The sequence below is a fragment of the Carettochelys insculpta genome, chromosome 1 (genome assembly GCF_033958435.1).
Source record: "Carettochelys insculpta isolate YL-2023 chromosome 1, ASM3395843v1, whole genome shotgun sequence".
In the NCBI taxonomy this organism is placed as follows: domain Eukaryota; kingdom Metazoa; phylum Chordata; order Testudines; family Carettochelyidae; genus Carettochelys; species Carettochelys insculpta.
The window spans coordinates 366,202,291-366,316,024 of record NC_134137.1 but is presented as its reverse complement, the minus strand read 5'-3'; the positions used below and the strand labels follow the sequence as shown (position 1 = coordinate 366,316,024).

The 113,734-nt window shown below is 44.6% G+C and overlaps 1 protein-coding gene across 1 annotated transcript; it reads right to left on the bottom strand.

Annotated features, from left to right (window-relative positions):
- Positions 1 to 38,429: 38,429 nt before the first annotated feature.
- On the bottom strand, positions 38,430 to 110,078 carry BEND7 (BEN domain containing 7). Its single transcript, XM_075017762.1, is given in 12 exon segments — positions 38,430 to 40,627; positions 47,273 to 47,320; positions 64,924 to 65,043; positions 74,467 to 74,692; positions 84,105 to 84,370; positions 87,690 to 87,812; positions 94,490 to 94,789; positions 103,740 to 103,823; positions 109,314 to 109,395; positions 109,397 to 109,603; positions 109,605 to 109,892; positions 109,894 to 110,078. Coding segments are annotated over 12 exon segments (1,962 nt in total). The 5' UTR covers positions 110,050 to 110,078; the 3' UTR covers positions 38,430 to 40,565.
- Positions 110,079 to 113,734: the final 3,656 nt, after the last annotated feature.

Below are 113,734 nucleotides of genomic sequence, written 5' to 3'. Positions count from 1 at the left end.
CTAGGCGCTCCCTTCCAGAGACATGGCCCTGCTCCCGGTCCCAGGAGGGGAGGGGGAGAAGGCAGAGAGTCGCACAGATAGCGCTAAGGGGCTGGCATGCGGCAACCCCACTATCAAAAGTATTCCAGCACCACTGAACAAAGAGGTGCACCTGTGGTAAGTAAACCACACTAATATTCCACACAGAATGTGTTAGGAGAACAACTATGGCTGCATGGTTGAACACCGGGCCATCAGGAAATGCCAACATTAGGTTGCGTGTGTAATTTAACGGCTTCCTGTATTATCCGACAGTTCTGAAGTCTAATCTTAGGAATAAAGACTTTTTGTGTGGCATTCCCTAGGGTTTGCTAAAGGATTTCTTTTCTGGGGACTTCAGAACTGTCTAGCTTTCAAAAAGAATCTGGCTACGGTATGTGTAAATTCCATGGCCTGGAGCTACTTGGCCAGATGCCACAGCTCTGTTCTGCATCCCTCCACTCCCGCCCTTAAGATCTACATGGCTTATTAACTGCATCAAAGCAGTGTAGCCTCCTGTGTAAGGCAGCAGCACTCCTTAAGCCTGCTACATGTTAAAACATCTGCAAAGACTGCGTTTCTTAGGTCTCTTTTTGCTGATCATTCGGTATTACTAGCAGTTGGATTTGTTTTGCCGAAAAGCATGCACAGCCAAGTTACGTTAAAGCAATGTTGCTTCGTCGGTTTAGCCCCCAAATTTAGGTTAGGTAACTCCGTTTATCAGACTCATCAATAGGAATGTTTCCATTCTTTGTATCTAATGAAACAAAGACGGCTCCTCCTGCAGTGTTTGTAATTAATACATTGTAGCAGGTGGGTAACATAGGAGAAGTGAAAAATAAAACTAACTAATTAGAACAATAACTGCAATCCCTGAAAGTCATCATTGTAGTGTCCTAGTTCAAGTTGTGGGAAGTGGGGAGGGCATGGAGATAAATGATGAAGTAAATTAGGACCCGATCCTGCAACGACTCCTGCATGTGCTTAGCTTTACTGCCAGAGTAATCCCACTAACTTCAATGAATATGCTGGTGCTTAACTCTAAGCACAGGTCTTTGCAGGACTGGGGCCTTATATGGTAAATAGTTTCATGTCAATGAAGAGTCTTCAAAATATGTGGGTTTTATTTAATCCGATTTTGAACCATATGCTAAATTTAAATGGCCCCTGGGGCTTCTCGCACTCTTTCTTAGTTCTTACTAATAAATGTTATTGTCAGCTTTTGACAACTCACATTTCACTCCCTCCTGCAAATCATTAATACATAGTATTAAATTATCATGATTCCAGTACTGACTTCTGATAACACCTCAGTATTTGCTTCCTGTCACTCAGACAAAGCAGATGTTTAGTATGATTTTTTTTTCTGCCACTAAGGACTTTGCCCTTATTCCATGATAAGTGTCTTTACTTTGTAGTTTTTTTATTTTTATTTTACAAGGAACTTTATCAAAAGCCTATGAAAATCCAAGGAAACTATGTCCACCAGCTCACTGTTACCATGGTTTTATTACATTTTCCCCAGGTTATTATAACAGTTTGCAGAGATGCAGTTTTCCCTTACAGAGGCTGTGCTTATCTATCCGCATATTATGGTACTACCCCCTTCTCACATGTGTGTACACACACATACAATGATGGGGAGGCAAAGTGCATATCTTGCAACTGCAGTCAGATGTACTTCCATTCCACATAGCTCCCTCCGATCTAGCATTTATGTGGCCATTATTACTGCAGTATCTGAGTACCTATAATCTTTTAGTCCGTTTATCCTTATAGCTCTCCTCTGATATAGGGACGTGTGTCTATCCCTATTTTGCAGATGGAAAACTGAGGCACAGAGATTAAGTGATTGGCCCACGGTCTCACAGGAAGTTTGTAGCAGAGGGGAAAATGAACATGTGTCTCAGGTCCCAAGTTAAATGCCGGGCTCTCTTTCCTTTCTCTCTCTCCTCCCTCCCAAGCTTACTCAGTGATTTTAACTCCTTTGTTACTGGATACTGCTCTTATTCCTGTGTTTAATCCCTTAGGGCATATCTACACTACAAAATTATTCTGGAATATTTTATTCCAGAGTTATTATGCCAAAATAGGCTATTCCGGAATAATACAGCCACGCTATAAAGCCCCAAACTAAACAAGACTAATTCTGAAATAGCATGTCTACACACAACAGAGCCTATTTCACATTAGAGCCTCTGGGAACACTCTACTGCTATGTCTACACAGCAGTGTTATTTTGGAATAAGCTATTCCAGAGTAGTTTATTTTGAAATAGCCCCTATTCCCTGTCTACACAGCCCCTATTCCAAAATATCTATTTCAGAATAGGTGCTATTCCTCACAGAGGATGTATCTACACTAGCATTGCACTTTTGAAAGAGGCATGCAAATGAAGGAAATTGAAAATGCAAATGAGATGAAAATTTGCATATTTTCCAAAAGAGCTTATATGCCTCAGTCTCAAGCTCGAAAAAGCAGCAAAGCTTCTTCTGCTGAGTTGGCTTGAATTCAGACTTTGGAAAAAATCTTGGTGATGGCACACGACTAAAAAAAGGGAAGAAGGGCTCTTTTGAAGCTGGGGTTTACTTTTGAAAGAGCTGTGTCTACACTGCTTTTCTTCTTCCAAAGAATAATATGCAAATAAGGTGCCAGATATGTAAATCTGCACCTCTTTTGCATTTTTTATTTTCCTTATTTGCATGCGTCTTTTGAAAGCACAATGCTAATGTAGACACAGCCAGAATGAGGTTTACAGACTTCAAAATAAGCTGGCTGCTATTTTGAAATTATTTCAAAATAGCAATTTTGCTGTGTAGATGCTCGCAAAGTTGTTTCAGAACAGCGGCCGTTATTCCAAAATAACTTTGCTGTGTAGACTTGCCCTTAGTGGCCTAAGGACCAATGGACAGGACACTGGGCAGGGACGTAGGTTCTATTCCTGGATTGCACATTGATCTGCTGCGTAAGTCTTTTTTGTTCTGTCTCTTAGTTCCCCATCTGTAAATGGGAACCGTAATACTTCATGCCATTTGTGTGCTTAGGTTGTGAGATCCTCAGCATAGGTTTTGTTTTGTGTTCTGTGTTTGGATACCCAACTGGATAATGCCTCCAGGTTCTGCTGCAGTCCTAGATAAATATAATGCCAAGCCATGACACTGAAATTCCAGAATTTAACCGAGTACATGCAAATGTATCCCATATATCTTCTATCTTTCTCCTTTGCTACGCCGGCTGCATACCTCACTTTAGGTCTTTTAGCCTGTGCTTGGGCAGGCTACAAACAACCATAGACTATTCACATCTTGGCTTGTGTTTACTTACCCCCAAGGCCACCACTTGCATGTCACCACTACCACTCATCCCATTGGTTTAATAATGGCTCGCGGCCACACAACTTTTCATGGATCCGGTTGGATGTCACAAAAAAAGTTGGCCGGAGTCAGGGTTCTAATGAAGGAGTGCCAAGAAAATGCCATGCTGGAGGAACTGATCTTCACAATTCAGTACATGGCTCTCTTCCCCACAGTCCTTCCTGGGTGGGGCTGGACATTCCAGCCTCGATCGGAGGTGGGAAACATTTTTAGGGGGAGGGAGGTTGCTGACCCACAGAAAAATCAGTTTGGGGGCCACATAAAAGTGAGAAGCAAAAAAAAAACAGTGGTGTGGCCCCTCACTGAGAGACCTCACTCCCCTTATGTGGGGTTCAGTGTGCCTGAGAGGGCTGCTGGGGAGTGGGTGTGGGGTCTGGGTGAGTGGAAGGCTGCAGGAGTGGGCTGGGGGGTGGGGATGGTGTAGGAATAGGCTAAGGGTGGGTGGTCTGGGTGGAAGGGGGGGCCTGAGTGGGCTGGGGTTGGATGTGGGTGGGAGGGAAGGTGCATAAGTGGGCTGGGGGCAGAGGTGGGGGATTCAGGGGTAGGCTGAGGGTGGGGGTCTGGGCAGGAGGGCTGGTGCAGGAACAGGCTGGAGATGGAGGTTCTACCTCTGTGTGCCACCACTACCACTTCCTCCCCAGCTGGAGGAATGCCAGTGCACCTGGGCACCGCCTACCTCCTGCTGCTCTGATTGCTCAAAATTCTGGCCAATTAGAGCAGCAGAGGAAGCCCATCCAGGCAGTCATGTGTTGCCATTTGTCCAGCCAAGGGAGGAGGAGCAGCACTGATGTGGCCCATGGAGTCTGGACCTGCTTCCTGCCTGCACCAGCCTGGGCTGGATCCAGCCTTGACTTGACTGACTTTAGCTGGCAAGGCTCTGGGCTCCACATCCCCCACCTGCTCCACATCCCCCCCCAATGGGGAGGGGAGCCCTGTGCCTTGGGGGCCAGATCCAGGTTCCTTTCCCCTGCCCTGGATCAGAGATCCTTCACTTGTGATCATTTTCACATGTGTAAGTGTGCTTGCCTGGCTCTTTTTTGCAAGCGGAGTCAGCAGTTAATCCTGGTTTTCTGGATAAATTCTTGGCAGGGTAACTATATTCTGCCCACACCAAATTCTTTCTAAGGTAACTGCTTGGTATTTCTTCCCCCGTCCGATTTCCAGTTGGCAGTGGTGTGCCCTGTTCAACATCTTCCCCACTTCCTTTTCTGGAGACACACACAGGCTATTGGAAAAGTCTGTAGTAAATGTTTGGACCTCAGTCCTTCAACTACAGCCAGATGGGCTGGTCTCTGAACTGGCACAGATCCCATTGACATTAATGGGGGCTCTGTGGGGGGCTCAGAGCGTAAAGATGCAGTTGCCGGATTATAATACCGCACAATGATTCAATAGCTTACAATTCCCAGGTGACATTTCCCCTCTCCCCCTGCTGCCCTGCCAAACATGCACACGCAACTTTTGTTATTCTCGGAGCTGGATGAAGCTTCATGGAAGCTGATGGATGTGATTGCAGCCCTTCACTCAGGATAATATAAGGAACAGTCAAGGTTCTTTGTGCAGCACAGCACTGAAACTATCGGAGCCTGAGGCTGGAACACAGTCACCTAGGGCCAGTCAAAAACTGAGCTACGTAGGTGGAGGGGGTTTTCTGAGCATTATTTGAAGGAGCTGTGCGTGTGGAGATGAAGGCAGAGACACTGCAGACCCATGTAAGCATAAGGCCGATGAACCCGGATTGTTGGCAGGAGGGAATGAACCTGCGATCTCAGGGGCTAAAGCCCTGTGCTCTACTGCATGAGCTAAAAGCCAGCTGGCTCTCATCCAAGGCTGTAGAGCAGAGATTTCTCTCTCCCTACTACGTGGTCTCAGTGCCTCTGGGGTTACAGAAGGAAGCACCAGACAACCACAGTGGGACTGGTAGTAAGACCCTGATTAAAAATAAGAACTTGGGTTTTAAGTGCTGGCTGGAAGGGAGTTTGCAATTTCAGTGGTGTAAAAAGGCCTGAGTGGACCATGATGGAAGAAAATGTGAGGGGTTCCCTTCCTGAGTTTGAAATCAGCTCCCCTGCAGCACCAGTACAGCCCCAGAGGCAGCTAAACACAATCTTCCAGCCTTGGCAACCCTTCAGTGTCCCACCCCTGTGCCAGTCAAATTTGGCCTGCCTTCCCCTCCACTGTGACTGAAAGAGGTAGTGGCTGCACCGGTCTGACTGGCATTGCAAGCTGGTGCATGGAGGCCACGGTGCCAGGACAAAGGGGCAGCTGCCTATCCTGCTTATAGCTAGATAGAGCAGGATCTGTTGGCCCCACTTCCAGCTTCCCCCCAACCTACATAGCGCCTGTGAAACCCCAGCCCAGCCAGCAAACTGAGCCAGGCAGCTGGGGAAGTAGGGAGCCCACAACACAGGCCACTGGACCCCTAGCACATTGGCCAGGCATGCAAACACAGTCCTATTCTGGCCCTCTCTGGACCCTTCTCCTGCCCAGGCAGGGGATGCCCAGGAGCCGCTTGCCCAACCGGGACAGTGGGGCCAGCACCAGTGCCCACCCCACTTTGACTGACCAGCAGGGAGCCTGGGGGAGGCTGGTACGCCCAGCTGCAGGGAGCTTTGGGGAGGTGTGTGCTGCATGCACCTCCACCGAAGTTGCTGCTTTGCTGACACTAGTGAGGCTGAAGAAGAGCAAAAATGGGGGCAGAGGACAGCAGTCCCCCCCCTCCCCCCGGGGGCAGCCGCAGGTTGGAGGGAGCCCCCCCACCCTGAGAATTGCCCTCTCAGCCCCTGCCCTGGAACTGTAAACTCCCTGGAGCTGCCCTGAGCTGCGGAGCTCACCCCAGGGCCGAGAGGGAGGGACTCCTCAGCTCCACTGCAAAGCTCCATGCTTTTTATTTTTTTTCATTGCCAAGTGTGTTTATGGATTTTGCAGACAGGTCCAATTTAGCTCTTTTTTATGGACTGTCTGTGAATTTACTGATGGTTGGCAACCTGAGCCCCGGTCCCAGCCTCCTTCAGTCCAGCCCTCGGCTCCTCCAGCCCCAATCAAATCCCCCGGCTCCAGGCACTTAACACCCTTTCCCACCTTCCTTCCCTCATCTGCTCCACAAGCCTTCCACCAGCTTCTCTCCAACCTTCATCCTCCTCTCTGTCCCCAGCTCTGATATAGGGTCCATTGAGCTCCACTCCAACTTCCACCCTCAACAGCTCTAAGCCAGCCCTGCAGCACCACTCAGCTCCTTACATGCCTTGTCCCACACAAAGGGGCATCTGCTTTTACTTTGCACTCCATTTCTAGAGTGGTCACCATTCTTGTCTTCAGATACGCTTCTTGCACCCCTTCATGTCCCCTGAAGCCATGAATCCTCAACCTTCTCCATACATGCTTGTTGGCTGCTTCTTCCTGATGCCCTCAGTTGTCCTGGCTGGTGTGGCCCACCATTCCAGTTGCCCCGTTTCCATGGTGCACCAGCAGGTTCTACTGTCCCTGGGCAATGGCAAGCTCAGGGGTGGGCTCATATAACCTCATAGCCCTTATAGACCTGCATCACTTGCACCATTGTAGTTATGCCTCAGTGGACTTGTGACCAAAATGTCTCTGGCCGTGTCTACACTGGCACAAAACTTCAAAATGGCCATGCAAATGGCCATTTCAAAGATTACTAATGAGGCGCTGAAATGCATATTCAGAGCCTCATTAGCATGCTGCCAGCTGCGGCTCTTTGAAATTGCTGCATTTTGCTCCCGCATGGCTCATCCAGACGGGGGTCGGGGGGTGGGTCCTTTTTGAAAATAAGGGGATTTCAAAGTGGCAGGGTCCTTTTGAAAAGGACCCCTGTCTGGATGAGCCACACGGGAGCGAAACACAGCAATTTCGAAGTGCTGTGGCTGGCGGCATGCTAATGAGGCTCTGAATTCATTTCATTAGTAATCTTTGCATGGCCATTTTGAAGTTTTGTGCCAGTGTAGACATAGCCTCTGTGTTCAGGGAAACAGGACTTTGGACATGCCTTGCAAATTGACAGATTGCATCAAAAATACCTGACTATATCACCAATTTTTCCCCCCTGAACTAAACAACTCACAAGACCCCACATTTTGGTGAGAGGGTCACTTTTCATGAGACCAGAGAGAAGTTTATTTTAAAAAGTTGAACTTTTAAACATAATCGGAAGTTGGAATTTATAAAGCAATGTACATGTGTATTTCTGTAGCTCCGGGCGTTTAGCTATTCTTCTCTCCAGATTTCACTCATAACTATGGCATTCTACTTAGGTTTGAAACTTTTAAATATCTTATGCACAGAACTGGATTAAAGAGATTTTTATCAAGAAATTTTCCTTAGTGTTTTTTAAAATAAAATATTTTGTTTCTTCCTTACTCTATTTCTTTAAAAAAAAATTCCAAGTCACATTTTGAAGAAGATGGTAGAAACATCTCATTACCCCATTAAGTCCCAGTTCAGCCAAATACTTGAATATATGCATAACACTTCCATTCTAAGACCAAGCTATCTTCACTTTAGGACGTGGATCCATGCCCTTCTCAGCCAACAAGTGTTCCCTCTATTTTTTTCCAGCCAGGTGTGGAATAAATTCTATATGCCTCAAGGCATGCGTGGATGTGCACCACCAGTAGAAAAACGTGGGCAGCTGTGGGTGCTCTGCTAATCAATTGGATGGCACCTGAATCTCTCCTGGGTGGTCGACCAAGTGCACAGCTTCCAGAGAACACTGTCTCCTACCTCTTTTATTTTCATTGGTTTGCTACTTGTCTCTGAATTCAAGTTAAGACGTTCTTCCTGATTTTCAGAACTCGCTGTGGACTTTATCTGATATATACAACATACACCTTACCACCGCCTCTGGGGCAGATAAAAAATACAATTCCTTATTAAACCAAAAAATCAGCTACTATATCCAGCCCCCGCCCACCGCAAGACCTTCCCTCACCATGAGTGTCAAGCCTTAAACCTTATCTAAAGAGCCAGTGTATCTATACCAGCAAAGCTTACACCAGTTTCCAAAACAAAATTCACTCTGCCAGCAAAATTAAGTCTAACGGCACCTACATCAAGGTTTACATCAGAATCATCACAGTCAGTTTCAAAAATAAATCTTGGCCCTGTCTGACCTAGTGCTTCTAGTATATGTTAGCCCAGCTTCTGTCTCAGAGCTGGGAAACTGCTGTCACTTACAACTCATCTACCAGGTACTCTGTCCCCTTCCCTTTGCTAGTGACTCTAGGGCTTTTTTGTGTTATTGAACATTAGCCAGTGTTGCTCTTTCATTGATTTTCCTTTAAAATGCGGTAATACCCAGAACATTGGATTATAAATCAAAAGACTTAGGCCAGGTCTACACTCAGAGTGCTAGCATGCTATACCAACATCGCATGCCTAGTGTGAATGCAGCTGATACAGGTAGAATCTCTCTAATCCGGCAGCCTCGGGACCTGACCAGTGCTGGATGAGAGAATTTGCCAGACCACAAGGAGGTCAATATGGTCTAGGTCCATTACCAACACTTCCGCTGCTTACTGGGCACTTAGAAGGCATTTAGGGGTAAATGAGAGCTAAATAACAGGACAGAACACTGAGAGCCAGGACTGGTGGCTGTAAACAAACTTTATGGGACCACAGGAAACTTGGCCACACCCATAAGTGGCTAACTAAAATTATGCCGGATTATGGATGTTGTTGGACAAGAGAGTTCTGGACTAGAGAGGTTCAACCAGGACTTGCGAAAGTGCAGTCTGCCAGTGTAACTGCAACTGCGCTTCGAGCTTTGATTGGCGGGCCATCAGGGATCACACCTCCTCACAACCTTGACCCGCACAGGTATGCAGGAAAGAATTTGTAGTATAGATTTGACTTTTGTTTCCTAAATGGCATTCATTCTGCTTTGCAGGCAGGTAGGAAGGAAGCTTTGATCTTTGCTGTTTTTAATCAGTTGCCCCCTGGAAGCCAGTCCAATTTTGTCCTTTCAAGCAGCCGGCATATTCTGTATTTTCCTGTGCTATCATTCTCTCTGCATCTGGAATTTGAACAGTCTAAAAGCCTCGCCTTCTGCCAGAGTTCTTGCATCACTGGCCCCCCCTTGTTTCAAAAGAGGGAGTCATCATTGTTGCCAGCCCTGCAGATAGCGGATACGTGGGAAGGCTTAACTCTTTGGGATGTACCTTAAGCACTAACTTCCCCCATTACCACCTCCAGTGGCGGGTGCAGTGGAACTGAGCTAGCTATTGTTTTCCAGCAGCTGGCAGTCACGAAAACATCTGCTTGGCCTGCATTGTACACAGCTTCCAGTAAGTCATTTGAGAATATCAGTTGAGTTCCTGCATGTTGGAACCACCTGCTTCAGATAAAATTTTGGCACCCTGTCTTCTAAGCAGTGCTCAATCCAGGATTTTTTTTTGGGTACTCTGCCGCCAAACCCACAGCAGTAGCTCTTGATTTTAACTGCTGCCCTCAAGTGCAGCTATGCATTGAGGATGGGTGCTCTGCAGGGAGCCCAACCCCAGGCATATGCACCACTTAAATCCCTTTTCACTCTCAAATACAACTTGTACGACACAGAGGATTCAGACTCTCTCGCTCTGCACAGGGGTAATGGTCACCCTGAGGTCTTTTCTCTTCAGAGCACAGGCCTCTGGATCAGGACTCTGGTCCCACCTCTGCCACTGCCTTGGAGCATGGGCTTGCTTGAAGTGGCTGCTAATTTTGGGTGTCTGGCCTGAGACAGCTTAAAGGGCTTAAACTTGTTGTTTTGGGAGCTGCAGGCACTCAGAAATCACATTCTAGGTATTAAGTTGGGCAGCCAAAATTAGAGGCCACATGGGAAAATTTGGCTCTTCACCTCTGTAGGTCTACAACCTTATCTAGGAAATGGGCATAATGATACACACCCCTGCCCCCCGCAAGCTGCTTTGAGGACTGCAGATGAAGTGTGGTCAAAGTGGCCTTAGTTATAAATGCAATTATTTCCATGTGTACTGCTATTAAGTACAGGCACATTTTTCCTTTCAGTGGAGGGCCTAAGTCACTGCCAAACTGTTGCCATAGTAATTTGGCTACAGTGTGGTCTCTAGGAACACAAAAATTCCCATGTCCTAAGTATCAGTCCATCTAGTTCTAGGAAAGACAAGCGTTGTTAATCTGAAGTCAACATAGTGACTTTCCAGAAGCCCCGAGGTGGTACCTGTTTTGTGAAAAATGGAGTGGACTGCAGCCACTCTTTAACAGAGAAGTGATCCATGGAGAAGATTGGTCCCGGTGTGCAATACTCCATCCAAATCAGTGGCTCACAAATTTTTGAGGGTAATGCCCCTCCTTACTCCTGTCTGCATCCCGCTGATAGCCCCAGATCCCAGGCTGGGAGCAGGGTACGGCTCCAGGGAAGGGAATGCGGATGATGTAAAAAGGGGCCGAGAGTGTGGCCATAGTTAGGGGTGGGTCTGGGGCAAGGAGCAGGACTGCAGCCAGGCACTGTGGCTGAGGTCTGGTCCACACTATGAATAACTGAGCTCGAACTTAGCTGATGAGGTCAGTTTTCTTAACGTTGAGACCACAGCACCAAGCTCATTCTGTCAGCGTTAAGGGTTGTGAAGGTCAGTTTCAGTACTCCTGCTTTTCACGAGGAGTAACACTAAATTCAACCTTGCATGATTGACCTTAGGGTAGCGCAGATGCCGTGCTGTGAAAGTTGACATCCTTGGCCTCCTGGAGGTGTCCCACAATACCCCAAGGTGACCACCCTGGCCAGCACTTCCAATTCTGCTGCTCTCCAGGTGCACACAGAAAAGCCTGGGAAAATTAGAATTTCATTTCCAGTTTGCCCAGTGTGGCGAGCGCAGCAGGCAGCACAGCTCAGCATTACATCTAGCCAGGAAGGCCCAGGGTCACAGACAAGCTCCAGCATGGAGCGTGCAGGAAATCCTGGACTTGATTGCTGTGCAGGGCGATGAATCTGCCCTGGCAGAACTACAAAGCAAGAAAAGAAATGCTGGTACCTATGCCAAGATTGCACAGGGCCTGGTGCAAAAAGGATACATCAGTGATGCCCAGCAGCATCGTGTGAAAATAAAGGAGCTCAGGCAGGCATACCAGAAGGCAAACGGATGGTCTGGGGAAGTCGCTACCCTGGATTCATGACTGCAGCCAGACACAGTGGACCCACTCTGCCTTGGTTTCCTCATTTGTCCCTAAGCAACTCTTCACTTGCGTGAGTTTGCCTGTGTAAGCGTATGAGCGCAGGAGGATATGAGTGCGTGGGGGATGTGCTTGAAAGCTAGTTCCCATTTGTCCTTTCATCCAATAGTGGCACTTAATAAAATGCATATGAGGATAGCCTTAAGGTAGACTCTCATGTAAAATAAGATAACACTAACATACCTGTAGAAACCCTTCTTGTTATTCTTCATATCCCTTGCTAACTGCAACTCCAGTTGTACTTTGGCTTTCCTGATTACACCCTTGCGTACTTGTTCAATATTGTTATACTCCCCCGTAGTCACTGGTCCAAGTTTCCACTTCTTATAAACTTCCTTTTTGTGTTTAAACTCATGGAAGGTCTCTATGTTACACTAAGCTGCTCACCTACTATATCTGTTCTTCTTTCTGCACAGTGGTATGGTTTGTTCTCACACCCTCAATAAGGCTTCTTTAAAATACAGCCACCTCTCCAAGACTTCTTTCCCCCTCATATTAGTTTCCTGGGGACCCTGCCCATCAGTTCACTGAGGGAGTGAAAGTCTTGGTTTCTAAAGTCCAGGCTCCATATTCTTTTATTTTTTGTCAGGATGCTGAATGTCACCATTTCATGGTCACCGCTGCCCTTGTGAGCAGCACGACAAGAGGTGCATGACCCCTGGTTGGTTCCTTCAGCACTTGTGCCAGGAAGTTGTTCTCAACAGCCTCCAAAAACTTCCTGGATTGTTTGTGCACTGCTGTATTACTTTCCCAGCAGATGTCAGGGTGATTGGCATCTACCCCATAAGAACCAAGACCTGTCATCTGGAAACATTGGTTAGTTGTCTGAAGAAAGCCTTGTCTACCTTATGCTTCTGGCTTGGCAGCCTATAGCAGATGCCTACCACAACATCACCTTTGTTGGTCTCATCTTTAATCTTAACCCAAAGACTCTCAAAAGGCTTTTCTCCTGTTTCATACTGGAGCTCTGAACAATCATACTGCTCGCTGACCTACAATGAAACTCCTCCACCTTTTCTCCCCATTCTGTGCTTCCTGAAAGGGTTATACCCTTCCATGACTGTGTTTCAGTCATGTGAGTTACCTCATCAAATCTCTATTATTCCAGTCACGTAGTGCCTTGACTATGCTAATGCTTCCAATTCTTCATGTTCTACACACTTCTTGGCTACGTCTACACGTGCACGCTACATCGAAATAGTCTATTTCGATGAATAACGTCTACACGTCCTCCAGGGCTGGCAACGTCGACGTTCAACTTCGACGCTGGGCAGCACCACATCGAAATAGGCGCTGCGAGGGAACGTCTACACACCAAAGTAGCGCACATCGAAATAAGGGTGCCAGGAACAGCTGCAGACAGGGTCACAGGGCGGACTCAACAGCAAGCCGCTCCCTGAAAGGGCCCCTCCCAGACACAGTTGCACTAAACAACACAAGATCCACAGAGCCGACAACTGGTTGCAGACCCTGTGCATGCAGCATGGATCCCCAGCTGCAGCAGCAGCAGCCAGAAGCCCGGGGCTAAGGGCTGCTGCACACGGTGACCATAGAGCCCCGCCGGGGCTGGAGAGAGAGCGTCTCTCAACCCCTCAGCTGATGGCCACCATGGCGGACCCTGCTATTTCGATGTTGCGGGACGCGGATCGTCTACATGTGCCCTACTTCGACGTTCAACTTCGAAGTAGGGCGCTATTCCCATCCCCTCATGGGGTTAGCGACTTCGACGTCTTGCCGCCTAATGTCGATTTCAACTTCGAAATAGCGCCCAACACATGTAGCCGTGACGGGCGCTATTTCGAAGCTGGCGCCGCTACTTTGAAGTAGCGTGCACGTGTAGACACGGCCCTTGTGTTCCTGTACAGGCACCTGAGATAAATAGCTGTTTGCACTGTTTTCTCAGAATGAAGCAGAAGACCTCTTCTCTTTCACCCTCCTCCTTGTGTTTCCTTCTGGCATTTCACTTCAATTATCTCAGGGCTTAGGTCCCCAACCCCCCACAAACTGAGGGAGTCTGCCTGGCAGTTGGATCGAACGGGAGACTCACCAGATTTTTGTGCCTTTCAGGACCCTGCAAGCGGTAAATACAGCGTCCAAAGAGGCTCTTAGCAGGAAGACAATATAGATAGTGAGTTGTGATAATGCATCCCAGACCTTCCAGTCAACAGGTTCTGCTTCTGATCTCTTCTCTCAGATAGTTGTTGTGATCTGCAAAGGATGTGCCAATTTTGTCTGTACAAAGAAGTGACTTTGTCTGTACAAAGTGCAAGCTGGTCTTCATATTGGAAGAGATGATTAAAGGATTAGAAGCCCAAGTATCTACTCTGCGTTACATCAGAGAAAATGAAGACCTTCAAGACAGAACTAAGCAATGAGGACTGCGGGCACACCATGCTGAAGAATCAGCATCATAGAGTGGGGAAGAAAATCATCAGCATGTGACCTCCAGAAGAAGAAAGAGGAGAATTCATGTATCCCCAATGTAGATAGGGGTAAGAAATCATTTTCAGGTTACCTGCACAGGTACAATTGCAGAGAATGGTGTGGAAAAGTTATCTGAGGGAAGAGATCAGGAGACCCTATAGACTGGAAGGCATGGGGTGCATTGCCCTAAGGTTTTGAGTTCCAGAACCACCACTCCCAATAGGAGGAGATGGGTGGTGGTGGGACAGAGTCATCCATCTGCCATCCAGACCAGGAAACTGGAGAAGTGTGCTGCTCACCAAGAGCTAGAAATCAGGATGAGACAAAGCCACTGGACCACTGCCACCTTCTCCTTGCCCATGTGGGCACCAATGTTACTGCCAAGAATGGCCTTGAGTGGTTCACTGCAGACTACAAAGCTCTGGGAAGAAGGATAAAGGAGTTTGAGGTGCAAGGTGTGTTCTCGTGCATCCTCCCTGCCAAAGGAAAAGGCCCAAGTAGGCACCATCCAATTACGGAGGTAAATGTGTGGTTGCACAGGTGGTGTTGAAGAGACGACCATGGGATGTTGTTCAAAGAAGAAAGATGGCTAGGAAGAGAGGGATCTACCTAACCAAGAGCGGAAAGAACATCTTCACCTTCCGGCTTGCTAACTTGGTGAGGGGAGCTTTAAACTAAGTTCACTGGGGGATGGTGACCTGTTCATGACTTGTTTTATGAGACACAATATTCCCCCAGGCCCTGTACCACCCCACTCCCAGGCACAAATCTATTTACAGATTCTAGGTTCTAGCCTACATGACAGATTGTGATCCGTATAACTATATCCTTCATGGGTATGTAAAATCTACACTTCCGAACAACGTAGTCACACAGACTCAACTCACCATATATACAGTGCTATGTTGGCAAGACAGCTTCTCCTACTGACACAACTACCACCTCTTGGGGAGGTGAAGTAACTATGTTGACAGGAAAGCTCTCTGCCGTTGGCTTAGAGTCTTCATGGAAGTGCTACATTCTCTCAGCTCTGGTGATGCAGCATTTTAATCATAGACTTAACCTAGGCAAGGAACACGGCATTCCACCTGCAGCGTGGAGGAGACGGTGCTCTGTCTTACGTCCGGATGCTCCTGGGTTATGCTGGCTCCTGGGAATTGGCTGAAGGTAACCGTCCCCTGGTCACAACTAAGGTTGGGCAAATAACTGATCTTCTTTTCATTCCAGCTGTAAACAAAAAGCCCAAAGAAGTCATTTGGGATCAATCTGAAACATAATGTTTCAGGTTCATTTTGAGGTTTTAGACATGTGTTTAATAGTTTTTTGTAAATAAAATGTTGGTAAATTCTGAAAGCGAAGCCATCTTTCCCAAGTGCAAACTTGAAGCTTCTTGTTTCAGCATTTCTGAAACAACCATTCTGATATTTCCAGAATTCTCTTTTCCCCCAAAACTATTTGCCAGATTTGACTTGAATTTGTACATAGTTTGGGTCCACCTGAATTTGCATCTTTTTATGATCCATTTGCGCAACAAATTTCACCCTGTTCTTGTCAGAATTGCATTCCCCTGGCCATACTTACAAACATTCTCTATACTTAGAGCCTCAAAAGGGGCCTCTCCAGGATGCCAGCTAAACTAGCCCTGCTAGGTGCTGAAAGTAGACCCAGGTTTGCAGATGTAACCATGTACAATCTAGTTCTACAGGCATATAAAATTACCAGCATGCTGTTGATCTAACAGGGACACATGGTGGGCATTCACGTGAGTGACAGTAGTTCCTCTAATTTAAGCTGACAAAACACAAAAGGCCACTATCTAGCAGAAGAGAGATCAAGAAGCAAATGTGAATGTTGTGGGAAGCTGACCTAGGCCTTCTGACTCCCATTCTAGAATCTTAACCACTAGACCACCCTTCCCCACCACAGCACTCACTAGTGAATTAATTCCTTGAAGACACTGGGCTAGGTTCCCAGCTAGTGTAAACCAACATAGTTTATTGATGTCCGTGGAACTATTCTGGCTCACTCCAGCTGAAGATGCGCTGCTGATGAGATTACTCAGGTGAGTAGGATCTGATCCATGGTTTGTACACTCACCCATTGCTTAGAATCTGTCTGCAATATGCAGGGTGTGTTGCATTTCCCTGTGCAGTCTGAATTTCCCAGCCTTCATTGCTGTGTGATTTGACTATTATTAGAAGAAATGCTGTTTTAGAGGTGGTTCCCTTGTATATGAAGCGGTGTTATGGTATATGATAGGCCAAAGCAGACAAAGATCAGGATGGAAAATTGCTAATAGATTCTGCTATTTATTACATCAGGAATAGTTTTGTTTCTTGGGCTTATAAGCAAAAGCACCTCACACACATTCACAAAATACATAGTCATTTTTAACAAGTTAAACAAAGCCCTTTGATTGGATTTATGCTAATAGCTCTGCCATCGGCATTTCTAATTCATTTACATTTCATTTTAAAATTGCCTGTGTACATTTCTGATCCTCACTTACACCATTAGCAGATAAAGTAGTGAGTAACAGGTCACAGATGCCACAAGATGGCAATAGTTGAAGAGCAATTTTGTTTCAGTAAGAAGTGATCTGGATTTGCCAGCAAATTTGGGCCAGAGAGCCATGCTGTAAAGGTCTGATGCATTAACCTTAACACTGTGATGTTCTTCCTCTGAAAAATCTGAAAGCCTTTTCCACAAAGTAAGTGTTCTTCTTCTTCCCACTCCTGATGGGGAAACAGAGGCACAATGCTGGTGAGTTATCAAGTGCCAGTAGCGATGGTACGACTGGAAGCTGCATCTCCTAACCTTGTGTTTCATCCAACAGACCATGCTAGCAAACGGGTGCAGTGTTACCTACCAGCTCTGTGTTTTCGGGGAAACAGTGCATGACCATGTGTCAGCTCTTTGCTTTTGGGGAGCTAGGCAGTAATACTCATGGAAAACAATCCCCTTCCACCAGGCCTCTGTTGGAACCAAAAGACAAAACACTGAAACTGGCAGGGGTGCACGCAGCTAAATCCCACCAACAATGGGCGAATGGATTAAAGAAACACCCCTAGCCTCATCTGCATTGAAGACAAACCAGAAAGATATCTCCATTAGCCTACTGAAAGGAGAACAGCTTGTCCAAAGCAGGAACTGCACTGAATGGTGAGGCTAATGAACCCAGACCTGCTCACACCCAAATTAGTCATTATCAGACCAATTCTAGTAATGGATCCTGTAGATACGCAAGTACTGAAACTGCCTAGTTGCACTGTGAGCTCTTTCAAGGAACATCACCCATAGCCAGGAATGCTCAGTCGCTACTGTCTCGCCTCTGTTTACTCATAATCTAATCCAGTGTTCTTGAACTATTGCCCTGTCCCTACAAAAACTCTTGCTCAAGAAACTGTTCTGATGCTTGGATGTCAACTCTACATCAGTTCCGTTGAGAATTCATCATCTCCTGCCAGATGGCACTGGGAGCTCTGCTTCTCTCCTGCCCTCTGGACCCCAGGCAACCATCATCATCTGGGAACCCTGATCAGTGCAAGTGCCATAGAGTGGTGAGATATCTCTCTCTCTCTCTCTCTCGGCGTAGCCTCCTAACCTTGACTTATGGAATCAGCTATACGATTTGCTAGCCCTAACATTTGTAAGTATATATTAATGACCCAGAAATAAATAACTTTCATTGTTAAATTGGCTGCTTCTCTCTCTTTTTCTCTCTGGTTCACTCTTTCTCGTAGGGTGGGAGGGGGGAGCGTTTTGGCTTCCCCATTCACTCTGCAACAACACTTCTTGTACACCAATGCTAACAGTCCCTGTGGTGCCCAGAACTCCTCTGGGTTTTGCCCATTGAGTAGGTTACTAGTAGAATGATTGTGCTGTGAAAGTGGGGACTGGGGATTGCGTGCTGAACCGGGGTGGCACATGAGGGTGGCAGCTGAAGGTGCTGCTTAACCCAGGCACTGAGTCCAAGGGCACATAAGGGTCACAGGTTGGGCACACAAGGGCCCACTGAGTACAGGGACATATAAAGTGTCAGCTTGTAAGTGCTGATTAACCGGTCCTGTCAGATGAGCTCTGGCAGAGAGAGAGAGAGAGAGTGTGTGTGTGTGTGTTCACCTGCTAGCTTTCGGACAAGAGCAACTAACTCTCAAATGAACAGCATTAGCACTGCCCACTGCAGCTAACAACATGGGTTATCCGGGAGGTGACTCATGGGGCCTAATTTTGCTCGTCTAGGCTCAGAAGACCTGTCTCAGGCTGTGCAGCTCCTAAGCTGACATTGGCATGAGTGACAGAAGAGTTCTGCATCTCTGAGCATGACTTCAGATGGATAACTAGTCATATGTGACATCTACACTACCACATAAATTCGATTTTATTTAATTCGATTTTATAATGCTGGGTTTTATAAACTTGATTTTGAGTATCCTCACTTCCCCACAAAGTCTACACAAAGTCAAGTTAGTGCTGCCACACTAGAAAGGACAAACATCGACTGTTGCAGCAGTGCATTGTGGGAACCTATCCCACAGTTCCCTCAGCCTGCATTCTTTCCTCTCCCCTGGGCCCTGCTGCACCCCCACTGCTGGCAGCGCTCACCCTGCTGCCTGGTTCCTGGGTCCTCGCAGTTTGGGGGAGCTGGGAAACTGACCAGCATTGCTGCAGCTGGCTCCTGGTCAGTTTCCTGGCTCCCGGGAGTGGCAGGGAGCCAGGAGCCCGGTGCAGGAGCACCTCAGTTTCCTGGCTCCCCACTACTTGCAGGAGCCGGGAAACTGACCATGGCTGGTATGCTGGTCAGTTTCCCGGCTCCAGCGAGTGACAGGCAGCTTGGAGCCAGTCAGCCTCTGGAGGCTAATGAATGTGATTCAAAGACATGGCACTTCCACACTAGTCTTCATTCGAACTGCTAAATTCAAACTTGACGCTACACATACCCAGTTTCAACGATATTACGCTATCAATATTAGTGCTCCCTAAATCGAGCTAATGGTATTTGCAGTGAAGACAATCACTTGGTACAACTGAGCTAACTGCCTTAAATTCAAAATTATCTCATAGTGTAGGCGTACCCCCTAAATAGCACCAGCCCACGTCCCCTACTTTCATGCTCAGCTTCATGGAACCTACTGAGTAGGAGGGACATGCAAAGAGGAGCAAAACAAACAATGGGGGAAAAGAGAGGAAGTGGCAGAAATAAGAAGACAAAGGGAAGAGGCGGTGGCAGACAAATAGAGCTCTGCAAAGTCCCTGTAAGCTGAGCGATTGTGCACTCACCCAGGAGAGATTCAGGTGCTGCCCAGCTCCGTTTCGTGTTTCTCTGGATGTGCACATCTGCCCATGCCTCGGTGCACATAACAAAATTTAGTCCACCCAGGGACAGGAAGGTTAGAGGGAACACTGGTCCACATCCCTGGGTAACTAGGTTGACTGGCTTTTTACCCTTGTGGTAAAATTGTGCCCCTTATTTCTAGTTTGAATTTGTCTAATTTCAGCTTCCAATCACTGAGACTCATTATGTCTGTTTTCTTCTACATTAAAGAGCTGTCTGACGAAATCAGTTCCCCTGAACTTGTAGGCAGATTGAGTCATCTCTTAGCTTTCGACGATGCTTTGTAAGCCTCTTCCTCTAGGGTCTCTTCTACACTGCAGACTTAGGGGATCTTAATTACATTGCTCGGGACTGTAAAAATGCTGGGCCCTGTGCAACAGGGCTACGCTGACCTAAGTCCTGGTGTGCACGCTGCTAGCAGAAGAGTGCTTTGGTCATCCTAGCTATGGCCTCCCAATCCCCCCACGGGCACATGCGCCAGTGCTGGTACAAGCGCTGTGGCTGGTGATCACTGCACCTTGCTTTCATGACAAGCCTCTTTGCTGTCTCTGGGCACCAGTGCTTGCCTGCCTGTCATTCAAACGTGCCCGGTCTTAATGATGAAGCCAGAAGCTGCTCTAAACCCATCTTGGGCTTTACACTACAAAGACAACAGATGAGAATATGGCAGGGAACAGCTGGGACAGCTGAGGTCTGAGAGTGGCAAAGTGCTATGCCTTCCTGAAAAGCTTGAGAGCCCACACCCTGCAAAGCTCCGTTGCATGTGAGTAAAGCTAAATATGGGCATAAGGCTCTGCAGGATCAGGGCTGAGGATGGAACTTTCATGCAGGCCTGATATTAATAATCTAGTATCAGAGGGGTAGCCGTGTTAGTCTGGATCTGTAACAGCAACGAAGGGTCCTGTGGCACCTTACAGACTAACAGAAAAGTTTTGAGCATGAGCCTTCGTGAGCACAGACTCACTTCATCAGATTAATAATCTAGTTGCTGGTCTTTGTGCATGCGTGTGTGTGTGTGTGTAAACAAACATGTGCCAAATCATTTTCCGTCCTCTGAGGAACCTTTAATTGTGGCAGGGTATCATTTTGGCAATCTCTACCACTGCCTGGCTGTGGAGTCTGTTTTTTCCTCAACAGCCTCTACGTTGCTGTTTTTAACATAACTGTTCGGGCACTTAAATGCACAATTGCTTCAATGTCTTTACACAGGGTCATTGCGGCTTCTGTTTAGCAAAAAACTTCACGCCAGTCCTTACCAGCTTTGGGTGATGCCATTCAGAATGGGTCAGTGTGTAGGTCACTGTGCATTGAGTCTCACTGGAGCTTTACAATAGAGCTGGAAGCTGAATGCACAGGGGCTTTTTGCACGACCCCATTAGGCCTTAAGCAGGGATTTTCAACCTGCTGCTCTGGAGTCACATGCAGTTCTTTAAGGATTTCTTTGTGGCTCCTCCCCCTTTAATAAGAGCAAGGCATGTGGGATGTGCACGTGCTGTTCTTAAAATAGGAGTTAAAAAAATATGGTTCGATGTTACTTATTAAGGACTGGCTCTTATTCACATGCATTGCAGCTCTTGAATTACGGATTTTTTTACCAAATTAAAAAAACAAAACAAAGCAAAACCAAAACAAAAAAAAATTCTCTTCTTGCCCTTTTGGTTGCTGATCCCTGGCCTTAAGGGTCAGCTGCTGGGCCAGGGCAAATGGTAAATTGACCTAGCTCCAGCAACATCAATGGAGCAAGACTATTGACTTCTACCGAAGACAGGGCCTTAAGTGAGGTGCTAGAGTCTCCAGTGGTTTGTGTCACAGGAAATACTCAATCAGAGCCAAGGTCTCTCAGGCCAGCTGCCTGGCTGTAAATAACTCATCTGTCATTTACACCTGTGTAGCATGGGAGAATGAACGGCATGGAAATAATTTCAGGTAAGAACAGTGGCATTTTATCCCCACTCTGCACAGCTACACATGATGAAATGAGATGGAGTGTGCTGAATTGTGTTCTAGAACTCCCTGGGGCTGAGTTTGATACGTATTAAATCAATCTCTTTTTCTATTCCTTCGCTAATAGAAGTATCCACAGATGGGCTGTGTTGCACATTCTTCCAGGGTGCTTTTATTACAAGCTGATGATTTTGTACTTGCTTGAACTGCATTGATGTGTTCAGACAAACATAAAACTCATTATTTATTGTCATTTTAAGCAAATGCCTGACAAACGGGGGAGAGCAGTCACATGCATCAGGGAAACAAGGAACAGCGTCTCTGCAGTACGAGGGAGACACAAGAACACAAGTTCTTTGAAACCTGCTTATTTTTACTGTGGGAATGGATCTTGCCTAGCACAATAGGGCTGTGGTCCAGGCTGGGGGCTCCTGTACTGTAATACAAAAAGAGTCCCCTGGCACAGGGCTTTCACATGGGATCAGCTGAACTCTATGGACAATGCAACTGTGTGTTTTCATTTATACATCTATAGGCTGAAGCAATGGTGCCAACAGCCTCACAATGGGCCCTGGGTTAAGGGAAGGGGCCCTACTCCATGCCCCAGAAGGGGCAGGGCGTCAAGCGGAAGGGTGGAGCTAGGGCTAGGTAGCCTCTGGAGAGCCCTGCACCTCCCCAAGACAACTCTCATTAATGCCTGAAGTGCTGCACTCTGGCAGTGATGTAAGTGGCCTGGGGCTCCAGCCACTGGCACAATAGCAGCACCAGCAGCCATGAGCCCTGGACCCTTTTGTATTGCTGAACCTGGTGCTGTTGTCCCTTCCCCGCTCCATGGCGGGGCCTGGGCTGATATGCATGTTCCTCCTGATTCCTGCTCCAACTAGCAGAACCTCTGTGTCATTCCCAGGGCACCTCCCCCTGCCCAGAATGGTATAAGAGCAGGTCTACAGCCTCCTGGTACCGCCCCCCAGGGCCAGGAAGACTCAGCCACCTGCAAGGCCCTAGATCCCCTGTTCTAATTTGACCCCAAATATCCATAATGCAATGGAACGCTCCTTATATTCCATTGCTCCTTATCTTGAGCCCCAGAGTCAGCTGACTCATGTCAGCCATGGGCTTTTAATCACAGTGTAGACACGCTTTAGGGGCACAGGTAAACAGACTTCTATGATTGTTTCTAGCTAAGGATTCCACGTCCTGTTCTCACTGCACAAACATGGGAGGAGGGATTATAACAGCTGGGCTAAAGGCTCATTGGAGGGGAATGTGAGGTGAATTCTCTACAGTCACTACTGTTGTATTGTAAGAGGCATCCTAGTGGCTGAGAACATGTATTTCAGCCCCCTTTGTAGCATGTCTGTGAAATGAAAGAAGTGAAGCATCGTTTCTTTGGTGCAACTCATCTACCGCATTGCCAGGAGCAAAAAGGGTTGAATTCAATATGCTGGGGTTCCTCAACAACATCAAGAGGGCACGGCTTAATATGGCACAACACCATAACAACAAACCAACAGGGTGTTTATATGACTAGTGATGAATAATCACCTCGGTTTCCCCATGGGAAGTGGTGACTGTCTGATGAACAGGTTTGTCTTCAACAGATCACATTCCGCTCCATTGCTCAGCGGTACCCCACTGATGAGAGGTTGTGAGGGCTTAGCAAAGTCCAGGAGTGCACTCAGGCAGGTCTGGCTCCAGCTCCTAGGAAGAAGTGCTGCCTCGCTCCTGTGAGGAGATGCCTGGCTGCTGCCTTTGGCCGCCACATTATCTCCATGCCACCAAGGGCTCCGCCCCCTTCCCCAGCTATAGAGGTTACAGCTCTTGCGGTACGGGGTAGGAAATGCTTTGCCATTACCCCTGCATCATCTCTTGCCAGGCTGCTACTTTTCAGAGGAACACTGCTGCCACAATCACTCACACAACACCCCTATCTCTTATCACAATGCCCAGCCTAGGTCTTCAGGTTCCTTCATTCGGCACAACTTTTGGAAATTCACCCACAACCCGTACAGGTTGAACCTCTCTAGTCCAGCACTCTTGGGTCCTGACTGGTGCTGAACGAGAGAATTTGCCAGGTCAATATTATCTAGCAAGATTACCAACACTCCCACAGCTTACTGGGCTTTCAGAAGACATTTAGAGGTGAATTACAGCTAAATAACAGCACAGAACACTGAGAGCCTGGGCTGGTGGCTGTAAACAAACTTTATGGGATCACAAGAAATGTGGCCACATCCATGGTAAGTGGATATCCAGCTAACTACAATCATGTTTAGTTGACAGATGTTGCTAGATGAGAAAGACAGAGTAGAGAAGCTCAACCTATAGATTATTGCTAGAATGCAGCAGCATATACAACCATAAAACACAGTTTTCCCACAAAATTAGAGCTTCTTCCTTCCTTCCTTAGCCAAGAGCCAATACCCAGCCATGCAAGCCCAAGAATTTTGTAATGGTGACTCCCAACTCAGGGCATATTAATTACAGCTCTGGTCTCCTTTTGCCACATAACAGCATTTCATTACTGCTACAGCCAAAACTTAGATCACTTTTATACAGAACGACCAGGATGATCACACACACTGGGATGGTAAGTAACTAACATGCAAATAAGGCCTGCTTATTCTGTCTCTTCCTCCAGTAGACCAATAGATGGCAGCAGAGAGCTCCTTCCCTTTGGAGCTCTCTAATTAAGCAGGTGGTTGCCTCATTCCCATTGACTTTCACACTGATTGCCTTGCCCTTTGCACTTTTAAACACTGTGATATCAGTGCTTTGCTCCCAGTGACTCCCTATGAAACTCAGTTGCCTGTCCCTCTGCTAGCAGGTACCTCCGCTGAGCTCCAGTCTCCAAATCTGTGCAAGGAACGTGAGTACACTAAGCTCCTTTGCAAGAAGAAATATAACTGTATCACGGAATCTCGTCGCAAATGCATCCAAAGTATTTTCACCCATGTGGGAAATTTTGTCTGCCAGCTGTCTTTGGCTCTAGTGCCTTGGGCAGCCTCAGGGAGGAGTTGGGGAAATTTTTACTTTCTCCTCTTAGATGAAGTGGGACCAGAGACAACATTTGTAGTCCCAGGCTACAGCACCAAAAAAGATGACTGTATCAATCTATCCAAGAGTCTGAAAAAGGCAGTCAAGACCTGGGATTGGAGCAGGGTCAGACCTGAGGCTGAGAGCAGGAGAAAAGTTTGTAGATAAGCTCCAGGTTGGAGGTGGAAATCACAGATCAGAGTCTGAGTCAAATTTTAAAATTAGGAGATGGGATCCAAATCAAGCCCAGGTTGAAGCTAGGGGGTGAAGTGTGGGATTTGCCATAGCTACAGGAGGGCCTTGTTTTTGCTTGGATATTTCCTGGGTCATTACCCTTGAGATTATAAAGGGCAAAGAGGTAATTAAGAGCAACAAGGCTGCTGCCTGTTGGACTCCTTGAAGTAGGACTTCCCACGGTCTGTGTCCGCAGGGTCCCAGGCTGGGTTAAAGCTGCCCAGGGTGAATCAAATCTGTGGAAAAATACAGGGCTGCAGCTGCCCCGGTGGTAAGCTGGTTTATTTCTCATTCCTTGTTGCCTAGGCCTTCATGGTTCTGTAGCTGTTTGGTATGAGCAGGGCTGGCTGGAAGGTTGGGGTCACACAAAGAGCAGGTTAATTTAATATTTGCTTTATTGTTCTTCTATCTGATTATTTTGAGTTGGCATTTTATTGTTCACTTTGCGTTGGAACCTAGAACCATGATCACCCTCCCACACACACACATGCACACACACACACACCCGACCACTGCACATTGGAATTGCTGTAGCATCTCTACACGGACGCAGCCAAGCCCCAGTTTTGGCTTCACTGAAAGCCAGCCGCAGGCGTGGACATGCCCAGTGCTCTCATGGAACTGACCATTTTAAATGCAAGATTCTGCCCTCTGCTCAGGTGAGAAAGGGACACAGTGTGGACGGAGTTCGTCCAGCAGAATGTCTCCTAAGGGACTTGCGTAGCTCACAGTACAGGGATAGCTCCCACAGGTGGAAGATAAGAGCCTATCCATTACACCAAACCTGACGAGCTCCAAGGGGGTCGGTAATGGCCTGTCTGTCGCAGTCTTCTCCTTCCCCAACCAGTGATCATGGTACTTTCCAAAGCACTCAGCACTGGCTAAGTCCGCATCCATTGACATCAATGGGAAAACTCCCAATAATTTCAAGAACTCAGAAGAACATTAGAGGGCAGGGGACTGGACTCAATAACCTCTTAAGGTCCCTTCCAGCTTGATGATGATGATGATAAGCCAAGGAACTATCGTCCCCAGTTAAATTCCTGCTAGTTTCTTCCATCTGAGTACCTCAGATCCAACAAGGCCATATGCCTTGGTAAGAGGTAAACATTCAGAAATTTCAAATCAAGGTACAAAATCAAGTTACAAAACAGCTCTTGGAAACATGCAGAGCACCAGTGCTCCCCTATGGGGTTTAGGCCATGTCTACACTAGCCCCAAACTTCGAAATGGCCACGCAAATGGCCATTTCGAAGTTTACTAATGAAGCACTGAAATGCATATTCAGCGCTTCATTAGCATGCGGCAGCCGCAGCACTTCGAAATTGACGCGCCTGCCCGCCGCGCAGCTCGTCCTGACGGGGCTCCTTTTCGAGAGGACCCCGCCTACTTCGAAGTCCCCTGATTCCCATGAGCTGATGGGAGTGGTCCTTTCGAAAAGGAGCCCCGTCGGGACGAGCCGTGCGGCGGTGAGGCGCGTCAATTTCGAAGTGCCACGGCCGCCTGCATGCTAATGAAGCGCTGAATATGCATTTCAGCGCTTCATTAGTAAACTTTGAAATGGCCATTTGCGTGGCCATTTTGAAGTTTGGGGCTAGTGTAGATGTAGCCTTAGAGTGACAAAGCTGCTCAGGCCACCATGAAGAACAGAGCCAGAACAGAAGCACAATGGGCTTGTTTCCAAGATTTCTCCATCTTCCGTAGCGCTAACCATTTTTATGAGCTGTCCCTGCTTGCATGGTCACACAATAACACCTCCACAGAGAGAAAGGCAATTAAACTATTTCGTTTTTTAAAGCACAGAATTAATGTTTACACAGCCAAGCTAAATTATTTATATCTATAATGTTATAAGTTTCCCATCAGTGGCATTTATTAGCATTCAGTGTGTATGAGAAATGAGACCTGACCTACTTATGAAAAATGATCTAGACTCGCTCAATAAAGATAGGCTACGCAAGGGAACGGGCTAGTGGTGAATCTTCATTCTCTAGCCACCAGAGATACCTTGCCCCCATGGCTGGATTTAAGGGCAGGCAATCAACTGGGCTGTCAGCCTGAAGGGCTGCTGTTTTTGTTGTTAGTGACAGAAGGGAACATAAAATGTTTGAAGCGCACTAAACCCTTCGATTTAATGGACTAATGGGGGCAGGAGTGACTGCTATTCCCAAAAGTTCATTTAATCTGAGGGTTTACTGCCCACCCACCCCAGCCAGGCTCTCCCAGCCCTAGTCCTGCCCCCAGAAAAACCCTGCCACTCACCAGAGCCACCACTGCTGGAAGAGCTCCTGGACTCTGTTGCATGGGTGGGACCCCCAGCGCTGCTGGAGGTAGCCTGCCGTGCATGGCTGGAGCCACCTTGCCATACGTGGCTGAAGCTGCCTTGCCATGCGTGGCTCAAAGCACCCTACCACGCAACTGGAGCTGCCACACAGTGCACAGCTGGAGGGACTACCACCAGAGCTACCACGCGCTCCTCCCACCAGGGGTGGGGTGCACATGTGAATGCCAGTCTGCTCATGTACTCATCCCACCCCAGTGGGAGGAGCACATATGGCAGCTCTTGCAGAGGACATGGCGGCTCCTCCAGGCTGTGCAATTGGAAGGCTCTTAACTTTTCTTTTTCTTGGTGTTGGAGGGAATGATTTTACAGACCCCAGCGCACTTCGGGAACAACGGGGGGACATCCTTTGCTCCCGAAGTCTGTTAAATAGGAGTCCACAAATCAAGGGTTTACTGCAATGTGTTTCAGTTATTCAGTATGTGGATTCACTAATTCATTCATTCCTCTAGAATGCTCTGGACCTTCGTAGACTCTAGGGAAACCTTCCAGACTTTCTGAGAACGACATTTTCCTCAAACGTCCTAGAACTGGAGTCTCCAACCAGTTCTGAAGCAGTAGCCACTTCAGTGAACTAGCCACGTTATTTTGGCTACACTCAACTGGCCAAATAGCCACACATAGTTAGTGGCTAGCAGCTAGCGTATTGGATAGCATATTGGATAGCATATTGGACACCAAGGTCCCAGAATGTTATCACCCATGCCCTCACAGGTAAATAAGAGGCAGGGCATTGCCAGTCACCAAGATGTAAGAATGAACTGAAGTTAGAGCCCAAAAGCAAAGCTCTGAACCTTGTTTTATGATGCAGTTGTAAAGGTGTACTTGTGTTTTACATCGAATGAGTTCAAGTTATGATTAATAAAAGACATTTAATTAGATGCCAGCAATGTCTACTGTACCCCAACCTACACAATACTATAAAAGAAATACTGTTACTCCTTTTCAGAAGGGGCATGGTAATGAGCAAGGTTGGAAGATGCTAATGAGGCACTACCATGAATATGCAACACCTCATTACCATAATGGCAGCCATGGCAATTCGAAAGTACTGCTTTCGAATCTTGCGCTACCTGTGTAGATGGGGTCCTTTTGAAAGGACTCCCCAGTATCTGAAAGCCCCTTATTCCTAAAACCAAATAGGAATAAGGGGCTTTCAAAGACTGGGGGTCTTTTCAAAAGGACCCCATCTACACGAGTGGCACATGATTTGAAAGCAGCACTTTCAAATTGCCACAGCCACTATTATGCTAATGAGGTGCTGCATTTTCATGGTAGCACCTCATTAGCATATTCCAACCTCTCTCATTACCATGCCCCTTGTGAAAAGAAGAAGCTAGTGTAGATGTAGCCATAATGTTTGATTACTTTCTGTGGAACATTGGCTTTTGCTCTCCTATAAACACTGGAATATTATTGTCTAGGGAGGTTGTGGAATCTCCATCGCTGGAGATATTTGAGAGCAGGCTAGATAGACTTCTATCAAGCATGGTTTAGACAGTGCATGGTCCTATCATGAGGGCAGGAGACTGGACTTGATGACCTCTCAAGGTCCCTTCCAGTTCTAGCGTTCTGTGATTCTGTAAGACTCTCTCTGCCCTCCCCCTAGCCTGAGAAAATAAAAGGTGCCCCCAAAGAAGACTTCAGGAGCTCAGTATTGGAAGTGAAAAGTTCAGTTGGAATCTAGTTTGCAACAAGGGGCAAATCCAATGGGCAAATATCTGAAAAGGAACAACACAGACTGGCTGTAGGTGGTGGCGGTCATCTAAATGCAGAAGAAATGGATGTGTCAGTGATAAATAATGGAATTCTTTTTACTAAGGAATTAACAGATTTAGCTAATGATAAGGAATGGAAATCTGAGGAAAGGGATGGAGAACCACCCAGTACTCCCGAGAAGCATAAAGGAGAATGATGATAAAGAAGAATGTGGCTCATGTGAGATGGAGCGTAATATGACAAAGAAGAGTTTGGTTTACATGACAAGAGCCGCGTCTACACGTGCACGCTACTTTGAAGTAGCGGCACTAACTTCGAAATAGCGCCCGTCACGGCTACACACGTCGGGCGCTATTTCGAAGTTAACTTCGACGTTAGGCGGCGAGACGTCGAAGTCGCTAACCTCATGAGGGGATCGGAATAGCGCCCTACTTCGATGTTCAACGTTGAAGTAGGGACCGTGTAGTCGTTGCGCGTCCTGCAACGTCAAAATTGCCGGGTCCTCCATGGCGGCCATCAGCTGGGGGGTTGAGAGACGCTCTCTCCAGCCCCTCAGCTCACTGGTGGCCGCGTGGAGTGGCCCCTTAAAGGTCCCCTCCCCCTCCCTTCCTGTGCAGGAAGCTGAGGGAACGTGCAGGCTGCAGCCTGCACACGCGGCCAGCCGGCACCAACCTCAGCCCCCACCCAGCTGCGATGGCTGCCTGGCAGCCCCCCCAGCGCCCCCAAGGGACACCCCCCCCAAGGGGAGCCAGGGCAGCCAGCCCAGCCGGAGGGGCAGCCAGGCTGGGAAGCGGCAGCGGGGCCCCTCCTGGACGGAGGCCGAGCTGCGGGACCTGCTGGGGCTCTGGAGTGAGGAGGAGGTGCTCCAGGTAATGGGGAGCAAGAGGCAGAACGCGGATGCGTTCGCTCAGCTGGCCAACGGCCTGGCTGCCCAGGGTCACCCTGCCCGCACTCCTGATCACGTCAGGAGTAAGGTGAAGGAGCTGCGGCAGGGTTACTCCCGGGCCCGGGATGCAGCCAGCCGATCTGGGGCCGCCCCCGTCACTTGCCCCTTTTACAGGGAGCTCAGGGACATCCTGGGCCCCCGGCACACCTCCTCCCCTCCGGCCACCTTTGACACCTCGGCAGATGAGCCCCAGCAGGCCCTACAGATGGAGTCCGACCCGGAGGCAAGCCCCGCACCCCGGGGGCCCCCCCCCGGAGGCCACCCCTGGGACATCGTGGCAGGAGGAGGAGGAGGAGGGCTCCTCCTCCGCAGAATCCAGCCTGCAGATCCTCCTCCTGCCATCCTGGAGCAGCAGCAGGGCCTCCGCCCCCCGGGGATCTCCGGACCGTGGGAGCGGACCGACAGGTAGGTACCCCCCTCTGGTGGACACCCCTGGGCTTGAGGGGCGGGGGTAAGAGATATGTGTCCAGGGCCCCCCACATGCTCACATGGCCATGGCCCCAAGGACAGCAGGGCCATGGCCCTCACAGCACTGCATCAGCCCCTGCCCCCGCCCCCACCCCGCATGACAGTGCCATGCCCCATCCCCGGGCCAGGGGGGAACGGAACCTCGAGGGGCCCCCGGGAGGAGGGGGTGGGACACCCCGCAGCAGCAGCAGCAGCATGTGATGGAGTGGGGGGAGTGTCAAAGGGAGACTCAGGCTACATATGAGCAACAAGAGCCGAATAGCTCCCAGGGGCAAAGGAGGATCCTGGGGCTACAGCTGGCAGGTGACACCTCTGCCCTGACCAAAGAGGAGGGAGGAGCCGAGCTGGCTTGGAATTGGGGGGTGGAGGGCGGGGGCCACAGGTAGAGGCTAGGGGAAGGGAGAGCTGGAAGGCAGCCAGCCTGAGGAGGAGGAAAGCTGCATCCCAGAGGGGCCCCCCTTGGGGTCTTCTCCCCAGGATGGGTTGGAAGGACTGTCTCTTCCGACAGCTGGTGCTGTCACTCCTGGGAGAAACTGGGCATCTGTGGCCTAAGAAACCTCTCCTGCTCTCAGACCCTGCGGGGTGAAGTGAGAGTCACTCCCACCAGGGGACGGGGTGCAGGGCAGGGGGACCCCTGAACCCCATCCATCACAGCAGCATCTCCCGGGGACGGGGATGGGGAACCTGCAGCACAGGGCTGGGGGGACCGAGGCCACGGCTCGGGGCCCACACTAACACCTGTCTCCATTCTTCTTCCCCCCCTCCTCTCCTGTGTCCTGCACCTGCACCATCAGAAGGACCATAAGAGAGCGCCAGCGAGGCATCAGTCGTCCCGGAGAGCCCTCCGGGACCATCACTCCAGGGCAGCCCCTCGGCCGAGGACCGACCGGCCCCACGGCGGGCTAGACGGCGGACCCCGCGCCACCAACCACCGACGGCGACGGACCCCCAGCTGCTGGCCATCCATCGTCGGCAGCTGGAGGTCGCGGAGCAGCACCTGCAGCTGCAGGAGCGGGCGCTGGCCTGGCGCCAGGAGGCATGGGGGGCCTACATGGAGACATTTAACCGCCTGGTGGACTACCTGGCCCCCCATGCCGCGCCGGCCGCCGCATCGCCCACCCTGCCTGCTCCTGCAGCCCCACCACCAGCTGCTCCGCCCGTCGCCGTCCCGTCCGCCGTCGCCCCGCCACCCACCGCCGAGGGCCAGAGTGCCGAGGGACCCCTGGAGCCACCTGACACTCGCCGGCCATTGTACCTTCCGGTCCGGCCCGCCCCCACCCAGCCCCGGACAGGGCTGCAACCACGGCGGGGCTCCCGGCCGCCAACCCCCAGTGCCGGGCTATAGGGACGAGGGGCCCGGGACGTGGCCCCCCCACCTTGTATATAGTTGGACCCAGTTATTTTCTGCCCCCGGTTTGCCCCGTTCCCCCCCATGTAAATAGTTCTCCCCTTTATCCTCCCTGGTTTTCTTTTTATTATTGAGGACAGTTGTTTCTTTGTATTGTTTTATTTTTGTACATATTACTTTTTTTCAACATGTTTGTACGTACTTTGTATTTGGTTCTCATATTTATTACAGTTAAAAAAAAAAAGGTTCGGAAAAAAAAAAATTTAAGTTCAGCCACCAGTGCGTGCTGTCATTTGTCCAGGACAAGTGGGAGGGGGGTGCGGTGGGGTGCTCCATGATGCAGGTGTTGGGGCAGGAGTGTGGTGGAGGAAGGGGCGGGCAGTAGGGGGCCTGGGCAGAGTTCACCCCGCGGCCTGGTTGTCGAAGTGGGCCCGCAGGGCCTCCCGGACCCGGGTCCCCTCGGTGTCCACCTGCCGACTGGGGGCAGCAGGTGGCTGGACGTCTGCCCTGCCGGCCTCCGCAGCCCAGCCCTGGAAAAAGGTCTCCCCCTTGCTCTCCACCAAATTGTGCAGGGAGTAGCAGGCACCCACAATCTGGGGGATGTTGTTGGGGCCTGCATCCAGGCGGGTCAGGAGACATCTCCAGCGTCCCTTCAGGCGGCCAAATGAGCGCTCCACCACCTGGCGCGCATGGTTCAGGCGCTGGTTGAAGCGCTCCTGGCTAGCGGAGAGATGGCCCGTGTAGGGGTGCATGAGCCACGGCCGGAGGGGGTACGCCGCATCTGCGATGACGCAGAAGGGCATGGTGGTGTCCCCCAGAGGGATCTCCCGCTGGGGGATGTAGGTCCCTGCCTCCAGCCGGCGGCACAGGCCCGAGTTCTGGGAAACCCGGGCGTCGTGGGTGCTGCCAGGCCAGCCCACATAAATGTCCTGGAAACATCCCCGGCTGTCCACCAAGGCCTGGAGGACGACAGAATGGTAGCCCTTTCGATTTAGGTATCGTCCTCCACTGTGATGCGGGGCGCGGATGGGGATGTGAGTCCCATCCAGAGCCCCGAAGCAGTTGGGGAAGCCCAGGGTGGCAAAGGCCGCGATGGTGGCATGTGGGTCCCCCAACCTCACGAGCCTGTGCAGGAGCATGGCGTTGATGGCACGCACAACCTGCAGAGAAAGCACATGGGACAGCACCAATGAGGGGTGAGCAGGGTGTGCGTGGCCCTGCCCTGCCCTCCTCCTCCCCTGCCCTGGCCCCCCTGCCCTGCCCTGCCCTGCCCTCCCCCTGTGGGTTCTCTTACCTCCATGAAGACAGCCCCGACGGTGGCCTTACCGACACCAAACTGCTGGCCCACGGATCGGTAGCTGTCTGGAGTGGCCAGCTTCCAGACAGCGATGCCGACCCGTTTCTGCACTGTGAGGGCACGCCGCATGGCGGTGTCCTGGTGCCTGAGTGAGGGGGTGAGCCACTGGCACAGCTCCAGAAATGTCTGCTGGCTCATTATGAAGTTCCTGAGCCAGCGGTCGTTGTCCCACTCCCCAAGCACCAGCTGCTCCCACCAGTCGGTGCTGGTGAGGTAGCTCCACAGCCGCCGGCGTGTGAGGCGGGGGGAGGGGGCGGGGTGCTGCAGGGCTAGGGGTTGAGCCCTGCTCCCCTGGGGGCATCTCCTCCTCTGGGGCAAGGAGGTGCTCAGCTGCCTCCCGCATGGCACGGAGCAGGGCAAGCCCTGCTCCTGCCGGGAGGGCTGGGTGGACCTCTTGCTGCTGCTGCTGCTGCTGCTGCTACTGCTGCTGGGGGTCCATGACTGCGGCGCCCGGGGTCTGTGTGCCTATGGCTCCTGAGACCGCGTGCTGTGCAGGCTGCTTGTATCTGGGAGGGGCCCTTTAAGGGAGCGGCTAGCTGTTGCCCCGGAAGCACTAGTCCGCCCTGTGACCCTGTCTGCAGCTGTGCCTGGCATCCCTATTTCGATGTGTGCTACTTTGGCGTGTAGACGTTCCCTCGCTGCGCCTATTTCGATGTTGGGCTGCACAACGTCGAAGTTGAACATCGACATTGCTGGCCCTGGAGGACGTGTAGACGCTATTCATCGAAATAGGCTATTTCGATGTCGCTACTTCGAAATTAGCTACTTCGATGTAGCGTGCACGTGTAGACGTAGCCAAGGAGTGAAACAAAAAATCAGCCTTTCATGATGATAGAAACAGCTGTGAGAAAAATTGCACAAACTGATACATCAGCTCATGTTCTATGTCTGGCGATCCTGAACTCTGCCAGTATCATGCAATTTTGAATGGGCTGGCAAAATTGAAGACACAGTGTTTCCAGTAAATGGGCAGAAGCAGCACTTCTCAAAGTCACATTGTGAAAGTGTGATGGAGAATGGTGAGAAACAGAACTGGCATTGGCTAAGTCTATCAAAATCAATGAAGCGTTCTGTTTTTGTTGTAAAATATTTGACAAGAATGCCAAATTTTTGTTTGCACTTGCTGAGTACAATTACTGGCGTAACTTTTTTAGCTGATGCTCTGAAGCAATACGAAAAGTGACCCAGCCATTTTATGGCCTACTCCAAACAAATGAAGGCCAACTCCAGGCTCAAGTTAAATAAATGCATAGCTGCAGAAAGCCACTGAATTATTAATATAGAAACCTAGTACTGGAGAAATGTGCTACAGTGTCTGATCTCAATTACTCTCTTCCATGCAAAGAATAATTTGGCTTTCTGGTGCTGGTTGGATAAATTGTTCAGTGAACGTAATGGTAATTTTCTCAGCTTGGTAGAGCAACTTGGAAAATACAATGTCATTCAAGAGCATCTACACTGATTAGTTCATGAAGAAATTGTGGACCATTGCTGCAGCAAAACAATTCAAAACAAATTGATTGACCTGATGGCAAGGAAGGTGCTCGTTAACATACTGATGCGGCTTGGCAAAGACAAGTACTTCTCTGTAATAATGACCTGCACTCCCAACATTAGTCAGCATGAAAAGATGTTGACCCAGAGGATGACCGTGCCCAAGTAAAGGAACACTTTATTTAGTTCCAGTCTGTGGACAACTCTGCTGGGAAAACAACTGTGGCACCTTATAGACTAACAGATATTTTGGAGCACATGCTTTCATGGGCAAAGACCCGCTTCACCAGATGCATGTAGTGGAGATTCCAACAGCAGGTCTAATTATACAGACTCATGAAAAGAAGGGAGTACCAATCAAGAGGAAGTCCAGAGCTGATGATGTCAATTCAGTCAGGGAGGATGTGGCCCACTTCCAGAAGTTGATGTGGAAGTGTGAACACCAAGAGAGGAGAAACTGCTTTTGTAGTTGGCCATCCATTTCCAGTCTCTGTTCAGTCCTTTATTGGTGATGTTAAATTTGCAAATTAACTGTAGCTCTGCAGTTTCTCTTTGGAGGCTGCTGGAAGTGGGCCACATCCTCCCTGACTGAATTGATCTAGTCAATTCTGGCCTTTCCTCTTGATGGGCACTCTCTCCTTTTCATGAGACCGTATATTTAGACCTGTCTCTGGAATCTCCACTACGTGCATCTGATGAAGTGGATCTTTGCCCCCAAAAGCTCATGCTCCAAAAAATCTGTTAATCTATAAGGTGCAACAGGACTTCTCATTGTTTTTGTGGATACAGACTAACATGGCCACCGCTCTAATATTTATCGGGAAAGGCCTAACTGAGCTGTTTATGAAGACTTGCAATGAGAAGAAAATAAAGCTTCAGGACTCGCCAATGGTGCAAAAGTAGAGGAAAGAAATAGTGATGTCCCGGCAAGAAACCTTGCCCTGAATCCAAGAGTTATCTTTGTGCCTTGTGGCTGCCATTCTCTCAACCTGGTCATGTCAGATTCAGTAGCTCTCTTCAGAGTACTTCTAAAGATATACATCAAAGAGCAAGCACAGGATCCACACATGGACAATGTTATAAATCTGACCATGAAGCTGCTAATTGACATTCACAGAGAGAGCTGCACCGTCAGCGTAAGGTCAGTGAGGTCACAAGTGATTGAGGTTTAAAATGTCCTAATGGAACTGGTAGAACCCAGTTAAGCTGAGGCCAAAATTCAACAAGAGGTGCAAAGCGAGGAAACTTGTACTCAATGAAAGAAGAGACTTTGGTTACAAGGGCAAAGCAGAGGTATGCGCATTAAGAAAAGCATCTTCCAGCTCTGCATCGTGAACGAATTGTGGAGCTTGGAGTGGAGAGTGATTCCCATGTTACAAAATTTGACAGACATTCTCCAGTTCAACATGGAAGTCTTTACCCTGGATGTCAAACATTGTCCACATTAGTGTTTGATGGTCCATATGATTGTACCTGAGTGTTTTCCTGTCCACTGGCAGCTCACTCAAAAATTTCCTTCTTGAATTTTAATTCCAAGATTCCGATTACCTCTGCTTTGCCCTTGTAATCAAACTCTCTTCTTTCATTGAATACAAGTTTCCTCACTTTGTGCCTCCTGTTGTATTTTGGCCTCAGCTTAACTCGACTGGTAGAGATGGTGGCAATTTTTGAATGCCTCTCACCCTCAGCAAATTAATTCTCTGACATTTATGGCTGATGTGTTTTCCTCGATCGATGCTAGGATTGGTCTCAGGCGCTGGGTAGTAGATCCCCAGAGTTTAGCTTTATGCAGTTTTTTTAATATCCCTAACAGCTTTTTGCTCTGAACCAACAAGTCAAAGGCACTTACACTTGTGATGGGTCTCTTCTTGTCTTGCAATCAATTCATTTTTTATAAAGCTCAGGCTCCAGTTTCTTTTCATCTTACAGAGAGGATATCCTTTTTCTGATAGGCAGCAGAAGGATTTTTCCCGAAGGCAATGCTATCTAACATCCTGTAAATAGGTTAGAGCAGGTGTGAGTGACCTTTTTATGTCTGGCTCCACTTTTCATCCCTGCAGTTAGCAGCCCTGCCCTACCATCACCTGTCTAATGTAATTCAAACCAACAAACTCTGTTTATGTTTATATGGAAAAAAAAAAAAACCCAAAAACCCTTTTGGCATGTGTAACAAAATAAGTCTGTAGAATGTAAAAGCTCCAGTAATCGTTATATAAATGTTAATACACCGACTAAAAGCAATAACGTATGCCAACATTTTTAATGAGGTGGATGAGTGTCAGGTGCTTAGCAGCCGATCATGCTGCACCCCCTTATGAAATTTCATGCTCCCTCCGAGGGTCTCATCCCTCACTTTCCATAGGTTAGATTAATGAATTAGCCAAACAACAAGGCACTGGTTGCTGATGCTTTCATTGTATGTTGTATGTTCATTCTAGTTACTTTGTTAGCATTTAGGGTATGTCTATACTTACCGAAGGCCAGAGTGGGGGGTTGGCACGCTGCAATCCATCTTCTGAAAATCTATTTTTGCCGCATATGTGAAGATGCAGCAAAATCGATGTGTCTGGGCTCAGCTGTCAACCCCTGGTACTCCATGCTGACACATAGAGTAAGGGACACGGATGCGAGCCCAAAGAGGCTACACCAGGGAAGAAAGTTGATCTCGATATGTCAATTCTAGCTATGCAAATAGTGTGGCTAGAATTGCGTATGTGGGATCGACTTTGATCCCTAGTATAGACCAGGCCTTATATACCCATTTCAACTGTGAGAAATGGCAGCTCTACAATAGCATTGGATCTTTACTTTTTAGCAGATGGCAAGATTGACCATGCCTTGGCGATTTTACAGTATAAATGACTACAATGGTCATATAGCTTAAGCTCCAATTTGGATTTTTTAAAAATATTTTAAGAGTTTATATTTCATATTTAGCTACATTTAAAAAACAAAAAAAAGGATGGCAAAGTTAAAACAAAGTCCAATCACACTGAGACAATTGAAGTAGTACAGCAGTGGGCAGTTCAATGAAGCTACTGATGTTTGTGATTTGGTCCACAAAGTTAAATGAGCATTAGTGGTAGGAGTTATGAAATATATTTGGATCTGAAACCAATTTAATTACTTAGAGGACCAAAGTGAACACACAGTTAAGTGATTTAAAGAAAAAAGAAGCTATTCTACAATTAAAAGTCGCTTAACTGATTCAAGCATTGTACATGCATGCAAGATTTCAAAAGCGTAATACAGTCTCTGAGATCTGTAATGGACTCACCATCAGACACTTTACTACAGATGCCACTACATAAAAATAGACAAGATGTGGCTAGCTGCTCATTTATTTCAACAGGCCACCATATCTGATGGATTTATTACTAAGAAAGGAGTTTTCACAGGAAATATTTTCTAAATATAAATGTTTGACTGGTGATACAATGGAATCTCACAATCACAAACAACTCGGAAATGGAGGCTGGTTGTAACCCTGAACAAAATGTTATGGTTGGTCTTTCAAAAGTTTATAACTGAACATTGACTGAATAAAGCTTTGAAACTTCTCTGCATTAGAAAAAGGCTGCCTTTCAGCATCTCAATTGAAATGAAACAGGCATAAAACAAGTTACCTTATTTAGTCAATTTTTTAAAAACTTTCCCTCTTTTTAGTAGTTTACATTTAATAGAATACTGTATAGTATTTGCGGTTGGTCTCTGCTGCCTGACTGCATATTTTCAGTTCCAAATGAGCTGTGTGGCTGACCGATCAAGTTTGTAACTCTGGTGTTTGTAACTCTGAGGTTCTACTGTAATAAATTAAGAAGATATATGCTATAGCAGCTACTTTTGAATTACAAATAGTGGTGTATCTTTTCTGTGTGTTGTTTCCATAGAAGCAGAGCTTAACCTTTTAAGTGAAGATTACAGAGGCACCTAATTCAATTAAAATTAGACTTCAAGCATATTGACAATACTTATGAGATTTGATATAGCTATATTGTAGACAAAATAGTTTAAGATTCAGATAGCTGAGAAAATCTTATTCTGGTGTCACTTGCAGGTTTTTCAATGAGCTTCCTTGAAATTGCCATTTTTTGTACAAGATTATTAAAAGAGAAATAAAAATCTTTAAATTAACAGGTATCCCACTCCAAAATACAGACCTCTAGTATATAACACAGAAAACACATTCAATTAAAGTAATTTATTGTGGGGTTTTTCTTTTTTTTGAACTTACAAAGAGGGTTTCCCAGAAACTGATGACACAACACAACATTATACACCATTTCACAACTAGCCCCTTGTTGCTTTATTAAGAACATAGCAATTTAAAAATATCTAAATATTTACATATTAATAAAACATATATACAGAAGATTGAGATGCTTTACCTAAATATGGAATGATTTTTCTAATAAACCCTATAAAAATTGCTGAAGAAAGTCTGAACAGTAGTCACAGTAAGTAAACACAAAATGCAATTTTTTAAAATTTACAAAATGCCGATTCCATTGGTTAAGGGTTGTGACATGTATCTGGTAGATTCGCTACACAGACTGTCGATTGCCAGAGCCCTGCTCAGAGAGCCAGGTCATGGGGGAAGCAGTCACATCAGACTTTGAAGGAAATACTCTTTAAGGTCTGCAGTGCACATTCGATATAGTCTACAATTTTAAAGAGAATCTCATTACCTTTAATAGTATATGTTTTTTAAACAGGAGGGGAAAGGTCAACAGCCTGATTTTCAAAGGTGCTGAGGATCAGTAGCTTCTGTTGGCTTCAGTGTTAGTTGCAGGCATTCAGCAGTTTTGACCATCAGTCCGCCAGTGTTCAGGCTAGTTAATGATCATGAGAAATATTTCTATGTGAAAAGCAGCAAAAAAACTTTGAATATTTTGGGAAAAATCCCACGCTCTGTACAAGCCCTTCTGTTAAAACACTTGATATAAAAAGACCAAATAGTTTCAAGGAGAAAGTATCATGATGGGCTGAAAATAGACAAAGGACAACAAAAGACAATGGCAAAGGCTACTGCCCTCTGTAGCATTCCAGGAAATGCTTAACTGTTACTTAACTATTACTTAACTGGCTAGTGATCAATATATCTGTGGAATAAGATACTTTGTATATTTTTTCTCTCTATTCTTTAAAGTGAATTTAGTGCGGATGAAGGTGCAGCATTAAAGGTGCAGAGGGTCACAGGAGATGATGTGTAAGAAGCAGCAGTGCTAACTCCCCACTCCCTGCCACATCAGTAAACTTCATTCCCGACCTAAAGGGACCTCATTCAGGGTTGAGAGGGCAGTTTAATCTCTTGGTCAAACTAAAGTCAGGTCTACACTATACAAAGTCGATCATAGATATGCAATTCCGGCTATGGCAATTGCGTAGCTGGAATCAATATAGCTACGATCAACTCATCTGGCCAACCCTCCTGTCGACCTCCTTTACTCTTAGGCCCATGGAATCAAACCCTTGAAGTTCTCCCCTGACCACATATGTCCACAAGAGCAGTGGTTCTCAAACTGTGGTCTATGAACTAACTGAGTCCATGAACCCTTTTACTGGTGGCCAATAAAATAAAATGCATTCAGAACTAGGCATGGGGCTTTCTGAGAGCCTGGGAGAGGTGGTGAGGAAGGATGGTGTTATGACATGATAAGACCAGAGAGCTACTACACTGGAAACTGGCTCAGAACTCCACTCATCTCACAAGTACATTCCATATAACATCCAGTAGGAAACATGTTATCCGCATGTCCCCTGCTCTAGTCACCCTTTGGCCAAATACAGGGTGAACCTTGTTATTTCGATAAGCAGTTTGTACCATCTCTCTTCAAACATGGTGAAATGGTGAGCAGAAAGGAAACGTAGGTCTTCCAAACAAAATCCCTAAAATTCTTATTCGCTTCCTGGGCCCATGAATGGAAATATTCCATCACAGCTCCCTGAACTGCTTATTTTACTTCTGGAGAATTTATGATGAAATACAGTTAGCATGCACACAATCATGGGAGGAAATGCCATCATGAAAAACAAAGGCAAGGGAATGTATTCAGTTGCAGTGGATACCACACTGAGACAACGTACCAGATACTGAAGAAAATCACCTAATAATGATGAAAAATCTTGAAACAATTTGGTGACTTTGTTATCCCATGTTTCACAAAAAAAAGTTAAACAACTCAAAACTTGAAGGGAGAACTCCATGGAACATCCTCCACCTTGAAGCACGCTGAAATGCTTACACAGATCTTACAGGAATGTTGTTCAAACTGCAGGATGTTTACATCTGCTAATGAAACGCTGATGCAGAAAGTAAAATTTAAGCAGAAAAATCTAATTTTGTGTCGACCAGCTTATCTGTCGTGATCTCAAGACTGCTACCTGAAGATAGAAGGATTTTAATAAATTAGAAAAAATAAATTATACCAGTTCAGTCATTTTCTAAAACTGTGTTCCAAAGTAACCCATATTAGTTAAATATTTAGCGATTCAAATGCCTTATTGTGAGGTTGCTGAATAATGTGTGTGTGTTTGGATGGCAACTGTTGGGTATCAGTTTAGTTGTCTAAAAAAGACCCTATTATATATTGAATTTGTGAATAGAGGTTTTGATAGCAAAATGCAGAACACATGAAGTGAGGCATAAAGTGTTAGAATTTCATACCAACTGCACTATAGTGCTTATATCTTTGAAGCATTATGGTTCTAAAGAGGGGAACAAAGCACCACATGAATTAAGCCCACTTATTCTTTGGAAAACTTGAAAAATCACGACTATAAATGCCTATGGCAGAACAAAAAACAGAGATAAATTGTATGGGTATATTGCAACTTTTTAAAAACCACATTAAAATATATTTTTAAACAGAACAATGGAAGCTGGATAGAAGAATTACAACTACAGAAGTTAGAACACAGAACATACAGGAGACAGACATCAGTCAGCAGAAGAGGCAAATACAACAAGATGAAAAGGGAGGACTTGTAGAACCAGGCAATGAAAAGAAAGATTTATATTACAATAAAGGGTTTATATTGAAGGTTTTGAAGAGGTTTCTAAGATATCAGTTTCTTCACATTGTATTCCAAGAGTACAGGAGGCAGACCATACAGGATTGGCTCATCATTTTTTTTAATTATCTGTTTCTTTAGCAAGAGATTGTTCCCATCTTTTCACAAAGCTGCATCTCCCTGGAACCTGAAGATTGGATTGGTGCTCTTATTAGTGGTCTCAAATTCTTTCACAGCTTGAAAGTCACTCTAGTGCAAAGGGACAATGCAAATCCTTCAGCCCTGCTTAAACCCCTAGCTCGGGCCTTACAGAAGACCATGGAGCATCTCTGGATATACGCATCCTTAATGGGTAACATTCTGGCTAAAGAATGTTACCACCAGTACTGATGTTGGATTAGAGTTGTTCCCTTCTTTGTCTGACTCACTTTCCTAAAATATCAATCAGACAAGCCTCACTAATTTCAAATATGCCATGTAAAACATGCCAGGATCAGAACTCTTTTGTCATAGCCACTATCCTGTAAGTAGGAAATCAGAGGTCCTAATAAGTGTCATATATTCACTTTGCTTGATATTCACCCAACATCTGTCATGGTCTCCATGCCACTAAAATACCAATCTGGGTAACTGGCTGCCTGATCTGCCTCAACACAGGTACCTACAGTTTGGATTTTGGCAGGTCCTCAGCAGTCTTCTGCGTACACTGAAGTGAATATGGAACTGCAGCCCTACCAATACTTTCTAATGACAAAGTCTGAAAAAATGCCCAAGTTTGTGATAAGTTTAATTTTAACAGACATAATTCTTCCACAGTTCCCTTTATAGGCCTCCCAATTCATTACTTCCTTTAGCAAAAAGGTATGATCAGCATTAAAGTTACTTTTTAACCAAAGTATGATTTGTGCTCCTAAGCACTGAAATACAGGTAGGCAAAAACATCCTTCCTTGGTTTTAAGGTTTAAAAAAATGAAAAGTAATTAAACCTTTGAATGTTGTATTATCTTAGCACAGGATAAGTCCAGGATTTTCTCAACTCTTAGCACAACAGCTGAGGCATTCCTCAGCCTCTATCCCCCATGTTCAGCCTTCCCTTTATGTTGATTAAAGGCCTTGTCAACGCTTACCTTCACCATTGATCTACTTCAGCTACCCAAACAGCGTAGCTGAAGTCTACCTATCTACCACAGCATCTTGCATGCAGTAATGTCAATGGGAACTGCTCTCCTGTCAATGCCAGCTACTCTTCTTGTTTTGGTGGAGTACCAGAGTTGGCAGGAGTGAGCTTAGAGATCGATTTATCGTGTCTACAGTAGATGTGATGAACTGATGGCTGATGGATCAATCACTGCCACTGCCACATAGTGGAGACAAGGCCAAAGCCATCTGATTTTTCCATGTTTGTCCAAGCTTCATTCAATTCACATGCGCTGGATTCTTTTGCTTCCCAATTTTGTCCAGTTCTTAGGTACCAAAGTCTAAGCTTTTTAAATATACAGAACGTAAACAGTTAAGAACCCCACTGTTGCTCCCAGTCCCATCTCCTGCAGTACTCTTTTCAAGTAATCCCATTCAACCCATGTGTCAACTGTTTTATCTGAATCATAAAAGACAAGCATAATCAATTTGCCCTTGGCTATTATTGATTTATTATTTGTCTTATGGTGCTGCCTTAAGGTACCCCCGGAGATCAAAGCCCATTATGCAGGACACTGAACAAACACAGCACGAGAGTACTGAGACCAGAGCTTTCAATTTAAACATACAAGTCAGATGCCTAGATCACATCCAAGATTCTCTTTAAAATGATCCACAAGTGATATCCCTGTTGAAAACCACCTATTGTACAGGGGAATCTTATTTACAGGGAAGTATTGCTGTAAAGATTCTCTCTACCTCCTTTACAAACACCCTTGATGGAAGGTGACTATTTTGGCTCCCAACTTCAGTAACTTTTATTATTGTTTGTGTACCACTTTAAATTATTTAATCCCAAGAATGGTACAATTTTAACTGTTGACACATTCTTTGAAGAGTTGTGTGTGTGTAAAATGTGTGTACGTCAAATGCTTGGATGAAAGCTTTTCGAATTCACCTGTTACATTCTCACTCTGAAAAAAGAAAATGATTATTGCACTGTCATTTATTTAGGCATCTCCCCAGAGATTCCAAGGAGAAATATACACTGCAAGACAACTACTAAACCTTAAAATTGAGCGCATACATGCACATTCAGGATATATGGGCATGCAGTTTGCACACATTCAAAAATACACACTGGAAATCTTGCAGAAAAGAGAACAGAATTCCCAGAATGGAAAGGACTCTCTCTACTAATGTGGCTGTCTCAATACATCACATGAAATACTAAAGAAACTACATTAGAGGAAATGGGCTCTGATACATTAATTCTGGTACTGAATAAAATTACTAAAGCAATGAAAAGATAACACTGCATAATGACATCACATTTATTAAGGTTTGCCTTTGATAGAATTACTTCCATCCCTGATAAAAGAAACAAACAGGATGTCACTTGGAAGAGACCTTTAAAACCAGACCTTCCCGTATCTGTTATCAAAACACTATCATGAAATGTTCAGTGGGTAGCTAAGCAAGCAGCCCTGCAGCTCCTATCACAGTCAGCATGTGCTCCCAACCCCAAATGAACAAGACTATAGCTGCTTGTCCTCACAACTGCTTCACTGGTTCTACTTCGGAGGAACTCCACACGGTCTGACAACAGGATTTCAACCATCAGTGCCTCACTACCAGCAGCTCATGCTCTAACCCCTAGCATCTCAGCTCTGATGGTGTCTGAAGACTCAACACAAGCCTCATACAAGAGTGACTGGGAAGACAGTCTGCTGGGACAAATGTTGCAATGCTGTGCTCATGACCACTACGGAGCATTTGTGGAGCACATTACAGCACCCCGGGGAGCTGCTGTCAAAGTACCACCCTGGACAGAGCAATTTGCTAGCAGTAAAAAGCCTACACTTATTCTTCACAGACATTGCATGACTAATTTCCAAGGAACCTTCTTCATTAATATTTATTATATTGTATTGATCTGAGAGAAAAACAGTAAGATTAAGGTCCTGATTATTCAAGACTTTTACCACATTTTTCTTGGGTCGAGAGCTATTAAGATGCTTCTTGCTGAAATTTTAAACATAGGTAATTACCTTCTACATAGACAAGATTTTCAAAAGTGATTAGTGTAAGGTGAAAATCCCAAGTTCCTGATGCATATTATAGTTTCTGTTAAGACCTCTCACTTTTATGCCCAAATTTCAGAGTCTGGTATAAGACCTAACTAACTCATAACATGTATCATGTTTCACAAATACAGCTAGCGTGAAAAAGAACTTCCAAGCCAGGCCATAGCATATCATAGTCTGGAAAAAGAGATAATAACCACAGCAACTGTGCTGTAAGACAAGCCTGAGCTGCCAGCGATGAGATACCCTCCTCCCTTTCAGTATTCTCTACAAGACATTTCCCTAGTTCACTAACCCAGGGCCCCAGATACAAGAACACAAGTGATGTTTGTTATGTACTCTTAGTTTTCTTTTAACTCCTTCAGATATGGACCTGTGGATCACACCCAATTGAACAAAGGCAACATGACTCCCATGGATACATAAATGGGATTAGAATCAACGTATATACTGTTTCAACAGATAACTAAAGAAAAAAACACCTGTGTAAATGTCTAAAATGTTGCATGTAAATTACGGGTGGAGTCACTGTGTAATTTTTTGGATTAGTGGCTTATTGTGCTCATCATGTCTTGCTGCCAGCACCTATCCAGGGGCTTGGGACCTCTCACCCCATCATTTCTCACTGACCATTGATATCCTATATTATCACTACTAACCTATTGCTTGACAGTGCTTCACTGAGCCTAGCCTGACAGGCAAGGTTGCACTCCACCAGTGCTGTGTGTAATAAACCCTCATGCTTGATTCTACATGGTGTCCAGACTTTGTTCCTACAATTAGTGATTCTGTATGCCCAAGTTGGAACACGTGATTATCAGAGGATTTGTGCTCAGCATTTCTAACCCCTGGTGCCTGGTACGGTATCTCAAGTTCAGCACTCAAAATCACTTAAACTCTTGGCCTACCTACTTCCAACACAACAAGAAGTCTTGTGGCACCTTATAGACTAACATATTTTGGAGCATGAGCTTTCGTGGGCAGAGGCCCGCTTCATCAGACGCATGAGTGGGGGATGGTGGTTTCAGAGGGGAAGAGTGGGGTCCCAGTAAGAGGGAGGGCCAGAGCTGACAAGGTCTATTCAGCAAGGTGGAAATGGCCCAGTATCAACAGTACTTATCAAAAGAGGAAAAAGCAAGTCAGATCAGACAGGGGGATGCGAGCCTTTGTCAGAGTCTAATGGGGAGATATTAATATCTCCTGTTGATATTGGGTGGATATGGGGTGTCTGGGGTAGAGGTGGTACCTTTGACTCTCTGGCAGCTGCGCCTTTTCAGGAGGACGGAAGCACTGGTCCTCACCCACCACTCAACTCTCCCTGTTGGCTCCTAGCAGCTGTTGTGCATTACAGCGACGCCATCCCCCGAGCAACTGCGTCAGCTCGCAGGTGAAACACAGTGAGGGGTGTCCAGTCTGTCTCACATACCGACCTTATAAAAGCTCCTTAGGCAGCGTTGACTCCACTGGCTTGGCCACGTCCACAGGATGAATGATGGAAGGATCCCAAAAGACATCCTGTATGGCGAGCTAGCCTCTGGCAAAAGACCTCCCAGATACCCCCAGTTGCGCTACAAAGATGTCTGTAAGAGGGACCTCAAGGAGGTAGACATTGACTCAGATAGTTGGGAAGAGCTGGCAGACGACCGCAGCAGCTGGAAACGGAAACTACATGAGGGTCTTCAGAAGGGCGAGATGAAGATCAGACAGCTGGCAGAGGAGAAGCGAGCCCATAGAAAGGACAGCAAGGACCTGCGAGACACCCACTACATATGCAGCAGATGTAGCAAGGACTGTCACTCTCGTGTGGGCCTCCACTGTCACAGTCAGCGCTGCAAATGATGATCTTAAATGAAGTTATGAAGGGCACGATCCATAGTCTACGCAGACTGAAGGATGTCTTGGATGTTGATATTAATATCTCCCCATTAGACTCTGACAAAGGCTCACATGCTGCTGTTGGATCTGACTTGTTTTTTCCTCTTTTGATAAGCACTGTTGATACTGGGCCATTTCCACCTTGCTGAATAGACCTTGTCAGCTCTGGCCCTCCCTCTTACTCGGACCCCGTGTGGCACTGAAATACACATTCAGCGCCTCATTAGCATGTCGGTGGCCGCAGCACTTCAAAATTGCTACACCATGCTGCTGTGCGGGTCATCCAGACGGGGCTCCTTTTCAAAAAGACCCCGCCAACTTCGAAATCCCCTTATTCCTATCTACTGATAGGAATAAGGGGATTTTGAAGTTCCTGGGATCCTTTCAAAAAGGAGCCCCGTCTGGAAGAGCCGCGGCAATTCTGAAGTGCTGCAGCCATTGGCATGCTAATGAGGCACAGAATATGTATTTCAGAGCCTCATTAGTAATCTCTGAAATGGCCATTTTGAAGATTTGGGCTAGTGTAGACACGGCCATTATGATACAAACTGCTGTGCCAGTCCTAGGAAGTAATTCTATGTCAAGAATGTTGAAAGTACCCAGACATTTCATGAATGAGAACAGCTTACTGTCTGGAGTCAGGAAGATCACTCACTGGTTTGCATCACTCACTCATTATCGTGATTTTTGGAGGTTTTATAAACAGGGACTCGAGGAAAGAACAGTGAAGTTCTGGTATGCATTCCTCTCTCTTGCTCGCTTTTTTAAAAATAAACACTGGGCATTCAAACTTTAGACATCTGGACCTTGTGTACAGATCACCCAGGCTGTATATACCATACTTAGAATATTGAAAACTTTATGCAAATCAATAAATAAAAAATTGGAACACGATAAAAAATTTAATGCATTTTACCTGTTTGTAGTAGAGAAATGTCAGGTTTCTCATCGTAGTCAGTCGCCTCTACAGATTACAAACAAAAAATAAATTTCGTTACTTTTACTGAATACAAGCATATGCTGAAAAATCTACATACCATATTGTGCTTTTTCATTTTCCATCTACTCCTCTCAGCAGCAATTTGGTAACATCCAGTTAAACACTTGTCGCTTGTACGAAAATACCATATAATAAAAATGCAAACTTAGGAAAGGTAATCAGGGCATTAATTGGTAGTTATGCTTGGCACTGGGCTGGAGTAATATACTACTTCCTCGAAGAACTCAAACTCCTACTGATCTATAAAGCTTACAATAATTTTGTTAATTCAACTGCCATGCCATAACAGACTAGTGATCCACTGAGACTGGTGTGCCATCTCCAATGATGGCCAGTACCAGAAGCTTCACAGGAAAGATACAAAAATCCCCAAATGTGACCACTGCGTACTAATCTGCCCCAAAAGGGATTTTTTTCCCAGAACCCTCATCAGTTAGGGCTAGATTTACAAAAAGGATTTAGGCACCTAAAGATGCAGATTGGAAGCTAGTTGAGTAAATTAGGCACCTCACTCCCCTTGAAAGTCAACAGGAGTTAAGGATTAAATTCACAGAGTTGCTTTTGTAAAATCCACTAGGCCCTTATAAGCAACTTTAGGCACCTAAATCCCTTTGTACATCTCTTCCTTAGTTGCTGGCTTGTGCCTTGAAACATGAGAATTTGATCAAAAGCCTTCTGAGGCCAATGAGAATCTTAACAGTGACGCCATTGGGCTTTCAACCAGGGTCTACGCTCCTATCTAATGTAACTTCAGACCATCCCATTACACATACAAATCTCAAAATCATTTCTGAACACTGACAAAATTTTGGTCTCTAGTGGCAAGGTGAGTAAACACAAACTGAAATACATCGTCTCTGTGCTTTTACTTTACAGACCACTCCTTATAGATTGATAATTGTAGTTTTTTTTACATTGCCATTGTAGCGTGCCCTCAACTTCGCATATGCCAAAACCTGGACAAAGTACTGCAGATATATTGGACAATCAAATTCAGTGCATATCCTTCACTGGGCCGGCTATGCTAGTTATCCTTAACAGAGACCCACTTGCAGGGATTTTGCACTAGTCTGCCTGTAAACTGTCATCCCAGCTTAGGCTGGAATGTCTGAGCAGCTAACAGGGAGTCTGCCTGGGAAAGCATCCTAGAGGAGCTCAGGTGAGTGTGGCATTTGGGGGGCTGCGTTGTGAGCTGGTGGGTTGAATTTCTGTCTGTGGTGTCTGTGCATTTGTTTCATTTTGCAGTGAGGGGCAGTTTGCATAGCTGCCTGTGTGCCTGAGCATCTGTTTTGCAGAGAGGGGCAGTTGGAAAGCGTGTCTGGCAGTTTGGCAAGTTTGCAAGGTGTGAATTGGGAGAGGTTCCTTCCAGGTGGGCCTTCAAGGGCTGATTAGATGGGAGGCAAAGGCTCTGAGCTGGGCCTAACCAGCTAGCAGCTCTATAAGAAGGCAGCCCCAGCGAACCCTGTGAGCAGCGAACAGGAGCAGCTAATAGGGAGTTTGCCTGGGAGTTCACCTTTGGGAGGAGCCCCATACCTGTTTTTACCTTTCTTATACGGTGTTTCTCTTGTGCCCTTCAAGGCGGTACTAGAAACAAATAAGGGATCTCTGAAAAGGGAAAAAATGGAGAGTGATATGGCCAGTGAGAGGTCTGTTGTTGTGACCTGCATGTCATGTGCTATGTTTGTCTTCCTCCTGAACGACAGAAAGGATTTTCTATGTACCAAGTGCAAGCTGGTAGCCATTTTAGAAGAGAAGGTGAGAGGACTTGAGGCACAAGTATCAACTCTCAGGTCCATCAGAGAGGGTGAAGACTTTCTGGATAGAAGGCAACAGATAATACTGCAGGAATAGCAGGCTACCCAAAACAAGGAAAAGAACTGGAAGCATGTTACCTCCAGGAGGAGAAAACCAGTTCAAGTCTCTCCAGTTCCAGTGGAGTTAAGTAACCGCTTTCAGCCTCTCTCCACAGGTGATACGGCAGAGATAACTGGGGCTGATACCTCCCAGGGATTGTATCTGAAAGAGTCCCCACGGTTTAGAAGGCATGAGATGCGCAGTCCTATGGATGGGAGTTCTATGACCACCACCCCTAAGAGAAAAAGATGAGTGGTGGTGGTTGGGGACTCCCTCCTAAGAGGGACGGAGTCATCCATCTGCCGCCCAGACCTAGAATCCCAGCAAGTTTGCTGCTTGCCTGGAGCTAGAATTCGGGATATTACAGAGTCGCTGCCAAAAATTCTTAAACCTATAGACTATTACCCTTTCCTACTTCTTCATGTAGGAACCAATGATACAGTCAAGAACAACTTTGACGAGATCACGGCAGATTACGTAACCCTAGGAAGGAAGATCAAGGAATACAGAGCACAAGTGGTCTTCTCGTCTATCCTCGCTGTGGACAGAAAGGGTCCCCGTAGGGATTGTCGAATCACAGAGGTAAATGTGTGGTTGCATAGGTGGTGTAGTAGGGAAGGATTTGGTTTCTTTGACCATGGGATTCTGTTTCGTGAACAGGGATTGCTGAGAAGGGACGGGATCCACCTCACTAAAAGAGGAAAGAGCATCTTTGCGGGCAGGCTTGCAAACCTCGTGAGGAGGGCTTTAAACTAGGTTTGTCGGGGCAAGGTGATGCAAGCCCTTAGGTAAGTGGGGAAGGAGGAGGGAACAATCAAGTGGGTTTCCTGGGTGAAGAGGAGAAAGTAGTGCAATCGGCCCCTTCTCTAACATGCTTGTACCCTAATGCCAGAAGCCTAGGGAACAAACAGGAAGAATTAGAGGCCCTGGCACAGTCAAACAAGTATGAGGTGGCTGGAATAATGGAGACTTGGTCGGACGATTCACATAACTGGAGCACGGTCATGGAAGGTTATAAACTGTTTAGGAAGGACAGATGGGAGAAAAGGAGGAGGAGCTGCGCTCTATGTGAGGGAGCAGTATGATTGCTCAGAGCTCCAGTATGAGAAAGGAGAAAATCCAGTTGAGTGTCTTTGGGTTAAGCTTAGAGGTGGAAAAGCAGTCAAGTAGCACTTTAAAGACTAGCAAAATAAACTATTTTACTAGTCTTTAAAGTGCTACTTGACTGCTTTTTGTTTTGATAGTGTATAGACTAGCACGGCTTCCTCTCTGTTACTATTAGAGGTGGAAGTAACAGAGGTGATGTTGTAGTTGGTGTCTGTTATAGACTGCCAGATCAGGGAGATGAGATAGATGAGGCTTTCTTCAGGCAGCTAAGTGAAGCTTCCAAATCACAGGCCCTGGTTCTCATGGGAGACTTAAATCATCCGGACATTCATTGGGAGACCAATACATCAGCACACAGACAATCTAGGAAGTTTTTGGAGAATGTTGGGGATAACTTCTTGGTACAAGTGCTGAAGGAACTGACCAGGGGCCGTGCACAACTTGACCTGCTGCTCACAAACAGGGAAGAACTAGTAGAAGAAATACAAGTGGGAGGGAACCTGCGCTGCAGCAACCATGAGATCATAGATTTCATGATCCAGACAAAAGGAAGAAAGGTGAGCGATAACATACAGACCCTTGATTTCAGAAGAGCAGACTTTGACTCCCTGAGAGAATGGATGAGCAGGATCCCTTGGGAAACGAAGATGAAGGGGAAAAGAGTTGAAGAGAACTGGCAGTATTTTAAAGAAGTCTTACTGAAGGCACAGGAACAAACAATTCTGCTGAATAGTAAGAAATGCAAACATGGAAGGCAACTAGCTTGGCTTAACAGGGAAATCCTTAGTCAGCTTAAATTCAAAAAGGATGCGTACAAGAAATGGAAACGTGGACAGCTGACTAAGGAGGAGTATAAACATATGGCTGGAGAATGCCGGGCAGCAATCAGGAAAGCAAAAGCACAATTGGAACTGCAGATGGCAAGGGATGTGAAGAGTAACAAGAAGGGTTTCTACAGGCATGTGAACACTAAACAGGTTATCAGAGAAGGTGTGGGGCCATTACTGGATGAGGGAGGTAACCTAGTGACAGATGAGGCAGGAAAAGCTGAAGTACTCAATGCTTTTTTTGCTTCAATCTTCACAGACAAAGTCAAGTTCCACATGACAGTCCTAGACGATGCAGTATGGGAAGGTGGAGGGCAGCCAACTGTGGGGAAGGAACAAGTTCTGAGCTATCTAGAAAAACTAGATGTGCACAAGTTCGTGGGTCTGGATTTAATGCACCCCAGGGTACTGAGGGAATTGGCAGAGGTCATTGCTGAACCTTTGGCCATTATCCTTGAAGACTCTTGGAGATCAGGGGAGATACCAGATGACTGGAAGAAGGTAAATGTAGTGCCCATCTTTAAAAAAGGAAAGAAGGACGATCCAGGGAACTACAGACCCATCAGCCTTACCTCAACCCCTGGGAAAATAATGGAAGGAATCCTCCAGGAATCTGTTTTGGAGCACTTGGAAGAGGGGAAAGTGATCAAAAGTAGCCAACATGGATTCACCAAGGGCAAGTCCTGCCTGACCAATCTGATTAGCTTCTATGACGAGGTAACAAGCTCTGTGGACATGGAGAAGTCAGTGGATGTGATATACCTTGACTTCAGCAAGGCTTTTGATACGGTCTCCCACAACATTCTTGTCCATAAGTTAAGGAAATATGGATTGGATCCTTGGACTATAAGATGGATAGAAAGCTGGCTTGATGGTCGGTCCCAATGGGTAGTGGTCAATGGCTCAATATCTGGATGGTGGTCTGTTTCAAGCAGAGTGCCGCAAGGCTCGGTTCTGGGGCTGGTGTTATTCAACATCTTTATTAATGACCTGGATGAGGGACTGGATTGCACCCTCAGCAAGTTTGCGGATGACACAACTAGGGGGAGAGGTAGATTCCTTGGAGGGTAGAGAGAGAATCCAGAGGGACCTGGATAAATTGGAGGATTGGGCCAAAAGAAATCTGATGCGCTTCAATAAGGAGACGTGAAGAGTCCTGCACCTGGGGCAGAAGAATCCCAAGCATTGTTACAGGGTGTGGACCGACTGGCTCAGCAGCAGTACTATGGAAAGGGACCTAGGGGTTATGGTGGATGAAAGGCTGGATATGAGTAAACAGTGTGCCCTTGTAGCCAAGAAGGCTAACGGCATACTAGGGTGCATTAAGAGGAGCATTTCGAGCAAATCTAGAGAAGTAGTTATTGCTCTTTATTCGGCACTGGTGAGGCCACATCTGGAATACTGTGTCCAGTTTCGGGCCTCCCAGAATAAAAAGGATGTGGATTTGCTGGAGCACGTTCAGTGAAGGGCAACAAAAATGATTAAGGGTCTGGAGCACAAGACCTATGAGGACAGGCTGAGGAATTTGGGCTTGTTTAGTTTACAGAAGAGAAGACTTAGAGGTGATTTAATAGCAGCCTTCAACTTCCTGAAGGGGAGCTCTAAAAAGGAGGGTGAGAAACTGTTCTCAGTGCTGTCAGATGGCAGAACAAGGAGTAATGGTCTGAAGTTGAAGAGGGAGAGGTATAGGTTAGATATTAGGAAAAACCACTTCACCAGGTGGGTGGTGAAGCATTGGAATGCGTTGCCTAGAGAGGTGGTGGATTCTCCATCCCTTGAGGTTTTTAAGTCCCAGCTGGACAAGGTCCTGGCTGGGATGACTTAGTGGGGGTTGATCCTGCTTGAAGCAGGGGGCTGGACTAGATGACCTCCTGAGGTCCCTTCCAGCCCAGGGATTCTGTGATTCTGTGTAGCTCAAAAGGACAAACAAACATATTAAGAGCTAGTTCAGTAAAGTGAGCAGGAGGTCAGAAACTAAGGCAATGAATATGGCATAAAAATATAGATGGTTCAGTTCCAGTTCCTAATGGATAACTGTCCATGATTACAGAAAACAACCAGCCCACTGGCACAGACTGACAGCCCTGTTGGAAATCCTGTCAGAGACTTCTGAACTAGCTACTGAGGCTGAACTAATGCTCAGTAGACCAGGTCGCCCCGGTCAGACTGGTGCACATTGGTGGGCGGCTAAAGAAGGGGAAATGCGTACTACTTCTGCTGTACCCATTCTCTTCGCAGACAAAGCAGTTTTGTCTCCAGCGTTGTCGAAAAGCATCAAATTCATTGAAAACAAGACTTGGTTTCTTTTTTTAAGTAGCTGAAAGTCTTGAAGCACTATGACCTGCTCAGAACCAACATTAAACAGCCTATTTCAGAGCCATCACCTGTGGGGTCCCTTGCCACCCAAAAGAAGGTGTTTCAGTTGACTATTGGGTAAGTATGCCAAGCTATGTTCAAGTTCACAAATTAGTAATACACACCTTGAGCTGAGAATGCTGAGGCAAATCAGCCTTCCACATCCCACTCTAACCAGGAATATGTTGTTTGCCTTCGGACACCACACCTATAAAACTGAAAGCCAAATCCTACTTGTCTTGACTTCAGTGGGACAAGCAGGATTAGACCCTCTAATTGGAATTTTGAAGCTCTTTTGTATTCTTAGAAAGTATTTGGTAACTACTGGAACTATCCCTATAGTCAAATACTTCAGGTATCTTTCCAAAATCATTTTGCTACTTCTGAATGTGCCTGTGTGGCAAATAAGCACCCGCTATTTTGCTGCTTGCACAGATGCTTGTATGTGTAGGAATTAAGAAGTTAAGAGAGAGGTTACTTTTATTAGAATTGCTGTCTTTATTCTCCTAGACACAATACAAGCCAGCAAAGCTTAATGCTGCTGCTGTGATTCCTCCCCAATATACTATATAAGCCCTTTTATTTGCTGCTAAACATAGAACAGCACTAGCAAGAATCTGCTATCTCACAAGACAGAAATGTCTTGTATATTAATTACACCATGAAGAGAGGATCAGAAGAATCATAAGATGCAGAAAAGGGGAAGAATACCAAAAAAGAGACCTGAGAAGATATGGCAATGGTAGAACAGAGGACTCAAGTGGATGGGTGAGAGGAGATAACACTCTCCAACAAGGATTTATTTTTGAAAAGTTTTTCTGCTCTCGGTCCCAGCATTTTTCATTATTTTAAACATTGCCTGGTTACAAACAATAGTACAAAGATACAACTACTAATGTCATGGCAGGTGACTACTTCACATCACTCCGAGTTGAAAAAAGTGTGAGCACATTTCATAGTGCTGCTTCATTTTCCTTTATTATGTATGATCTTTAAAGGCTTTTCTGTTACATACAGTAAAATCACATTACATGAAGAGCTCTTACTCATTCTGTGCTTTAGAAGCATTTAGTCAGACTGTACCAGCATTCCTGTCTATATGGAGGCTTTTAGCAACATGCTGCCGTTAAAGAATAACAGTTTGTATCCTCTTCAAGATGTGAAAAGGGAGGGAGGACTTCACACAAGAGATGTGTGGTTCATGGCCCATTTTTCATTAATGGAGACACAGTGGAATAGCCAGAAGGTCTGGAGACTAGTTTTGGATGCAGAGATGATAACAGAAGGGCTATTTCCTGCTGACACCATCCCATTCATGGTCTTCCTTAAATCTTTATGCCAACAGCTGTGTGTCTGGCTGTGTTGTCACTTGCTAGTCCACTAGCCACCTACCCATATTTCCTTTGCATAGTATGGCAAAACTACATCGTGGCAGCTACTGCTGGTCGGGGCAGCAGTAAATCACAGTGCAATTTGCATTGTGAGTTATCCTATTCTAAAAAGGGAAATATCTACATCTACTTCTTCCCAAACATCACGCCCCCTTTTCCCTGGCTACACTCCCTCCCTGCCCTTCAGCTGCAGAGAGCTGAGCCTAGACATTGTGGAGAGAATAGAGATGGCAATATGATCCAGTAACCCAAAATGCATACAACACATGGGTTTTTTTTTTCGCCATGCCAATTGCATGAAGTGGGTCCAACTGTCAAGGGTGAAAAATACTATTGTGCTATTTAATTTTAATTATAACATCTATGTGTAACATTAACTTCAGTCTCCCCTCCTCCCTCCCCAAGTGACAGCCAACTTGTGAAATTTTGAAAAGACTGAATAAGGCCAATAAAAATTTAATAGTGATGACAGCTTTATTCTCAGATCTAACAAATTAAAAGAAAAAACCCAAGTCTTAGATCTTAGGCAATAATTTAATAGAACTGAGAAAAATCAAAATCAAAATAAGACTATTTCCAGTTATGAAAAAAAGGCATAGCTGATGCTAACCATAAATTAATTTCTATTTGTATTAGCATAACAACCTTTCACAACCTATCCAGGGGAAGATTTTTCGGGAGGGAGCAGAGGTTTCTTAAGAGCAGTTTGTTGATCAGCCTTCACAGCCAGTCGTTGTCCTATATCTAATTCTAAGAACTGAGCCACATATGATAAAAAAAGAATGAAACTGGACAACACCTATGATCTTGTGATCATAAAATCATTTAATTTGAAAATACTCAAAAGGGTAAATATTAAAGAAAGCAGCTCTAAAGGCAGATCCTACCCATTCATTTGCTGGAGTTCTCAAACTATTACTGCTGCTGATGGCTAGGGGAATACACTAGCATTTATACCATTAGTTTATCAAATTATCACAGGATTCAACAAGGAAGATTACTCATGCACATAATGTGTCATCATGTGGACATGCAAATAGATACTTGGCCTACACAGAAAACCCAATCAGAGAGTAGACTAAATTCATCAGGGGACTGATAATGGAATAGAGGGCCTTTCCCTTCCAACTCAGCAACCCAGAGCTCAACAGGGACCGAATGGTTTTGGAGGCATTTGTGAAATACAAAAGTGGTCTCAAGCTTAGTCACATAGTCTGTGAACTAGCATAATTAGAAACTAATTTACTTAAATTAGTACAACCCACCAATGTGGACACTCACGTGTTTAACAAAGTCTTAAACCAGCTTACTTTAACTCACTTGCAAACAAGACCTTTAGTTATCTTGTACTTAGGGTATGGCTCCAGGGTAGTTCTTCCAGAATAAGAGCATCGGTACATGGAGTTAATCAGGCATAACTCTGCTTTAATTACACACTCTCCCTTAACATGAATCTGCTTTTCTATGCAGATGACCCTTTTGGCCTGGTGTACACTTTGTGCTGATCTAACTGCTTCAGTAAGGGGTATGATTATATAAGGAAACTGTTAAATTGGTACAGCTCCTATTGTGGGCACAGTTATACCAAGACAAAAGATGGGGCATTTGGCTTATTCCTATAAAAATATATTATAGGGCTGTACTAGCATAACAGTATCTGTTTCTATACCAAAATAGTTAAAGCACTACAAAAACACTGTGTACACCAGTACTTAAATCGGTTTAAGACATTGCATGAAGCCACTAAAAAATCAGGTAAACGAGGTAACACATTTTATTGGACCAATTTCTTTTGGTGGAAGAACACATTTCAGGAAACCAGGGTTTCCTGACCTCCCTTTTCTGGCCTTCAAACTGTACCTGCAGCCTCCCTAAGCTTACAATAGAAGTAATGTTCCCACAGACCAAAACACAATGGCTGTATCCACACTAGCTCCCAACTTCAAAGGGAGCATGGTAAATAGGGTGTTGGGAGTTTACTAATGAAGTACTGCAGTGCGTATCCAGCACTTCATTAAGCTAATTCTCCCCTGCAGCAACTTCGAAGTGCCGGCTTGCATGTAGCTGTGTCTAACCCACCGGTACTTCGAAGTGCCCAGGCTACTCTGAAGTTCCTTTACTCCTCAAAATTTTGAGAATTAGCTTAATGAAATGCTGTATATGCACCGCAGCAGTTCATTAGTAATTTCCCGACACCCTACTTGCCATGCTCCCTTTGAAGTTGGGAGCTAATGTACACACAGCCGATGACTATCACAAGACGGTATCCTCAGCCAATGCACAAACAACTATGTGCGTGGAGCCAGACAATCATTATGCTCTTGAATTAACTCACAGAGAAAAACAATATAAGAGAAGATTACTCAACTGTGCAGTAACTGATGTTCTTTGAGATGGGTGTCCCTGTGGATGCGCCACCTAAGGTGTCCTATTGCCCTGTGCTTATAATTGGAGATTTTGCAGCAGCGGTACCCCCAGAAGCACATGTACAATAGGCAGCTTGTGCTTGTAGCATCCATTAACCATGGCATAATACCCACCACCTCTCAGTTCTTTGTCTACCACGGAAAAATGTTGTAAATCCAAAGTAGAGGGGAAGAGAGATGTGGAACATAAAAGCCCATACGGGTTAGGAGGGTCGTGGAGCAACCCCAGTGACAGCCATCCCAAAAGAACGTTAGTTACTGTACAGGGTGAGAAACTTCAAGCAGTGTCCTGGTGGGTGCTACAATAAGGTGACTAAGGAGCAGTATCCTACTGTTGCTGGTGGGACTTTGGAATTTGAGCCTGAGCAATGTTTGAGACAGAATGCCCAAAACGGATGTCAGCTGATGAGCGTTGCTCAATCACATAATGTTTTGTGAAAGTATGTACTGATGTCCACATTGTTGCCTTACAGATATCATTGATTGGGATGCGGTGAATGAATGTCCAGGAGGAGGCAGCAACTCTGGTGGAGTGTGTGTGTGTACCACTTGTGCTGTAAGTATGTTGGTTAGTCTATAGTAGAGAGTCTTTTATACTGATATGTCCACTTTGAGAGTCTTTGTTTGGAAACTGGATGTCCCTGAAAGTGTTCTGTAGGCGACACTAACAGTCTTGGAGACTTATGAAAAATTTTTGTTCTTTGCAGATAAAAAGTGAGTGTTCATCTGATGTCAAGCATATGGAGTCTGGCATGTTCTGCATCTCCATGTGGTTTTGGAAAAAACACGGGTAGGCATATTGGTTGAGTAGTATGAAAAGTATCTTTGTAGAAATTTCAGATGTGGTCTTAATGTGACCTGGTCTTTTTGGAATAAGGAGGAGAGTGGATCAGCCGTAAGAGTTGCCAGTTCCCATACTCTTCTGTCTGTAGTAATGTCCATTAAGAATGATGTTTTCACTGAAAGATACAGCAATGCGCATGTGGCCATAGCTTCAGACGATTTCCACATAAGCATGTGTAGTACCATATTTAAGTTCCATGCTGGAATGGGTAGGAATGTGTTATTATGGGCTTTTATGAACCTTTTCACAATAGGATGTATAAAAATTGTGGATCTATCAATCTTAGTGCGTCACATATAAACAGCAACCAAGTTTACTGTTACTGAACTCTTAGAGAGGCCCTGGTGCTTAAGGTATAAGAAATAATAATCCCGAAGTCTCAATATACCAGTGGTGCGAGAGAAGATTGTGTTAAACACCGTATCTGGAAACATCTTCATTTTGGTTCTAAGTTTTCTTTTTACTTTGCTTCCTGCTGTTAATTAGTATAGATTGGACTTCTTGTGAACATTGTAATTCTATTTTTGTTAAGCCCATAGAAGCCAGGATGTTGGAGCACCTTGAGATGTAGATGGCTGAGTCTGCCATTGTCCTGAGTGAGAAGAAGTGGAGCCTGGGGAAGAAATAGTGGAGGAGGAACAGACAGTTGCATTAAAAATGGATACCAGGTTTGCCAAGGCCATAGAGATGCTATAAGTATGAGTCGTACACTGTTCAGCTGTATCTTGTGGATTACCCTATGGAACAGGGGAACAGGTAGAAACGTGCAAAAGGAGGGAAGTGTCCCAATTTATGGAAAACTCAACTCCCATGGAGTTCTTGCCCAGTCCAGCTCTGGAGCAGTACTTTGGGCATTTAGTATTGGTTGCTGTGGGAAACAGTCAATAACCGTAAAATCCCATTGTTGGAATATGGTATATAGAACTTGGGTTTGCATCTCCCATTCATCGTTTTGGTGAAACGTTCTGCTGAGGGTATCTCCTATGGTGCTCTGCTTCCTCAGAAGATATATGGCTGAGATGTCTATTTGGCTGTTTTTGAAACAGTTCCAGAGGCATAAAGTCTTTTACATAGCTGGTGGGATCATGCCCCACCTTGTCGATTGATATAATACATACTTATCATGTTTGTGAATAACTTGATGGCTTTGTGATGGATTAATGGTTGAAAACATTCACAAGCTCTGCATACTGCCCTTAGTTTTACGATGTTTATGCGGAGATGTGATTCTTGGGTGGGCCAGCTTCTGTACACTGAATAATGTGCCATTTGGGCTCCCCTCAGTCCAAATATGTGTCCTTTGTTATTGTAATTGTTGTGTCAGGCTGTTTTAAGAGGATTCCTGCGCACACATTGTTGAGTTCTAGCCACCATTTCAGGGTAGATTTTACTCTGAGGGGCATGTTTAGTTTTTTGTTTATGGCATGCCTATGTGCCTTATACATTCCCTGTAGCCATTCTTGCAGGTGTCGCGTATTTCGTTTTGAATGTTTGACCACAAACATGGAGGTGGACATGCATCCCAAAAGCTGTAGGCATTGCCACGCAGTGACTTGCGGGCTGCTTTGCATGACTGTGGCAATGATCTGTTTTAATGCTATGAAACGAAATGGTAGAAGCTTTGCAGTGGCCTGGATCATGTCTAGGTGCGCCCCTATGAGGTCCAGGTGTTTGGAGGGTGATAGATGGGATTTCTGAAAGTTTATTTGAAAACCTGTGTTGTTTAGGAACTTGACTCTGGTTTGAATCACAATAGTTGTCTCGTTCTGTGTATATGCTACTATAAGGCAATCATCAACATAAAGAAATATTTTGATGCCCCATTTGCGTAAATGGGCTGCTGCAACTGCAAATATCTTCAGGAAAACTTTGGCCAATGGTGTGAGTCTGAAAGGAAGGACTTAGTATTGGTAGTGTTTCTTCATTATCATCATCATCATCATCACCACCACCATGGGCTCAACAACTGTTGGTGTCCAATGTCTCCCTCACCATTTCCTTCCATCTTCCCCTGTTCAGTGCAGAGTGGCTTAGTTTCTGTAGACTAGTTCTGCACCAATCTACTGTATCACCTACCCATTCTCTGTAGGGTCTGCCTCTCCTATTTGAATCGTCCATTATCCCAAATACCAGGGTCTTGGCTTTTTGCTCACCTTTCATTTTGCAGATATGCCCAAACAGCTGTAGCTTCAGTTGTATAACCGTCTGCAGTAGGTTCTCTTTTGGCCATATGTTCCTATATAATTCCTCAATGATGACCTTCTGCATCTACCCTATTCTCAGGATCATTCTTTAACAACTCATCTCAAATGCCAATATCCTTCTTCGAATCTTTCATTATCAGCCATGTCTCATATCTGTACAACATGCTGCTGAACACATGCATTTCAAGACACTCAACTTTGATCTTAAGCTAATCGCTTTGCTTTTCCAGATCTTATCCACTGTCTTCAAACTTGCTCTTGCTTTCACTATTCTTATCATTATTTCCTTCTTACAGTCTAGATTACGTCATGCTGTTCCCCAGATATGTGAACTTCTCTACATTTTCTAGTTCAATCCCATCTGATTTTCCTTCCTACTTCCTTATCTCCAAATACCATTGTCTTTATAGATGTTCATAATTAGTCCATACTGTTTCCCTTCCTCATTTAGAGCCTTCACCATTCTCACTAGCTTCTCTTCATTTTCTTTGATAACTATATCATCCACTAACCTCAAGCTGTTGATTCTCACCCTGTGCACAGATATCCCTTCTACATCTTCCTTAATCTTGTCCATCACTCTCTCTAGTTGAGTGATGAAAATACTCGGTGATGTCGAATCTCCTAGTCTCATACCTCTACTTGTTCTAAGACAACTTCCCAACTCTTGGCATGCTCTTACTGCTGTCTCTGCATTGTCATTACTATCCTTCAACAACCATATCAGTCTGCTATCCATGTAGTGTTTCTGACCTGAGGTAAATCTGAGAAACTTGATATGTGCTAGTATATAGGGACACAGAAGTAGGCATCCTGTAAGTCAAGGGATGACAGCCAGACTTCTTTGTCTGCTCATGCCTGATACACTTGTTTAGTTGACGTAGACGCAGTATAGGTCTCCATCCTCTGTTTTTCTTTTATGTAAGAAAATATCGGGAGTAAAATCCCTTCTCCTTATATTGAGACGGTACCTCATCTATGGCTCCAACGTCCAACAGGTGAGCTACTTCCTGCTGTAATAGTATCTTGTGCAAAGGGTCCCTGAAGAGAGACCGGGAAGGTGAGTTGGAAGGGGGCCTGGAAATAAATGGGATGGAGTAACCTGTGTGGATTATTTTGCGACCCCATCTGTCTGAGGTGATGGTGAGTCAGACAGAGTAAAAAGGTAGAAGTTGATGGTGGAAACACTGATACACTGTGGGCTGTTGATGCAGGAGAGTTGTCGAACCTTCAATCCATGGTTCAAAATGAGTGTAGGATGTTAATGATTGTGATACAGACCATTGTTCTTGTTGTTGCCATCAGGGTTGTCTCTGTTTCCTACTCTGTCCGTAGGGTTGTGATTGTTTGTTTGATGAGGGAAGGAAGCACTGGATATAGTAACATCCCTGCTTTTTCTTAGTTTGTGGAACGTACATACATAAGGTCTTTAGATTAGGGTATGCAATGTCAGTAGAGTTTGCAAAGAGCTTTTGGCCCTCAAAGTAGAGGTCCTCAACTTTATTTTGTATATCCTTAGGCAGCCTGGAGAGATGGAGCTAGAAATCCCTGTGCATCATGATGGCTGTTGCCAGCAAGCGAGCTGCTGTGTCTGTAGAATCCAGTGACATCTGCAAAGCTGTTTTGGTTATGAGCAAGCAGTGTCTCTTGCTGTCATGCTCCGAATCAGCTCAGTTTATGGATGGGCTGCCTTCTGGCCAGTGTCTCACCCTTTGTCTGTTCTGCTTTCCAGTCTCTCTCCATGGACCCATGCCACAGGATACTGCCCTCCGGCCATGACTACCACTCTTTTCTTGCCCCCTTCCGGCAGTATCTTCACCTGATACACCTACCACTGTAGCCAAATACAGCCCCAAAGTCTACCCTCAAGGGGCAAGCTGCACTCTCTAAAGGTCATGCCTCAGTGTGTCTAGATGCAGTAGCAGGAAGGAGGGGATCTGCCCACTACTCTGGGTCCCAGCCCAGGGACCACCTGGCAGCAGTCTTGTCCTGCCCTCCTTCACTCTCCTTAACTACTCACAATGTTCCCTGGGCCACTTCTCTGTGACTCTTATACCTTCCTGGCCCTGGTGTCAAGACCCACAGCCTGGTAGTATCAGGTTGGAGATTCTCTCCAGCTCCCCTGAGCCTGTCCAGAAATTGCTCTGTCCAAGGTGCTGTATCTTCCCTGGGAGCCAGTCATGCACTCTCCCTGGTTGGGGCCTGACTGCTCTCTGGTCTGCTGAGCAGCAATTTTAAAAAAAGGGCTGCCCCAGCAAGCCTTTGATCAGCTCCCTATAAGCCCCTCTCTGATAGGAGGACTCTGTGCATGCTCCTTTCAGCGCTACAGTGGAGCAACTGCTCCACTACAGAGCCCATTACTGTTAAGGCGGAGATGCAGCATTCTCCATTTAGGCTCTCAGACACTAAGGAAAGAGCAAAGCTGGGAGTGGTTGCTCGGTGGCCCCCCTCTAAAATAGAACCTGTAAAGCCATTACTACCTCTCACAGTACAGCTGCAGTCCTAACTTCCTGGAGAGGCTCTCCAAAGAAAGCAAACAAGAACACTGGTGAGAGATTCAAACCAAACCTAATCAAATTAGGCCAAGGGAGTTGTCCACAAATGGTCTTCTGCATCTCTTCAGACACCCCAATGACCCCCAGTCTCTCTCCCTGCACCTGAACTGCACCTGTGAATCCACAAATCCTCACATCACTGAAGCATTGTACCAAAGTACCATTCTTCCAGTTGAGGAGGAACTGGTAGCTTTCTGAAGCCTCCTCAATGGCAGGAGTTTGCTGCTGTGCAATGACAAGTAATCTAGTATTTCTCACTAGCAAGCTTGTCTTATAACTTCATATTCAAGGGCACACAGAGTTGGCTTGATAGTCCAGAGGATCTAGTAAACTCACTTTTTTTTTTTTTTTTTTTTTGAAGAGGAGGATTATTTTATGCTACTAAACAAACAATCTGCACCTCTTTCTTCCTTTTTGTTTCTATTTCTTCTTCTCCTTTCCATTACACCCTTTCACTTTTGTGTCTATTTTCCATTAGTGTTGACAGAACTGTGCAATGGAAGTATGACTGAGATTTTGGGCAGGTATCTCAGATCCTTGCCTAACAGAATACTAAAGATAATGCTGTGGACTGAAAAGGCTGGCTTTTGATGCAGGGAATGAACAAAAAGAAACAGTTCATTCACCTCCCATAGTCTTCCCGATACTTTTTGGCCAGCCTACCATAGTTGTTGTAATTCTCTATGGATTTTTTTTTTCCAGAGGGCGATATATAAATACACACAATCTCAATGAGTTAAGAATTTAACTTCACTTGGCCCAGAAAACTAAAGCTCTGAATTGTCAAAGCTGATGCCTAAGTTCAGTGCCTCCTTTAGGTCCTTGGTTCCCAAACCAGCAGAACAGTGCAATAATTTGCAGCAAGAAAAAAAGGAAGCTAGCAAAGAAAGGTGTCTGTAAGGAAGAGTTATTGGTGCGATACAAATCAAGTGGCTCACACAATGGAGGCAGGTGCTGTTGGAGGGCTAGGAATCCTTGCCTATGGAGAGTCTCAAATATGTTGGGAAGGGACGCAAAGGAGATTCAACACAAGAAGAGAGTCCCCAGCAGGAAAGTGGGCACAATAATTCAAAAGACGACCAGAAAAAGTTTATAAAATAATTACACATACATCTCTGTAGTGGGAATAAATGGTTTTCAGTTTCCCAGGAATTCTACCATGGCTTTTGATACCATATATCTAAGGGTGCCATTTCAGGAAGGCTGGAGGCTACAGCTGCATGTAGTGAGATGCTGCTTGCTCTTCTCCTCCTTCCCTTCACTATCAGGGAGTAAGAGGAAAGTGCATAGCTTGCCTGCACTCCTTGCACTCCTGGCTGGTGAGGGGAGGGGGCAGAGGCGTAAGTAATGCAAGCACTTTCCACTCACACCCTGACAGTGAGGAAGGGGAAGAAGGGCAAGCAGTGTCCCTGTACACATGGTCGTAACCCCTCCCGAATGGCACCCTTGGCCCTATCCTATGATTCTTTGGTCTCCGGTAAACTGAGCCTATGATTCTCTCAGTGAATTGTGGGAGAATTTATCTATCCCTTTGGGCATATGGGGCAATTGTGGGAAGGTACTGGAGTGCTCTCAGCAGTCAAGTAATTTAGCCTATGTTCTCACAGAGAAGCAGGCAAGTTACCATCCCAAGAGACAGCATTAGTTGAACTCTAGTTGAGAGCCTCAGCTAGGAAGCTAGTGTGGGCTTAAAGCACCTCTAAACTCAGATAACAGGGTTGTGCATATGAACAGGAAGGGGTTAGAGGCAACACCCAAGAAAGTGCCTGACTTAACACTGCAGTGAAGACATACCTTACGAGAATTACCATTCAAAATAAATCAAACACCATATTTTGCATTCTAGCAGTAACATGCCAGAAACTTATCAGATTCATTTTCAAAGCTCACTACTGCAATTAAAATCATTGGGAACTGCAGGTGCTCAGTGAACCTCTGAAAAAACTCAGGCTCTGTGTCAGTAGTCTTATGCTATGTTGTTATTTCTGACATTTTCATGCTTACCTGAGCCTCTTTTTAACCGCCTTCTTGCCAGTTTAATTTGATCCTGTAGAATCTGTACCCAGTCTCTGGGGCCAGGAAGTTTATCCACATGGTTAGCAGTGCAATATTTTTCTGTGAAAACTAAAATTAAAAAAAAATTATAAGAAGTGTCTTATCATAATCGAAAAAAAGGGGAAAGAAAAAGAGGAGGAGGATTAAAAATACAAACAAAAATAACAAAAACTGATGCTAAAGTGGCCAAACCTAAGAGGGCAAGACCAGAGGTCAATTTAATTTTCTGTGTGCTTATCTTTTAAAAAAAAAACATTTTGTGCCAAGATAGTGTATTGAGTAGATGCCTATAAAAACCTGAGAGAAAGAAAGAATGTCTACATCTCACATGATATACAGTAGAGTCTCACGATTTGCAAATTTAACCTTCGCAAATTCAATTATTTGCAAGAGCCACTTCCCTGGGGCAGTAGGGCTGGCAGCTGCCGCTTCTCCTGGGCCTTGGGCACCCCCGCATATTCATGAAAAATCAACATTTGCGAGGGTTCTAAACATGGAACCCTTGCGAATGTTGAGACCCTACTGTACTCATGTATGTCACCCACAGAAAATCTGTATAGAAATAATGGTGAACCCTGACCTAAGCCTCAAGGTGTGATAGATATTTGTAACTGCTGGTCTACCATACCCATTTGGCGTAAGTGGAGAATCGCAAGTGTCCTCCTGGTCCTTTCAAGGGGATAATGCTAGTCAGGTCTAAAATTTAGATTTAGTAAAGACAAGCTTTTCCAGAGCCTAAAATACCAGATATATATCTAAAAGTTGCTATAATTAGTCCAACGAAAAACAAAACAGGTAAAACATTCCTCTTCTATGTGTGCAACATTTAAAGTAAGAAATGAAACTAACTACAGTAAACCCTTGAGATACACGGAATTAAGTTGCGCATGTCTCAGGTTAATACAACTGCCGACCATGACAGGAGCGGGAAACCGCACCTGTCAGATGTGGCAGCCTGACTCTTTCCACCTGACAGGAGTTTCCTGCTCCTGTCAGGGGAGGCAGCCATGAGTCAGGCTGCCGTCCTTGACAGGAGTGGCTTCCTGTCAGGGGAGGGGGCAGCTGACAGTCAGACTGCCACCCCTGACAGGAGCGGTTTTCCACTCGCCAGAGTGGCAGAGAGCTGCGAACCAGGCAACAGCCTAGCTCCCCAACTCCCCTCTGCTTGCAGAGCTGGGAAACTGAGAAGGGCAGCAGCCCTGGTTAGTTTCCTGGCTCCAAGGAGCAGAGGGGAGCTGGAGCGAGGCTGCCCCCGGTTCCCAGCTCCCCTCCAACAGCTGCAGCCAGGATGCTGCACAAGGTTGACTGCCCTGCTCAGTTTTCTGGTTCTACAAGCGGAGAAGAGATGGGAGCCAGGCTGCTACCTGATTCCCAGCTCCTTGCCACTTGTGGGACCTGGGAAACTGACTAGCTGGTCAGTGTCCTGGGTCCCACAAGCAGCAAAGGGCAGGGAGACGGGAACCAGGCTGCCCCCTGGCTCCTGACTCTGCCTTTCTGGGAGCCAGAAAACTGACCAGTCCTGCTGGACTGGCCTGGTTACCATTCCTCCTCAACTTGCAAGAAAATTCGAGTTATGCAGGGGTTGCAGAAACACAACTGTCGCACAGACCGAGGGTGTACTGTATAAGCAAAAGTGGGACTGGCAAATCAGAATACAGATAGTTAAAGCATTACTATGATTAACAGTGCTATTGCACTAGTGGCTAGAGGTCTTGGGATCAGAGCCCATTTATGTAAGGGCAGTACACAGGAAGACATGGTCCTGACTTCAAAGGGCTTACAATCCAAGGGGACAGATGAGGTACGTAGGGTAGGCATAGAGGGAGTCACACAATAAAAGTTACAATGTTTATATTTTATATAGATATACGTAGACACACATACACACACTTCAAAATATTAATACACATAAAAGGACCCAAATGGTGTATTTTTAAAATACCTTCCATTTTAATAATGCAGGGCACTATTTGTAACATACGTGTGTATTTACAATCTATGGCCCCAATCCTGCCATCTGATCAAAGAGGTCTTGGGGAGTCCAACTGGAGTACCACAGATGTCAACATTGTCTCACATAGGTACAGTGGTCAGCTATGCATGGACTGAAAGCTTTCTGGGACAGGGATTCTTTGTTCTGTGCCTGTACAGTACCTAGAACAATGGGGTCCTGGTTCACATCTGTGAATCCCTAGGTGCAGCAATAATATTGAAAATAAAGTAATAATAAATAGCTGATTGCAATATATCAGGGTATAAGATGTGAAAGATTACATTGTCCTTTGAAGCAGCCATCAACTTCAATTCTAGTGAACTTAAAAAAAGTTAATAGTTTCAGCTTCTATTCTTTTGCCAATTTTTGTGATTTTACAATCACATTTGCTTATTTTTAAACAAGATTCCTCTCTCCTCTGTGTTGTGTGAAAGACACACACAAACAACTAAGGGAAATGACTACGCGGGGTAAATGGTGAAACTGGTTCTCCACAAAATGGGCACAAAGTAGAAAGAGAGAATTTCTCCTGTAATCATTTTCAGTTTTAGGAATCTTACATGTAACTTGAAATGATAGTATGTAAAATGCAACATATTGAAATGAGGTCATTTCTACAGGGGGAAGTTTTGCTATTTCAATGGTGCTGTCCCACCTATTGGAAAAACCTGTCCTCTGCTACCTTTTCTCTATGGTAGTTGATTTTATAATTCACATTCAAACCTTCCTGTTCTCTCCAGCTCAGAGGTCAGCAAATTTTGGCACACAGCTGTCAGAGTAATTCTCTTGTGGGCTGTGAGATAATTTGTTTACATTAAGCATCTGCAAGCATGCTCTGCCCCCACCCTATCCCCCGCAACTTCCAGTGGCCAGGGTTCGCCTTTCCTGGCCAAAGGGAGCTGCACGAAGTGGCAGCCAAAAAGTCCCTGTGGCCTGCACTGATTCCTGCAGCTCCTGTTGGCCAGGAACAGTGAAACGCAGCCACTGGGACCTGTGGCGGGCCATGCCTATGGATGCTGAATGTACACAAACTCTCATGGCGTGCCAGTGTTCCACCCAGATGAGTCACATGCCAGTAGTTGCTGACCCCTGCCCTAGCTTACAACTAACTTACCCTGAAGTCTTTTGTGATTTGTATGAAGGCTATCAGGTAAAAATAAGTTTTCCCTGTATGCCAGTGTTATCAACAATTCACTGTTCTATATAATGGACTGCACTTATATCATGCCATGTGTCTTTCAATGCTAACATACTGTCAATGCACTGGGGAAAAATAAATCAACAAGATGTGAATGAAGGCACTGAGTCAATGAACATAGAAATTGCCATACCACAACAGAGCAGTGGTCCATTTAGCCCAGGAGTCTGTCTCTCGCAGAGGCCAATGCCAGATTCATCAGAGGAAGAAACCCCTCACAGAACAAATGATGTAACAACCATTTTTTTCCTGAATTAACCAATCTGAAATCACACTTCTCATAGCAACTTGACTGCAACCGTAACTACAGAGTCAATAACCAGCAATTCCATCAGAAGTAAAAGACAGGACTCGGACATGGTCACAGTCACAGAATCACAGAAATGTAAGATTGGAAGGGACCTAAAAAGGGTTATGTATCTAGTTCAGTCTGCTGCAGTCCAGGTAGGACTGTGTACTAATCAGATCATTGCTGACAGGAATTTGTCCAACCCGTTATTAACAACCTCCAAACTGGGGATTCTACAACCTTCATAGGCAATTTGTTCCACCACTTAACTTTGCTCACAGGAAGTTTTTCCTAATATTCAGTCTAACCTCCCTTGTTGCAGTTTTAGCCCATTGCTTCTTTTCCTGTCTTTAGAGGTTAATGAAAACAACTTTTCTCTCTCTTCCTTGTAACAATACTGTATGTACAGTAAACCCCCAAAATGTGTGATTTCGAGTTGTGCTTAACTCGCATTAAAGCAACTCAAGAACAACTCAAAATCCAGCTCCCCCCGGCCCTGGCTCAATCCCCCGCAGGCCTGTGCAGCTCCAGCTCAACCCCCCTGCCATCCCACAGGTGCGACCCCAGCTCAATGCCCCTCCCCACGGTGCAGCCCTGGCTCAACTCCACTCTCCCAGCCCCCTGCAGCCCTAACCCACCCCAGGCTTAACCCCCTGCTCCCTCCCACGGCCCCAGCCCACCACCAGGCTTAACCATCCTCAAATCCCCCAACCACAGGACTTACTGTTCAAAAGGAGCTCCAAGTGCTCCTGCTGCTTCCCTGGCTTCAGAATGTGCGTTCCACTGGGGAAAAAAGTCACCCCCAACTTACGTGAAATTCGAGTTATGCGAGGATGAGTGGGAACGTAACCCTTGCATAACTCAAGGGACTACTGTATTTGAAAACTATTACCCTTTCCATCCTTAGTCTACTTTTGTCCACAGTAAGCAAACCCCAATCTTTCCTCATATATAGGTCAGAGGTGTCCAAAAGCAAGACACCCCATTGCCAAATGTCCCCCCTCAGCTGCATACATCCCTCCTTCCCTGCAGCCAGATAATCTACCCCTCTGCCCCCAGTTACTCACTGGAGCTGCCACCAGAGCCACTCAGGCTCAAACCGCACAGACCTGAGAGCTGCATGGCATGCAAGCTCCTAAGCCACTGCTGCTGTATAGCGTCTGAAGAGTCGCCACACAAGCCCCACCCAAACTGCTGCACCAGCCCGTCAAGCTGCATGAGCCACAATACATGTCCCCGTTCACCACGTGTGGCGAATGGGGAGTGTATTGGACACGGTGGTAATAGATGATGTTTCCTGGGCCTTTAATCATTTTTGTTGCTCTATGGGACTTTCTCCAATTTGTTCACATCTTTTGTGAAATATGATTTCCAGAACTGGATGCAGTACTCCAGTTGAAGCCTTACAAGACAGAGTAGAACAGTACATTAATTTCTAGTGTCTTGCTTACAAGAGTGCTTCTGCTAACATCCCAGATTGAAGTTTGCTAATTTTTTTGCAAGTGTTATTTGACTCATATTTGGCTTGCAACCCACTATAATCCTCAGATCCTTTTCTGAAATATTTCCTTTGTATTTGTGCAACTGATTGTTCCTTCTGAAGTGGAGGGAGTGCTTTGCATTTTTCCTTTTAAATTTTATCCTATTTACTTCAAACCATTACTCTTCTTTGTCCAGATCATTTTGTATTTTAAACATATCCACCAAAGAACTTGCAACCCCTCCTAACCTGGTATAATTCATAAACTTTATAGATGTATTCTTTATGCCATTATCTGAATCACTGATAAAGTTATTGAACATAACTGGACCCAGGATCTCTCCCTGTGAAACCACACTGACAGTACCATTCTAACTTGACTGAGAACCACTGATAATTACTGTTTAGGAATGCTTTTCCAACCATTTATGTTCCTACCTTTAAAACAGGGGTGGGCAATAATTTCTGATGGTGGGGACACTCCAAGATTTGGTGAATGATCAAGGGCTGCACTGCTCTATGGAGGGACTGTGGGGATTGGGATGGAGGCTAAGTGCAGAGAGGAGCTTAGGGTATGGGACTAGGATGAAGAAGGGGGTGTGGGGTCTGAGTGGGAGTTTGGGTGAAGGGTGGGGTTGTGACCTGAGGCAAGAGATTGGGGGGGCAGGGTCTGGGACAGGGTCTGGGTACAGGAAAGGATTTTGGCCTAGCAGAGGGATGCAAGAGCGGAAGCAGGGTCTGAGAGGGTGTTATGACCTAAGGTAGGGGGAGGAGGGATCAAAGAACTTGGGTGGTGATCTGGGGCAAGAGATGGGGGGGGGGCAGGGTCCAGGAGGGTTAATGGGTGCAGGAGAGGATTCTGGCCTCGGGGAGGAGAGTAGGAGAAAGTACAGGATCTCAGACGGAGTTGGGGTGCAACAGGTTATGGGGTACCAGAGGCATGCTCTGGCTGGGAGGCACTTACCTAAGCAGCTCAGAATTGAAATTAAGCTGCTAGTTCAGGTTGTTCTTATTTCCCTTTTTCTAGACTGGCGTTATATTTGCCTTCTTTTAGTCCTCTGGAATCTCTCCAGTCTTCCATGAGTTTTTGAAGACAATCACTAACGGCTCAGATACCTTCTCAGTTAGCTCCTTGAATATTCTAGCATGTATTTCATCAGACCCCGGTGACAAGAGACATCTAACTTGTCTAAGAAATCTTTAGTTCATTCTGTCCCTATTTTAATCTCTGATCCTACCTTATTTTTCACTGGCATTCACTATGTTTGATGTCCAATTGCTACTATACTTCTTGGTGAAAACTGAAATAAAAAAAGTCATGTAGCACGTCCGCATTTCCATATTTTATATTATTGTCTGTTTCCCCATCTAGTGGGCCTATCCTATCCTTGGTGTCCCTCTTCTTTCTAACGTATTTGTAGAATGACGTTACCACCTTTTGTGCCTCTAGCTAGTTTAATGTAATTCTGTAACTTGGTCTTTAAATTTTTTTCTCACATATTTGTGTTGTATGTTCATCCTTTATAATTTGTCCTAGTTTCCAGTTTTTATAGATTTTTTGTTTGTTTGTTTCAGATCATTTAAAATCTGGCTAAGACAGTATGGCCCCACGCCATATTTCCTATCTTTCCTACAAGAGAAACTTTGCCCTTGTACCCTCTATAATGTCTCTGAAAAACTACCAACTATCTTGAACAGTTTTTCCCCCTTAGCTTTGCTTCCCATAGGATCTTATCTACCAACTCCCTGAGTTTTTTTTTTAAATCTACCTTCTTAAAATCCATTATCTTTATTGTGCTGCCATTCCTTAGAATTGTGAACTCAAATTTAATGATCACTTTCATCCAAGCATCCTTCCACTTTCAAATTCTCAAATCAGTTCCCCCTTATTTGTCAATATCAAGGCTAAAACACCCTCTCCCCTAGTTCCTTTCTTCACCTTCTAAAATGAAAGTGTCTCCAACACATTCTAAGAATTTGTTAGATAATCCATGATCTGCTGTGTTATTTTCCCAACACGTCTGGATAGTTGAAGTCTCCCATCACCACCAACTCCTGTGCTTTGGATGATTTTGTTAGCTGTTTATAAAAATGATTATGCAGCCTCCTCTTCAAGGTTAGCCAATCTATAGTAGATTTGACATCACTCTGGGTTTTTTATCCCTTTTATCCTACCACAATAACATTCAAGAAGTTTGACTCCTATTTCCACTCGAACTTCTTCAGTCCATCTATATACATGTTGGATGTACAAGGCCATAACTGCCCCCTTTTTCCAGGCCTGCCCGAGCAAGCTGTACCCTTACTATCAATATTTCAGTTACGTGAATCATCCTGTCAAATGTCTGTGATGCCAACTATGTCGCGGTTGACTTTATTCGTTAGTATTTCTAGTTTTCCCTGTTTATTCACCGTACTTCTTACATTAGTATACAAATGTCTAAGTTCCTAATTTCATTTCCCATTTCCTTGTCTTTTCCCTGTTTCTGTTATGACCCAGGATCCCCGCAAATCCCAATCCTATTCCTAGGGTCTCCATGAGCCATATATTCTTAAAATAAAATCAAAAATATAATTGGAGATACACATCTCCCAGAACCGGAAGGGACCTCAGGAGGTCATCTAGTCCAGTCCCCTTCCCTCTTGGCTGCATCCCTGACATCTATGTGCCCCAATCCCTAAATACACTCCTCAAGGATTGAGTTTACAACCCCAGGTTTAGCAGGCCAATGCTCAAACCACTTAGCTATCCCTCCAAGATGCTGTATGGCAACTTGTAACTAGGAATGAATCACATAGGCTGTGTCTGCACTAGCCCCAAACTTCGAAATGGCCATTCAAATGGCCATTTTGAAGTTTACTAATGAAGCGCTGAAATACACATTCAGCACCTCGTTAGCATGCGGGTGGCCACGGCACTTCGAAATTGACACGGCTCGCCGCCACGCAGCTTGTCCACACGGGGCTCCTTTTCGAAAGGACCCCGTCTACTTCGAAGTCCCCTTATTCCTATGAGCAGATGGGAATAAGGGGACTTCGAAGTAGGCAGGGTCCTTTCAAAAAGGAGCCCGCCTGGACGAGCCGCGTCAATTTCGAAGTGCCACGGCCGCCCGCATGCTAACGAGGCGCTGAATATGTATTTCAGCGCTTCATTAGTAAACTCTGAAATGGCCATTTAAATGGCCATTTCGAAGTTTGGGGCTAGCGTAGACATGGCCATATACTGTAAAAGCCAGTACAAACTGTAGCAGCCTAACACATATCACCCCGTGCTTTTCTTTCTTCACTAGTTCCCTGATTAAGTTGAATACTGAGTCTCTGTCCTAATAGTCAAAGACCTGGACCATAATTTCCCCTAGCAGCTACATTCTACTGGAATCCTGAAATGGCTGTTCAACAGTGGAGATGACATAGATGTGGACAAAGCATTCAGAGGAGCTTGACTTAGAGCAGTGGTTCTCAACAAGGGCTAAGCAGAGGTCTTCTAGGATATAGAAACACATCTAAATGTTTGCCAAGTTTTAGAATAGGCTACATAGAAAACACTAGCGAAGTCAGTACAAAATTAAAATTTCACACCATTACTTGTTTATATTGCTCTATATATTATAAACAATATTTAATTTATATTCCAGTTGATTTATAATTATGGGGTAAAAATGAGAAAATAAGCCATTTTTCCAGTAACAGCATGCTATGACACTTTCGTATTTTTATATCTCATTTTGTAAGCAAGAAATTTTTAACTGAGGTGAAACTTGGAATACACAAGACAAATCAACTTTCTGAAAGAATGTAGTAGTCTGAAAAGATTGAGAGCCACTGACCTAGACAATGGAACTCATTCTCACGGGGCAATTAGGGCCACAACATCACTGACATCAGAACTAGATACAAAACTCATCTCTTTCACTAGATTTTTCTCAGCAAGTTCTTGCTCACTTCATGGCCAATCACAAACTACTAATCCAGTTATTCACATAATAAATATGACAGTCAGATACATGGCAACCTTTTCTAGTCCATCCTGCTTATGTGTCTCCACTCTAAGCTGGATGCACTAAGGCAAAACTGTGATCATCCAGAGCTCAAGGTAAAACTCAAGAGAATTCTTCCACAATTCCATGTCTCCATGGTGTGGCAGCAGATTTCAGTCTCATGAATGAACAGTGCATTCCTCTAGTTGGAGCATTTCTTTAACGTTGTCTTCCGACTCAAACACAAGTATTCAAGTACTCTGACTCATGTACTCTCTGGTCTCATTTCAAAATTTTCTTTGCATCAATAAAGTCCAGAAAAATATAAATTAAACTTGAGATGCTTATCTCAGTATGTGCCTTCAGGGCTGGTGACACATGCTTGGAACTCCAACTTAATCTGTGGTCTGGAGGGACCACTTCAGAAATTATGAAAAAAATTACAAAAATAAAAGTGTACTTTTTTCTGACTCATACTCTCTCTCTCTCTCTCTCACACACACACACACACACACCAAACCACAAACATGCCTTTTATTGCACCAACAAACGTACCTTTTATTGCACCCACAATATTTTGGTCTAGTCCTTTTCGGTTGTCATTGAGTCCTCTTTTCCTCTTGCCATTGGGTAAAGAGTTAGCCAAAGTCTTGTCATCAAAAAATGCACACACCAGCTTTCTAAACAGCAGGCTTCCTGAGCGTGTATAGTTTGACAATATAGAGTCCAGCTGAGACTTGGGCATAAAGACATCAAAGCCTTCAGCAAGTTGCACTTCTGGCTATCAAAGGAACACAAATATTTTAGTTGAAATAGTGTTCATACACACATTTCTTACACACATATACAGCAAGACTTTATTGTCACTCCACAGATGTGACCACTTCAGTTTTTTCATGGGTCACCATAACATTTTATTTTACTTAAACAAAAGTAATCAATGACTGAGCACATTGAAAGGCAAGTCACATAATTATACATACTGTCAGCCTTATGTACCACTTGCAGCTACTCCATACTAATTATGCTGCTACTTTGCACAAAACAAAAACACAAAGGGTGATGATACCTTGCTATACTATGGCTGCTTCTATACTTGCCCCTTTCCTTTGGCGGTGGCATGGTAATGAGGCAATTCGACGCAGGCTAATGAGGCACTAACATGCATTTTCAGCACCTCATCAACATAATTGCAGTGGCGAGAATTTCAAAGTGCAGACTTCGAATTGCAGATTGACAGTGTAGATGCGAGCAGCTTCGAAACAAGCGCCCCACTTTGACATTCCCTTACTCCCACAAAACTAGATCAGAGTAAGGGAATGTTGAAGTGGGGTGCTTATTTTGAAGCTGCCTGCATCTACATTGTCAATCTGCAATTCAAAATCTGCACTTCGAAATTCACATGGCCGCCATTATGCAAATGAGGTGCAGAATATGCACGTTAGTGCCTCATTAGCCTGCTTTGAATTGCCTCATTACCACACTACCTCTGACAGGAGAGGGCAAGTGTAGAAGCAGCCTGTATCTAATTACAGGTAGGGCCCAGAAGGTCACCACCAGAACATCGTCATTTAGACAAGGTCAAATAGCCTTTTAGAAAAGAGTTCCTACGACCCTTTACTGGATGTGATTCATTCCTCTAGGCACAGGGAGTATAATATTCATCTTTCTGCGTTAATGGAGCACAACATCAATGGGGCACTGCAGAAGGGATATGCCCCCAAAGAGGGCAGATTGTTATATGGCAACCATCTTCCCGCAGAGTACTGGCTTTAAATTCCAGTCAAAGTTACACATGAAGTCAAGCCAGTGGGACCTAACCAGGGTGGATTGATTTAATCAAGGTAATTTAAATCACCAGAAAAAAAAATCCTTGATTTAAATAACATTTCCCACTGATGCTTCTCCACATCTCTTAACCAATGGTGCACATTTGATCATTACAGTTAATTTGCAACTTACTACACCATTTTACAACATCTAAGAGGGTATATTTTGTATAATTTTTAGATAAGTTTATTTTTATTAATTTAGGTAATAGTACATAATACTCATTACCTGTCTCAAGCTTCAGATATCAGCATTACATTAGGAATGGTAAGAACTAAATCACACACACAAACACATCAGAACCTGAACTAATCCTTAAATGCTACATAAATGTTTCACATTTGCAACTGCAGCAGTCTCTTGAGCTGCTGGTTGTCCTTAAATTCTTTTTTTAATTTTCAAATTTTATCAACTCAAATAAACAAATTCTCAGGACGTTAAATGTACAATGTCCTTAAAACTTTTACAACTATCGCTCATCTTTACAACTCTCACTATCATTTTGATTCAGAGATTGAAATAGAAGTATGAGTATTCCTGTTTTTTCAACTCCCAGTTGATTTCTTAGCTTTAACTGAATAATACCAAACAATGAAAATATTCTCTCTGTTCCTGCAGAGGAAACCAGTGTTGTGAAAAGTTGGCTTAGCAAATGAAGGAATTCATTTCAAGGTGCTTGGCTGCGCCCCAGCAGGTATTGGGCAACTGCAGCTCTCCCTGACTGAAAAACAGAAGACACTCCTCTCATTCTCCTTGCACACCAGACCCAGAGCCTACACAGGCCATGGCTAATAAATCTGGTGATCCCCCTCTAGGCTCTGGGGTGGGGCCAAAAATGAGGGGTTCAGTATGCGAGGGGGCTGCCAGAAAGCAGGCTTAGAGTGTGGGGTTTGGATGGGAGGAAGGGTGCAGAAGCAGGCTAGGGGTTGAGGGGCCTGGGAGAGTAGTAGTTGCAGGAGCAGGCTGGGTGATCTGGGTTGGAGTAGGGTGCAGGAGCACTCTGAAGATGCAGAGTCTGGATGATGAGGGGAGTCGGCTTACCTGGCAGAGATCGCTGGGGGCACACATGACTCCATATCCCCTGCAGTTCCCAGGCACTCCCCCACATCCCACCATTGCTCCTATTGGCTGCAATTCTGGTCAATCAGAGTGGCAGGGGAAAAGCCTCCAGATGGCACTTCTCAGTGGGGGGATGGGGAGCAGCAGCAGTAGCAGCACATGGAGCCACTTCTTCCCCCCACAAAGAAGAGCCTGTGGATGGGATCCAGCCCTGGCCAAATGCTGGGTGGAGGGGAACCCAAGCCTTGGGGGACAGATCCTGGCAAGCTACGGGCTGGATCCAGAAAACTGGCCATTGGTTCCCCACCTCCGCTTCAGTCTTCTGTGAAACAGAAATTGAAAGCACAGAACTTTGAAGCAGCAAGAGCTGGTAGTTAGGCTCGATAGACTAGAGCCGCTAATTCATTTTTATGGGACTGTAAGTGTAGGAGTAGCATGTTTGTGATGAATTTAATTATAACTTATTTTTGAACAATAAATATAGTAATTTAAAATTTTTAAAAAAATCACTGATTTTTATCCACCCTGGACCTATGTGCAAGGACAACTCAGGTGTTTTAAAACTGGCAGAAACAGAATAAACGATTGCTCCCAAATCCTGTGTTGACTTGCCAATCACCCTCTTTTCTGTTATCATGTACGAGTGCACCTCGAGAACAGCATGACACTAAATTGATATCTTACTATAGAAAAATAAATTGTGGCAAATCATAGAACTACCTACCACTGGCGGAAGGGGAGAAATCTCACTGCCTCACATTTCCAATACAGCTAGACCCTCATTAAGCACTCTTAGGTCCAACATTTTCCAAAGGTATTTGAGAGGATCCCCATCCCCACAATACATATTGGGCACGAACAATGCATATTTTATGAAATTTCACATTTTTGGCATGTTTGCTCAAGCAACATTTTCATTTTGCATTGTTAATGCAAACATCCACCTGCAAATACTGGTAAGTGCATTGTCAAAGATGCTTAAAGTTACAGTGGCAAAGTCCATCCTAAATAACCTCTTGCAACCTCATTGAGCCTAAAGGAGACGAAACAGCTGTAAATCTGGGTAGGCTTTTCATAGAATCATAGAATACTAGAACAAAAAGGAACCTTGAGAGGTCATCGAGTCCAGTCCCTGCGCTCATGGCAGGACCAAATACTCAAGACCATCCCTGACAGGTGTTTGTCTAACCTGCTCTCAAATATTTCCAACGATGGAGATTTCACAACCTCCTTAGGCAATTTATTCCAATGCTTGTCCATCCTGACAGAAAGTTTTTTCCTAACCTCCAACCTAAACCTCCCTTGCTGCAATTTAAGCCTATTGTTTCTCGTCATATTCTCAGAAGGAGAAAGAAATGTATCTCCCTCCTCCTTGTAACAACCTTTTAGATACTTGAAAGTTATGTCCCCTCTCATTCTTCTCTTTTCTAGACAAAACAAAATCAATTATTTCAATCTTCCTGCACAGCTCTTGTTTTCTAAACCTTTATTCATTTGTGTTGGTCTTCTCTGGACTGTCTCAATTTCTCCACATCTTTCCTGAAACATGGTGCCCAGTACACAAGATTCCAGTTGGTGCCTAATCAGCACAGAGTGTAAGAATTACTTCTCATATCTTGTTTACACAACTCCTGTTAATACTTCCCCAAAAGATTTTTTTTTGTTTTTTGTAGCAGTGTCACACTATTGAGTCACTTTGAGATTGTGGTCCACTATGACCCCTAGATCCTCTCCACAGAGCTCCTTCTTAGACAATTATTTCCCAGTTTGTATGTGTGAGCCTGATCGTTGCTTCCTAAGTGGAGTACTTTGCATTTGTCCTCATTGAGTTTCATGGTATTTACCTCAGACCATTTCTCCAGCTCATTTTGCCCAGCTCATTTGAATTTTAATCACATCCTCCAAAACACTTGCAATAGCTCCCAGTTTGGTATTATCCAGAAACTTTATAAGCGTACTTTCTATGGCATCATCTAAATAAAGGGTCAGCAACCGCAATATGGATGTCAAGAGTGGCACATAAGCTGATTTTCATCGGCACACGAGGTGGAAGCTCAGCCCCTCCCCTCTTCCTCTATGCAACCAGGAGCTTGCTCAAAGCCATGCTGTCTGTGGCTTAACAAAAGATCAGCTAGTGCTACCAAACACTACCTAAACAGTACAGCTCTGCATCTTAATTTATTTATTAATGAAGCTGTTGTAAGTAGGACTATTAGTGACTTTAAAAAGTATCACCAGCATTCCAACCACACATATAAGTCAAAAGGTCAAATTTTGGCACTTTGCTTCAGAAAGATTGCTGACCTCTGATCTAAATAGTTGATGGTGTTGAACAAAACTGATCCCAAAATTGATCCCTGTAGAACCTCACTTATTATGCCTTTCTAGTATGACTACCAACCACTGATTACTACTCTCTGGGAGTGATTATCCAACCAGTTACGCACCCACCTTATAGTAGCCCTAGCTTATTTTTGAGAAAGTCATGTCAGACAGTATCAAATGCTTTACTAAAATGTAGGTATACCACATCTACTGCTTCTCCCTTATCCATAAAGCTTGTTATTCTATCAAAGAAAGGTATCAGGTTGGTTTGACATATTTGTTCTTTACAAATCAATGCTGACTGTTACTTATCACCTTATGTTCCAGATGTTGGCAAATGGATTCCTTAATTATTTGTTGCAATATCTTTCATGATACAGAAGTTAAACTGACTGAGCTGTAGTTTCCTGGACAGTCCTTATTTTCCTTTTTATAGATGGGCACTGATTTGCCCTTTTCCTGTCTTCTGAAATCTCTCTCATTTTCCATGACTTTTCAAAGATGACAGCTAATGGCTCACATATCTCCTCTTTCAGCTTCTTGAGTATTCCAGGATTCAATTCATCAGGTGCTGCTGACTTGCTTTTCTAAGTAATCTTTAATTTATTCTCTTCCTATTTTAACTTCTGTACTTGCCTCATTTTCTCCAGCATTTGATATGTTAAGTATCCAATCACTAACTTTACTGGTGAAAACCAAAACAAAGTTGTTGTTAAGTACCTCTGTCACTTCACATTTTGTTATTGTTTTTCCCTCTTCATTGAGTGTCTTTTGTTTTCCTCTTGCTTATAATACATTTGTAGAAGGCTTTCTTGTTATCCTTTATGGTTCTAGCCAGCTTGATCATGTTTTGTGCCTTCACCCTTATAATTCTGGCCTACATACTTCTGCTATTTGTTCATAGTAATCCTTTGTTATTTGATTTATTTTCCACTTTTTGTAAGACTCTTTTTTGATTTTTAGATCATTCAAGATCTCCTGGTTAAGCCAGGGTGGTCTCCTGCTGTATCTCCTATATTTTCTATGTAGGAGAAAAGGTGCCATGCAACTCTTCTGCTGTGGATTTTCTGAACAGTACCAGGAACCCAATTCTATATACTGCAAGCAGAATATTTTCTAAATCAGTGTTACCATTAGGTGTACACATATCCTGAAAAAGATGCAAGTAAAAGCAGCAATCATGCTGCTTTTGAAGCTGGGATCAAAGTTCTTAAAATGTATAATTAAAAGTTTAGCACAGAAGTTTTACAGTTTAATCCTGATGACAGTGGCATGTTGCATTATCAACTTTTAAAATGCTGAATTCACCAAAGTGGCCACATTTGACAGCAAAGACTTGCTACAGTTTAAAAAAAATAGTGGGCAGAGTTTTACAATCCAGACAAATCACAGGACATATTAACCAAAACATACTTACGCAGCTGGTAGGGTGTACATGACAGATCATGGGTATCAGATATTACTTTGCTAGACCGGGTTTTAAACCTTGGCCATGTATACAAATACAGAGCATCTGATAAAGATGCTTTCTGCTGATGGGAAAGAGCTCTCCTGTCAGCATAAAAAACCTGTTTCCACAAATGATTGAAGCTACATGAGAAGTAGACAACAGCAGGCACATCTACACTACTGCTTATACTGGCAACACATATGTTGCTCAGTTGTATGAAAAATAACATACCACTGATCAACTTAAGTTACACTGGCATAAGTGGTAGCGTACACAGTGGTAGAGCAGCTACACAAGAGCTCTTAGAGCAGTGCATCTGCATTGGTACAGCTGTGTGGCTGTAAGTTCTCTAGTGCAGACATGACCTTACATTTCTAAGGCTATATGTCCACATGACAAGCTTTTGGCAACACAACTGTACTGATACAACTGTGCTGCCATAAGAGCTCTCCTGTTGCCATGTTATGCTGATAGGAAAGAACTCTGCCGCTGACGTAATAAAAACAGCTCACCAAACAGTGGTAGCTGTGTCAGTGGCAGAGCATCTCTTGATGATATAGCACTGTGCATACCAGCACTTATGCAAGAAAAACTTATGTCACTCAGATGGGAGATTTTTTTCCCCCATGAGCTACGAAAGTTTAGCTGATGTAAGTGCTAGCACAGACATGGCCTAACAAGATCCCTGTGATGCAAGGAGGAAGCATCATAAACAAATCTCATAATATTACTGTGAATCACCTGTGAAACCCACCTGTGACTTTTCAGACATAACCCATCTGATCATTAAACAAAGCCAATCAACCACCCCTATTGTCACAAGTGGGTTTCCCAGGTGGTTCACAGTAGTATTATAAGATTTGTTTATGATGTTTCACGGGTGGGTGGGGCATAGTGGTCAGAATCAATGTTATGCTAGTTTAGGCTTTTTAAAAATAAATTAATTTATATCTCAGCCACATAAATTGATAGTAAAATGCTGATTTACACGTGTTTTCCTTTAATAGCAAATTATCTTCAATCAAAGGCAATCAGTAACTGAGCTTTCGTGTACAACTTTGAATGTGATTTATTAAATGAAATAGCTCGTTAGCAATAATAAAAAGGAGGGCAAAAAGAACCAGTTAGTAACTATTCATGTACAGTGTAACATAAATAAGAGTGAAACAAAGACAAGAAAATTTAACTGTAAATATATGATCACTACATTTTAAAAAGGCTAATCTGGTTCACGGGCCAGATTCTGAGCTCCGATCCACTGATGTGACTCCAGGGTAACGCTACTGAAACTATAACCCTTCTTTCAGCATAGTTACCCTGGATTACTGACATGGAATGTGGGTCACTTTTTAGTCAAAGATGTAGTGAAAATAATATTGGCCTTGGCTAGTAATTGTATAAATCAATAAATACAAAGGGCAATTTATACAGTTTTCCAATGAGTGCATACTGTACTATCAAAACCGCCATTCAGCTTTCCTAGGGGCTCAGACATGATGCTTGTGAGTACCACAGAAATGCCTATAAATAGACAGAAGGAAGAGACAAAAGTGCTCATACATTCTTTTTGAAAAGTGATATTTAATCCATTCAAAATGGATTTTATTTTCACTGGTAAATATACCCATACCCAAACCTCCTCTTTCTTCTTTTTGAAACAAAATCCATGTGGTTTAAATAGTCATAAAAAATATTGCTTATTTTCAGTACTGTCCTAAGCTGCACTGGTGGTAGGGGGGATTCAGATGCTGGAAACACACTGAACCAACAAGTGCGGCAAATAGCATACATTAGTACCAAAACAAGGGGAGCAATATGAGGCCCAATTTTTAAGCCAAGCTTCTATTTCCAGGTGCAAAACTGCCATCTACAACAGTGGTATCAAAATGGGATCTGATGGTATTCCAGGGGTCCGTGACTCATGTCTGGGACCACTGGCTCTGTTGATCACTTCCTTCCCCATCCCTCCCAGTGCATCCTGAATGCTGTGTGGTGGCTATTCAGGGGCCTGCAGGAAGTGCTGGGAGGGAGGGGAGGAGTAGCGACGGGTAGTGTTAAGGGGAAGGGGTGAAAAGAGGCACAGAAGAGGAGGGGCAGGAGTGGAGCTGGCGTATGAAGGGGTGGAGGATGGGGCCTTGGGGAAAGGGGTGAAGTTGGGGTGGGGCCTGCAGCTAAGCAGGGGTGGAGCACCATGGGAAAAATCAGAAACTGATGTGGGGGGGGGGGTTAGTGAAAAATTTTAAATCAAAACAGGGGTTCTTGTGTTGCTAAAGTGTGAGAACTGCTCATCTGCAAGGACTTATACCTGGAAGGAATCACCACAGAACTAGCGTGAATAAAATGAAACCACAAAACTGGGGGTACATGAACAAACTGCCTGAAAAATTGAAAATCTAACCTAAAGATCAAGCTACTAGCATCAAATTCTTAGATATGTAAATTGTACATGTGAGGCAGAAGTTACCCAATATCCAGTATCACTTCAAACATTCCTACCCCCAGTAGAACAGAAGAACCTTTGAAAAGCATTAAACCAGTTACTATATATCATTACATGGACTCCTTTGCATGACACTAATCTAATTAGTGGTGTAGCTTGCATCTATATAACTGAATTATCATGACTGCTCTTTTTTATTATTAGTTTGCGCTTCCAGAAAGGTATAACATTATCTATGGGATTCTTTTCATTTACACTCATTGATACAAAATTTAATTATGTTCTTCTAGCTTACTGTACTTAGGAAAGTGGAAACTGCCTTCTCAAAATTAAAAATATATTAAAGAAATTAATGATCAGCTTATTCATCAGTGAACTTTTCAGACATAACCCATCTGATCATTAAACAAAGCCAGTCAACCACCCCTATAGTCACCACATAGACACTTCATTAATCAAGCTACACACATTATCTGAAGTCAGAAGACAATGCCATCTGTAACCTTCCCATGCCCCATTCACATATTCTAATAGCTGCTAATTCTAATCCTGAAACTGGATCTGGCTGGGTAGCCTCTAACACTCATACAGAGCCTCGCTCACTTTATCTGGATACAACAGGGAGGAAAGTTAAATATTCCAATCTTACATACATACATAAACTTTATTCATCTGAGCAGCCCTACAGAAGCCAACAGTATTACTCACATGTGTAAAAATGTGAATAAATAAAAGTCTTCTCAGGATCAAGGCTTACATGTAGACCTAATAATCACATTAATCAAGAAAAGCAAGAGTTCTGAATTCCTTATATAGCTCCTTTCAAGGGCTTCCAAATTTACTTTGGCCCTGGTTAACATGGCAGATAGGACAGCAAGTTTATTTCGCAGGGTCAAGCAGACACCTTAATCCCTACAAAGCATTGTCAGAGTGGGTTCTATGGGGTCAGGGAAAGGGACAATAAGGCCTTGGAGGCAGCACTCCCCTTTCCTAATTCCAAAATAGCCTCAAGTAGATGTCACCATTGATCCCTGAACTACAGTGCTGCAAAGCTTTCTGGCATTCTATGCAACTGAAATATCAACTTACATCTGAGGAAGATGATTCAAGAATGATACCAAATCCTGAAACAGGGGTCTCCGGCTTTAGAACATGTTCAGCTGCTTGCAGGATCGGTCTTTCAGAGTTTACTGACAGCTTCTTTTCACTCTGTGTTGTGCTGGGTTTCTTATTCATAGTAATGGACTCAAGAGTTTTTTGGGGCATTTTTTTCTTTTTATTTCTCTTTCTTGATATTGTTGACTTCTGTGCACAGATCAGGGGAATCAGAGGCTGCTGTCTGTTCTGAGTGCCAACTGAAGGGAGAAAAAGCTGTGAATATATTTACAGAAACATGTACACCATTGCAGGTTAAACCAAGTTATTGACTGTACTTGTCTTAATTCTCTGGCTCAACAGTTCTATTTACAATACAGTTTGTGCATATGAAATATTTATATTTTCTCAAGTTTCTATAATTAATACTTAGTACTAAAAAAGGACTTGAACAGTTATTGTAATTGTGTAAAATTGTACGTCCTCTCCATTATCAAGGATCCTATGGTCTTTTAACATTTTACTAACATCAATAAGAAAAGTCCAGGTGCACTGGCAATCATGCTCTTTTCTGAAGGAAACTGACTCAAAGAGAACACTGAAACAACTATTTTTTACCAAGAATCAATAAAAATGTTGAACAGTTTAACTTCTATAACCTGGAAAACAATTATTTGGACTTCATAGAGTTGGTTTTTTTGAAGCCTAATGGCTCTTATTTCTCACATATGCTAATATATTATACTTGTATGACATTTTTCAGGGACATCTAAGTGCTTTGCAAATTAAGGCTCCTGCAATCAGATCCTTTTGGACTGACTCTGCAGATGTAAAGTTCTATCTGCATGGATCAGGACTAAATCAGAATCAAGTAGCGTAGAGCTTGTGTACACTTGAAACTCTGTGCCTTCGAATACACACTACCTACTCCAATGGGAGGGATTCTCCCATCTCATAGATTTTCAGGCCCTAAGGGACCATTGTGATAATCCAATAAGACCTCCTGCACATCGGAGGGCACAGAACCTCTTCTAATCTCTCCTGTAATAGATTTATAATTTCTTTCTGACTTTCTGAAGATTTCAAATAATTAAAGACTCAAAGTTACAGAGAATCCACTATTTACTATAGTTCGAATCAACAAGTGACTCCTGCAGCATGCTGCAGAGAAAGGTGAAAATGCCTCAGAGTTTTTGCCAATCTATCCTGAAGGAAAAATCCTTCCTGAGGCTAAATATGGCCATCAGTTAGACTCTGAGCACATGAGCAAGATTCCCCAGTCGGACAAACTGGATGGGAACTCACTGCAGTAACCCAGAGTCTCTCCAATCTAACGTTCTATCTTCAGCCAAATAGTTGTTACTTAGCTGCCGCAGATGGGCCATATGCCATTATGAGCAATCTCAACATACTATCTCTTCCACAGATTATCAAGCTCAGAGCAGAAAATTCACTCACTACTTTTTTTTTCCTGGACTCACTGCTCCCCTTGGAAGGCCATCCCAGAACTTCACTCCTCTGATGGTTAAAAAACACAGTCTAATTTCAAGCCTAAACTTGTTGACGATCGATTTATAGCCATTTGTTCTTGGACCAACATTGGCCCTTACTGGAAACAACTCCTCTCCCTCCTGGGTGCTTATCCCTTTGATTTCTTTATAGAGAATAATCATGTCTCATGTCAACCTGAGTAATCCACCTCCCTGACAGTCAGTAGCTACGTTGACAGAAGAATTCTTCCATCTATCCAGTACTGTCTATCCTGGGTGTCAGATTAGCTTAACCACCACAGTTAAAGATGTCAGTTTGTAACATTCCAGATCAACGTTGCTGGGTCAATGTAACTTTTTAATGTAGAACAGACCTTACTTTTTGTTCACGTGCTATTGAAAGCCTCATGGAAAATGTTACAGCTCCCAGTTAACAGCAAATTGTCATTCTCTGGTAGTTTCTTAATAAGAACCTCATTGCACAGTGGTTGCCACTTAATGGATTTGGAGAGATTTCTGGAAGGAACTACAAGGGCTGTAATTTGTACTTTGTCATTTTTAAACAGGAAGGTTCCTAACTACTAAAATAAATCATTATGTGTTCGTGTCCATGTTTATGTTTTAGGTGCTAATTTTTTTTTAAGTAACAAGAGTACTAATCAAGTTATTCCACTGCAAGTACTCATTACCACATGTCACAAACTATACATTAGTTCCAAAGCTTTTCATCAAAAGATCCATTATGCACCAATTTGCTTACATTAAAGATACACCGTATGGAAAGAGAAACACTCCTATGATCCTGGGATCCAGTTTTTATTGAAGAAGATCTAATCCTGTATTTTTAGCCACAAGTCATCCTTAATTTTGCAAATAATCAAACTGATGTCAATGCAACTACTTCTGTAAAGGATTTCTCATCTGTGCAAAGGTTGAGGATCCTCACACTTCTTTGAAACTCCAGTGTCTTTATTCAAACTCCCCAACATTACAGTACTTGTCTCATCTATCATTAGATCATATTAATATTCTTTCAAGTAAGATACTGTATGTATGCAATCACTTTTAGTCCTTTCAACTTCTACTGTATTTCAATTAATAGAATTTTCCCTCCAATTCCATGGGCTGTTTTAGTTCAGATGACTGCACCAGTGTTGCCCACTCATAGTTAATCCAGATCACTCACTTTCTCATTTCTGCCTTCCCAGAGGTCATCTCTCTCAGGCAAAGACATGCATTTCTGCCTTTCTTGAAAGGGGTATTCCCAGATTGCACAGATGCCTGCCTGCATTGTGAATTAGCCTATATAACAGATGACCTAAAAAGACCTCTTTTGTCTATTCCTCAAAGACTATCAACAGCATAAATTCCTCAGAGATGATGAATCCGTTTAAATCCCTTCTCCCTATCAGGCACAGTGAGTAACTGAATCAGGGTCTCCCACACTCTAGGTGAATACCCCAACCACAATATACAAGGGAGCAGCTGTTCCACCTCCTTTCCTCTCTCCTTCCCAGGCCATGGTATGTGGTGTTAGATGTCTGCCTAACATTCTCATAAGAAATGATGTGGGTTGCCTAAGAGGGCTTCTCATTAGTGGGTTAAAAGAGACAGAAGCTTTTTTGCAGCCCAGATTTAGGCTCCATCACTGTGAGAGACAGGGTTTAGGATACATCCCTCTGGTTAGCATCTCCCCACTTAACATGCTGGCTTCTGTGTACTACTGTCTAAGGTGCTTATATCTCCCATTTGTTGAAAGAGAGCCTAGATGCCTAATTCAGGTTTTGCAGATCTCGTTGTTCCAGTGATTTTCTAGTGCTCTGAAACGTAAGCATTTCAATATTTAGTGTACCAATATCTAAGCCTGTTTGTGGATGCAGGGCTTAGATGCCTAAGTGCCTTTATGGGGTAAGTCACTTAGGCACTTTTGAGAAACTTACCCCGAGGAAGCAGGGAACCGAACCTAGGTCTCCTAAACTAGATTCCCTGACCACAGAACCATTCTTCTTAATGAAAGTACTCTAGAAATAGCCTGATGAAAGGTTTCAGATACAGACAAAATCAGTGTCAGAGCAAGATATCACAGTACCTGCTTGAATCTGCATTAATTTTCTCATGGTCTTCAGCTCTTGGAGAATGGCCTGCAAAGTTGGCTGGCAATTACAAGTACAACAGTTTGATCCAACTGATGAACTGATCCCTGGAATTTCTCCTGAAGAAGAAATGAAATAAACCAATGATACAATCAAAAGAGCTGGACAGGATTTTGAAGCTAGAAAGGTACACTTTCGTGATGTTGGACCCAAGGAAAGCACAGCTGGTAAGTACCAAAACATCCCTTTTTGAGAAAAGGCGGCCATTGGCTTTTATCCAGTTACCAGTCTACATGCTAACATACTCAAGGGATAGGATGCTTTTCTGATTGGTGACCACTGCACAAAAGCATGAACACAATGTACTCTCATAGCAGGGATGTCTATTGCCAGGCTAGCTCATCTCAGATCACAATAGCACCACATCGCATTATAAACACATTCACTTTACCATGCACAAAAAAATCCATTTCCTAGAACAGCCCAACAAAGAATGAGTACCTGTCTGTGTAAAAAAGTTCTATATTAAGCATTAAATAAGGGCCTAACAATTCTAAAACTGCTTGAATGCTACACATGTTGCTTTAGAACATGAATAATTCAGAATGAAAATCAGATCCTTTGGTCATAGAAATTACTGATAGGCACAAACCATCAGCAAGAAATCTGCTCCATAATCTGCTCCATACTGTCCATAGTTTGTTTCCTAAAGTATGTTTTCTGGTGCTGTGTCCCAGAAGACAGTGTTCCCACAAGTCCCCTTGGGAGATTATTCAACAATCCAATAGACTACTTTGTCCAAAGTTTCCTATTGATATTTCAATCTATTTTTTTTTTAAATTTCATTTATTTACCTTTAGTTCTAGCCTTGTAAAAATCTTAACTGCATCTGTCTCCAGACTGTTTAAATTGCAGCAAGGGAAGATTAGGTTAGACATTATGAAAATTGTCCTAACTGTCAGGGTGGTTAAGTAGTGGAATAAATTGCCTAGAGTGATTGTAGAATCTCCATCATTGGAGATATCTAAGAACAGGTTAGATAAATATCTAATAGGGATGATATAGATGGTTCTCAATCCTGAAGTGAGGGCAAGGGACTGGGCTTGATAATCTCTTGAGGTCCTTTCCAATTCAAGTATTCTATGTTTTCATCTTCACATATTTTCAGGTCTTGAAATGGGGTGGTTCCCACCAGCTCAGAGAGTTCCCACAAGTACCCCCTTCCCTCCCCGCTGAGAGCTGGTACTTTCCCTTTGCTAGCTAAATCTTGTGCTGCAGAATTAAAGTTTTTATTACAAAACAATTAAGCTTATAGCCTTTAAAGCTGCAAATAAAACCTTAAAACACAGAAAGTCAACTGCTGCAAAGATATCAGTCCAAACATATGACCACACAGAAACTGCCCCCATTCTTTCCAGTGGTCATTAACAGTGAACACTAATGATGATTATTTAAATTGATAAGTATTTTACTGTTTAGAAAAGCACTAGAAGGATGATCATATTATGAAGATCTGAACAACCTAATATGAGTCATCTCATTTTTGCGTCACAGGTGTGTGAACCTGGGATAGTACTATCATTTATATTTTCCTCCAACCTGATTAGTAGGGTTATCACATGCCCTTCAGGTATCAAGGATATGTCTACACTAGAGAGCTTACAGTGGCACAGCTGTATCAATGAAGCTGGGCTGCTGTAAAATCTCTCATGTAGCTGCTCTATGCAGATGGAAGAGACCTCTCCTGTTGACATAATTAAACCAGCCAAAAAGAGCAGCAGTAGCTATGTGGGTGAGATGTGGTCTGCCTGCCTGCTTAGTGCTGTCCACACTGGCACTTAGGTCAATGTAATTTGTGTTGCTCAGTGGAGTTTAGCTGAATGGTAGCGCACATAAGTAATTAACTCGTTTAATCTCTCAGAAATCCCTCCAGCCTCAATCACTTTTGTTGTTGTTCTCCGAAATCCTACTTGTTTGTTAATAACCTTCTAGTTTCAGTTTGAACCCCCTGGATCAGCTCTTCAGCTAGTGTAAACTGGCATAGCTCCATTTGCTTCCATGAAGCCATGCTAATTTACAGTGAGTGAGGACCTTCCGCATTTCTCCTAATCCCTGGAAAACCATTCCAGATACGATCTGCCAAATTTCACCCCTCTCCTCCTTCAAGTGTCTCCTATGACTGTCTTCTTCCAAAAGTCATATAAACTTTAGTGCTTCCCATGAAGGATTCTTGGCAAAACTGAATAACTGAATCTCCCACCATCCCACAAAAAAAATCACAATGAAGACTGGCTATCAAAGATTACTGGAAAATGTAATTCTTCAATCACAATGTTTTGTGTGGCATCCCAAACAGTAGACTGAAGGAAAAATAAGTGGTAGTAATTCTCCCAAGACCCATCTATTTGTGGTACCAGAGTGAGATATCACTCACATCCTTCATCTCCTTTCTTACATATTTTAACTTCCATCAGCAAAGTCAGAATTTTACCATTTACAGTTCTCTCCCTGGGAACCTCTTATTAACACCACATTGAAATTAATGGGGCACTTCACTTTTGAAACCTGCTGTTTCATGCTTTCTGTAAATTTAGCAAACAACTGCACCAGTTACACGTGAGTCACATTTAATGGGTTTGTTTGCAATCATTAAGGTAGCAACTTGGTTTTGTTTTGCTTTTTTCATTTAGAAAATTCCAAAGACTACGTAGACAGTCCCTATGAAATATATATATAAATCAAAATACAGGGGCAGACCTGGTATAAACCCACTAAGTCTGACACCTTCCCATATCCTTCCTTTGTACATTGCCTATTGATACTTAGGCCTGGTCTTCATTATGCCATTAAGCTGATGTAAACTGCCTTGCATTGATGTAGCTGTGGAAGTGTCTTCACTTAAATTTGGCTCTTTAATGCCTCTCTATACCTATTTAGTAACACCATCTCCCTGAGTGGCACAGTGGCAAACTCAACGTAATTAAGTCACTGCAGTGTCGGACTGTGCTACTTACACTGACTGGCTTTGAAGAACTTTCTCACAATGTTCCACACAGGCAATAAAATTAATATAAGACACACACCACCAACACAAGAAACTAACTAATAACTGAGGTGGCTGTATGCTGATATAAAGTTGGCCAAATTTTGTAGTGTAGACGTGGTCTTAGGGTTCTTTGAGGACAGTAACAGGGTTCCATCTTCCCAGTTGTTCACAAAGTGCTTAGCACAGTGTTAGAGCTACTAAAACAACAAACAAGGAAGATTTTTATTTGTGGTATTGTGGCAGATCACTCAGAGTATGTCTACACTTCTAACTACAGTGGCACAACCACTGTAGCTCTTCAGAGCTTGCTTACATTTGAAATGCTACAGCTGCACTGTTGAACCACAGTAGCTGAGCTTCAGTGTAGATGCTACCTATAACAAAAGGAGGGGGTCTCCCATCAGCATAGGTAATCCACTTGCCCGAAAGACAGTAGCTACACTGACAGAAGAATTCTTCTGTCAACCTAGCATGGTCTGCAGGGGGATGAGGTAAATGTAGCTATGTCTCTCAGGGATGTGAATTTTCCACACCCCTGAGATGCCTAACTTTGCCTATATAAGTTCCCAGAGTAGATCATCCCGCTAAGTCCTTGAAGAGACTTCCACCACCACCCTTCACTGGTCCTCTATCTTAGATAACAGTAATAGATAAGATTCAAGGCAACTTCCAAATGTGCACGCGCTGGGCATAAAAATCCAGCAGCAACATCACAGCTCCTTGCTACCTCTAGCAAGGTAAACAGCTGTACCGGGTGTCCACGAAAAGTGAGTCAGTTATATTATCAAAAATTAAAATAACAAAAAAATCCCAATCACCCTCCCTCTGGACTTCTCCAGGGCATTCCGTCTATTCTAATTCTTTGAACAATAAGCTCCTTTGCATAGGCTGTTTTATTTTCTCGCTTGTACAGCATCCAGCATATTGTAGGGGCTTAACAAATAATAAATAATATTGGAAAGAGGAGATATTTTCAGATTCACACATTAGTCTCCAGGATGCAGAAACTCTGACTAAGCAAATACTGATGGTAAATACTTGTTCATCTTTCCTGTTACAAATATAATGCATTCCTAATGAAGGCACAGGGGTCCCTCACTAAAAACCAAAGGGGTCTGTTTTCCCACTGAGGCATGTGGGATTTACATTATAATTCCCATTAGCATTGTTAGAAATTACCCATGTAAATCTACAGTATGTATTGTAAATGGGAAAAGAGACCACCAGTATTTCAAATCAAAGCAGAGTTCTGCCAATTTCATACATATTCATGAAGAGTTTTTATTTTTCTTCCATCATCTCTCTTCCAATAAGTTTCAACAGAGGAATAAGAAACATCTTGTAGAATAGTCTCAGTCATTGTTCCAATCACTACCTTTATCATTTTTAGAGAACAAAAGCAACTCTTTTTTACTTGTTACAAATCAATTTTTAATTTTAAAAAGAGAGTAGACTTTTTATTTTTATGGAGAAGTCTTTATAGAGCTAACTCCCACCATTCTGGAGGCAAGCCAGCATGTGAATTTGATGCTGGCTTGTATGACAGAGACGGCACAAATACATCACTTGATGACACCCTCTGCATTATCAACAAGTATCCCAGGATGGTTCTCCCTAGAAATGGATCCAGTGACAGTAAATCATGTTAGTGTAACATTACTACACTAACAAATTTATTCTTGAAAAGCATTTTAGTACAATTTATCAAAAACAATTTGAGTGTAACCAAAAAGCAATTAAAATGGCACATTGCCTCTAACAAATCAGAAAGAGGAAAAACAAAAAGTCTCAAAAAATAATTTTGGCCCAGACTCTGTAACCATTTTACTTAAATGCATGAGCAGTTGCAGGACTGGCATGGTAAGCCAGATCTCAGTGCCCAGACAGAGCTCCACCAAAACCAATGGGGCACTAAATGAGCACAGGAATTTGCCCATCCTGGTCAATTTACAAGATTAGTGTCTTAAGGCCCGATTTAGGCAAAGCTCCCACTGGCGTCAGTGGTGCAGGATCAGGTCCCTACTTTGTATTTATGTTCTTGAAATTTCTTTCCTTTGGTTTTAAAAATCCCTGCACCCTCTTCAACTTCTTCTTCCACCCCCTTTGTAGTCCTGGGCTAGCTAGTTCTCCCATTCCTCAGAGCAAAGTCAGATTAAGATAAGGGCTGCAGACTACTAGTTCAAATATCCCTTCCCAAACAAATGCTTACACTTGATAAAATCACTTTTCTGGGAACCCAACTCTAACTGAAAAGCCAAATAAAATCTATGGTAAAGTTCTTTCATTTTTTAATTTACCATGCATCAACTAGTAAAGTAACACAGAATATTTAAAAGAAATATTGATCAGTTTCTGATAGCTACAAAACTCCTAAAGAATTATGGTGTGAAAAGAATTCTTTCCCATCTAAACCACTGACATCTATTGAAAGTGCAGCAGCCAAATTCCCTACCCCCTACCCTGTTATTCCCATCACCTTGCCTTTTTCCACCTCCTCTAGAAGGGTGGGGGGCTGTTGCACTAGTGTTTGAGAGAAGGCACAGGCAGAAAGAATGGAGCTGGGGGATGGCCTCCCCAAAGGGGAAGTCCACCTGTCACACCTGCCCGACCAATTTAAAAGGGCCTGGGGTCCTGGGTACTTGCCCCTTTTGTACCCCATCCATCAGTGGGCCAGGCTGAGCCTCCTCCCACAACTCCAAACCCCTAGGCCCCAGCCTTGAGCCCTTTCCCTCTGCATTCCAAACCCTTCATCCCAGGCTCTACCTCAGAACATGCACTCCTAGCTGGAGCACTCTCACCCCATCTCACACCTCAGCCTTCTGGCCCAGCCTTGAGCACTCCCCTCCCACATTTTGAACCCATGAGTTTTGTTCTCACCCCATATCCTAGGGGGCCCGACAAAATCTAAGAGCCTTGGCCTCCAGAAGAGTTAATCCAGCCCTACTAGCCCTTCTCTATGATTCACCTTCCTTGTCCCCTTCTTCCTGTCTTTGCTCCCTCCTGAGCCATCCCTCACCCTTCTTGGGACTCCTCCAAACCTGTGATTCCCCATCTAACACCTGGCCTGGGACAAGCTGTCTTTTATCCCAGAGACTTGCCTGTGGGCCACCAACCTAAGTGCAACTGCCCAGCAGCTGTTTCCCCTTTCCCCCAAGTTGCTGCCCCTGCATCCCCTGCCATAGGGCCCTGCCCTCCCATTCCAAGCTTATTACCTGCCAACAGTGTGTTTGCTGGGGGGGGGGGGGGGAATAGTTGAGACTCAGCCTCCTCTGTCTTTCTCAAGCAGTGTGAGCAAAGAGTGCAGCAGCCTGACTCTGGCTTTTGACATCCTTGTCCCTCCTCCTCTCCCCATCACCCAGGGGCAACAGCTTGTTTAAACAATCTGTTTAAAAAGCCCACCTACCTCTCCAGCTGGCTCTTTAAACAGACTGCTCAACTGCTTAAAGCACTGTCTCTTTAAAATTCAGGTCCCTGCTTTGCAACATATGGGACAATTAGCCTGTTTTTTTTTTTAAATGACAGGACACCCTCCAGGGAGCTAAAAAAGGGGCAGTCCTGGCTAAAATGGGATGGATGGTCACCCTAAGCATGAACCATACCGCATCCACTATCTTTCAAAGTTATAACTGTATTTCATTTTGTTCGTGATGTATCACTTATCAGTCATTTAGTTATACTATAATTATCTGAACACAGGTAGATATTTAGTATAGTAAAAATGGTATTTGGAATATCTAATCTAGCTCATACCATTGGATCCTCCGGTTCTCGTTTGATTTTGGAAGGTTTTGGACCGAGTCCCATATTGCCCTGAAAAATGGCTAGTTTGAGGTGATACTTCATTCCATGCACCACTCTGAGATTGATGAAGGCTCGCCTGGGAGTCTCCTAAGGTGGTCAGGCGTTGGGTCCACGCTACATCTAAATCCTGGGGTTCTTCCTTCAGTTTTTCTCCTTCTTTGCCAACTCGCTGATAGATTCTTCCAGTGCTGTCATTCAGTAATCTTCTCATCCCTGTAATTTGTTTTTTAATTTCCCGGCTTTCATCTCCTAACGAAAACAGAGTCAGAGTTATCACTGTAAATTAGCAAAAACGGAAATCTGTAGATATTAGTGATTTTAGACACCAGTAAGCGTTTCTAGCTGCTGGGCTCCAAAACAATAAATAAATAAAAACCAAGCACATAACTGAGCTGTAGTTATCATATATTGTGCCATGCTTTAATACAGCAGTAGTCAGGATACCTATGGTTAAAAGAGTTTCTGAGATTGTCTTTCCTAATACTATTTCTAAAGCTCTTATCTATACACCAATTTTGCTGTTGCTTGGTTTGCTGAAGGAAACAACAATGGGTACAACTGTTTCAAATACACTATCCGTTTATGAGTCTATTCCTATTTGAACATTGGCATCAATGGGAGTTTCATATGAGTAAGGGGTGTAGGATCAAACTGTACAGAAAGAAGCCAGATACCTAAGGGACAGTCCCAACTCTCAATGAGCTCAACAACATACCTCCCATTGACTTTAATGGGAAAAGGATCGGTCCCTCGGTACACAAAAACAATGAGAAGTCCTGTGGCACCTTACAGACTAATAGATTTTTTGGAGCATAAGCTTTCACAGGCAAAGACCCACCTCATCAGATGCATCACTCTACAAGGTGCCACAGGACTGCTTGTTGTTTTTGCAGGTACAGATTAACACGGCTACCCCTCTGATCCCTGGTGCACAGAATCTTATAAGAATCAGATACATTAGATAAAAATTTAAACAAAGTTAATAACTGTAAAATTTTATATATCCAAACTTCTCAGTGCCTTAAAATACAGATATTAGGAAGAAAGAAAATAAGTGCAAGCAATATGTAACTGTTTCAAATAAATTCAGCACATTTAAATAATAATTACATACTTTAATGCTCTCAGCACCATTTAAGTATTAATTTTATGTATGAAACTAATGAGTGCACAATGAATATGTGTTTTGTGCAGATAGTAGCTATTTTGCTTATTAAAGTAGGCATTACATTTCATTAGTAATAAAGAAATATTCATAACTAATTCTAAAACTTCTATTTTTTTTTTACTGAGAATAAAAAAGAAAAATCAAGCACCATATGCAAGAAGAATAAAGAAGGTCAAGAAATTGATCAAATCAATCCTTCTCTTAGAATACATTGAAGACAGTGGTACTTGGAATCATCTGCTGTGTACAAAACAGGTTTAGGAAAGAAATGGAAAATGACTCCCATTCAGCTAAGGCACTTAAGCACAGGTGCAACTTCAGGAAAGTGACTGTCCAGTCTCATCAGATTCTATGTGACGATTCATGAAAATCAGGCTGTTGTAAAGTCACTTTAGACATCACAACAGCTAGGCAACAGAGAATACACCACACCATGCTGACCTACGTGGTCTTGTTGTTTCCTTGTACTCCCCCATCTGTATGTCTGCACACATCTGTCGTCTCTCACCTTGTAATTGACTGTAAGACCTTTGGGGCAAGGACTGTCTTTTTTTTTATGGCTGTACAACACCTAGGCTGTGTCTACACGGGCACAAATCCTCGAAATAGCCATGCTATGGCCATTTTGAAGATTACTAATGACCTCATTAGCATTAGGATGCTTGCAGCCACAGTGCTTCGAAAGTGCCGCTTTCAAATGCCCGAGGCTTGGTGTGGCTACATGGGGGTCCTTTTCAAAAGGACCCTGCACGTTTCAAAATCCCCTTATTCTGTTCAGCTGAGCAGAATAAGGGGATTTCGAAACGTGCGGGGTCCTTTAGAAAAGGACCCCCATGTAGCTACGCCTAGCCACGGGCGTTCGAAAGAGGCGCTTTTGAAGCACTGCAGCCGAAAGTGTCCTAATGCTAATGAGGCGCTGAATATTCAATTCAGCGCCTCATTAGTAATCTTTGAAATGGCCATTAGCATGGCTATTTCGAAGATTTGTGCCCATGAAGACACAGCCCTAGTGCAATAGAGTCCAGGCCACAACTGGGGCTCCTAGGTGATACAACAAAACAAATAATAATAGCTACATGCTTTAGTACTTCGCTGAACTGGACCCTATTTTTACAATATGGATCTGTAATTGCGCATTCTGCAATCCCAGGCTTATCTACACTACCACGGAAGATTGACCAGGTTAGCATCAAACTTCCACAGTTCGATTTTACCCGTCTAGTCAGGACGTGTGAAATCGAGCGCTCAGGGGTTGCAGTCAATTCCTGTACTTCTTGCGAGATGTGAGGAGTGAGGGAGGTCGAAGGGAGAAACTCTCCTGTTGACCTTTCCTGTATAGGCAGATAAATTAGCCAACTGCAAATATATTGATGTTAGCTATGCAATTGATGTAGCTAGAATTGTATATCTGCAGTCGATTTTCTTGGTCTAGCATAGAAATAGCAACACTGAGACCATGGGGTCAGCTATAATGAAAGAAAGGCTTTGGTGTTGAGTGGAGAAATAAACGTGAGGACAGCTGCAAAATCTGTCTCTACAGAATCAGTTCATCTACCATCTGACCTGGTTTCAATGTTCTCCATTGTAGAGCAGTGAGTAAAAGTGGCAAAATCTGACCCTATTTTAATACCTCACAACCATTTTTTCAAAGAAATGCTCATAATTCAGGTGTATTACAAACACACCTTTTATTATTCCATGATTAACTACATCTCCTTTATGCCAAAGCATAACTAAATTGTAATTTTCATGTGACCCAACTTCAAGGTATCTTCATAAAGCTCAGATACTACTTTTGCTGAGGAGGGGATACGCTCTTTAAAATAACATCAAGCTGTTTTCTTAATAATGAGAATTTGTGTGCAGAATTCACAAGACTGCTTTGAGAATCATCAAAATACTTGAAATTAAGAGAAGTACAAACTGAGTTCTCCCACTGACAAATGCTTGTGAAATTCCAGGTGCTAAATATTTAACTGTATTAAGTAACAACAGGGTATTTATAGCAACTTGGATTAATCAAACACCACTGATAATGTTGTGATTTAATGCTAAACCCTCACACTTCACCAGTATGTTGTTATTTTTCTTTATTGTAAGAGTCTCAGAGGAGTATCTGTGTTAGTCTGTGGCTTCACAAATAACAAGCAGTCATGTAGCACCTTAGAGACTATCAAATTTATTAGTTCACGAGCTTTCGTGGGTAAGATCCACTTCTTCAGATTATTCATATGAACCAGTCTCTGAACCAAAGGATGAATGAACATAAATATGACAGCAGGAATGGGAACACACACAAATCTGTGGGTGAACACTGATCTAACTGCACATTCAATAATGGATTTAAAACTATATATTCTTCGACAGAGACCTCAACTATCATTACAAGGGCAATTTCCCCACCTTTGATATTTCAAGGAATGGGACACGCCCTACTTAATTTGCTTCATCAACTTGTCCTACTAGTGCCAGTAACCCTTTTCTCTCCTGCCCCCTGCCCATCCCCACTTTCTTCCCCACCTCCTTCCCAGCTAAATAAACCCTGGATTCTATTTTTTCCTGTTCCATTCATCTGAAGAAGTGGGTCCCAGCCAGGAAAGCTCATGACTTAATATGTTAGTCTCTAAGGTGCTACATGATGGCTTATTATTTATTGTTACACTTTATCTGTATGTGGTATATTGTCTAAATGCTGATCACGGTTTACTTTTCATGTACATTAATTTTGTTGCCTTTCTTTATTATAATGGTATATAGAACTATGTAACTTTGTTACCCACAGTTGTGAAAAACCCTATATGATTATATTGTAGTAGCTAAGAAATGGTATGTGATCATGAAATTAAAATTTCTGTTGAAATACATATACATGCACAAGAAGGAAGAATTATCATTACACATTCATCCTTTGCTTTGGCATTTCCTAAGCACATAAAAAAACAAGTATCCTTAAAGTTCTCTCAGCATAACTTCTTAATTTAACTACCCTGTTTTTATTTTAAATAAAAAGGGGAAAATATTTAGAAAATTTAGTCAGTTTTACTTTTTACTTCACGTAGCTTCAAAATTTGCAGAATTACAAATGACTGCAACAAAGCATTCAAGTTCGTCCATTCAGAACATCACCAGAATGCTGCCTTTCTGGACAGAGGCCAGCAAAACTCAGTTGCCATATTTGAAGAATTTACATGGACCAATTCAAAGTGCTTCAGGGGACTAGGGAGTTTAAAGCACACGACTGTACACATGGGCATGCAAGTGCAGATCATTTGTCTTATGTACATTACTAACAAAACAGCCAAAACTCTCAGATTCAGGCTATGTGATTTATAATTGCTTGGTCAAAAGAAAGTCAGTTTCTCTTGGCACAAAAACATGCAATCCTCCTCTGCTAGGACTATTTCCATAAAAAACCACAACTTTCCACATGCAACTATTTCTACAGTAATCCTCTTCAGACCCCACTAAACTGTGGCTTTAGTATGACAGTCAGTCGGTAGAAAAGATGCAAAAGAGAACTGCCAAACTCACGCCTCCGCGCCCTGCGCACATTTCCCTAGACTAAGCAAGTACTTTGACAGAGAAAGCAGAGGCAGGAGGGGGGATCCTTTATACCAGATCATAGGTTTCCGAAAAACACTGGAAAGTTGCCCTGGCTGCTTTGTATATTTCTGGGATTAGCCATTTCACTTTATAGCTGCGTTATGCACATCTAGTACAGAAAACCCTTGAGTTACATAGGGTTGCTGCAATCCACTCCCCCCCCCCGCCCCCGTAACTCAAATTTTTGTGCAAGTCGGGGGGGGGGAGAGCCAGGAAACTGACTTCTGGCTCCCAGAGTGGTGGGGAACTGGGAACCAGGGGGCAGCCTGGTTCCCACCTCCCTGTCGCTTGTGGGACCCGGGAAACTGACCAGCTTACGGCTGATCAGTTTCCCAGTTCCTGCCAGCACAGGGCAGCTGGGAACCAGGCTGCCACTTGGATCACAGCTTCCGACCACCTATGGGACCCAGGAAACTTTTCCTGGTCAGTTTCCTGGCTACTTCTCCTGGACTTCCCCCAGTCAGGCTGACAGCTGTGCAGCTGGGGGAAGGCAGGGAGAAGGGGCTCTTAGTCTGCGGGCAGCTAGGCATTCTGACAGATGCAGAGCAGCTTCAAGTTGTGCTTAACTTGCATTAAAGCGAGTTACATGCAACTTAAACCCACATATTTTGAGGGTTTACTGTATAGCAATATTCCCTTGCTATACACTTTGCCCCTAATCCTCCAAGGACCGGGAACACTCAATCAGCTCACATGGAACTTCAGTGAAGTTTACAAAGGTCCACCTTTTACTGTGGGTGATTGGTATAAGATTTTTAAACCTTAATGAGATCAAAAACGTTTTCCCCTGGAGCACAGCTACTGTATGTTCATGCTACATAGCAACTATTAAACTACAGCTAGATGTTTCAGCTGGAGGGCTGTTCAATATATATCTAAATAAATATGGTCACATGATTTTTAAATAGAAAGTACACTTTAAATCCACTCCTCCAGATGAATGTTAGCAACCATTAGGAAAGAGACAGAGACTAAAACATAAAATATCATATCGTGCCACTATATAAATTCATGGCACACCTACACCTTGAATACTGTGTATGGGTCTGGTTGCCCTCACCCCAAAAAGAGACAATAGAACTGGAAAAAGTACAGAGAAAGGCAACAAAAATTATCAGGGGTAAGGAACAGCTTCTATGCGAGGAGATATTAAAAAGACCGGGACTCTTCATCTTGGGAAAGAGATGACTTGGGGAGGATACAGCTGAAGGCTATAAAATCAAGAATGGTGTAGAAAAAGTAACTAAGGAAATATTATTTACCTCTTCACATAACACAAGAGTCAGGGTTCAACTAATGACATTAAGAGGGCAGCTGTTTTAAAATAAATATGAGGAAGTATTACTTCACACAACACACAGCCAACCTGTGGAACTCATTGCCAGAGGATGTTGTGAAGGTCAAAAGTACAACTGGCTTGGAAAAAGAATTATATAAATTCATGGAAGATAGGTCCATCAACGAGTGTTAGCCAAGTTGCTCTGGTGTTCAAGTGTCCCTAAAACCATAAGCCATGTCTACACTAGCCCCAAACTTCGAAATGGCCACGCAAATGGCCATTTCGAAGTTTACTAACGAAGCACTGAAATGCATATTCAGCGCTTCATAAGCATGCGGGTGGCCACGGCACTTTGAAATTGACGCGCCTCGCCACTGTGTGGCTCGTCCCAACGGGGCTCCTTTTCGAAAGGACCCCGCCTACTTTGAAGTCCCCTTATTCCCATGAGCTGATGGGAGTGGTCCTTTTGAAAAGGAGCCCCGTCGGGACAAGCCGCACGGTGGCGAGGCGCGTCAATTTCGAAGTGCTGCGGCCGCACGCATGCTAATGAAGCGCTGAATATGCATTTCAGTGCTTCACTAGTAAACTTCGAAATAGCCATTTGCGTGGCCATTTCGAAGTTTGGGGCTAGTGTAGATGTAGCCATAGTGTCCATCTGTAGTAGCTACTGCTTCGAACTGGTTGGACACCACAGCACTAAAGCATCTCGCTGCCAGAAGCTGGCACCAGACAACAAGGAATGGATCACTCATTTAATTTGCCCATTCTGTTCATTGCCTCTGAAGCTTCTGATATTGGTCACTGCTGGACAACAGGACATTATGCTAGATGGCCCATCAATCTGAACCAGTATAGCCATTCTTATCTTCTCATGAATTTAAAAAAGAGAGGGGAAGTCTCCTTTGGGAAGATAGCAAGCAGAGTGAATCTTAGCCAAAAAAGTCAATGTTTCAAAAAGTTATGACCAGCTTTGTCCCTAGGGGTGTCTACGGCTCAGGAGCCCCTCTCTAGAGCACAGCCATGGGCCCCTGGGGCCAGCAGCCAGAAGCCTGAGCATGCAGAGCTGGCAGTGGGGAACAAGGACTTGCTACAGCCTGAAGCAGCTCCCACAAAAGTTCCCACACCCATGTCTTCCCAGACAAACAATGGGACCCCCCCAAGCAAGAGCCTGGAGCAGTTGCCCCAATTTGCCATAACCAAGAGATGGATCTTGTTATGATCATTTGAAAACACAGCAACATAAAATAAATCCTTTTGCAAACTCAACTATAGTCGCTGCTGCCTCAAAAAATCATACCTGGAAATAATTCTATGAAGTCTAACAAGTAACTTAATGAACTTATGTAAAGTCAATTTTTTCTGTATGAATAAATTGTGAAGGATATTATTACTGGAACAGAATAGACTCTTGGAACTACTGAGTAACTTATGCACTGTGCCACCATTCCAAGTACACATTAATAACTTTATTTTGTCATGATAAAATAAGTAATCTGCTGAATTCATTTTAACCAAGTGAAATGCTGTAAAATGCACAGACACCTGCATTACCGTACATTTCAGTTCCACTTTATATCAGCCATAAACATCTCTGTTTTGGACACCTCTTCAAAACAAATATGCACAGTATACTGTATGTGGCATTCGATTTTATGAAACTATAAAAGTTCTTCTCTGTTAATTACACAGACAAATGTCTCATCACACATTTGGCTACCAGGATAATAATTAGTTTTGTACATTAACCTTTCAAACACACAGCATGAATTTCAAGTCAAAAGAATTGTAAAAAGACCCAGATAGCAGATACCTTGCATTATCCTTCAGCATTTTTGTGAAGATAATAAAATACAAAGACTGAAGAAAACAAATTATGTATGCAATCAACTTTTTAAAAGCCATTGTGTATATATGTAACTGTGTTGTCTGCAATACACAGTGGTATAATTCTCTCAAGAACTTGCATGCTCATCTCTGAACTAACATCTTTGTGCTAAAACAGACATTCAGTTGGTATAAGCCAAACAATTAAGGAACTTTACCAATTCAAACATCCGACCCAGAGCCTGAACCTCACCACCTTTACTCATGTGAATTTAATGACACTATTTAGGACTGGAGATACAGTAGGGTCTCAACATTCGCAAAGGTTCTGCGTTGAGAACCCTCACGAATGTTGAATTTCGTGAATACAGGTGGCTCAGGGCCCTGGTGGAAGTGACGGCTGCTGGCGCTCCTGCCCTGGGGGAAGCGGCAGCTGCTAGCCACTCACGAATAATTGAATTCGCGAACCTAGGTTCATGAATATTGAGACTCTACTGTACAGTATTTGTTTTCAAATCCAACTCTCAGGCACAGGAACTGAAAGACTCATATTGACTTCACTGGGAGTTGCCCAGGCCTTTAATGAGGTGATGTCTTGAGTATCTTCAAGTCGTGCTGAAGTCCATGAAATAAGGCACTTGGCTCTTTTCTGCAGAGGCTCAGAACCTCTCAAGTTCTGACTACAGATAAGACAGAAGTGAAAATATAAAAGAAAGAATATACAGCCATCAAAATGATGAGTGACTCACTGATAGGCAGTTCTATCAAGCTGTAATTAAGGCAGACCATACATTACTTCTGTTTTCTTTACACATTGTTGACTGCTGATTTAATTCAGTTTTGCGATGGTAGGACTAGCAGCCAGACTACAGAGGTGAAAGGACATTGCATTAAGGCATTACATTTAATCCTCTGTCCCACCCATGGCAGAAGCAACACCAAACAAATAGCAGTTTCCTGGAAATTGAATTTCTGTTATTCAGATGTCAAAGATGTACTACCCCCATTACACAAACTATTGCCAGTGAAGCGTGCCAGTGAATATGCAATGGAAATAGGGTCAAAAGAGAGCTCCAAAACTGCCCAGTCAGCATCTGGCTCTCTGAGTGAGTGTTAATTAGCACTCTATGTAGACTCTAATAAACATTTATGTCTGAAACTACAACTTCTAGCAATGTTAACAGAGGATATATTGGCAATCTGTAAAATAAAAGGCCTTCAAAAGAATGTCATATTAAACAGTTGTATATGCCTCTTTTTGCACTGCCCCTAATTGCAAGTGGCTATGCTGTGTTGCTCAGAAATTAATCAACACAAGACCATACCTAAAAAATTCGGTTGTGTTTCTTTGGTCTCCCCATTAACGTCATTGCTGTAGTCAGAAATCATGTATACCTCGTGATGGTAATCTGGAATGAAAAAAAAGAAAGAAAATTGGAGCTCAAGTGATCTGTAAAAAGTGCTACAGCTTTACTATGTCCTTCATCAATACCTCTGCAGTTTATTCCATGTACATTAGGCACAGAAAATGTGCCCTGTATCAGCACTTCCTAGAAAACTTTGCTCACACCAAAGAGAACTGAAATATTTCACAGATTTTAGGGATAAGCTATGCCTGATGTAAAATTACCATGATCATTTTCACAGTAAGTTATTCCAATATCTGTCCATTATCTTACTTTACAGATGGAAAACAAATGTATAACGTAGAGTTACCCTTTTATAGGCCAAGGGAGACTTTCACACTTTATCTCAAAGTGAAGTTAGTGATATATATATTATGAGATATGTTTTTAGCTCTGTGGCCTGATCCTGAGTCACTTATGTCATTTGGATACTGACTCACAACAGCCGATTTCCACAGCTGTCAGAATAAAACAATTGATTTTCTATTTCAAATGAAATACAACTTGGATAAGCAGTCTGATCTCTCACAACAGGTATGAATTCAGTAAAAACCACTACTTTCTTTACACACTCACAAGAAGAAAGCAGCATCCACATCAAGGAATACTGCAAGATAGCTGGCCAGGATTCCAACCCTGGTTTTCCAAGTGACAAACCTGACAGTGAATATGATCTCATGACCATGATTACGCAACCTTCAGAAAATCACCTAAGCAGCTCTTAGAAGATCTTGCACACCCCTCAGTTCATACTGTATTTAATAGGACTTGAACATGCTCAGCACCTCACCAGAACAGGGCTCTTTAACTCCACACATCTCAGTTTCTCCTTCTCTAAAGTGGTTTTTATAACATTCACTTGCTTCATAAAGGTGTTGTGAGGCTTCCTTAATTAATGTGTGGAAAAGTGCTTTGAGATACTCAGTAAAAAGGCATAACATCAGCAAATATGTTCTCTCCTTTTATAGGAAAGATACCTGAAGTCTCTGACAAAATAATCAGGTCCAGATTTAAAGACTCTTTAACATACAAACTTTATTGTTACTTATTATTCACAAAGCAATACAACTGTGACTACCTAAAGGAAAAGAGATACTCTCTCCAGCAGCAAACCAAAATCATACATATGGCAACAACAGGAGGGGTGTAAGGGAAGGATGAGGACAGTGAACATAAGGAAGGAAAGATCAGAAAGTGAGTGAAGTCAGAAGAAAGGTTTGGGTTTGTTTTCGTGGACGGGGGTAGGTAGATGGATGGAGAGCTGACTTGCATGGCAGATGGGACCAAAGATAAAGTTCTAGGAACTGAGGTGGGGGAAAAAAAATCTCTTTTGTGAGAGTTTAGAAAATAAAAAGAGAAAGAGTTTACCCGAATCTGATACATAATTCATTTTTTCTATATTTTTATTCCTCCTGGTGAAAACTGTCAAAATTTGGGCAGGAGTGCATAATAAAGCTTAAAAGCTATAGTAAGGTGCAGATTACAATACTTAGAGAAACAGACTGCATGCTGTTTCTACAAATTCCCCTATGTATCCAGTTAGATATGGTACTCTTCATTGCTCCTTAACTGTTGTATGACAGCTTCCACATTTCGTCCAAAGGTGGCTACATTTCAGTGGTGGGATGCACAACTCTGTGTATACAGTGGTATGAATTAGTTCATTATGGTGATAAAGTGCTCTGACATTTTGTGGGATGAAAAAGGCTACACTACAGTCTACAGTAAACTAAGGCTGTAAAGTTTAACGGGTTAACTGATTAAATGGGGGCACCACCCCCACCCACCATGGATGGGCACTGCTCTGGCCACGCTGGAACACCCTTTACCACAGCAGGCCCTGTGGAGCTGGAACAGCCCCTACTGGTTAACTGCAACTGAGGCTTACGGGTTAAACAGTTAACATCCCTATGGTAAATGTGACAATACACTCATCCCTCATTAAACAAGTCCTTTACTCGTACGTACTCGCTAAAATGAGGGACACATAAACCTACTTTTGTTCACTAGACGAGTGAACTCCCCTGGCTAATACGAGCCTTACCTCACTCCCCGCAGACCCAACACGCCTCAGCCTGAACCCTCCGCTGGCCCTGCAGACCCAAACCACAGCAGCCTGAACCCCCCAGCCAGCTCCACGGCTCCAACCAACGTCAGCCTGAACCCTCTGCCCTCCCTGCAACTCAAACCTGCTGCAGCCTGAACCCCCCTGCCAGCTCCACAGCTCCAACCCATCTCAGCCTGAACCCCCGCCCCCGCCCTCCCTGCGGCCCCAACCCCGCCGCGGCCTGAACCCCGCCCCCCGCCCTCCCTGCGGCCCCAACCCCGCCGCGGCCTGAACCCCGCCCCCCGCCCTCCCTGCGGCCCCAAGCTCGCCGCGGCCTGAAACCCCCCCCCCCCGCCCTCCCTGCGGCCCCAAGCTCGCCGTGGCCTGAACTCCCCCCTCCGCCCTCCCTGCGGCCCCAAGCTCGCCGCGCCCTGAAACCCCCCCCGCCCTCCCTGCGGCCCCAAGCTCGCCGTGGCCTGAACTCCCCCCTCCGCCCTCCCTGCGGCCCCAAGCTCGCCGCGGCCTGAACCCCTCACCGCCCTCCCTGCGGCCCCAAGCTCGCCGCGGCCTGAACCCCCCACCGCCCTCCCTGCGGCCCCAAGCCCGCCGCAGCCTGAACTCCACCCCCCGCCCTCCCTGTGGCCCCAAGCCCACCATGGCCTGAACACCCCCACCCTCCCTGCGGCCCCAACCCCGCCGCAGCCTGAACCACCCTCACCCTTCATGCGGCCCCAGCCCGCTGCAGCCTGAAACCACTATCCCCCTGCCCGACAGACCCAACCCGCAGCAGCCTGAACCCCCCACCCTCCCTATGAACCCAACCTGCTGCAGCCTTAACTCCCCCCCCCCCACCCCACAGATCCAACCCACCACCAGGTTTTAACCCACCCATGGCCCCAAACTGCTGCAGCCTTTAACCCTCCCCAACACCCCACCAAACCCAAGGTTCACTTACCTTTCAAAAGTAGCACCACGTGCTGCCTGCCACTCCTTCCCTGAGTTACCAGCACTTGAAGCAAATCAGAGACTTTTACATGTATTTTAATGGAAATTTAGCATCCCTCTTACAAGTTTTCACCTACGAGCAGCGCAGAAATGTGGGAACCAATTGTGCTCATATAGCGAGGGATGAGTGTAGTTTACATAATATAAATCAGCATAACAGTGGATGTATCCCTCAGTCCCCTTCTTTTGTCTACAATGTCCTAGTCCAGGGCCTTTGAAATTCCCACCAATTTCCTGAAAGTAAACATTAAATTCTGACATTACTGAATGACTCAAGAAGAAAGCACAAGCTGAATAGCAGTGAGACACCTATTTAAACATAATGATCATTATAATCAACTTACATAAAAAATGGAGAGGATGTACATAAAAGATGAATTTTACTGCGTTCAAATACAATTTTTTCTTCTCCATTCTCACAAAATTAAAATACCTGTACACCTTTTTCCTCAAATTGTATTTAGGGTAATAACAACAGAGAGGGAGCCGTGCTAGTCTATATACTATCAAAACAAAAAGCAGTCAAGTAGCACTTTAAAGACTAGCAAAATAACTTATTAGGTGAGCTTTTGTGGGACAGACCCACTTCTTCAGACCATAGCCAGACCAGAACAGACTCAATATTTAAGGCACAGAGAACCAAAAACAGTAATCAAGGAGGACAAATCAGAAAAAAATGATCAAGGTGAGCAAATCAGAGAGTGGAGGGGTGGGGGGGGGGGGCGGAAAAAGGTCAGTAATCTAATTCTTGACCTTTTTCCCCTCCACTCTCTGATTTGCTCACCTTGATCATTTTTTTCTGATTTGTCCTCCTTGATTACTGTTTTTGGTTCTCCGTGCCTTAAATATTGAGTCTGTTCTGGTATGGCTGTGGTCTGAAGAAGTGGATCCGTCCCACAAAAGCTCACCTAATAAATTATTTCGCTAGTCTTTAAAGTGCTGCTTGACTGCTTTTTGTTTTGATTTTATTTAGGGTGTTTCGTCTCTTTAAATTTCTAAAACCAGAAGGGTTTTTAGACAAACGAAAAAGAACTAATTTTTCATTGGTGAATGTTTAGCTACCTGTGAATTGAAGTTAAAAGTATTATTCAAAAATTATTAAGATAGGTAATAAATGATACTTTTAAGATTGAATGTTTGTCAAATATTAATTTATTTTTGACTATATGAGTTATTCTTCACATCTTACAGTTTTCTCAACTTGGAAATACAAAGAGCTAATTAGTTTGACTCAGATCCTCAAGCTCAAGCACAATTCAGCAACGTTTATATTACAAGCACTGCAAAAGAATAATTTTTTTAAGTTTCCCTTTGAACTTTAAACCTCAGATACATTTATTCTGGCCTTATGTTCACAAATGCTTGTGTTTATAAAACCTAGGGAAATTCTGTGGTCATTTTTGACCTTACAGTATTCCTCTAGATTAAAAAATGTTATGCACAACCCTCAGGAGTCTACTGTAATGTTAAAATGAAAAATAGGCAATATTTCCTCAAAAAGTGCTTATTTTCATTTTTAAATTTTTCTGATTCCCATTTATTTTCATCCAGCATTGACTAAGGATGCCTAAACATACTACGTGCAAAACCCTCACATAAAAAAGTGTGTGACATTTCACCAGGGAAGTCACTTGCCTTGAGCTTAGCATGCTGGACACACACAGCATTTCATGGAGATGTGTCAGTTCAATAGTTTAAAACACGGAAGTCAAATCAATGAAAGTAAAAGAGATTATCAGCAGGAGGACCAGTTCATACCCCCACTAAAATAAAATCACAGCTGTAAAGTCCACCTTTGAAAATGACCACTATCCACTCTGTCTTAATTTTTAAATGATCTGTTCTTCCACGACATAAACCCAAGTCTTTTATTCACCATCTTTTAAACCTTTTAAAACACCCTTTTCTTTCTGGCAAAGCAAATACACACCAAGCTAACAAGTTACATGACAGGAATTCTTCCCTAGCCATGTACAATTAATTAGCTATGCTGCTTTCTTTTTAAGAAAAGCAACCTCTATTAGTCTTTTACGTGTATGTGCGCAATCAACAGGGGGAAAAAACCCTACAGGAGTTGAATACCGAAAGGGTTCTCTTCTCTGCTCCCCAAGTACCATTATTTTGTTAATTTCCTGCTTCGCTTTTTTTGTTTTTTGACTCGAGGTTTGCAAAGAAATTACGATCCAACTTTATTTTGGAGCCCATCCGCCTTGAAAACCATGCTCTCATCGGGGAGGGGGTTTAAAAACAAACCCGAGGAGTTAAATCATAAATAAGAGAAAGACACTGAAGGAGACAGAGGGAAGGGAGAGCAGCACACATTTCATAACATTCTGCTCGCCTCCTCGGGAAGCCAGCCACGCTGAGCCGAAAGTCCTTTGGACAGACAAATAAACAAAAAAAGTCACACGTCGAGCCACCCCCCACCGGCACCACTTTACCTTGGTTGATCAGTTTAAAGCTTTGGGATTTCCTGCTCCTCTTCCTCTCCGTAAACTCCATGGTGTGGGCAGGAGGGAGGAGGAGGAAGAAAGGAAGGAGAAAGGGGATGGCACAGAGCGACTCGGCGGCTGTGCAGCCACCCAGCCGCAGGACCAAGGTCCGTCCCTTTAATCAGCAAAAATAAACCGGGGCTGGGAGATTTCGGTTCCAACTGCGGATCGGGGATTTGGGACAAGTTGGCTCCGGGCTCCCGGCTCCAACCCCAAACTTTGCGGGGGCCTGCTCGCCCCGGCGCGGGGGAAGCCCCGGCTGCGAGCGGAGGGCTCGCCGGCCGCCCTCCGGGGAGCCGCCACCACCGCTACGGGAAGCGCTCGGCGGCGGCCGGGCGGCGCTACCTCCGCGGCGCCTGGGAGCCCGCTGCCACCTGCTGGGGGAAGCCTGCGCGCACCACAGCGCGCCCCGTGGCGGCTGAGGGAGCCTGGCCCGCAGGCCGCCACCCCGAGGCCGGCCGGCAGCCCCACGCCACGCCGAGGCGGCGGCGGCAGCAGCGGGCCCCAAGGGAGCTGGGAGGGGCCGGGGAAGGACGAGCGGTATCCGCCCCATGGCAGCGTGAGGGCGGTGAGGTGACTCCGCTCCCCCCGCCGCCGGCCCGCTGCCCGAGGGGGGTCGGCTCGGAGATGGGGCGCAGCGGGGTCTGGTTACCCGAGGGGGAGCGGAGCGCAGGGGCGGCGCCATTTTGTGCCCCCGTCCCCGGTGCGGTCCCCTGAGGCGCGCGGCTCGGGCTGGCTCCCGGGCTAGCTGCCCGCCCGGGGCGCCGGGCTCTGCAGCGCGCAAGCCGGCCGCCGCCTGGTCCCGACCTGGGGGGCACCGAGGCGGGCTGGAAACACTGGTGCCTCCCCGCCGCCGGGCCTGGAGCCAGCCAGAGCGCGGCTTGTCTCCACCCCAAGCGGTGCTGCTTGCTGTGCACCTGGGGCAAAGCCCACCCGCTTCCCTCAGGAGAGGGGCGCTCGGGCCTGCCGCGGGGCTTCCCTGGGAGTAATGCCAGGGGGGGCTAGGCCCAGAGAGGAGGATGCAGGCTCTGACCTCAGTCGGTCTATATTGGGGATCAGGTCCCGTGCCCCGCCACTTGCTTTCCATCCGTGTGTGGAATAATTTTTGTTACGTGCACTGAGGCCTGTGCTGATGTGCACCACCCGTAGAAACCCACGCTGCCAGCTGTGGTGGCTTCTGGCCCACTGCTAATCAGCTGGGCAGCACCTGCATCCCTCCTGGGTGGCCAGCCAAGTGCTCAGCGTACAGTGAACACAGGTCAGGTGCTGCCCCCCACCAGCAATCCTGCCATGTCTGGAGCTCTGCTCAAGGAAGTATCAGAGGGGTGGCCGTGTTAGTCTGTATCTTCGAGAACAACAAGAAGTCTTGTGGCACCTTATAGACTAACAGATATTTTAGAGCATAAACTTTCATGAGCAAAGACCTGCTTCATCAGAGGCATGAGACTTTGCCCATGAAAGCTTATGCTCCAAAATATCTGTTAGTCTATAAGGTGCCACAGGACTTGTTCCTCAAGGAATGCTGTTGTAGGCTAAGCAAATTTGGGGCAAAGGCCGTGCCCTCCATCAGAGGAAGGAAACACCTTTCAAACAACCAGAACACAATACACCTGGCTTTAATGGAAAACGAGGCTCAAAGGTGGATGGTTACATTTAGGCCTGGTCTGCACTGAGTGTTAGTATCAGAACAACTGTTCTGATTTCAGTTGGGATTTTTAACCAGAATAGTTATACTGCTACCAGTCCTAGGCAATGTCTACGCTAGCCCCAAACTTCGAAATGGCCATGTAAATGGCCATTTCAAAGTTTACTAATAAAGCGCTGAAATACATATTCAGTGCCTCATTAGCATGTGGGCGACCGCGGCACTTCGAAATTGATGCGGCTCGCTGCCTCGCGGCTCCTCCCAACGGGGCTCCTTTTCGAAAGGACCCCACCTACTTCGAAGTCCCCTTATTCCTATGAGCAGATGGGAATAAGGGGACTTCAAAGTAGGCGGGGTCCTTTCGAAAAGCAGCCCTGTCGGGATGAGCTGCACGGCAGCGAGCCGCGTCAATTTTGAAGTGCCACGGCCGCCCGCGTGCTAATGAGGCGCTGAACATGTATTTCATCACTTCATTAGTAAACTTCGAAATGGCCATTTACATGGCCATTTCGAAGTTTGGGGCTAGTGTAGACACGGCCCTAGTGGGGATACAACTGTGCCAGTAAAACAGTCGCTTCTGCTGACATAGTGATATACCAGTGGATCCACACTGGCAGTTAAGTACATTAGATCTTGTCTAGACTACAGGGTTACATTAACGTAATAGTTTCCTCGCCTCAAACTAGCCGTGGGAGTGTTCTTTACTTAAATTTGGCTTGTGCTGTTGTAAATGCATTTCTACTCCCATTTAGTAACAGCACCTCCCTGAGCGGCATGGAGTCACAGTGGATGTAATTATGTCAACACATTTCTTATGACGACTGTTACTGGCTATCAGGAGATGTCCCATAATGGCCCACACTGACAGTACCATAGATACAAGCATTTCTGGTGAGGGCGTACATTGCTAATACAAGGAGCAAAGTGCAAGCACACGCAGGTTATATAGTAACCGCTGTGGTTGTCTGGCAATGTTTGTTAGATCAATACAATTTTGTTGTGTATCATGGTCTAAGGCTATCGTAACTGAACAACAAATCTTTTGTCATTCAGGAGTGTTAAAATTATACCCCTGTGAAAGACAAGTTTGCCAACAAGTGCTGATGTGAACGGTGTTTTGTCCTGCAAACAAAGGTAATGCCACTCATTGGCTACGTCTACACTAGCCCCAAACTTCGAAATGGCCATGCAAACGGCCATTTCGAAGTTTACTAATGAAGCGCTGAAATGCATATTCAGCGGTTCATTAGCATGCAGGCGGCTGCGGCACTTCGAAATTGACGCGCCTCACTGCCGTGCGGCTCGTCCCGACGGGGTTCCTTTTCGAAAGGACCCCGCCTACTTCGAAGTCCCCTTATTCCCATCCCAGCTGTTGCTAAAAGTCAGGCAGTATAGAAGTGCCGCAGCCGCCAATAAAAGATACACCCAATAAAAGATACAACCTCATCCATCTTGTCTTTCTAAGGCCAGCTCTATGCTATGCAGTTTATAGCTCTGTTGCTAAAAGTCAGGCAGTATAGATGGTGTTTGTTGGTTCTTTTGCTGACAAAATAGTTCCACCCTCAATGGCTGTGTCTACACTAGCCCCAAACTTTAAAATGGCCATGCAAATGGCCATTTCGAAGTTTACTAATGAAGCGCTGAAATGCATATTCAGTGCTTCATTAGCATGCGGGCGGCTGCGGCACTTCGAAATTGATGCGCCTCGCTGCCATGCGGCTCGTCCCAACGGGGATCCTTTTCGAAAGGACCCTGCCTACTTCGAAGTCCCCTTATTCCCATCCCATCCCATCGAAGTGCCGCAGCCGCCCGCATGCTAATGAAGCGCTGAATATGCATTTCAGCGCTTCATTAGTAAACTTCGAAATGGCCATTTGCATGGCCATTTTAAAGTTTGGGGCTAGTGTAGACACGGCCATTGAGGGTGGAACTATTTTGTCAGCAAAAGAACCAACAAACACCATCTATACTGCCTGACTTTTAGCAACAGAGCTATAAACTGCATAGTATAGAGCTGGCCTTAGAAAGACAAGATGGATGAGGTTGTATCTTTTATTGGGTGAAACTCTGCTGGAGAGAGACAGGCTTTTGAGCTTACACAGAGTTCTTCAGAAGAGAAGCTCTGCCCCAGTTTACACTACAGGCTTATGTGATATAACTACATTGCTCAGCACTGTGGAAAATTCATGCCCTGCCTTAAGCACTTATACCAACCTAAGTCCCAGTGTAGAGACAGAGTTATGTTGATGAGAGAGCTTCTCCCTTCAGTAGAGGAACCATCTTTCGGTGAGTACCTATGCTCAGGGGCAACTGCTGGGGAGGGACATGAGGGACCTGGACACGTGACTGTCATCCTTAGGTCCCTCCTCTTCCCACCTTGCTCCAATTTCACCCCTTTCCACAAGTTCCCTTTTGCAAGTGATGTTTAGGGAACTAATGGAGGGAGAATAGCACCGGTAGCAGGAGTCAGCCTCCTACCCCTGCACTCACTGGTGGTGGCAGAGGAAAGTGGAACAAACCAACCCACTCTGCTCTCCCAACTCTGTCACTCCACTTCACTGCCTGCGAATGCAGCGGATGGTTCCACCACTTCCGCCAATCCCCTTCCCTGAGTGATGCAGCTGGGAGCCAGGGGCCTGGAGGTGACCAGCTGGGGTCAGGTCACTCCACTTCCCGCCACTGGAGGGGGTTGGGTGGAATCACTGCTGTGAGATGGCGGAACAGT